The sequence below is a fragment of the Schistocerca piceifrons genome, chromosome 7, assembly GCF_021461385.2.
Source record: "Schistocerca piceifrons isolate TAMUIC-IGC-003096 chromosome 7, iqSchPice1.1, whole genome shotgun sequence".
Taxonomy (NCBI): Eukaryota; Metazoa; Arthropoda; class Insecta; order Orthoptera; family Acrididae; genus Schistocerca; species Schistocerca piceifrons.
The window spans coordinates 277,895,040-278,039,218 of NC_060144.1; positions in this window are offsets into that span (position 1 = coordinate 277,895,040).

Consider the following 144,179-nt stretch of genomic DNA (forward strand, 5'->3'; position numbering starts at 1 on the left):
ACAATAATGTACGACGGCCAACCTCATACTTGTTCTGGTTGCGGCCAGGAGGGTCATGTGCGCTCGACGTGTATTTAACGTCGGTTTACACAACTTCCATTGCATGACACGACACCACCTCCTACGCCCACGGCCCTCCCACTCAATTACGCAGAGGTGACACACCGACCGTCATGACAGACGACAGCCCCCCCGGAAGACAGGAAGCGTTAGAATGCGCACCTGTCGCCGGTCCTGGATTGACCAACACCATTACGGTGTCTGCAGGGTTTGAAGAACGCCGCCCATCGACTCCACATGAAGATTCGGACGAGAGAATGGAACTCGACGCTAGAGTTGTACCGACCTCTGCCTTTCTACCTGAGGGGGATGCTATACGGGAACCACAAACTCTTTCGGACACAGAAACCCACGTCCGCAAACAAAGGTCACCGAGAAAACATAAAAAGCGACGTCGCATACCCTCAGACGATTGCCTCCTGCGGACGTCTTCTCCAGTTGACTACCGGACGGCCGACGAAACGACGAGGAAAATGGATGACACGAGATCGCCCTCACCTGTGACTTTGTCTGATTTTGACGAACCCGATTCCGCTCTCTCGGACGAACGGATGGCCAGTACAGCGCTCGCCGTTGGTACACAACCGGAAACAACTGCGGATTCACCCTTAGTCACTCAGCCCACAAGTGTTCTACCTCAGCCACCGTTAACTTACGGACGTTGAGCAGATGACATTGAAGACGATTCTACGGCCGCTGTGGTGGATGAGGAGAGCGGTCTCTCCTCCCACACCTAGGCCCCTCCCGAGTAGCAACAGATGACGGCGCGGACGCGGCCAGCAGATCACAGGCCCCACCTTTTACGGCGACACTGACGGCAGCCCCCACCGCAGGAGACGATCTACAGACCTATCGCTTAACGACCATCAACATTAACACCATTCGGACACGTACGAAGTTGTCGATGCTCCAAGACATGCTCAATGCAGCAGACGTTGACATTGTCTTTTTCCAAGATGTCTTCGTCCCCGATTTCCCGGGTATGTATGGTTATACGGCTCATGTGTCCCACGCCTCGCCAACTAACAGTGGAGTCGCCACTCTCCCCAGAGAGGGCCTCGAGGCGGACGAAGTCCGATATCACCCCGACGCTAGAGGAATGGCAGTAACGGTGCAAGGCGTCCGGTTTATCAATGTGTACGACCCTTCCGGAACGAATCGCCGTCGTGACCGATCGCTCTTCTTCGCAGAAGGAATAGCACCGCTTTTTCAGGACAGGCACGATGACTTGATATTAGGGGGCGATTTTAATTACACCCAAGCACCTAAAGATCAGCTGCCACGCCATTCACCGTGCCCCGAACTTGGGACACTCATCGGCGATCTCCAGCTGGTAGATACATGGGAACATGTCCGAGGAAATAGACCGGGATACACCCATCTCAGAGTCACTCGTCTAGTCGCATCGTTAGGATTTACGTCTCCCGTTCTCTCGCGGCAACGGTGAGTGACGCAGAGGTGTGGCCAGTAGCCTTTTCTGATCACGAGGCCTATATATGTGTCGTCACCCTTCGTCGCCAACGGGTGTGGCGCAGCCGATATCCCTGGAAATTAAACCTTGCTCGTCTCGCTTCTCCGGATTGTCGACGCGCCATCGACGACACGTGGAGTTTGTGCGTCCGCCGCCTCCCAACGTATCCTACGTCGATTAGTTGGTGGTTAACCTGCGCCAAGCCGGCCCTACGGTGAACCTTTATTACGTATGGTCGTGAGACTGCTGCTTGGAGGCGGCAGACCCTTGATTTTTATTTCACCGTCCTTCGCGAATGCGCCTCCTTGCCACCCGCACCGGAACGACAGTTGACAGTTCAGCGTGCGAAAGCACAGATCGTAGCCCATATGCGCCGACACCTCGAAGGGACGATCGTCCGGGCGCGGACACAAGACAGATTCGCAACGGAACGACCCACCATGTACCACGTTATCCGAGAACGTACACTGCGAAGACGGGCGCTGATACATGCCATCACCACTGAGGACGGCCATCATCACACCACACAACGCGATATTGCTGCAGCCTTCTTCGACCATTACGCACGACTTTATTCTGCTCAATGTTCCGACCCGACGACGGTGACAGCAGTCTCAGAACTGGTTTACGGCATTGTCCCACAGGATTTACAAACTGAATTATTGAACGACATTACGGAAGACGAAGTTATCGACGTCATCGGTAAAGGAGCGACGAATAAGTCTCCTGGCCCCGACGGGCTCCCTGTGGAATTTTATAGAACTTTCCAGTATTTACTGGCTCCCAAGTTAACAGACATCTGTCGGAAGCTTATGTCCCCCGCGGTGCCGCTCCCTGCGACCTTCGTAGAGGGAATAATTATACCGGTTCACAAGCCGAAAGGTGGGGCTCGAATACAAGATTACCGCCCGCTAACACTCGTCAACTGCGACATGAAGATATTCACCAGACTATTAGCAAACCGTCCACGACCGACCCTACCTTACGTCATCTCGCCAGATCAGACTTCCCTAGAGGGTATCAACAACATCCAAACAGCACTGTGTCGATACCGTGACTTAATAGCACTAGCCAGGGCACGCCGCATCTCGGGAGCGCTCGCATCACTAGATTTTAGGCAAGCTTTTGATCGAGTGGATCACGCGTACCTAACGTCCGTTCTCCAGCACATGCAGTACCCACAGCAATTCACAGACGTCGTGATGCGCCTCCTCCGAGGGGCGACTTCCAAAGTGCTCGTTAACGGGCGTCTCTCGCAGTCCCTCCCGATTTTCCGCTCCGTGCGTCAAGGCTGCCCCTTGTCGACGTTACTATATGCTCTGGCACTGGAACCGCTCCTCTGCGGCCTCCGTCAACGCCTCACCGGTCTTACCCAACGTGACGTCACATTTCGCTGTACAGCATATGCAGACGACCTGGTTCTCGTGTTCCGCAATCGCGAAGATGTCAACAGAGCACTAGAATGGATTACCACGTACGGTGTGGCATCCGGCAGCTGTCTCAACGTCGCCAAATCGGTCGCCATGGCCATAGGAGACGGGTTGACCCCAGCGTGTGTCGAACCCCTACAGCTTCGTGGCACTGTCAAATGTCTCGGAATAAAGTTTCACGACAACATACGGCGCACCGCGGCTCTTAACTACCGCCGCTTATTACAACAAATTCGGATCCAGATCTTCAACCTTCGTCTGCGGACCCTCGACATTCTCCAAAGGAGAATACCGTTACTGATGGCTCGACGTCTATTAGTGGTATTCGGAGCCTACGTCAATACAGGCATGCTCTTCAAAGTCAGTTATGAGTCACTGACCCTTCCCCCAGAAAGGGGCGGTTTTGGTCTAGTCCATGTCTACGACAGAGCTGTGGTCCTGTATGTCAGCTCACACATCAAGCTGTGGCGCCACCACCCGGAAAGCTTGACAGGTTTGCTGTTGGAGTCCTTAGCTCCGCCCTCCATTATGCCCCCACTGACGACGCAAGACATACCCCCACCCTTCTACTACTTCGGGAACTTTTACATTGAACACAGCTTTGTCCGTATCGCAGTACCACCGACGAAACAGGCGTCGGCGCGGGATATATATCATGTCCTACAGCAGAGGCGCCCACCAAACATCGTGGAGACCAAAAGCCCTCAGGTTACTTGGCAGGTGGTGTGGAAGACGATTCACGCGGTTCCACTCGACACAGCCGTCAGATCCACATGGTACATCACAGTCAATGGTAAATAGATCACCCGATCACGCCTCCACAGGATAAACATGGCGGAATCGCCTCTCTGCGTCGACTGCGGGATACCAGTCACGGACGAACACCGTCTCACATGTGGCGCGGCAGAAGACGTATGGCGCTTGGTGCGACAAATTTTGTCGTATTTTCTACGAGTGACTCCGGAACACATTACACTTCGGTTTCTACTATTTCCGGATCAACAGTATTTCCCGCGCGCCAAGGCCAACGCTGTCACGTGGATCCGTGCGCATGCGGTACACTACTTATTTCACGATGGACCTAAGGATGTATTAGACTTTTGGAACTACCTACAAGAACGACATTGCAAGATCGCACGGAACCCAAAATACGGCAGTATTTTTGAATTACTTAGGGAGTGCCCTACGCGACCCTCCACGCAGCTGGATCATCAACAGGTAGGAGAAGATACCCATTGAGTGAGCTGACATGACTAAGTTCGATTCTCGGTGGAACAATATGATATGCGTGAAGACGTACCTGGATGATGAAGCGTAAGGAGAGTAGCGACACACCCTTCTGCATCCTGTATGAAGCACTTTTTTTTTCGTTTTCCCCATACACATTACCTATGTGTGGGAACGTGCCGAGATATTGTTTTCTTTTTCTCAGAGCACGATGCGGTGCTAGATACATTTATTTTTGTTGTGGTATAAAGTAAAACCACATTAAGAATGTATTAAAAACAGTAAATAAAAATAAATAAATAATAATTCCCACAAAAGATTTCCCCTTCCCGTCCGTGATTCCTTGACGGACGAGGGGAACACTGCGACCAGGCCTCGGGTTACGACCCCTGATCGCTCTGCCTTCCCCGCCCTCCCCCACCTCCTTAAAAAAAGGTAGCGTAAAAAAATAAAAAAATAAAAATTACAAAAAAAAGGGTAGCGTTAAAAAAAAGGTGCTCCAGTCTGGAACCGCGCAACCGCAAAAAAAAAAAGAAAGTAGTGTAACGGTAAGCGTCGCGCACTGTTGATAAGATGTCGCGTTTTATATTACGTTCGCTACTACATTTTTTTAATACGCATTTCTGCCGTCTGCTGATGTTATCAATTTAATGGAACTTTGAACATAATTCTCTTCACTTATGAGCCCAAAATAGTCGCATGCGGAAAAAAGGCTAACTTCTGCATCATTTTGTTCTTTTCAGGTTTAATAGACGGCCAGGCAGCAGATGCGCTCGAAGCTTTTGTATTATGAATGGGAAGAGCGCATCGTGCCAAAATAGTCAGAAAAGTATTATCTACATTAGCAGTCGTCTGGTAGTGTCATTTTATACTTCTTCAAACCTTGTTTGACAGCTTTGACTCAGAACAAGTTTTCTACGTGCATGTAATCAATGAACTGCACGTGCATTGTCAGACTGTTGTAAATAACATCAGAGAATTGGCATATATCGTTGATGATTAATTTCTCTCTCATGTTTAGTTTTGTTTTAACAACACTAAAAGAAACCTTACGAAAACTGTGCACTGTATTCTAAGAAATGAAATGAAACTACCCACGATAACCTTACGATGAAAGTAAGCAAAACTGAGTATCTGTACACAAGCGTGCCTCTATCTGCACGAATTAGTAAAACTCTATTCACTTAGATTTCAATTCGGTCTGTGTTTAAATGGTATGCTGTGTCATACTCAACAGGTATGCGAACGTGGCATTTCATAAATTGAGTTACGTATTCCTAGAAACCCAAAACTCGCATGTCAGTATCGGAAAGAGGCGTTACCTGTTGTGCAGCATTGTAAGTTTTTCACCATTGCACTATGGGCTGAAAGTATTTTCTTACGGTTTGCGCGATGTTTGATCTGACTGCTCACAGCTCTTACACAGAAGGGATAAAAATAGTTTCATTCAGCGAGGCTGGAACCGCGATCCATAACAGTCGCGTATCCACAGGTCAGCACGTCAACACAGAACTAGCGGATAGATAGAGTTGGCGCCTTCCTCTTACGAGGCCAATAGTAGCTATAACTCGTAAACCGCTGTTCACAGGACGAGATTAGTTGCGATTGCCACGTTCAATGACTTTGCTGGGCTGAAAACCGTAAATTTACAATCTTCTGTTACACCTCAAGTGATAACAACTCAGGTTATTCAATGGAAATGACACTAGAAATCAAGTGAACTTTGAGGCTTAAGTCCGTGCACACCAGGAAGTAACTCGTCGATCACAGAGTTGACAAACATACCTTGGTTTGTTGCCAAATCTCGGTTACATTACCAGCAGGAAGAAGAGGAACCGATGTAATCGTACAGTGGGCTGGGAAGTGACCATACCTGGCGCCTCAAAGACGCGGCTGCTATGGCCTGGAATACCTAACGCGCCTGATTCGCTTTCTGTAGCTAGGTTTAGAGACTGGAGCTTAGTTGCTGATAATACTCAGAACAGACTGCTACTAAGCATCATAAATCAGTAACTCTCATAGTTGTTTTTATATTTCTTTCGTAACTGTACTCAAAACTAAGAAACTCATTCACGGACTTTTTCGTGCCTCGCCGATAGTCGAGCACAACTAACAAATAAAAATAAAAAGAGAATGTGTGTGTGTGTGTGTGTGTGTGTGTGTGTGTGAGAGAGAGAGAGAGAGAGAGAGAGAGAGAGAGAGGGAGGGTAAAAAATTGTTGTAATGAAATTGAATACTGGTATGTGAAGAAATAATTCATTAAAATGACTCGTTCGACATCATTACGAAATGTATTCATGATCTATGGAACAAGTATAAATCTAATCTAATCTAATCATATCATATTGCTGACTATCAATGAAGAGTCATGAAGTATCGAAATTTTCGCCTATATCAGTAACCAAATCTAAACTTGAAAATAAAAGACGACAGTTTTTGTAATAAACCTGGACTCCTATCAAGACCCTTTCATCCCTGTTAACTATCAATGAAAGATGTCTGATATACCTCAATTCAGAAGTAACGAAGTTTGTATGAATCTAAAGATGAAGCGCATGATGTGAAGTACTGCGACGGTGATACGAACCCAAGACGTAATCGGATTGTTAACTAAGTAAAATCAAATGTTACGTATCGGTTTTTCTTGCCAGCTGCTAGGTGTTTAACCTAAATTAAGGACATAAATTTTTGTGCCTGAGCGACAATCGAACCGCATTCTTATCGTTCTTCTTTATTGTCCACGAATGTGGTAGCGCTCTCGCTTTCCACGCCCGGGTTCCCGGGTTAGATTCCCGGTGGGGTCAGGGATCTTCTCTGCCTCGTAATGACTGGGTGTTGTGTGCTGTCCTTAGGTTAGTTAGGTTTAAGTAGTTCTAAGTTCTAGGGGACTGCTGGCCATAGATGTTAAGTCCCATAGTGCTCAGAGCCATTTGAACCATTTGTCCACGAATATTGCTTAAGTATCAGTTGCTTACTCATCAACAGTAATATGTGTGCGTGTTTGTCCAGAAATTGTTGGCAAAATGAACAGACATTAAAAATGCACGTTAATTTTCACTAGCAGGCCGGTGTGCACGTGATGGGGCTTGAAATGAAATTATGAACATTTTTGTACTGGATCAGGATTCGGACCCACATATTTACCTTTGGAGGAGACCTAGAGAAGACTGCAGTCTTAGGAAAAGGAATGAAATGATTGAACCATACTGTTCCGAGAGATTCAGATCCTCAAAAGAGGAGATACGAATTCGAATCACAGTCCTGCACCAACTTTTTCAACGTCTCTAGTTCAATCAAGTGCAAGTAAAATTAGAGCCCTGTTCCTTTAGACGGCTATCAATTCATCAAATAAAATAAAATTATCTAATGTAAGTAAGTTTACTGTTGACAGTATTTCTGTTTACCCTGACCTCCACCTATGTCATTTTCCAACGTAAACCGGCTCTGCCCAGTTTGGAATGAAGGAACGTGTTGTTTAATGCGGATTCTGGATTATAACAGCTTTCTCTTGAGGTTACCACAAGTAAAGTAAATCCGTTTGTGCCTCTTAAAAGTAAATTCCCGAACCCACGCATTGCACTTGTGATAGTTCGTTCCACCAGACCATTGTGGCCTCATTTCCCAGCCCCAGGAGTGTGCTGTAACGGAAGATGTGCTTAGCGTACTAAACTAGTCACGGTGGGATAAACGTGAGTCTATTAAATGGTCAAGTAGAAGCAAGCTCCTGACATGGAAATTATGCTATTATCATGTCAGGCGTCATATCCTCTTCTAGGCGTCATATCCTCGATCTGAAGCCATTTTGAAATTTTCACTAATTAAGGAAATTTCTTAGTTCTAGAAAATCCCCTGTGTAGTGTGAAGTTACCGGATAATTCAATTATCACCGTCATTATTACAATCATTTTCTTCATAGCGCTGCTGGAACTCATGTGCTTACAGTTCATTTAATCATTTTGGTCATTATAGAAGCAGTTGCCCAAGAACAAGTTCTTTCCCTGTCTACGGAATCCTTTTCATGTTAATATCAAACATCAGCAATTACTCGTAGATCACATTAAAACTAAAGTAATTGAAGAAGACGTTACTTGATAACGAAAACGTGCTGCCTTTCTTCATTTACTTGCGCCTAGAAATGGCTGTCGAATACTGCCAAACCAAAAGCCAAGGGATCATACTGCCTTCCAATATACGTCGCTGTCGGTTCTTCCATATGATTTGGTCGACGTGACCTGTTTCAAGTTGTGTATGACACGGAATGTTTTAGAAAATCAATTGTTTTCCTTTGCAAGAAACAGAAAGATTTTCATTCTAAGCTATCCAATTCCAAAATTTTCGCAATATTAGTTCAAATTTAATATTCGCTTCCATAATGTAAGGAAAGTATTTCACAGTTGCAAAACCCGCATCCGACTCACTGTCCTTACACTTAGTCGCTGGCCATAAATTCTAGCTCAAAGTGACGCCAGTTTAAGTAACCTAATGTAGCGAAGACTGTTTGCCAGTGTTCTTTCTCAACGGAAAGTATGCAATTCACTCATTGCGCTCCATAAGTACACTGTAACAGTAATTTCAGTGTGTATGCAATGAATACGGATTGTAGAATTTAGTGGTGCTCTCTCTTCCACTTCTGTGTGCAATATGCCTGACCTAAACGGGCCCTTTATCATTGCAGGCCCTGGGTGGAGCAAAATCATATTGACAACAGTAATGTGCTTATACTGACAACCTCATCGTTCGTTTTACCCGATTTTGTAATCATTTAAGTAAAACAACATGACCTTCGAGTGGGAGACATTTCGTCCCCCTTTTCCTTCTGTGAAATTTGTCAGTAAGCTTTTTGCCTTAGAACCAGCGAAATGCGGCAGAGTACGGCTGGGAAACGATTTACAAACCACAATTTACCGCCGTTAACACGATTTCTTTAAACATTGTCGTAGCTGAAGGAATTAAGTTTCTTCTTAAATCGTCTTATGCAGCAACGTTCACAGATATCTCAAATAGGAAAAGCTCTTTATCCAGGTACGAAGGTTGTAAAACAAACTTCCCACAGTTTGTGTGGGGTTGATCTTTTCGTCTGATAGCACTGCGTAAGTATTTTGTGTAAGAGGTATTAAAGTAGTGTTCCTGTAGCTGTGGGAACCTTGGTAGAAAACGAGTTTCACACCAATGGGTACAGTACTGATAAATATTCAAAATGATTATCAACCTAAGTCTGCGTTCATCCACAAATAGAGGCGTATTTGTAAAATTGAAGCTAGACTAGGAATCCTTATCTTCCTTGAGTGGGCATTGGAAGGCGTTTACACACACGTATACGAGGGTTATCCCAAAGGTAAGGTCTCCAAAGGGACACGCAAGTGCCAACGCAGGCACAAACGAGAGATCCTTAATTTTAATGGCAAGCAGAAACCACAGTGTTGGCTGTGTGGTGGCAAGGTGATAAAGAGCATGACTACATAACTATGGACACGAAGGTCTCAGGTTCGATCCCTCGTCAGTCCCACGATTTTTATGTGCCGTTTTACACATATTTCCCCTGGGACAGTGTTTGTTGATGTGCAAAATGCCGAGTTGTACTGTGGTCCGAAAGCCACGTAAAACTGTAGGTTCCCCTATCAACTGGCTAGGTAAGTCAACTCAAAGGGCGGATGAAAGCAACAGCATACCACCTCCAATAAGTCCGTGCCTATTGAAGCACTGTGGTGTTCAAACCGCTCTTGCAACTGATGACTGCTTTACTTTCTATGGGTTCCAAAACTAATGATCTTCGGGTTATTAACATTTTTGTGTTTTCATGCTGTAGCTTTGATACCAGTAAACGTAAGCAACCGGCCAAGCACTGTCACCGTTTGAGTTGTCAAGGTGGTAGACGACGATGCTGTCGACCCCAGTTACAATTTTGGTCATGGCTATGTCTCAGTCGAATACCTCTATGGGCCTTTCTGCGTATTTCAAGATATACTTTTATACACTTGGTACTCTACCAAATTGATATCTGATACAGCTGTATTTAGCAACATGAATCAGATATGTTTTCCGTGCAATATATCGGACAACACGTCAGTGCAGCGAGATTTCGTTTATGTGTTGCGCATGGTGCAAGAAATATTTGTGTTTTGCTTGCTTCTGTGATAAGTTTCACCCCACTGAATGCGAGCAAGCTAACAGAGTGACAACAACTGGAATTACGCAATAACACACTTAAAAGTTGTATTTTTGCATTATGTATCCCGATGAAAATAACTGTAAACAGGTTATATGCCTACTTGCTTATTATCGCGCTTCTCGATGCTTTCCTCAAATAATTAAAATAAAAATAAAAAGAGAGAGAGAGCGACAGAGAGAGAAAACAGAAATGTATTTCAAATATCAGCTCAGTGACGCCATGTTCGTCTCGTGATGTAAAGCACGGATAGTTGATAGGTAATATCTCGTTGCACTAGCGATATGTATGGCTATATGGTTCTTTGTTTTCTTTCTGCAAACAACTAGAACAGAATTCAGTAACAAAGTGGTAAGAACACCAACTCAGCGCACCAATTAAACACTCAGCCATTCTTGGTATTTTGTTAATCGTTTGTAATGCAGTAAACATCCTTGATTATTGATTTGTAAATACTACCATTGTTATTGTTATTCGTCACCCCACAACAGCTTTCCTATCATTGCCGCCGATGCACGTCCACTTAACACCATGACGACAGACAAAAAAATGGCTCTGAGCACTATGGGACTCAACTGCTGAGGTCATTAGTCCCCTAGAACTTAGAACTAGTTAAACCTAAGTAACCTAAGGACATCACAAACATCCATGCCCGAGGCAGGATTCGAACCTGCGACCGTAGCGGTCTTGCGGTTCCAGACTGCAGCGCCTTTAGCCTCAGGGCCACTTCAGCCGGCTGACGACAGACAAATTGGCGTCTCACTGTATTTTGATTATAATTCGTTAGCCTTTTTGTGACCTCATTTTAATACCTCGTGGGAGCAGGCATAATATTTTGCTTTTTGAACACCGAACAATAACAAACAAAGATAGTAGATGGAAGGATACAAAGAAAAAATCAGACTCATGGATGTGGATCCAGTTCATCATAAGAAGACTATAAACAAGAGGGAAACATTGCGAAGGCAATGAATATCCTGGTTAGTATACATTATTTGTATGGACCTGAAGATGAAAAAGCGCCGATCTGCGCAGTGCCCGCATGTGAACTTTAGTTTCTGTCTTAATGGGCATAATTTTTAGTTTCTTCTCTTCTGAATTATCAAATGAATTGATTATTACGTGGTACAGAATAATTAGGTAACTATGTTTGTTACAGCTTCCACTCGCACCAACATTTTTCTACATTCTCGTGCAATTCATGAAATTCTACTTGTATGATCACAAGACTGCACATACATGCAATCGATTTCGAGGTGCAAAGTGTTATCTTACTTTTCGTGACAGGTCGGAGAAGTTGATTTCCAAAGACTTTTTACTGTACTGAAATGATCTTTTGTAACAAAGTAACAATGTAAGTGTTTTATTTTATATATTTTGTGGGAAACTGTAATCGTGATCGAAGATTACACACCTGAATGTTTTGAACAGCTGGTAGGGGAAAACGCTGCATATTAACCAAACCCAGCGCCTCCTCTCCGTATCCTCCTATGACACGAGCACAGGATTCTCCTCCTATAACGCTACAGCGCTGTTCCTAGCACAGCTGGGAATTGGCAACATCGTCACAAACATTTGGCAACACCGTGACAGTGGAATCACTTCCGCGTATGGTACTGAACTAACTCGCTAAATTCACTTGATATTCCCTTTCCATTTGAATGACTCGTGGTATACAATCCTCACGTAAACAAAGACACAGAGACAGAAATTTCACTTTTTAGGCTAAAGAAATGCTATTCTTCACATAAGTGACAATTTTTAATATCTTTCACGATGCGATATGCGGCTGAACGACCAATACCATGACGAGAGTGGCATGCTGGCAGCAGTGTGTACGTAGCCCCGTGCTACCGCCCGTGTCTCGTGTTCCAACGGTTAAGAAAATTGTCAGTTCTAACCATGGCAGGGGCAGCGCGTGCGAGATTTTTTTTGTGTATTACTTCATGGAACTGCGATTTTCCAGAAAAAAATCTATAAATAAATCAGAAGAAAACCTTTACACATCAAATCCTCTTGGGAGCTCGACTCAGTAAGTTGTATTAATGGTCGCAGATCTCGGCTTTGTGACTGGCAAGCTGCTATACAATACAAGCGTCTCTGAAGCAATTAAAATCGACCGTCAACGATACGAAATCCAATAATGTTGTTCACTTAAGACTCCCATGCCAGGGGGATAAGTATGAAGGAAATTAATTGATTAGCAAATAGCAAGAAAATATTTTCAGCTCAAAGTGCAGTGGTGAAAAACTTACAACGCTGCACAACAGGTAACGCCTCTTTCCGATACTGACAAGCAAATTTTGGGTTTCTAGGAATACGTAACTTTATTTATGAAATACCACATTTGCATACCTTTTGAGTATGACACAGCATACCATTTAAACACAGACCCAGTCGAAATCTAAGTGACTAGTATTTTACTAATTCGTGCAGATAGAGGCACGCTTGTGTACAGATAATCGGTTTTGTTAAAACAGACTTACTTTCGTCGTAAGGTTATCGTGGGTAGTTTCATTTCATTTCTTAGAATACAGTGCACAGTTTTCGTAAGGTTTCTTTTAATGTTATTAAAACAATACTAAACATGAGAGAAAAATTAATCATCAACGATATATGCCAATTCTCTGATGCTATCTATAACAGTCTGACAATGCACGTGCAGTTCATTGATTACATGTATGTAGAAAACTTGTTCTGGGTTAAAGCTGTCAAATAAGGTTTGAAGAAGAATAAAATGCCACTACCAGACGACAGCTAATGTTGAAAATACTATTTTGGCACGATGCGTTCTCCCCATACATAATACAAAAGCTTCGAGCGCATCTGCTGCCTGGCCGTCTATTAAACCTGAAAAGAACAAAATGATGCAGAAGTTAGCCTTTCTTCCGCATGCGACTATTTTGAGTTCATAAGTGAAGAGAATTATCTTCAAAGTTCCATTAAATTGATACCGTTACGCTACTAGCTGTGACTTAGCTACAGCACCTCTGGAAGTGAACAACAGTTCCTCCAGAACTTCGGCATTCTAGTGCTGTGAGATCATGCATGTGGCCGGATATAGACGTCTGAGAGACAGACATTTACGTCATTTCTTTTGCACTGCACGATGGTTTCAACAAACAGATAGCGCAATAGAGTAGCTCAAATGGAAAGGAACACTTTCTACTTAAATTTCTGCATCCTACACCGTTGGCAGTTCTGTTTAGGTGGCAGTTACGTAATTTTATTTCGGTGATTACAAAATAGAGTCGAATGTATGCACTTGGTAGCCAAGGCAGCTAGTTCAGGGCGATTCGGTGAACCAAGTAAATATATGTACTGAACATCCTGCAAACCACTACAGGGAGCCTGCGTGTCAGAATTCTCATCTTGTGTGTCGCAACGGTGTTATGATAGAGAAATGAGTTGTAGAGAAGAGGGTATGGTGGTCTGTGGGACTGATGTTAGTGTCATATGATGTTAGTCTCAATTCGATTCCAACTTCTGCCGATGTTTTTTGATAGGGAGAAGCAGATTCTATTCTCTTCTGGTTCTGGCTACGCCAAGTGAAGAAGGTATAATGGCACTGTGGTCTGAAAATCACATTAAACATGATATTCCTTCTCTACCAAGTAGACGTTAGGTGGAACCACAATAAAGTAAGGAGTGGCGACATGTAGAAACTCTACCGCCAGTAACCTTTCTTATACTAGTTATTTATTTTAGTGATGAAACAAACCCTGTGTACGGTCACAGGACACTTATTCCATCTTTTATTTGAGCTTCTGTATGTCGATAAAATGGGTTCTGAACTGGGAATGTAACTCAGACCGCCCTTAATGCGGAATTTGATGCCTTCGTGACAATACAGCTCTACTACAACTTGTTGTTTGTGCAAAACTGCAGATTCCTCAACATCTCCACATATTGCGCATGAATGGGTTGGAATCCTGGCCCAGCACTAATATTTTCACTATGTATTATCAAGCTCTAGCATGAGAACACTTATCTGCTGGTGGATGATAATTTTTATTATTAATGCATTTCCATTCGCTGTCAACACTAAAGATATCTGACGTTTTTGACTCCCAGTGAGACACAGAACTATTTGCGAGATCACTGTAAGTTCAAGGATGTTATTCCGAGCTGCTGGTGAAGAAAAATTCGGTAGCTGACGTCTCTTTGTGTGCAGTCAACAACGATATGTTTGGGGTTCGATTGTCAGTCAGCACTGAACATTTCGTCATATTATTTCTAGTTCAAACATGCTCACATGTCGCTGCCGGTGTAACAAACCCATACTTAACGTGCCTTTTCTCTAGAATATAACAGCGATACGTGCCGGGTTGGAGTCCTGGGAAGGAAAAACTTAATGTTTCGTCTCGTCATGTCAGTTAATACATCTAGCTACTGCCGAGAAAACCCGATATGTCAAAGTTGATTGTGCTTCGATAACAATCCGATTAGGTTGTGGGATCGAATCCCTGTCTAACACAAAGCTTTACCTCACTGCATTTCAAGTAAGTTACTTGTGAAGTAGCAATATTTAACACCTCTCGTAGTTCGTTAACAGGGACAGTAGATGCTGGGTAATAATTCGCGTCCGTTAAACATGTTACGTAATGTAATTTAAAGTTGATATTTGCTAACTGATACTGTCCAAAAACGAGGTATATCACTCTCTCTATGCCTAGTCAGGATGACTGTTAATTTCCGCCAGCCACGAAATCTTAACCTGCATGATTGGTTCAAATGGCTCTGAGCACTATGTGACTCAACAACCGAGGTCATCAGTCCCCTAGAACCTAGAACTACTTAAACCTAACTAACCGAAGGACATCACACATATCCATTCCCGAGGCAGGATTCGAACCTGCGACCGTAGCAGTCACGCGGTTCCAGACTGAAGTGCCTAGAACCGCACGGCCACTACGAGCTAGCCTGCATTACCTGGGTTTGAATCGACATACAGAACGAGACGGTTCGTCGTGTCATTTGAAGTTCATACATATTCTCAACTAGCTGCTCGTGAATAACGTCAATTTTTAATGACATTTTGTGTTAAATAACAAGTATGGTATGTTACTTTGAAAAGGAAATCATGAATACGACGAACTTACTACGTGCATTACCTATCTGACGTAATAGTGAGAGTGATAACATTTGGGGTATGTCATTTATTGCAATAAATGTGAGCTTACAAGCCTTAAGGACAGTCTTATCTGTGTTGAGGTGTTCCCTGATATTTGTAGTATCGTGGTATTACTTTACATCTTGAGTTATTGCGATATAGAGCAGTTTTTTCTAGTGGTGATTTGTTGGAACCATTTTCCATAATCAAACGACTGTACCAAGGAGCGATTAGAGGACCTGCTAGACAGCTGCGTTACGTAGATTGCATGGGAATCAGGTGAAATGCATTTCAGGTCGTTCGGATACTTTTGATCACGCCTGTACATAAAATCAGAAGTTAAATAACAAATGTTTGCACCAACAGCGAAATGCTGGAACCTTAATTGACGACAGAACTGTTTTTGCCTGACCGGGATTCGAACCCAGCATCTAGCACCGTCGTTTCCAGCCAGGAGCAGACGATAAATAGCTACTGTTGGATCACCAATAGCTAGATTTGCGCATGTTTAGCCAGACATCAGAAGAAACTAGACATCATGAAGATACTTTAACTATCAAATTCTTTTCCAATAATAGCTAGGAATGGCATGTTTGTACTTTCAATGATGCGATGGAAAATACTCTGCTTCCTAGAAGTTGAATCCCCACCATGTCATCGTTGGTGATCACAACGAACACAACGTCAAACCCAAATCCGTTTTCACCAGTAGGATGGAGATGAATGTTTGAACTTGAAAAGATGTAAGGAAACGTTTGATCTTGTAATGTTGTGATAAAAAGCTCATCATGTGGCTGTGAGTTGAAACGAACACGTTACAGCTGACAACGCACGAAGAGACGTTGAAAGTGCAACTAGTTTTCACCAGTAGTTCGGAGTGCACATGCTACTGCTTGAAATGAAATAATGAATATTTTGTGCTGATCAGGATTCGAAAACAGATAGTGCCTTTCGAGGACGCCTAGAAGAGTTTGCAATCTTCGGGAACACAGTGAAATCGAATTCTAATCCCAGTCCAGCACCACAGTTTTCAACGTCTCAGTTTCAAATAAAGTAAGAGCCTTGTAAACTTACATGGCCAATGGTTCGTTAAATGAAATACGTTTCCTAGTTTACGACGGGTTGCTGGTGACAGAGTCTCTGCCTTACGGGGTTTCTCCATCTGTCACAGCTCAAACGAATGCCCAGTCGGCAGCGAAGGGATGTTATCTTTACTGCGGATATTGAACTACGCAGCTTACTGGCGTTCTGCACTTGGCGTTACTAGGGGTGAAGGAGAGCTACTTGTGTGTGTGCGATGTGAACCTACACGTTTTACACATCAATACAAGATTAATCCACCGGACCACAGAACCCCCTGCCAAGCACATAATTATGAATTGCTGAGTATTCATTTAGATGTAGATGCAGATGTCAAGAGACGTGTAACAGGAAGGAGGGCGGGATCTGGGAATGGATAGAAGTGCAGAAGTGCAAAATATAAGCGTGGAATGCTTGCAAAGTATTGCTTACTTAGATGTGTGCCACAGTTCGTTTTATCTTAGGACCGAGAGATAAGGAAGGAATATTCTCAGAACGAAGTATGGGTTATAGGGAAGAGGAGATCAAAGAATACGGTTTCATAGGTGGTGAGTTGAATGAGAGAGAGTAAAGACAGCAGCAATTAAAAGAGAAGACGTATCGTCATTGGAAACAGATTTGTTTACAAAGTTTTGGGGGAGTGTAACAGAAGGGCACTTGCAGCGATAATGTCAGAGAGAGAGAGTGTGAGAGAGAATAGAAGAGATATTAACAGCGAGTAAACATAAATGTTCAAATGTGTGTGCAATCTTATGGGACTTAACTGCTTACATCATCAGTCCCTAATCTTACACACTACTTAACCTAAATTATCCTAAGGACAAACATACACACCCATGCCCGAGGGAGGTCTCGAACCTCCACCGGGACCAGCCTCACAGTCCATGACTGCAGCGCCCGAGACCGCTCGGCTAATCCCGCGCGGCGAGTAAACATAATATGAAATCGTTGGCGTATTGTGTGGAGGACGGAGGATGTATTCATGGGTGGAGGGGACGAGAGAGACGTATTTGAAATAACAAAAACTACTGTGACAGAATCCATCTATGCTGATTAGTTTGTAAGTATGCAGACAGGGTATAAATTAAATCAAAATAGAATACTTCACAAACTGTATATTCAAAAGAAACCCACTTGAATTAAAAGGGCAACTCAAAGGAAAGCTAACCCATATTGTATCTTTTCTGTTGCCATGCGATCTTCCACTAGCTCCCAATGAGGAAAAATGACGAAAAAGAAGACATTACAAAACATTTTATCCAGAATACTTCATTACCTTGTACTTCTCTCACGCGTCTTGGCATAGAATGTATAATCCGTCGGACGTAACAGCCTGAAGAAGCAACTTCCTTCCAGGCTTCCAGGACGCAGTCCCAAAGAGCGTCCTCAGTAGTTGGTTGGTTTCGTGGCCAGTTCTCTGTTAATGTTCTGGCAGCCTCAGCCCACATGTTTTCCATGGAGTTCATATCAGCCGCCCGTGGCGGCCTGTCCATGACGTTGACGCCAATCGTGGAGAGCCGCTGCTGAACAAATGCAGACTTGTGGATGTGAGAATGGTCCTCTTCCAATGTGACGTCCCCTTCTGCGTACAGCATTCGCACTGAAGGAAACATTACATTTTCCAGTATGTGAGCATACTGCGCGCTGTCCAGAGTTCCTTCTATTCTGTGAAGAATTCCCGCCCCTCTCGCAGAATTCCAACCCCAGCAGGTAACAGATAGCCGGCCACTTCTTCTCGTCGTGGTTACATATTCGCGTCGTTGGCGAGTCCTTTGCGGCCTGTAAACGATTCGTGGACCGTCGTAATTGGTGGAAAACACCTTCTCATCAGTGAAAATGACGTTGTCCCACGACGCCCTCAGATGGAGCTCCGCAAATGCTAGCCGGTATAAAACGTTGTCTTCGCTGAGCTCTTGTTTCACGGCAGATCGTCGTGCATGCAGTCTTGCGTCCCCCAGCCTTTGGCGAATCGTGTCACTGGAGCCGGGGAAGTTGGTCTCCCACCGCAACTGCTTCGCGTTCAGAAAGGGATTTTCTCTGCTCCTAGACACTAGGTACCTGTCTTCCTGCTGTGAGATCGCTCTCGTCCTGCCTGAGTAAGGAGCCCTGTTGGTGGTGCCTCTTTCAAGGGATATCCTCCATCATCTCGTTGCACTGGTATGTGGTACGCCATACCGTCTGCCAGCTTCTCTGATGGAACATCCTCCTTCCTCAATGAGAGCGACGACTCTATCTCGGCCAGCCGGAGTGGCCGAGCGGTTCTAGGTGCTTCAGTCTGGAACCGCGCGACCGCTACGGTAGCAGGTTCGAATCCTGCCTCGGGCATGCATGTGTGTGATGTTTTAGGTTAGTTGGGTTTAAGTAGTTCTAAGTTCTAGGGGACTGATGACCTCAGATGTTAAGTCCCATGGTGCTCAGAGCCATTTTAACCATTTTTGGACTCTACCTCGAATAGACCTGTCCCAGTGAGCCATTACGGCAGACAGCCTGATGTGTATTTCTGTTTGCCGCACTTATACTGATTCCAGGAGAGGAGGTAAACATATTTACGTAAAACGGAGCGGCAGAGGCAGAGGCATGCGGCGCAGCCGTGCTGGCTCGTCCCGGGCTGGTGGCACACCAACGCCACCGCCAGCTCGCTCACTTGCGTCCCGCCTCGGCCAGCCTGGCTGGCCCGTAGCTCGCGAGCCGCGGCTAGTACAGACCCGGGCCGCATGGCCACGATCACCCCTTGAAGGATCAAAAGTTACACCTAACCTACCCAAGTCTGTAGTAGAAACTAACGCAGCTACAGCTATTATGCTATAACATATGCAGGCACACATACAGTTGATGATTTATTCAAATATTTTATTTCACGAACAACACTTTCAAAAATACATTCATTTTAAACATAGCTACCACAAAATATTTCACCTAGCTAGCAATAGCATGACGAAGGACACTATACTTTCTTGTAAGCGCTGTGCATTAGATATAGCCTTAAGAAAACCTATATTCAACCACGCCAACTAAGCGGAATGTAAAAGTAAACAGGTTTGGCGGCAGCTTCTCCAAATAATAGTATATACTTAGTATATAATACACGTATTGTGCACTAATAACATGTACTCAGTGTCTCTGAAACAATACATGCTGCACGACGGGAAATACTTTCTGCTAACGCACTTCATTTACATCTCAATGATACGCGACTACTAGAGAACATTGCTCTTTACGGCAGTCAATCCACTTCTAAATTAACATCATGATATCGCAGATATTAGGCAACACGTTACTAGGGATGAGCAAGGCCTTAAGGTTTGCAACTAAACATGCTACTCCTAGCTACTACTGAATATGAAGTTAATTATTAACGTGTCTTCGTAACCATGTGTGCGGCGTTCGACTCCCAGTCAGCATAGACGTTTTCGTCACCTTACTTCTAGTTAAACGTGTGCACATCTAGCTGATGGTGGACCAACATTGGACATTTCTCGTCTGTTCCTGGTTAGACAACGACGGCGGTAGGCGCCGGGTTCGAATCCCGGTCAGGCAATACAACTTCAGTCGTCATTTAAGGTTCCAACCCCACTACAGGTGACAAACTGTGATATCTACATTCTGATTTTACGTACTTATTCAACAATCCGATTAGGTGCTGGGTTCGCATCCTTGTCCCCAGCATTACATGATGGCATTTCAATTTTAAACATGTGCATCCTTTATTCCTTGAAAATGCAACACTTTACAACGTCTTTCGAGGTTAATTACCAAGAAGGTAATTGTCATGTTAGGGTGCCTGCTTTCGTACAAACATTATCGTCATTTATGTTCAAGTTAAGAACTGATAACTGATACTGGTGCAAACGTCAATATTTGACGTCTCTTTCTGCCTAGTGATCGAGTCTCGTTAATGCGCAAAGCTTTGCTTAGTTAACTATGGCTTTACGTTCTGGGTTTGCATCCGGATCCAGAACGAAGACGTTGGCTATGTCATTTAAAGTACAACTTCGTGTACTAGTAACTGTTGATGAGTAATGTGAACAATGATATTACTTGTGATTCGCTGTTAATGTTGGGATTTCCGTAGAGTGGTTGCCGCCGTCAGTCACGTTTTCTTTTAACTGCTCAGTATTACATAAAGTTGATGCGAAACCACTCCCCACTGAACGTTGAACGACGTTCAGCATGTGTTGGGTAAACCTTTTAGACCAAAGAACTTGTTTCTAATTGCCATACAACTTTATAAATTCATATACTGTCTCAAATATTTAATTGTGCCTAAGGATTACTGAACGATTTATGTGACAAAACTAGTTGTCCCATAACATTTGAAATGTCACTTATTATAATTAAGTTTAGTTTACAAACGTTAAGGACTGTCTGATCTCTTCTATACTATCGTGGTGTTTCTTTACATCTAGACGGACTGTCATAATGACTGGTGTTCTCTAGTAGTCACTAGTGGTACTCATTGTGTATCTTACAATGACTGTACTGTGGAGGGTTGCGACTATGTGCAACACAGATATGCTATGTTGGTTGCATACATTCAGGTGCAGCCTACACGTTGGAATTCAGGGGTGATCCACTTGTTTTGCTGTCGAGTGTACACTGCCGTTATATACACTAACTCCAGAGTAGGTAACCGGGGCGTTAGTGGCCACCAGGCAACAAAAATTACCGCTGGTTGAACATAACAAATTGTAAGAAGTTGAGCGAAGTAAATAGTGACATGAAGTCGAGGAAAACTAATCAGATGCGCCTTCCCCAAGCACTCCACTCGCTGCTCTTCGCCTTGGTGACACAATGAGCAGCAACACGAAACCAAGTCACTGGATAATCGAGGGACATGACAATGGTGGAGGTTTCTCTACTTGGATGGAGATGCACTCATCTTAAGGTTCGCTGGATCCGATTTACATGAAGTCATGCACCCTCGTGACCACAGCCCTTCCATCCGGCAATCCATGCGTGCCACCAGCAGTGTTGCCATGTTGTCGCCCTGCGCGGACCTGGCTTCTCCACAGTCTCCGTGGCACGGCCAACCTAAAAAGACAGATAAGTTTTCTTTTAGAAAGTATCCTCCATTGAGCTGTCGCCGGTGATGGTGATGAAAGCTTCTCTGCAAGTTACTTCCTCCGATCCTTTCCGTGACATTGAATTTATTATCCAGTCATATTATATCTAACGTATGGGTGAGTGTACCGTAGGTCTCTAGAAGAGCGTAGCGTTCCAAAGGATTCGAAAAGGGCACAGGTCATCCCAGTTTTAGAGAAGGGACGTCGAACAGATGTGCAGAACTATAGACCTATATTTCTAACGTCGATCAGTTGTTGAATTTTGGAACACATATTATGTTCGAGTATAATGACTTTTCTGGAGACTAGAAATTTACTCTGTAGGAATCAGCATGGATTTCGAAAAAGACGGTCGTGTGAAACCCAGCTTGCGCTATTAGTCCACGAGACTCAGAGTGCCATAGACACGGGTTCTCGGGTAGATGCCGTTTTTCTTGACTTCCGCAAGGCGTTCGATACAGTTCCCTACAGTCTTTTAAAGAACAAAGTAAAAACATATGGACTATCAGACCAATTGTGTGATTGGATTGAAGAGTTCCTAGATAACAGAACGCAGCATGTCATTCTCAATGGCGGGAAGTCTTCCGAAGTAAGAGTGATTTCAGGTGTGCCGCAGGGGAGTGTCGTAGGACCGTTGCTATTCACAATATACATAAATTACCTTGTGGATGACATCGGAAGTTCACTGAGGCTTTTTGCAGATGATGCTGTGGTGTATCGAGAGGTTGTAACAATGGAAAATTGTACTGAAATGCAGGAGGATCTGCAACGAATTGACGCATGGTGCAGGGAATGGCAATTGAATCTCAGTGTAGACAAGTATAATGTGCTGCGAATACACAGAAAGATAGTTCCCTTATCATTTAGCTACAAAATAGCAGGTCAGCAACTGGAAGCAGTTAATTCCATAAATTATCTGGGAGTACGCATTAGGAGTGATTTAAAATGGAATGATCATATAAAGTTGATCGTCGGTAAAGCAGATTCCAGACTGAGATTCATTGGAAGAATCCTAAGGAAATGCAATCCGAAAACAAAGGAAATAGGTTACAGTACGCTTGTTCGCCCACTGCTTGAATACTGCTCAGCAGCGTGGGATCCGTACCAGATAGGGTTGATAGAAGAGATCCAACGGAGAGCAGCGCGCATCGTTACAGGATCATTTAGTAATCGCGAAAGCGTTACGGAGATGATAGATAAACTCCAGTGGAAGACTCTGCAGGAGAGATGCTCAGTAGCTCGGTACGGGCTTTTGTTAATGTTTCGAGAACATACCTTCACCGAAGAGTCAAGCAGCACATTGCTCCCTCCTACGTATATCTCGCGAAGAGACCATGAGGATAAAATCAGAGAGATTAGAGCCCACACAGAAGCATACCGACAATCCTTCTTTCCACGAACAATACGAGACTGGAACAGACGGGAAAACCGATAGAGGTACTCAAGGTACCCTCCGCTACACACCGTCAGGTGGCTTGCGGAGTATGGATGTAGATGTAGATGTAGATGTAAGCACTTTTCAACACATTTTTGAAGATTAACGTAAAAACACAATCAGGTGTGAGCCACAAATCAAGTTAAACTTCAGACTATAATTACAGTAGTCATGGATGAGCTCGTAATACGTGTGCTCCGGTTCCAGACGCAAGCTCCCTGCGTATCATGATAAAGCCATAAACCGTTTACTACGTAACTACAACTGAAGCTCCTCACATTGGTGCAACGCAGAAATTGGTATTAGTTACAAAATGGCAGGAGAACTTTCGAATAGCCACCGACAAGACCTGATCAAACTATCGCCAACGTCAAAACGAGATGAATTATTCTAGAACATGGCAGTGAGACCCAATGAAGGGAGGGGTGGGAAGGGTAGAGTTCGACCGTCCTTTATTTTTCGTACCGTCCGAAACAAACATTCAGCATTAAATCCAGTTTCTTTAACATTATGCAGATGCTAGTTTTATTATTTAGGTTGGTGTGTCCAACAATTAATGCAACACTTTCTTCTGAAAACATGTTGGTTTTATTCAGGATTCCCCACTCTTTTGCTTATGAAGCCATATTTTTCAAAATAATCTCAGTTCAATGCGACAGCATTACCCCACCTTACTGGGAGGGCCCATATGCCCCTATGATACCACTCAAATGGTCAACCTCGGAGGCTGTGTACTGGCTGCACCAATAACCTTCTTATCCCCTCTGTAGTGGTTCCCGCGGGGTGCATCCTTCGTTAGGCCAGACAGATGGAAGTCGGAAGGTGCGAGATCAGAGCTATAGGGAGGGTGGGGTAGGAGAGTCCAATGAAGTTTTGTGTTGTGGTGCCCAGACTTGTGTGAGGCTTGCTTTACCACGGAAAAGAAAATGTTCAGTTGTATTTTTGTGGCGACGAATACGCTGGAGTTATTCCTTCAGTTTTCTGAACGTAGCACAGTACACTTCAGAGTTGATCGTTGCACTGTGAGGGAGGACATAAAATAGAGTAACCATTCCAGAGTGCCAGAAAACTGCAAGTTTAAACGCAGCCAAAACCTCTCAGACAAACAGAAGGTAAACGATGTCAAAGTTAGCGTAAGGAGGGCTATGCGTGAAGCGTTCAGTGAATTCGAAAGTAAAATTCTATGTACCGACTTGACAGAAAATGCTAGGAAGTTCTGGTCTTACGTTAAATCAGTAAGTGGCTCGAAACACCATATCCAAACACTCCGGGATGATGATGGCATTGAAACAGAGGATGACACGCGTAAAGCAGAAATACTAAACACCTTTTTCCAAAGCTGTTTCACAGAGGAAGACCGCACTGCAGTTACATCTCTAAATCCTCGGACGAAACGAAAAAATGTCTGACATCGAAATAAGTGTCCAAGGAATAGAAAGCAACTGAAATCACTCAACAGAGGAAAGTCTACTGGACCTGATGGGATACCAATTCGATTCTACACAGAGTACGCGAAAGAAGTTACCCCCCTTCTAACAGCCGTGTACCGCAAGTCTCTAGAGGAACGGAAGGTTCCAAATGATTGGAAAAGAGCACAGGTAGTCCCAGTCTTCAAGAATGGTCGTCGAACATACGCGCAAAACTATAGACCTATATCTCTGACGTCGATCTGTTGTAGAATTTTAGAGCATGTTTTTTTGCTCGCGTATCATGTCGTTTCTGGAAACCCAGAATCTACTCTGTAGGAATCAACATGAATTCCGGAAACAGAGATCGTGTGAGACCCAACCCACTTTATTTGTTCATGAGACCCAAAAAATATTAGATACAGGCTCCCAGGTAGATGCCATTGTCCTTTACTTCCGGAAGGCGTTAGATACAGTTCCGCATTGTCACCGGATAAACATAGTAAGAGCCTACGGAATATCAGACCAACTGTATCTCTGGATTGAAGAGTTTTTAGCAAACAGAACACAGCATGTTGTTATCAATGGAGAGACGTCTACAGACGTTCAAGCAACCTCTGGCGTGCCACAGGGGAGTTTTGTGGGACCATTCCCTTTCACGATATATATAAATGACCTAGTAGATAGTGTCGGAAGTTCCACGCGGTTTTTCGCGGATGATGCTGAAGTATACAGAGAAGTTGCAGCATTAGAAAATTGCAGCGAAATGCAGAAAGATCTGTAGCGGATAGGCACTTGGTGCAGGGAATGGCAATTGTCCTTTAACATAGGCAAATGTAATGTATTGCGGATACATAGAAAGAAGGATCCTTTATTGTATGATTATATGATAGCGGAATAAACACTGGTAGCAGTTACTTCTGTATAATATCTGGGAGTATGGATGCGGAACGATTTGAAGTGGAATGATCATATAAAATTAATTGTTGGTAAGGCGGGTACCAGGTTGAGATCCATTGGGAAAGTCCTTAGAAAATGTAGTCCATCAACAAAGGAGGTGGCTCACAAAACACTCGTTCGACCTATACTTGAGTAATGCTCATCAGTGTCGGATCCGTACCAGGTCGTGTTGACTGAGGAGATAGAGAAGATACAAAGACGAGCGGCGCGTTTCGTCACAGGGTTATTTGGTAAGCGTGATAGCGTTACGGAGGTGTTTAGCAAACTCAAGTGGCAGACTCTGCAAGAGAGGCGCTCTGCATCGCGTGTAGCTGTCCAGGTTTCGAGAGCGTGCTTTTTTGGATGAGGTATCGAATATATTGCTTCCCCCTACTTATACCTCCCGAGGAGATCACGAATGTAAAATTAGAGAGATTAGAGCAAGCAGGGAGGCTTTCCGGCAGTCGTTCTTCCCGCGAACCATACGTGACCGGAACAGGAAAGGGAGGTAATGACAGTGGCACGTAAAGTGCCCTCCGCCACACACCGTTGGGTGGCTTGCGGAGTATAAATGTAGATGTAGATGTAGAAGACCTTCGCCCTGACTTTACCGGCTAAGAGTGTGGTTTTCTACATTTTTCTTGGGAGGAGAGGTGGTGTGGTGCCACTTCATGGCCTGCCCTTTTGTTTACTGTTCGAAATGACGTATCCACCTGTTCTGTTTGGCACCACTGGCTCAGGTATAGTATCGACTACCCCCCTTGCGGCCCCATTGCCAATATCTATGAGGAAGAGATGGTATCTGTGGGTTGTGCCCTTGGAAGGTCTTTGCTTGCTGATATATATACGGATTCGCTGGCCCGACATGAGGCACGAAGTTTGGGGATTGGCGGTAGCGTCGCGACAAGAGGTGGTCACGAGGTCCGAGCGGCCGAAGCCACGAGCTGCAAAAGGAGGGCCTGCTCACAGCGGAGATACTGGAGTACTTCAACGCGGTCAGCGTCGACTACAAGCAGCTGGCCGACATCCCGACGGTTGGCTGGCAACATTCGTGTCGGACGGCCACTCGTGACCTGGCTGCCCTCTTCTGCCTGGCTTTCATTGGCACCACTCACTAACTGCGGCGACGCACTGTGGATCCGTGGAACTGCTTGTGCTTGCTGATAATGGGGAGCAACATTCTGTAATCCTCGTGGTGATTTGTGTCTACCTGCCCTCCTGATTATTTTCTGGTTTGTCCCCGACCCTCAGAGTTTTTCTCGGTCGGCTCTTAGGTCGTGAATATAGACCGTAGTATTGTACTGAGACACTAGTTGTCGTTTGAAGATTTGTCCCGCTTTTATATTGTCTTTCCTTTCTGGCTTATACCAGATCATTAATGTTGTAATGAGTCAGCTCCTGATCGTAAATACAGTCGGAACAATTGTATTAAGACACAGGTTGACGTTAAACAAAACACGGGCCTTATAGTTAGATTAAATGTTAACCGGTTCAATACTTTGATTGTAATTGCATTTCTCAGTCGTTAGTTATAATCTGAACAACCTGTGAGTTGCTGTATTTGAAAGACCAGGACATTATAGGTGTATATTAGCTGGACCTTGTGGTTCCACCGACTGAGTTCTTTTGTAATAAGTGTTCACAAGTAATGTTTTAAGACGTTCCTTCAGATCGGTCTTAATGACTGACAATCAGTTTAACCTTGAAAATATTAACAGCCAACTGTCACCAGGGCTTTAGTCAAAATATGATTGTCAAAAGGGACGGGTTGGGATCCAGTCGCTCCTTGGTTGCCGATTGAAATTAAGAGGTTGGTTGCTTTGAAGTAAGCCTTATCATTGTCATATTCTTTCCTAATATGTTTACCTTTAAGCAAAGGTGTGCATCCAAACAAAGAACCTTTAGACATACTGCTTTGAAATTAAAAGTTATGTCCTCTGTTTTGAGTAACTGGATGACTTTTGTCATCAGTGGTGCTTATATAGTTTTCACTTGTAGCGGAAGGGTATTTAATAAGACAGACTGTGTCCAGCGTAGTAGTAATCACCGCTGTTTCACCCGATAACGGGCGGGCTGCAGATGCGGCCTTCATGTAAACATAGTCATATTGTTTGGTGTTTTGATTCTTTTGCAAAATATTATTCATCATAAGGTTTAAGGTCAAAAGAGTTTTTCAAATTGTTCATTTTCTAAAAGAAATTATGGTTGTATATTGTAAAATAACAGGTTGCGTGAAAAGAAAGCTACATTAGTGGGTCCTCCCTTCAACGTTTTCCTTAATTCCAGTAAGTATCACGTTTGAATGAGGTACGACAAAAAGTCACAATGAGCGTCGTAGCGTGCAAGCAGTGCCGGAGAGATGGGCCTTCATTGCTCTCTATGGACTTCTGTTATGCGAAGAGGAACCCAGCAGGACCACACATATCAGTAGCCCTACTGGTAGACAGTATTAACAGAGAAGTCTAGTTGAGCAGCGAGTTGTTTGATTGAGATACGTCGATCACCTTGAATGAGAGTGTCCGCACGTTCCAAGAAAACTGCAGGAATTACAGCTGTGTGCGACCTGTCAGCTCGAGGGAGACCGAAATGGTTAAAATGGCTCTGAGCACTATGGGACTTAACCTATGAGCTCATCAGCCCCCTAGAACTTAGAACTACTTAGACCTAACTAACCTAAGGACATGACACACAGGATTCGAACCTGCGACAGTAGCGGTCGCGCGGTTCCAGACTGTAGCGCCTAGAACCGCTCGGCCACACCGGCCGGCCGAGGGAGACCAAACAGGTTTACGCAACCTTATTGTGATGATGATAGGCGCCTCGCCCAACTACTCACCGGGATTTTGTTCACTGCCCGGTCTCAATAACAGTCTCCAGCCGCCTGTGAATATCTGTAACGCTCTGGTTTTTCGGCAGAAGCAACTTAATGACAGCTCTCTGCCTGGAAAGGAACCCCGTTCTAGAAGCCACTTTCAAAACTACGTACAGCGTCACCAGCTGTCAGATCTTCAAGAAACTTTAGGGGCTGGAGTGGAAATATTTCACGATGTCCCACAAAAAATTCCACACTTTTTCAACCGAGGCAGACCGATGAAAGTGATACATAACTTACTGAACACTCCTGGTACTCTAAATATAAGGTAACACAAGGACCCAATTTTGCTTACAACACTCCGGGGTTTGTTAATTTGTACGCGTATCACCTGAAATGTCCTTGCGTACCCTGCTCTAAGAAATTAGCCTATAGCAATGGTTAGCTCTGCCTCGGCTTAAAATCCATTTCTCATCGAGTGACATTGATTTCAGCCTCCTAAGTATTACAGGCAATCGGAAAGTAACCACTGAATAAGTGAGGTTGTAGCGTCAGAGACACTGCTATTCTTCCAGCAACTACAATGTCCCGCCTGCGAAGATTTGCTTCCCCATCCATTGCGTCCGTTTCACTTACGGACTTACAGAGAAAATAGATCAATACCACATGCTTAACAGCGTATCTGCATGGCATGGATCCGACATGTCCTTGAGCGTTATTCGAATGTATGCATCAACAGATGTCCTTGCACACAACCCACAATGTCCGTAAATTATCAGTTGGTGGACTGTGGACGCTTAGATGACATACGGCGGCGGGTGTTCTAAATGTGTTCCGCCTTGTTCAGGTGATGCATATTACGTTGAGTTCACAGCAATGCTCCTCGATCGGCTGTAGTATAATTCAGATCTTGTGACACGGATAGTTTTTCTGTTGGAATCTGTCATCGCCTTGGAGGGGGGGGGAGTGATGTTTACATGTAAGAAGCATCATTGTATGTAGGTGTTCCACAGTAATATACACGCAGTCCATAGCTCCCGTGATGAGTTGTATTACTACCAGGAATACCAGGTGAATATCCCTCGCAGGACGATACGGAGCCAACTGGCCTGTGTCCGTGGTACGGTGCATCTCTCGTGCTCCCATTCTCATCCGGAAGCGACCTGGTGTAACGAACAATGTCATTCATCTGACTGGTTGACACACTTCCGCTGATCAACTGCCCAATTTCTAAGAACTCTTGCTGACTACAATCGTACTTGGCGATGTTGTTAGGGTAACATGGGAACGTGTAAGGGTCGTCGGTAGCGGAGAACCAAATTCAGCAATGTGCAGAGAAAAATGTGCTCTGAAAAAATTGTACCTGCTCGAGCACTGTGTCATCAGGTCTGCCACTTTTCGTTGTCTATCCTGCTTTGCCTACCGGGCAAAAATCGACCTCCACTCAATGTAATGAGGCCTCCGACATGGTGTCGCATATTAGTGGTTTCACATTTCTTCAACGACTTTCCATAGATGGTCAGAACGGTAGCACGCAAACAGCTGATGAACTTCACCGCTTCCGCGATGCACCTTCCCAGGTGCCGGGCCGTAACAATTTTCCCTCTATCCGAGTCCCTTATGTCAGTGGATCACCCAGTTTGAGGCCAGTATCGTTGCTATTACTTCATGATCAGTTCTCCTCTTGTATACTGAAGCGCCAATGAAACTAATTTAGGGATGCGTATTGAAATACAGAGATATGTAAACAGGCAGAACACGGCGCTGCCGTCGGCAACACGTATATAGGACAACAAGTGTCTGGCGAAGTTGTAAAACATCAAATCTCCGACGTCGCTGCGGCCTGAAAAAGATCCTGCAAAAACGGGACCGATGATGACTGAAGAGAATCGATTAACGTGACAGAAGAGCAACAATTCCGCAAATTTCTGCAGATTTCAATTCTGGGTCACCAACAAGTGTCAGCGTGCGAACCGTTTAACGAAACATCATCAGTATGGGCTTTCGGAGCCGAAGTTCCACCCCGTGCACCCTTGATGACTGCGTGACACAGAGCCTTAGGACACGCCTGGATCCTTCCAGACTACATCGGACTGTTGATGACTGGAAACGTGTTGCCTTGTCGGACGAGTCTCGTTCAAATTTTATGCCTCGTTGGACAAGTCTCGTTCAAATTTTAATGCGCATGAACGTTTGCGTGTATGAAGAAAAGCCCTAGAACCCATGGACCCTGCATGTTCAAATGGTTCAAATGGCTCTGAGCACTATGGGACTTAACATCTGTGGTCATCAGTCCCCTAGAACTTAGAACTACTTAAACCTAACTAACCTAAGGACATCACACACATCCATGCCCGTGGCAGGATTCGAACCTGCGACCGTAGCAGTCGCGCGGTTCCGGACTGAGCGCCTAGAACCGCGAGACCACCGCGGCCGGCGACCCTGCATGTGAGAAGGAAACTGTTCAAGTTGGTGGAGGCTTTATAATGGGGTGGAGTGTGTGCAATGGGATTGTAATGGGACCCCTAATACGTATATATACGATTCTGACAAGTGACACGTACGTATGCATCCTGTCTGATCACCTGCAGCCATTGATGGCCATTGAGCATTCCAACAGATTTGGGCAATTCCAGCAGGACAGTGCGACACCCCACACGTCCAGAATAGCTACAGAGTGGCTCCAGGAATTCTCTTTTGAATTTCAACACTTTCGCTGCCCACCAAACTCCTCATACATGAACATTAATGAGCATATCTGTGATGCCTTACAACCTGCTCTTCAGAAGAGATCTGCACAGCCTCGTACTCTTATTGATTTATGGGCAGCCCTGCTGGATTCATGGTACCTGTTCCGTCCAGCACTTAAAATTAAAATTTAAAACGGTCTTGATCGCAATCTTGTTAAAATATTTTTTATTGGAGTAAGTGACCCGTTTCGACTCTATGAAATAGACATCTTCAGACTCCGGAGCGGTGGATGGACACTACTAGTAATGCCCATCCGCCGCTCCGGAGTCTGAAGATGACTCTTTCATAGAGTCGAAACGGGTCACTTACTCCAATAAAAATATTTTAACAAGATTGCGATCAAGACTGTTTTAAATTTTAATTTTAACTACTTTAAAGATCGCTGATTATGTTTTCAAAAATCTTTCCAGCACTGCTGCAGCCATTGGTCTAATCCACGCCACTTCGTGTTGCGGAACTTCTGCGTACTCGCGGTACTCTACACGTTATCAAGCAGCTTTACTAGTTTCTTTGGCTCTTCAGTGCATATTCTCCTTATAATGTCACGTGCCTGCGATGCTACGAGGCGGCATTCAATTTCGCGGTGGACAGTGCTCACACTGTTATGGCTCATAAATGTACTTGAAGTACATTGGTCAATACTGTGTTCACCTTTGCTTCCAGAAAACAATGGTGACGCTTTAGACAGCTGCTCATAGGAGCCTATTCCTTAAGGATTTATTCACGTCCTTGTTCATTTGATGCATAGCAGTCTACAATTTCAGCAGAGGGACACTTCACCTCTTAGTGAATTATTAGTACTATCTATTAAGTACATCTCTGCAAATGTACTAATTTATGTATTGTGATATACTGTATAGTGATGGAAATATCGCTTCAGTTGGACGAAATCCAGTTTTTGTAAACGTTACTGTACTTAGAAAACTGATGCAGCCAGAAGTTCAGAATAGTTTGTCGAGGTTTTGATATCTCTTTTCCCGAACACGAAACGTTGGCTTTAATCTCTGCCCGTCTGTGCTCTCTGCGTCCACTGTTTTCTTATCAGAATTTGCAGAAAATACCACCTCATCATAATCAGAGAAAGCATACAATAGAAGGAAGGATAAGATTATGCCAGTAAGCGTAGGAGGCTCTTTACCTGGCAAGGTAGACGACGTTACTATTAAAGCGCCTTATCATTAAATTATTTCTAAGATATTTTGGGGAGAAGCTGCAAAGAAGCATCGTAATTCGCTAGCACTCAAAAACCATATACAAGTTGATAAGTCAGATTAAAAAAGAAGTTTCTCTTGCTAGCAACACTTTTCCTGAGAATGGATCGGACAGTAATGCAGCTATACGAACAATGTTTACGTGTGATAAGTAAGTTGATGGTAAAGTTAGTTCTGTGGAATGTATTTCTTATCTCAGCAGATACTAAACACATGAAATGCATTCGCAGCTGAGGGTATGGCCAACCATCGACTTTGTTATAGAAGGACAACAGTGAAAATTTGTGTCGGACCCAGACTCGAATCCGGATTTCTCGCTTGCCGTTAGGCAGTCTGGGCCAGACCCAAACTACCATATGTCATTAACCATTGTCAACCATCTGTCTACAAATCGCACTCCTACAGCCATTATGTTTACTCTCGTACAAGGGAGATATTATAAGTGAAAGTCGCTTTCCTGGTGTCGGAGGATAAATACGATATTATGATTTTCCAGTGTGGGTGGATGTTAAGTCTACGTCTAGGATTAATGACACCCATGGGATAACGTGATGGCACTGCTCGTAACGACATTCTTACAAGGGAACCTCCCCATCGCAACCCCCTCAGATTTAGTTATAAGTTGGCACAGTGAGAAACTGAACCCAGATCAATCGAGAAAACAGGAAGAAGTTGTGTGGAACTATGAAAAAAATAAGCAAAATGTACAAACTGAGTAGTCCATGCGCAAGGTAAGCATAATCAAGGAGAGTGTGAGCTCAGGAGCGCCGTGGTCCCGTCGTTAGCGTGAGCGGTTGCGGAACGAACGGTCCTTGGTTCAAGTCTTCCGTCGAGTGAGACGTTTAATTTTTTATTTTCAGACAATTATTATCTGTCCGTCCGATGAGAGGTAACTGCGCCGTAGTATGGGGACGCTACACCTAAACGGAAAAATTTGGAAACGTTAAAAACATATGTTTTGACAGAGCACAGGGAAAACTGTGGGCCTGTGAAACTGTTGCATTCATTTGTTTCAGTTTATGTGCAAACTCTTATGTTTTCATCAATTTTTTTGGAGTGATTATCACATCCACAAGAAAACCTAAATCGGGCAAGGTAGAATAATCTTTTTAGCCATTCGCCAAGTGTACAAGTTCGGTGGGTCGACAACATATTCCTGTCATGTGACGCACTTGCCGTCACCAGTGTCGTATAGAATATATCAGACGTGGTTTCCTGTGGAGGAATCGATTGACCTATGACCTTGTTTTCGGTTCCCATTGGAGAGGCACGTCCTTTCGTCTACTAATCGCCCGGTTTTGCGGTGCGGTCGCAAAACACAGACACTAAACTTATTACAGTGAACAGAGACGTCAAAGAACGAACAGACAGATCATAACGTTGCGAAACTAAAGAAAGTAAACTTTTCACTCGAGGGAAGACTTGAACCAAGGACCTTTCGTTTCGCAGCTGCTCACGCTTACCACGGGACCACGGCGCTCCTGAGCTCATATTATCCTTGATGTTGCCTATCTTCCGCATGGACTACTCAGTTTGCATATTTTGCTTTTTTTCTCATAGTTCCACATAACTTCTTCCTGTTTTCTCGGTTGATTTGGGTTCAGGTTTTCAAGGCCTAACCACTGTGCCAACTTATAACTAAATCTGAGGGGGTTGCGATGGGGAGGTTCCCTTGTTAGTAGTATTAAAATCGAAATAGCACCCTACCCCAGGGATCAACCAGCATCCTTTCTTCTTTCATTATATAGACTGTCTTCAGTTTCAGGATAAGTCTACGTTAGTTCATGTATCACTCTAGTTTCTCCACAGTCTCTAGCATCCTGAAAACATTTAGAAATTCTTCTCCAAGGACTGCTGACACACGGCGAACCATCAGCTGGACATTGTTCCTGGCTGCAATGCAAGAATCTTGGGTAGTGGAAAAGTATTTTTGTAACTTATTAGAGCGTTTCGTGGGGCCTCCATAACTTGAATCGCTTCTGGTAATAACCGTTTCTAACCAACCAGATTTTTTTTTCTCCTACAGGTTCATACATGTAGCTGCATTAAAACTTACCTTGTTTCCTGTCTAAATCTGGGAATACACCATACGAAACACCACGGCGTCGCAAACGTTACGGTGCGTGTAACCCACTTCCACTTTTCTAATTTGGAATCGTAACTACCTTGTAGCGACCAGATTCAGCGAGAGTCTATTACTGGAGATTATTGAACGCGTAGTTAGTACGTAAAACTGTACTACTGTTGACACACGTAAGTAAACAAGCAATCACTCTGAGTGTTTCATTTCATTGTGAGAAAACTGCCTCATAAAACGGGCTACGTGAAGCATTAATATGTGAGAGAGTTGTAATCCACACTGGTTATACTTGCTGAATGTGTGAATAAAACGTAATGAGCTAGCATTTTTTCGAAAACATTCACTCGCACAATAAAATAAACTAGATTCAGCGTAGAGAACACAAGATTTAACAATAGAAAACAGAAAAACAGATAATAACGCGGCTTGTGACATTCATTACTGCAAGCCATTCATTTGAAAGCTTCAGTAGTTGAATGTTCATTAACAGTCAAGAATTAAAATCATTACTCGCTATCAATACACAATTAATTAAGAATAGAGTGCACAAAAGATATTCCACTGAACTTTGAAACAGTAATGACGTAACTGATGGTATAAATGTTAATAAATTCGAATTAAGTCAAACACACACATACATTTCCTCCTATGAATATTGCTTGGAAAATAGCATTTTTTATAATACAACCACTTTACAGTCTTGCCTAGGAATAGAGCATACATAACAGCCTTTAGGTTGTAATTCCACTTCTGTGGGGTATTATGACTTTAGCGAGAATTTCAACTAACATTTCATACGCCCTTCGGTCTTACTAAAAGTTAGAATCGTTTGGTTACTAAGACACCTATAGTTCGATAACATTTTAGGTGCCTTCATTTCAGGTGAATCGAAAGACATAAATGAAGTTTAGAAAATAGCACATGTAATGCAAGATGGTATTGGCACTGAAGTGTAGTTAGATAGTGTATTCTTATTAAATTCACGATAACCGTTCCAATGTGAATCGTGTCAACAAAACAAACATAGAACGCTTTTATATAAATTTTAAAAATATATACGTATAAAATAATATATATATGACCACATGGCTGGACATTTTACAGTCTCTTTAAGATCTATTGTTTCTACTATGCAATTCGTCTATGTCACAGTAGGAGTCTTTAAGCAAAAACCTCTTTAATTTACGTTTGAAATACTTCTGCTATCTCTCAGACATTTTACTGCCATTGGTTGATTTAAAGAGTTTTCTGGCTCCATATTTCACCCTTTTATTTTCCAAAGCTAGATTCATTGAAGAGTAATGCTGAAACTTTTCCCTCTAGTGTTGGGAATATCTCAGTTATTGCAAACTTTGGTTGGGTGTTGATAACAAATAGCATAACTGATTAATTGTACTGAGAGGCTGTGGTTAAAATTTTCAGCGGATTATAGAGATAACTGTTTGATGAATGTGTCTGAACTCCACATATAATTTTAAGTACTTTCTATTGTTGCATGAATATTTTCTGACTAGGCGAGGAGCTGTCCCAGAACATCATCCCGTACGATTTCAATGAGTACAAAGGTACTGAATCCTGTATCTCCAAACTTAGCAATGATTCTTATGGCAAAAGTAGACGAGCCTAAACTTTTTAACAGGTCTGTTTCATGGTGTTTTTAGTTTGAGTTTTAATCTGTATGCACTTCTATGAACTTGTAGTCTTCTACCTTGTTAGTTAATTCTTGTTGGTATCTGTGTTTAATAGGAGGTGGAATACGTTTGAGTGTTTAAAACCGAATGAACTGCACTTCTTCAAAGTTTGAAGCTGGCCTATCTCTTGGAAACTATTCAGTAACTTCCGCAAAGCAACATTTACCCTGTTCTTCATTGATGTGTCTCTCCTTGGCTTCAAAACTACGCTTGTTTCACCTGCAAACAGGGCTTCGTTTAAATTAGTGGCAGATAGTTAACATGAAACAAGACAGTAGTTGGGAAATAATAGAACCCTATGGAACTGCTATTGCAATTTCTCCCCATGCACATGATGTAGCGTCTTGCTTTGTATTCCTTGAACAGCCTATGGTAACATTCTGAATTCTGTTCTTAAATAAGAGCTAACCCAGGAATTTGCTGAGTTACATGTTCATAAATAATGCCTAATAGAATATACGACCGACACAAGAAAATGACTTTCACAGGAGACTCCAATTGGATATGTTTTATTATTTTTTATGTGATCAGTAAATGTATGTATAGCTGAACGTGTAGAATGGCATATTTGAACTCCAAACTGAGTTCTACTAAGTATCACATTACTATGAAGGTGTCTGGCAGCCCTGGAGTACATTACCTATTCAAAAAGTGATGTAAGGGGTGTCACTGGGATGTAGTTATTGATATCTGTGGAGTCACCCTTTTTATAGAGAGGTCCAACGGTGGCGTTTTTCATTTTTCTTAGTAAACTCCCTGAGTTAATAAAGCATTACAAAGATGGCTAGGAATATTATTTATTATAAAGCAACAATTACTTTAGTGTCTTGTTGGAGATATGGGCCACGTCACTTGGACTTCTACAGTCATGATAATCTTCCTTATTTGATGTAAGGATGTGAGATTAATTTTTAATTCACTAAATGTCCTCTGTTTTTTCTTCAGTGTATTGACTTGTATTCTCAACTGAATTATTTGCACTAAGTATCTCACCTGTTTTTAAATTCTGCTACAGTGGTTCCATTCCCTTTAACAGAGAACAGAGTTAACGTGAACTTTTGATTCCTTTCCCAGCCCCTCTTTAAACAATATTACATATACAATTTTGGTAAACATTTTTGGAATACAGTGATCAATAGATTATTATATTTTGACTTACTTCAGCTGACTTCGTAGCAGCTGAGAAGAGCTCCGCCTACCATCCTAAGGGAGCCATGGGTCTGATGATGGTTACGTAAAAATAACCGAAACCGGTTACCTATCTCATTGAAACATAAATGGTGTGATCAAGACTGAACTTTAGTCAAAATATAATATTACATACGGTTTTTTTTATTTTGTTATCTAATTCTTCAGTTTCTCACAAGCTGGGCATTATTGTAGTTTTCTTACAACCTTTCTTAATATGTTACAATAGTGTTTATAATAAGAAGGTATTTCTGGGTCATTACCTTTTCTGGAATTTTCTACAATTCCTTTCTGTTGTGAACAGACTGTGGTACTTGCAGTAATCCAAGATTTCTTTAAACCTACACTTATTATATTTAATTATCTCTTAGGAAAATCACTTTAAAATGATAATAAGCTCATTACGAAATAATTAAAATTTTGAGTTACTATAGAGCTCATTTTTAACTTCACCCCAGTGAGCATTTTTTTTCTTAGCTTCAATTAAGGTCTTACGCAGTAATGCTGTGTTCTTACTCCACTTGAGAAATGTGTCATATAATGTGGCTATATGTCCATCGTGATCCGACAATTCTTGAACCACTGGACCTTTAACTTCTGCTGGGTGAACAAATGCGTCACCTATAAGGCTACTACCTTCCTCTGCAATCTGAGTAGAGAAATTTACGACTGACTCCTGAATATTTATGTGTTTAGAGGGAAAAGGATTAATAATTGCTTGACTAATTGGACAAATTGACTGGAAAGAATAGTAGAAAGATGTCTGAAGTAATTTATGAATCTGTGGCACAATCCTGGGTGAACTTAAAATGATGCCAGTATGGACACACCTCTATTAACAATACATTCAAGGTCAATAAAGATAATTTGCATTAAGCATTGCTTCAAGTTAATGCAAATGTGTTTAATCTAGATTGTGACAATGTTGGTGCAGGAACGGTCCTCCGGTTACAGTAAAAATTCTTCTGGTCTGCATCGAAACGTCTGATGCAGGGTCTCGGCGACGGGTGAAATCATGAACAGATAGGAGTTGACAACTTAACCGTTTGAATAAGCATTGCTCTTCCAATCACTTTTCATACCATTTTGAATGAACGGTTGAAATACGCATTTGCCGGTACGACAGATCAAAGCATACATCCGTACGGTATCACTCCTCGAAACAAAAAGGGTGAAAATCAAAAATTAATAAATTGAAGATCGTATTTCTTACTTTGTTTCATGCAGATATTGAAATATGTATCAAAACATAATGCTTACCACGAAACAACTCGTCAATATACGTTTGGCGGTGTCTATAACTCATTCAGTTTACATACAGCTTTGTATACGAAAAATAAAGAACGAAAAAATAATATGATTCAATACAATTGTCCCAACTGAGCAATGACGTCATATGGAAGTGGTCAGTGTCTGAGCTTATTTCCCTTTTTGGGGGTTGAAAATCCTGGCTAGTATGGGCATAGCCCTTACCTTCGGCCATTGGAGTTATCCTGAATGGTTATCAATTTATATAAGCACGTCAGTTTCTTTTAAAGCACATACATAAAAGTTTTCTCTTGTAACAACGTGCTTGCTGTAATCGCGTGGCCAGTCAGCATCTGCACGGTGTTTAGCTTGCGAAGTACCCGCGAACAGTCCAACGTCTGTTATTGTCACAGTTCGTACACACAGGTTCAGTACGAGTCCAGAGACTCCTTGTGCATTTACAGTAGCTTTCACTGCGCAAATTTGTGAAGCTCGTGTTCAGCAGCGTGATCCTTTGTAAAACCTTCGATGTGGTGACAACTGTTTCAACATCAGGGACCCGAGGAATTTATTACACCTCGTCGCCCTCACGTCTTCAGAGGGGACACCAGCTGTACATCTGACATCTGTCGACAAGGTAAGTTCCTTGCCGCTTTTACGACGTTGTCGAGCACAGAAAATTCATGTTACTTTAAGTATTGCCATTTTCAGTTTACCACGCGCACCCCTGCATATTGTTTTAACGCAAGTACACTTAAGACTCAGCAGCCAGGTTTCGTATGTTTTTGCGCTTTGTTTTTTAGCATGTTTCATACAGTTGCATTTCATAATGATTCTGTAGTCTCCATTCACAAGCTGCGCACATAACATAATAAAATACAAATACAATAACAAAATACACTTATCCTATTCATTAGCTGGCATGCCACTATCGTCGCTTGTATACATTTTAGTCTGTAACATATTCTCTCCCCTTTTTATAAATAGGATCATTACTTGTCATCTTGTTTTAGTACATTTTGCTAGATTTCATTTCCGTTAAATTATTCGATTCCAATTGTAAGAGTACACATTTTACTTTCGTTTGGTTATACATACTTCATATAAGATTCAAACAATAACAGATTCTGTTTTCATTTATGGCATATATTGACATACATTTCATTTCAATTTACAATGACTTCTTGTCGGAGCACATTTACGTTTCAAAAGAATCAAATAAGTAAATAATAGGCTCTACGACAGATATTATGCGCCGCTCAGATAACAATGCGTGGCGCCGCCCTCTAGCATTCTCCAGGAAGGATCTACACACTACAGGGTTGTGGAAATTCTACGTCTCGTGATCCCAAGAACAAAATAGTTTGTCTATAAACATAACTCATATCCGATGATACCAATCGTATCAAATGCTTATTCAGTGTTTAAAATTTCAGCTGAGTATTTGTGTTATATTCATTGCATAAAGGCTAACTATTTCATGTGCTGAGGTTTACAGAGTTGTCTCATCGATACGATACGTTACTTATAATGATCGTAAAACAAGGTTTCCATAAGTAACAAACGTGCACAAAAATGTCAATGTAATTCAGGTGTTTGACGCTTTCATGGGTACTCGATGCTCACAGTAGTTAGGTTTTGACCCCTTGATTATTTGGTAGCACTCAGCCTTAGTTCAGCATCGTGATAAGTGATATACTGCTACTGTTTTTTTCTTCACATTCTTCCACACTATCACATTCACATGTATCAAATTACAACTTTATTTACTTGCGGTGTGGTCCTTTCTTATGTGTATACGGTACCTAACACTCTACAATCATTTGTCTTTTTTCACTTTGGGGCGTGTCGATGCATCGTTCCCTGGAAGAAAAAACTTAATACTAACTTAAAACTAAGTCTTCATAGGTAAGTGTACAGTGGCTCGATGGCTGTTAATACCTTTTTCATATATTCAACCATGTATTCATTCACTTCATTGTGCAGCCGTGCTCTCATATATGTGTCTCTACTTACCTAATAAATCAGAAAGATAGGGTATTAGAGGCGTGGTGTGACCTATTATTCAGTTTGGCACTTGTACTTGCTTGTTAACCTGCAGCAAGACTTTTCTGGTCCATCAAGTGTGATTAGTGCATGCGCTTTCCATACTTAAATTTGTAACTATTGTACTCATATAATGTGTAGCGTAGCTTATGTAAATATCTCGTAGTTTTGCGTCCCTTTCCTGCGTCTGTAATCCCTAGGTTTATCTTCATGTGTGTGAATTATGCAAATAGTCGTAGTTGCAGCATAGACTCTCTCTCAATTTTCTGTGTACCTCATTACTCATTAGGCTTTACTAATGCTAGTGTGCGCTGTAGCTTATCAGGTTTGTTTGTTTTGTGTGCTCCAACACTTCCAGCTGTGCCTGTCTGGCGCGCACGTGCTTCCAGTTTCTTGGCTAGCTTGCTTGCTCCAAAATGCGTCGCTCTGATACCACTTGCGTCGAGGCAATTTGTGTATTACATTGCACGCTATCGTACGTTTCACAAGTTCATTTATTTGTTTACAACTGGGCTAGGTGCAAGGCGAAGCGTTGTATTTAGAGTATCGTCATCTCTAGACCCGTAATAGTACAGTTCTTCCTTGTTACGACCACTCATCATATCGTTTACACATGTGATATACGTAAAAACACAGGAACAAAGATTTTCCTTGGCAAATAACAATAGAAATTCTGTAATGTGACTTTCCAGCATCCTAAATCTAATATTATTATACTCATATACAATTAAGAGTGTATTCAGCCCCTCTTTTAATATATAAACGTTTTAAGTTCCTGCACCCCCCCCCCCCCCCCCCAAAATCTCCTCCCAGGTCACAGAAGGGGGGCCTACCGTGGACGGTTCAAGTTTTCGGGCGTCATGATGGCATCGGTCTCTGGGTTATGTATAACTTCTACTACATGGACTGTTGGTGTTTGATTGCGCCAAATAGTGAGGCCCTCAACTGAAATTCTCTTTGCCTTTGCATGTTATTCGGCATATGTGTGTTACTTTGCTGGCCGAATTCCGATGCATATGGATTATTCGACTGTCTGATACTGTTTTGAGTTTGCTAAGCGATCGGCTGATTATTGCCGGTAGCTTGCGTCTGTATATATTGTACACACTAGCCATACTCTTCTTGCCCGTTGTAATCGTTCTTCTTAAACTGTTTCATATTTCTTTTATATCCGCCCTTTAATTTACGGAATTTGCCATTGCCGTCGTAATCACCGTTACCGTTGCTATGTCTGTATGGGGTAAGGTTGCCATCCGTGGTTATACTACGAATCCGTTGTTCACTTGTTGGTCCGTAGATCTCTGTAGAACTATATGCGTAATAACGGGCTTGGGTTGAACTGGTCTCTCGTCGTATATCAGATCCAGTGAGCCCAATATAGACCAAAAGTATTCGGTGTCGTGTTCTGGAATGGTAATGAGCTTTTCCCTCATATGGGCAGGAAGAGGGCACATTAAATTTTCAGCACTCTGCTTCAGATACCGGATTCGTCCAGTATTTGGTTTCATTAAAATATTTTTCAAATAGCCCCTTAAGCTTCCACGTTTGGTCTTGAATTGAGCTGGGTTCAATCCTTCATGTCTGAGCCTGTCTTGTACCACCTCAGACCAATATTCGTCCAGAAAGGCTCTCTCAGACTGTTCATAGTAGTGGCAACGTTCTGCCATGTCCGTCGCCCATAATAGAGCGTCACCGTGTGGGTATCCAACAACAAACCTTATTCTGTGGGCTTCTTTACAGGCACAAAGCAACACGTTTCGAAACGTTCTTCAAGTAATGTTGACAAACACACCGCGCTGTCGGTGACAGGAGCTTGTGGCGTAACGCATGGCAGTTGCGCATTCTCAACAGGTACAGCTGACGGCAATTGTTTTCATTCTGCAGCCTTCGCTGTTTTCCTAGCCAGGGAAAGTGTCCAACTTCTCTAAAAGCATGGGTTTGTTTTCTTCAAATGATGTTTTGGAATGTCAGTAGTTTTAGCATTACTGCCTCTGCTTACTTTAAACCTCAAACAATTTTAGCTAGAAATTGATTTTCTTCCTCTTTTAGAACTTCTTCTACTGTGTCTACGTAAATTCTGGACTCTGACACTACCTTTTCAGCAAGGGTGCTGACTTTATTCAGTTATTACCTTTACTTCTGCACACAATTAATCTCTCTGTTTTTTGGCAAATTTTGACTCTAAACTTAATTGGTCAACTCTTAGACTTAACTTTTGTACTTCTGTTAGTAAGTTTTTGCACACGTCTTGCTGCTCGCTGAGTGTGTTCGTGAAATTTTTTACCGACGCATCCACATGCGACTGGGTCTCTTGAATTTTGGAATATGCTTCACTGAGATTTTCTAACTCAACTGCTAGTTGTTCCTGCTTATCATCTACGGATGATACTCTTTCCGTTAACATATTCATATTGTGGGTTGTGTTACACTTTCATGAAATTCCAGTTTCTTTTATAAACTCTTCTGTTATTTGTTGCACGATTTGTATCAAACTGAGTTTGTCGCTAGTATAACCTGTGTATGTGTTTGTATATTGGCAGCGCTATACACTATATTAAAATCTCTGACAGCTCTGTGCGCCTTCTGTAAGAAACTCTGTGGCTGGTCGGATCGCAGATAGAGGTGAATAGCCAGCAGTGACAGATGTTAGAAGGTAATAGTTAGCAGCGATGGAGGTTAGAGGTGTGAAGTGTTAGCGCAAGTCGACGATCTGGACGTGTGTTCGTCATGGAAATGTAATATTGTTAACGATTATATCATTTTTTGAACTGGACGTCACATTATTAAGGTAAAATTTGCTGAATATATTGTTTGCTGTGCAACAAAATCTTTCCTTTGCTAACCACGTGCATATCAGTAGTTAGAACCTACAGTAGTTAGAATCTTTTATTTAGCTGGCTGTATCGGTGCTTCCTATATCGATGTAGATCGTGTAATGAATATTTTCTGTGAGGTAAGTGACTTACGAAATTCAAGGGTTATTGTTAGGCTTTCTTCCTGTTCAGGGCCACACTACTGTGTTAAGTAATAATTCAGGGCCACTCTTTTGTGTTAAGTAATATTCAGACTGCGTTGTGCTTGTATACTGTGAGCAATAAATGAATAGAATATGTTTGAGTTGTATTTGTCAGGGAAAGTTCTGTAGGTCAGAAATGAAATGACAGAAAAGTAGCAAAGTGACACTTGCATTCAGTTTCACTCAGCAGTTTCAAAATTAAATAACGTAGAAGTTTCACCTTCTCAGTTGTTGTAATTTAAATAAAAAAATATTATTAAATAAAGAACTTTCAGTGTTTGCATTGCTCTTACGAACTGTTCCCGGTTCTTGCGTTCCCGATGTCGTGGGCAAGTAACCAAAGGTATTTTCGCTGTCGCACCCTTTAGTTTCACTACGGGAAAAAGATTTTCGCGGTGACAACAGGAATTGTCTCATCGAGCGTCATAAAAGTGACATCGTGATTAGTTATATTACTAGTGTCATTATTTTTTTATAGTGGGACGGGAACCGCGTTATTTTTATTGCCATCGGCCAGTTAACGAGTTGGCGCGTTTCCTTCAACTGTTGCCAAGCTCGGATTTCCGACACCTTGGCATATTGCATTTTGTAATTTGTAATGAATTTTCAACAATGGCTATTCCCTTTGACTCCATTGTGAATAGTTTTTAACAAAGCATTGTATACATTTTTTTTCAAAAACGGAATTTTGACTGTATCGGTACCTTTCAATTAAAGCAGACTTAGCTGTGTATTCACTAATGAACCTGATTATTATCTAAAATAGTCTTACAGAAACTGAATGACTTATATTGTACTTTAATGACGAACTTTTCTATAGAAATGGTCTTTCCTTAAAGGGTATTAATTTGAGGGAAAATAGATTATCTACTGCCATAGAGAAGGCACCAAGCGCGGCCATATATAGCAGCTTCCTACCCTTACCACTGAAATCAGCATTCCCTCTTCTTTTCGTTTCTTGGCAGAATTTAATTTTAATTGGCTCCTTCACTGACTTTATCATTTCCAATCTCGTGGACATGTAACAAATACGATAAAACTTTCGTTAGTTTCTTGTAACAATAATATGACTCATTTATCTAAATCCTTCATATCTCAACAACTGAAAGGTCTGTTCATTTTTCGCTTGCGGCCGTCCTTTAAACGGTCGCCATTGCATAGGCATGTGTTGAGAGGTAGAAGTATTAATAATTGTTTGAATAATTGCAGAAACTGATAGGAAAGAATAGTTGGAAGATGTCTAAAGGTAATTTATGAATCTGCACACAATCCTGGGTGACCTTTACCTGATACCAACATCAACAGACCTTTAAGAAGAATAAATTCAAGGTCAATAAACATAATTTGCATTACATACTGCTTCACGTAAATTCCATTGTATTTAATCTTGATTGTAAGAATGTTGATGCCAGAACCCTCCTCTGGATACTGCATAAATTCTTCTTGTGTACACCGAACCTCTTGATGCAGGATCTCGGCGGTCAGTGAAATGAGGAACAGATAAGAATTGACCTGACATGTGGAATAATCAGGTCTACTGCCGGATGTTTGTGTCGCTCTGGCACAATATTACAGCCACGTAAGTCATTGCCTTCTTCAGGTGCTACCTGAAACTGCCGTATTGGCGGATCTTGTCCAGTATTTATGCTCAGAGGGCGCTGGGTGCTCTCTCTGCCGTCCGCGCCAACCTGGCGCTGCCTGTAATTTGTTGTCTCTTCCATGGTGCAACCTCGGACGTCCGAGCCCAACTTGGTCACAATCTGTGGCAGCTGTCTGAGGCCCATCCTTTGTGGGGCGTTCTGTTCAGGGCCGCACCAACCTGGTGCTGCTCCTGAGGTTTTGGCCCTTACCTGGTGCTCCCATGGACGTCCGCGCCCGGCTCGTCCACCATGTATGGTCTTGGCAGTTGTCTGGGGCCAGACACGCCTTTGGCGTTCCGTTCCCGGTCCGCGCCCGCTAGGCGCTGCTTCTGAGGTGTTGGCACTTCCCTGGTGCTATCACGGACGTCCGCGCCCGCCTCGTCCACCATCTGCAGTTGTGGCAGCTGTCTGAGGCCCGTCTCGCGTCTGGCGCTCCGTTCGCGGTCAGTGCCTGCCTGGTGCTGCTTGTAAGGTGTTGTCTCTTCCCTGGTGCTCCCTCCGACGTCCGCGCCTTACTTGGTCTCTATCTGTGGCAGCTCTCTGAGGCATGTCGTTTCTCGTGCGTTCCGTTTGCGGTCCGCGCCCGCCTGGCTCTGCTCCTCAGGTGTTGGCACTTCCCTGGTGCTCTGACGGTCGTCCGCGCTCGGCTCGTCCATCATCTGCGGTCGTGGCGACTGTCAGAGGCCCGTCCTGCGTCGGGAGTTGCGTTCGCGGTCTGCACCCGCCTGGCGCTGCTCCTGGATCGATGTTACTACTTCTTGAGGAGTTTCTTAGTTCCCTTCGTTGGGCCCTTATAAGCTCCATAGCCGGACTCCACGCCAAGCTGATCTGGTAACCACTGTTTCGGTTTATTAGGTTGTCTGTGACCTTGATCTCGATGGCCTCCTTTACGACACTGTCCCAAATTCTTGGTGTTGTTGTTGTCCATTGAGTGACCGAGCGCCAGACAGTGCTCCGCTATGGCAGACTTGGTTGCCTGTCTGAGTCTGGTGTGCCTCCGGTATTCTTTGCACCTGACGCCCACCATACTGGTTGTCTGGCCAATGTATGATTTTCCACACTTGCACGGGATGTTGTAAATACCTGGTTTATGTAGTCCCAGGTCGTCCTTCGCACTCCCTAGCATTGTCCCAATTTTGGAGGGTGGGCAGAAGATACTCTTTGTATAGTATTTTGAGAGAATTCTGCTGATCTTTGCAGAAATAGGTCCAGCATATGGAAGGTATGCCACCTTATTCGCCTCCTCTGACTCCTGTTCAGCGCCCTGTGGTTGGCTGGTAGCCCAAAGTGCCCTTTGGATGTCTGTGGAGGAGTATCCATTTCTGCTGAACACCAACTGTCGATATTCTATTCTGTGGCCAGACTTTCTGTATCTGACAGAGCCTGATCCCGGTGAACTAATGTTTTCAAGACTCCATTCTCCTGTGCCAGGTGGTGGCAGCTACTGGCTTGAACGTATAAGGCAGTGTGGGTGGGCTTACGATACACACTGTGCCCCAGAGTGCCATCTGCTTTCCTCTTGACCGGGACATCCAAGAATATGAGCTGTCCGTCCTTCTCTAGCTCCATTGTAAATCTTATACTTGGGTGGTGTGAATTTAGATGTTCCAAAAAGTCATCTAGCTTCTCCCTGCCATGGGGCTAAATGACAAAAGTATCATCGACATACCTAAGAAAGCACTTGGACTGGTAAGTGGCTGATGCAAGTGCCTCCTCTTCGTACCTTCCCATGAAAAAGTTGGTTACCACTGGTGATAAGGGGCTGCCCATTGCCACTCCTTCCATTTGCTCATAAAAATGACCCCTGTAAAGATAATATTTTGAGGTCAGTACATGCTTGAACAGGTCGAGCAGGGCACCATCGAACTTCTCTCCAATGACATTGAGAGAATCTGTGAGTGGCACTCATGTGAAGAGTGACACCACATCGAAACTTACCATGATGTCAGAGTCCAAGGTGTGTAGCTGCCTTAGCCATTGTAGGAAGTCCTCCGAATTCCAAATGTGGTGTGCACATTTGCCCACATATGGTGCCAATATCTTCTTCAGGTATTGTGCAGTGAGGTATGTCGCTGCACCGATGTTGCTGACAATAGGTCGAAGAGGAGCCCCCCCTCCTTGTGGACCTTGGGGAGTCCATAGAGTCTGGGTGGTACGGGTGCTTTTCGATGAAGCTTCTTGATGACCTGTTCTGTCTCCTTCAGCAACTTCCAGGTCTTCTTGTCCACGTTGTCAGTTGGGTTGCCATCTAGTGGTTTGTAAGCAGTGTCTTCCAGAAGTTGTTCCACCCTTGTATTATACTTCAACTTGTTTAAAATGACTGTGGAGTTACCCTTATCAGCTGGCCGGACTACAATGCTGTCATCCTCCTGTAGCTGCTTTAGCGCCACCCTCTCCTCTCTTGAGATGTTGGATTTGGGGGGCTTCGTCCTGGTGAGTGCAATGCAGGTCTCCCTGCGGATCTCTTCAGACACATTGGAAGGTAGCATGTTGACAACCTGCTCAACCAAACTGATGAAGGCTGCAACAGGTATGCTTCTGGGAGTCACTGCAAAGTTGAGGACCTTGCTGACTGCTTTTGAGGTGGCCTCATCGAGCTGCTTGTCGCTCAGGTTGACCACTGTCGATGTGTCCCCATCTGGTTGTACCTTCTTGTTAAGGTGCTCAAACTTGGCCTGTTGAATGCTGTTGATTTTCTCATGAGGCATTCAGCCAAGGACCAGGAGGCACCATCAACCTGGTCCCAGTCTTCTCGGCTCAGGATAGCTGCTATGGAAAGATGGAGATACAGCAACTCCCTGGACGTGACATCTAGGTGGTGGCGCATGTCACGTACTTTTCTCTTACCAGTGTGAGGCTGGCATGGTGTTTGATTCTGTTCGCCATTCTTGTGTTGACATGATGCATGAACCTGGCTAAGACAGGAACTACACCCCCTCCCCCCCACCCTCAGCATCTCAGAAGGAAACAGAACTCAGCATCCTCCCCTTTCTCTGTTGAAAGTTATCCAGCATCGATATTAAGGTCCATCTCCTCCCTATAGAGTCTTCTGATGTAACTCTTCAGGCTTTCCCAGCGAGATCTTGACATGTGGAACAATTGGGTCCACTGCCAGATGTTTGTGTCGCTCTGGCACAATACTTCGGCCACGTAACTTGCTGTCTTCTTCAGGTGCTACCTGAGACTGACGTCTTGGAGGATCTTGTCCAGTATTTGTGCTCAGAGGCCGTTGGGTGCTCTGTCTGCCGTCCGCGCTGGCCTGGCGCTGCCTGTAATGTGTTTTTTCCCCGGTGCTCCCTTGGACGTCCGCGCCCGACTTGGCCGCCATCTGTGGCAGCTGTCTGAGGCCTGTGTGTGGCGTTCTGTTCGCGGTCCGCGCCGGCCTGGTGCTGCTCCTGAGGTTCTGGCCCTTCCCTGGTGCTCCCACGGACGTCGGCGCCCGGTTCTGTCTGGGGCCGGACCCGCGTTTGGCGTTCCGTTCGTGGACCGCGAACGCAACTCCCGACGCAGTACGGGCGTCTGACAGCCGCCACGAGCGCAGATGATGGACGAGCCGAGCGCGTACGACCGTCAGAGCACCAGGGAAGTTCCGAAACCTGAGGACCAGCGCCAGGCTGGCGCGGACTGCGAAAGGAACGCATGACAAACGACGGGCCTCAGGAAGCTGCCACAGATAGACCAAGTCGGGCTCGGACGTCGGAGGGAGCAACAGGAAAGAGACAACACCTTACAAGCAGCGCCAGGCGGGCGCGGACTGCGAACGGAGCGCCCGACGCGAGACGGGCCTCAGACAGCTGCCACAACTGCAGATGGTGGACGAGGCGGGCGCGGACTCCTGTGGGAGCACCAGGGAAGTGCCAACACCTCAGGAGCAGCACCAGGCGGGCGCGGACCGCGAACGGAACGCCCCACACAGGACGGACCTCAGACAGCTGCCACAGATGGCAACCAAGTCGGGCGCGGACGTCTGAGGGGGCACCAGGGAAGAGACAACACATTACAGGCAGCGCCAGGCCGGCGTGGACAGTCGCGACTGAGATGTCGCAGCGGATGGACGTGGAGAGTGCGCGCGCGTGCTTCGCGAGCAATCTGGCCATCGCCACCGCGGCGGCCGGTCGCGGTCCGGCAGGGCCTGCCCTGCCGCCTGCCTCGCCATCAGCCGGCGCAACTACGACGTACCAACCCATGGAACAGGGATCCTGGACGACGATATGGACTGCGTTTCGGACTCGAGCGCCGCCACAGCGGAGGACGACCGAGAAGAAAGGAGACAATCCGCGCTGTACCGACGAAGCAGACGAGACAGATCTATACATTACTCATCGCGCCGAGACGCAACAGAAGAGGGATTCAAGCTGCCACCACCTAAAAAGCAGGCCCGTGCGAAAAATCTTACAGCTGTGGCGAGAGAACTGGATGTGAGCAACCGCTAGCGGCCCCTGCAGGGGGTGGTGGCGTCACTGGAAGCAGCTGGCCGTTCACTTGAAGAGCAACAGAGTCATAGGGACGCGCAAAAGCGTGCTGTTAATGCAGCACAGCAGCAAGAGGAAGGCACACCACCATCACCGGGCCAGACAGAAGAAGGTCGCGCACCACCGCCAGCTACGACTCGACGAATACCACCGATAGTACTGCTGTGAAGGGAATCTTACACTGACTTCCGAAATTGGCTGCATGCAACGTGTACGCAACCGTTCACCGTGCGCCAAGCTGGAAACGGCGACGCACTGAAATTGCAACTCAACTCGACTGAAGACTACGTGAAAGCTCACGAAGAGCACGGGAGAAGGGGTGTCTCGGTGTACACGTTTCAAGCTATATGCTCTCCGACCTTGAAGACGCTAATCCGACGCATTCCGCCGTCGCTGTCAAAGGAAGAATTGAAACTCGCCCTCGAAGACGCCGGGTTTGCAGCATCGGTAGTTGACCACCACCGAATGCCGGGCACTAATGAGAAGACGGGCCACAGAGTCATCATACTCCTCGACACGCCGGCTCACAGAAGAATATTTGAGCTGACGATTTGGACATTAAAGTTGAGAAGCTTCTGAAGTCGAGGGGGCCGGTACAATGTTTCCGGTGCCACGGCTTCCACCATGTTGCCCGCCTCTGCTCCATTCCTTGGCTATGCGTCATGTGCGCCGGGAACCATGATAGCCGACAGTGCTCTAGGGGCCGGTAACTTCCGCTCCTGTGCCCGGCACAGAGAGCCGACGCCAGCGGGGCCTTCCCCCTGCTCCACCGTAGCCTACATGAAACCAGTGGCGCTGGCAACAACTGCAACCACCACCACCCCCGACGACTGCTGAAGCACGGACGTGGCCCACACTGATAGAGAGGAGAGCCGCTCAACTTCGCTCACAACAGACTGCTACAGAAGCAATGCAGCAGACGCAGCCGCCTTCGACCATGTCGACTGCCCCACCCAGCCCAGCAGCACCGCCACCCTCAAGCCAGTTAACTTCTCCAGCACCACAACCTTCGCAGACTGAACTGAAGGACTTACTTTCGTTATAGACAACCATCGCGTCGTCACTAGCAGAGGTCACCAGGACGTTGGCCAAACTTCCAGCCACCATCGCTGCCACTGTTGACAGGTCGATTAGCAGAGCCATCCAAGCAATCAGAGAAACTATCGTCCATCATGCCTAGAGACTTTCATCTGGAAGACCTTCGCACCCTCGTGTATAATGCCAACAACCTTACTCATGATGTGGGCGAACTCCGCAATTTCTTATCGATCATAATATCGACGTCTGTCTCGTAAACGAGACGATCTTAAAGCCAGGGATCAGAAGCAACATAGCCAACTACTGTTGCTACCGCACAGACATACTCATGGGTGTGGCACTGCAATATACATACGTCGCTCCATCCTACATCACGAAGTACAGGCGCCCACCATGAGGACCACAGAAGCAACGGCAATCGTCGTGGAAACCAGGACTGGCCCAGTCACATTCGTTGTAGTATACCGCAGCCCCCATCGTCTACTCGACCTTGAAGACGCTAGAACACTGTTAAGAATTCCAGGAAAGTTCCTTATAGCAGGCGACCTGAACATCAAGCACGCTGCCTGGAACTCCCTGAATACGAACATGAGCGGGTGCCATCTCCTGCAGGCCATAGAAGAAGCTGAGGCACAGGTCTGTGGCCCCGAAGAGCTGACTTGCTACCCGACTAACGGCACACCGGACATCATAGATATGGCAATTACAAAGGGCATTCCACAATATATGACTGCGGAAGTGATACATGGGATGAACTCCAACCACATGCCGGTCTTATTCCAGCTACAGCTTGCTCCGGAACTTTCTACAGGACGCCTCAACCTTAAGCACACCAACTGCGATCGATTTCGTGACTGTGTCGACTTCTCCATAGACGTCATACACGACAATGCCGAAATCAACGAGGCCTCTGTCGACCAGCTAACCACATCCATCACAGACGCACTGAATCTGGCCAGACTGCCACCGAAGTCACCTCATCTCGCAACACCGAGCCTGTCTCAGCACATCTTGAACTCCATAAGAACCAGAAATAGACTTTGTCGTTAGTGGCGTCTCACGCGTGCTCCGGAACTTAAAAGGCGCATCAATCAACTACGGAGAGACATAAGGGCAGCCATTATCGAACATCGCAATCAACAGCGTGCTGCGATCGTTTACGCCCGACCCTATGAACTTCAACTCGATCAGGTTCTCTACCAACAGGAAAAGACGGATTCCGCCCCTGGATATGGACAACCGCACAGCATATAGATCGGAAAATGAAGCCAACATGCTGGCGGAAGGTTTTGATGAGAATTTCAGACCGCTGGATGACGGAGTAGTCCCCTAGTGAGTTGCAGAAATCGAAGACAAAGTTGCAGACGTCCTCCGCGAAGAAGAAGAAGATGGCGCAGATGACGACCCCATCCCTACCGTAACACCTGCTGAAGTTGAAGACGGCATCCGGGCATTGCCCACCAACAAAGAACCCGGCTGTGATGACATCACGGGGAGGACGCTACGACAACTCCCGTGGACCGCCATAGTACGATTGGCGGCTATATTCAATTGGATTTTTACCACAGCAATGTACCCAGAGGCATGGAAGCATTCTATCGTGGTTGCTGTCTCGAAACCTGGGAAGAACAGGCAACTACCCACCAGCTACAGACCAATCAGTCTGCTGCCACACCTAAGCAAACTCTCAGAAAGGCTCCTTCTGAAGAGGCTGCAAACCATCCTAGACCACCGCCGAATCCTGCCTCTGGAGCAATTTGGCTTCTGATCAGGACACTCCATGACACAGCAAATTCTTCAGGCGACAGAATACATCACAACGGCCTTCCACAACAGAGAGTTCTGTGGTGCTATACTTCTCTACGTGACGAAGGCATTTGACAGCGTGTGGCACCAGGGCCTCGTTTTGAAGCTCCACATATTAGGATTCTCCAGGCTATAAGTCAAACTCGTTGCTGCCTACCTCAGACAATGCACCTTCGCAGTCAGTGTTGGTGATGCACGACTTATCCGTGCTGGAGTACCACAGGGTTCGGTGCTTGGGCCGGTCCTTTACTCTGTCTTCACCTCGGACCTCCCCTCACCACCACGCGTCGAAAGAGCCATTTACGCTGATAACACTATGCTTTACACCAGGGAAAAATGGCTCGAAGTACTTGTTCCACGCCTGCAGTGTGCCTGCTACGCCTTAGAAGACTGGGCGGCGAAATGGCATATTTGGTTTAATCCGCAGAAAACACAAACTATCATCTTCACCAAGAAGCGACCTGGTCCTCGCCGGCTTCGTCATCTTCGGAACCTTCGGCTCTATGGAACTGAATTGCAGTGGAGGGACTCAGTTAAATACTTCGGAGTGACTATGGACAAGCAGCTTACATGGAAGCTCCACGTCGACGACATCCGCGCCAAAGTGTCTCAAAGGATACCCCTTCATAAACGAAGGCTCTGACCTCTCGATAGCAAACGGTCTACTGATATACAGAATGTACATCCGCCCCATTTTTGACTACGCCTGCGAGGTATGGGGCAACACGGCAAAGACACAACTTCAGCGCCTTCAATCGCTGCAAAATAAGATACTTCGTCCTGTTTTCCACGTTCCCCCGTAGTTCCCGCACCGGTACATCCATGAGGCCGCAGATGAACTGGAAGTGTCACAACGACACCAACAGATAGCACGAAGATTCTACACCAGGACTGGAACTTCTTCCAATGCCCTGATACGAAACCTTGGAGCACCGCATCAACCACGGGAGCGCTATGCGCGACCCATTGCCATGCTGGAGCGGTAATGTAAGTAATCCGAAATAAGACGGAATCTGCACCAAAGACAGGAGATAATTCGTGCCCGCCCACACCCAAGACACACAAGCAAATAAAGATGTCACACACAAAACCCACCCCCCAGAGAGAAATAGGAAATGCTCTTGAGTAAACCCTACACAACCCAGCTGCAGCAGATCAGCCTGAAGAAATGCAGAATTAGCCGGCGTGGACGGCAGAGAGAGCACCCAGCGCTCTCTGAGCATAAACACTGGACAAGATCCTCCAATACGGCAGTCTCAAGTAGCACCTGAAGAAAGCAACAAGATACGTGGCCGAAATAATTTGCCAGAGTGACACAAACATCCGGCAGTAGACACGATTATTCCACATGCCAAGATCTCGCCGGAAAAGCCTGAAGAGTTACATCAGGAGTTGATCTCGTAATCGTGTGAATAAATGTGGCTTTTCCTATCACTTTTTATAACACCTTTAATGAACGGTTGAAATACACATTTTTGACAATGATCGTACGACAGATGCAAGTACACGTCCGTAGGCTACCACTCCTCAGAACAAAAAGGGTGAAGATACAGGAATTAATAACTTGAAGATCACATATCTCACTTTGTTTCATACAGATATTTAACGATGTATGAAAACTTTATCCTTGCAACTAACTCGTTAAGTTACCTTTGGCAGTGTAACTCAGTTTACATATAACGTTGTATACGAAGAGAAAAGAACGAAAAAATAATATCATTTAATGTACTCCACATAATAAGTGATTAAAAACACCAGAAGATCACCTCTACTTCCAGTTCCTTTTAATGAACTCACATTAAAATCACCACAGATTAATATTATCATTTCCTTCGATGTGACAGAGTGCTCAAGAAGACACCAAAAGTTTCTTGAAAATTTCTCTATTATTCATTGGAGACCAGTACGCAGTAAAAATATGTAATATTAAGTTTCCCAGTAGTAACAGACAAGCACATGTTTCCATATTCTGATCTATAAGGAATTTGTGTATTGGTAAATTTTTGTATTTATAAAACTTTTTATGAACGTAATAACTCATATTGTATTACACTGGATCTCCCGAAATATGCAATTAACTACGGACAGTAAGGCGTTCTATTCTCACCGTTATGCGGTGTTACAATAGCAAATGAAATCAGTTTCTTTCAAACTCCTGAGATATTGCAAAGAAATTAACAACTTATTTACTCTACATTTTACCTTGCTAATATTCTGATGAATCAAGTCACAGAATCTCCACAAAATCTGCTTTTGTGTTGTTAGTAGATACTCCCAGATTATTAGCGTAAAACTGGAAGACTGAACATTTACTTATCTGTAGTTCATATCGAGTAAATTGTCAATGGCTAAATCCACTTGAGATTAACAAGAAACAAAAAAAAATAGATATACTGATAAGTACCTTTGTTCTGACCAGGCAAAAATTCTTCAACAAGCCTTGTCTAAAGCTAATCTTCTGTATTAACTGATCACACCGGTAGACAGTGATTTTGCTGTCTCAGAGTTTGAGTCTTTTTATAGTAAAAGTGATGCCTGTATGGTCCTGTCTTTCTAAATTAAACTTCACTTTTCATTTATTTGGTTATATTTTATGTGAGCATGAACCGTTACACAATTACAACAGTGATATCCACTGGAAGAAATCTGCTTAGAGGAACTGATTCACTGACTTAAGGCAGCTGTTTACACCACTTCCTATTGTGAAATCGTCTATGCTGGTCGTAATAGTTGTTATATCGGTAGAGAAATTAACATATAAATGTTATCATTTTTCCGTCTTTGTCATCAGAAGAGAAAGGTATTGTTGCGTAAATAAATCAAATTTGTATGGCTTTTTTCGTGGGAGTTTTATTGTTTCGCCTACTGCAACAGTTCTGTTAATAATATTGGATTTTGGATTAGCATAAACAACGTCAAGTACGATACAGTAACTTATTTGACGAACAGTTTATCTCACAGCATCGAAATATGAGTTTCTGTCATTAGGCGACACGGTCGCCAATTAATATGGCGGCTGTATTCGAGACGACCATAGCAGGAGAAAGAAGAGGTAAAGATCCCCAATGAGAAAAAAATGCAGTTAAGAATATTTACTATGAAATTTCCTAAGAAGATTAATTCAGATATATTTAATGATGTCTGTTCAGCAGCTGGCCGTAAAAGCGTTTCAGTAGCTTCCGTCATAAAACATCTCCAACTCAAAAACAGTAATTCTTTATCCAGCCAGTAGTAAAAACTGAATACAATACACATTATTTTCGGTCAAAAAATTGTACTGAATATCTGAGTTGGTTATCGAAATGTTGTGTAGCTCATCTGAACGTTCTTTTAACGGAATGATGTGGAACGAGGCAGTTTACGTTATATGTATAGGTGATTGGTATTAAAATTAATGAACTCATTGTTTTTTACTCCTACTCATGTAACTACACTTAAAAACAAGGGTATTAATTTTACTGGCTACGAGTTTTAAACACAAATTCGCAAGTGGTATAGAAGGAGTAAGATGTATCTTAGTAAATGAACGTTCAGAATACTAGAAAATACTTAACATGCTTCACAGTAAACATAACATGAGTGGCGAAAGTCTGTAACTAAGTTAATTGTTCGATTGCGTTATTAATCTTCGTGAAATTCGTGTTATACTCACGTATGTTAAAGAGGCTTTTTTTAATCACCAACTTTTCGACTGATTTGATGCGAGCTATTTTTTCCTATAATATGCTAATCTCCCATCTGTACGTTGCTCCTACGTCTAATATCTTACGTAACATGCTTTAATCTAGTTTTCTCATATTGAGAAATGAGAAGGAGCAATCCATTTTACTTTGTTCTATAGCAAAGCTCACATAAATACTTCTGTATTTTCGGTAACCGGTTTCGACACACTTTGCTGTCATCTTCCGGTTTTCCAAAATTTTTGTTACAAAGCGCGTCCATTGAGAGTTGGAATCTGATGCCAAGTTGTCACAATATTGGATAAAATGTAGCCCAACGGGTAGTCAAAAATAAATAAGTATTTATGCGATCATGGCTATAGAAAGATTTTTTAATTGACACAATTTAAGGATTCGAATCTTTGTTTGCTTATAATATATCTTTTCTCTTCTGTTTCTCCTTCCAGTGTCATGTTAATTATTCCTGGGAGACATAGTAGATATTCGACTAATCAGTCTCTTCGTATCGTTGTCCTAAAACTTCTTTCGTCAACTTCCAGTTTTTCTTCTCCGAATCTATGACGGTTGCCTTTTAACTTCCCTACTACGCTGTGCGATCCAGGTATGTACTTCACGAACTTTTTCTTCATGTCCGTATCAACACCTGACAACAAAAGAATCATTTTATTGAAGAAAGATTTCTTCGTCTTTCAGTCTACTACCGATATTCTGCCTTCTTTTCTCATTCAGTGTAGTCACTTTCTTCTTAGACAGAATGATTCTATCATCATTTTACCTGTTCTGCCATTCCCCGTTCTCGTGATAAGCCAGTCGTCATTTTGCTTTCTGCTGCTTGTCATCACTTTTCTTTCGCCTTCGTCATGTTGTGTGACAGGTTTGGTATCCTGTCCAGTCAAACGCTACATGTGATCAGAAGGTTTATTTAATCTACTACCACAGAATTCGTGTTTGTGGACGTTCGCTTTTATTTCTCATCTGTAGTGTTCTTCAAAATGATTATCTTTGTCTCAGTTCTGAAAGAAAAAAAAGTTAAGTGCAGGAACGGTTACGGTAATAAATTACTATTACTCGTTGTAAATATCGTAGAAAATGCATTGAAATGCTTTCCTATACCAAACACAGTTACAAGAGATAAAGTTCCATGTGTAATTAGAGTTATGAAACAAATGGAAGAACAAAAGCTTTCTATATTCGTTGGTATTACGCCCGTGTGTTTAAAGATAATATGATAAGGGAAATCAGAGCCAAATCATTTAAGAACAGTATGTTAATTCCGGTGTTTGACAGTAAAAGGTTCAAAGTTTGAGTCCTGCCGCAGTGAGTCCGCAGCGAAGCACCTTGCAGCCCTTGGGCTCCTTATGCCTTCCTCCCTGCAGTGATCGAAAAGTACTGCTGGTCCGTCTCTCTTAGTTTCTGTCCTACGAGATACCCCAATTCCCTGACGCAATCGTTCTGCGGGCTAAGTCCACCGCTCGATCCGGCAGTTAATGAAACTGTCTGCCGGCGAGGGGGGAAAGAACGTTGGAAGAGGGGCGGGGTGGGGTGGGGGAGGGTTTCCGGCGAGCAGGGGCTGCTCTCTGGACCCACCGAGGGGATCGTCGGGCAGCCGGCTCCGCGCGACTCACACCACCTCAGTGCTGCCCTCTCCTCATCACTGCGCAGAACCAAATATGACGGATCTGTCCCTACGGAGAGAGAGAATACCTCACCTTCTGCGTTACGTCTCATAACTTCCACAGCTATACGTCACTGGTCGTCAAGTAAAATATAACAGCGATCCCTAGATTACAAGGAGTAAAATTTCATACAAGGTTAAGGATAAAAATTTCTGAATTTTTCTATAACACCTACGTTGGTCTGAAATTTAAACATACAGTATGATAGAAAGAAAGTACTGGTGCGCTATTACTTTCCTAAATACCCTCTACGTCTCATTGCCATGGTTACACTCCATAGTTGTGTTGTTCTACAAAACTCACAATTTCTTTATTGTATACTTCTGGACTGAAAACAGTAGGTTTATTTTCGAGTCTGATATCGGCGACTTGCTGACGGAGGGCACTCTGCAGTCCGGCTATTGATTTCGATGAACTTCGGCGTACTAATCGCCTATTGATTGAAAGTAATTCTCCGAAGGGAATTAAGTTACCACGCGAATGTTTTAGAAGAAAACCAGCATTAGGGAATCTGCCGTAGAATTCGTTTCAGAGCGGATACAATTGTCAGACTACTCGAAAATAAGAGAATTGTATCTATGGTTATCACTCTTACAGCCTCAAATTTTACGAGAAACCTAAGATTTAACTACCGTGTTTAAAGTGGTTGCAGATACACTCGAGAAGAAAGGCAATTCGAACCAATGAGAAAATGTGATGACTGTAATCAGAATGGAGGCCTTATAAACGGTTGAACACACACTATCTGATCAAAAACAATGCGACACCTACCTACTGTTGGACAACAATATGGGATCCGTGAACCATCCACTCTTATGGCGTGACTGTAATCTGAATGTAGGCGTTATATAACTACGAGTATATACGACGTAAGTTAACAAGGACTTTCCTATACACTCATACACCATCTGATCAAAAGTATCTGGACACCTACTAGTGAAAATCAATATCCGATGTGTGCGCCCTTTGCCATTATGACGGTTTTAACATTGATGGGAGGAATTCCAGTAATGTGTCTGAATGGCTTAGGAGTCATTTATAAAATAAAATAAATAAATATAATATAATATAATATTAATTATTGTATATGTATGATAGTGATAGGTTGTAATTAATATTTGCTTATCAGGAACGTGGACGTTTAATTATTTGGTATCAGACGCTTGACAATGGCTTTTTCGTAAATGCAATGTTATTCGTAGTTGACCGTGAAATAAAACTCAAATAATCGGACTTCTTATTTAAATCGTTTCCAAAGACTGCTGCGGTAGGTGCGGACTCAAAATCTCAATATTACAATAATTTGCCAGCCATCTCAATACGTCGCTCAGAGGTGACTGTCTACTAAACATAAAAAAGTATACACAGTTAGTTAAATCAGACATATTCAACGAATAAGCCTACAGTTAAATAATTCAACTTACTTTCATAAATATAGACTCTTTACAGAGTCGAGTGCCTAGTGAGATTGCAACTCGCAGTGTTCTTATATAACATCAAATATGGCGGTGTGCCAGTTAATAAAATATACGTGCTTTCCGCCCCAGCTATTCTACTCGAGCTCCTTCTTGTTAATGAAACATAAGAGTGTCCTAATTGTATTTTGTTTTATCAGCGGCATAGCACCGCAGTTCTGTGCCATAGGCTTTATTTATTTGTCAGAGATTAATTATTTAATTAAGATTTCGCGTTTCCGAGGAAACTCACGCACGGCATGCAAATGTGCCTTTATAAATTGCAGTCCAACACAGGAGCAGAAAGCAGAGAAGGTCTGGTGTCTACTGCCAACTCGACGTTCTGATTCATTCGAAAGTTGTTCCATCGCGTTCGGATCGAGAGTTCAAGTAGACCGCTCCATTTCCGATATGTTACTACCTCCATATGCTGCTTCATGACGGGTTGCACTGTCATGCTCGCACAATCATCGTTTCCGAACTGTTCCTCTAGTGTAAGTGGTGTACAATCTTTTATAACGTATACATATCCATGTGCGTTTAGTTTTCTCTTAAGCTGAGAATGGGGACCGCACCATAACCACAGGAGACAGCCCTGTTCCGCAATACCACGTCCTCTGCGCTTCATTGTTGGCTCTACACTTATAAAATCTAGCTTTCTCCAGGAATTCGCCGAACTTAACCGCTTCAATAGCATTGTGATTCAGCACACTAAATCACTCGTTTCTAGTCAGTGAAGCGGCGTCACTTTTTACACCACCTAGAGCGTCGCTTAGCTTTTATTTCAGAAATGTGTGAATTATGAGAACTAAATCGACCACTGTACTACATTACCTTTAACCCTGTATGCACATTTAGTGTGGTGGCTGGATTGCTGGTAGAACTTTGGAACTCAAGAGTGATTCCTTTCACTGATTTCATGTGATTTTTAACAACCATCGTCTGCAATACTTGGCGTCTGCAATACTTAATGCGAAAAGCCTTCCTGATCTTGGTCTTGGTTTTAGCTGTCATTGTTCACCCATGTTTTCATTTCACAATCACGTCCCCACCAGAAGCTATGGCCAGCGTGAGAAGAGATATCGCGGTTTCGCCTCGTGTGACACCCAGTTGTCAATATCACATTACTAATAAAAGACAGGCCATATAATATATTTCCAACTGATCTTCAATCTGACCCCCTTAGGGGCTCAGCATTTCTGTGCTGAGTATAGGCTTGGCGACCCCAGGGTTCCTGAGCTACGCACCCGTAAGTGCAGCCAGTCCGGTCACTGTAAGCTCTGGGTGTCACAAGGAACGGGATTCTTCACCTGACCGCCCAGGTCGCGAGGATGTAATAAACTACTATAAAAAAGTCCTTCAACCTCAAGGTGTCGTGCGCGCTGATGAGATGCTAGGCTGTTGTGGAACAGTCGTTATAGGGCAACCTCTGGAGAAACTGCCGCACCTCAAAGTCTTACTCAGGCATGCGTGGCTCTGCCTGAGTGTATCCTTATTTCCCTATCTACTCGTGGGACTGTAATGGAATCCTTGAAATCTTCTTCTTCTCCTAGCAGTGGTGGGAAGGGCGTACTGCCTGGGAGTACTCACACCCATTCATCAAAAAGAATGAGGTAGTCTAGTCCTTATGATAATCAACTTGTTGTTAGTGACAGGGCTCATGAAGTCATGAATCAGAATGTCTTTATAGTGATCAAGACGACGGCTTGCTGGTAACCTTAAGTCTATAAAGCCGTTGCGAAAAGGTTCCTTGCTGGTCAAGACTAACTATGCAAAGCACATGGAATTACTTGGAAATTCACAAAAATTGGGTGAGTATGACATCACTGAGGAGTAGCATAACTCCCTTAACTCCAGCATAGGTGTGGCACCTGCCGTGATACTATGGACATCGATATTGCCGAACTCAGACAAGACTGGGCATCTCAAGGGATAATAGATGTGGAGCAATGGATCCATAAAAACAATGGAGAAATTCAGAACACTGCCACATTCACTGTGACATTCAATTCTCTGATGCTGCCTGAACACATCATGGCCTGACTACTTGCAGGAAGCAGTGTACCCCAGACTACGTTTCTAAAATTGAATTTAATAAGGTTTTACGTAGCCACCCAGATTTTATTACTGTCTACATGAATGGTTTTAAGCAGGGAGATTGTTTCGGTTGTTCTGTCGTGTTCCTCGACGTTTTCCTCAGGATAGGTCTCCCAGAGCAGTTTTCAGTTTATTACGGGGAACTATTGGCTATCCTGAGAGCAATGAAGCTGATGAGACGGCGTCATGACGAAAAATTCATCATCCGCTCCGATATCAAAGTGCCCTTCTCGCTATTGGACAGATGTACGCAGCAGATCGAATGGTGCCACAAGTGCAGAGCGCTTCCCTTCTCTTGCAAAGGCAAAAGAAGGAAATCATTTTCTGCTGGGTTCCAAGGCACATAGGGATTTAGGGAAACGAACTAACTGGTGCGGCTGCCAACGAGGTGTGCTCCCTTCCTCTTCCTGCAGGCTGTCACTTCATTTGTGACCAGGAAGGCCATGTGCTGGTGGTAGGCTCAGTGGCTGGAAGGAAGGTATAATAAATTGTGTTACATAAAAACTTCAGTGCGACCACGAAGTACTTCCTTCAACGTGTGAAGGTCTGAAGAAGTGGCCCTTACACAACTTACATTGGGACATTGCCCATTGACACACGGCTTCCTCTTACTCGTGAAGGTAACAACAGTATGTCGGAGCGGCGGGACACAGCTATCTGTGTAACATATTTTAAGTGTTTTATATGAATACCTGAGGGTTAACTGGGTCTACCATAGGATATTTGTTTTACCTGGTAACAAGGCGAGTGTTGTTCGTGTTTTAAGATTTTGTGCGGTGTCCGAAATTCTTCGAAAATATTGGGTGTGAGATCTTAATGTGTCACAGAGTGGCTGGGTCACGTATTGTTTGTAAGTCGTCATCCAGCTACGGTTATCTGTCCCATTTTAATCATGTCTTTACAAGTATATTGTCCGTTATTTTATTTAGTTATTCTGCCGTGTTTCGTTGGGATTTTATTAGGATCATGACTGAAGCCCACTTTCTTGGACTTGCTTTAGACTCTTGTGGATCGATGAAACTAGGTTTTCCTGTTTAGTGGTCCTTTTCCATATCCTTCCGCAATGTTCTTCGGAATATCACTAATGCAAGGGCGCTGATGAGCTTGCTGTTTAACTTCCTCCACCATAAATCATCATCAATCTGATGGATACTATTACATTGGTGGAAAGATAGTAATAATAATTTTTATTATTTTCGCATGTCGAGACTACTCCATCTGTTGGAAATCGGTGTTACATCGTGATATTTGGGCTCGATTTTTCGAAAAGGTAATCATAGTTACCAAAACCGTTTCAAAAGAGTTACTTTCGAGAAATCCATACCTAGAATCCCTATGCAATGGGTCACAGTGTCCTACCTCCCTTGGCACCTTAAAAACAAAAGGAATTATCTTTAAATATGTGGTCGTTGTTTGTAAATGAGTATAAGGTTCTCTAAGTCTCACCTATACATTTATCGTTTCCTGTATTTCTAAAGAACCTTCAGACTCATAACACGTTTTTAGTTTTAAATGTTTATTAGGGATATGACAGAATTTTGAGTGTTTTGGCGTTATTTTTTGGTTCTCCATGCACAATAACAATCGTAAGAATATAAGACAGTGATAACTGCGGATTTCGACACGGGGGTCAACTAACTAAACATTATCCAAAATGATTATACGAGAGCCGGCTGTGGTGGCCGAGCGGTTCTAGGCGCTTCACTTTTGAACCGCGCCACCGCTACGGTCGCAGGTTCGAATCCTGCCTCGGGCCTGGGTGTGTGTGATGTCATTAGGCTTGTTAGGTTTAAGTAGTTCTAAGTTCTAGGGGACTGATGACTGATGTTAAGGCCCATAGTACTCTGAGCCGTTTTGATTATACCAGGGTTGTCCAGGAAGTAATTTCCCATCAGTCACGAAATAGACACCACAGTGAAAACCTGATGAAGCTTTGCACATATGTGTTGAGTAGTGTCTCTAGTATGTCCATCGATCCCATCAAGACGCTCTTTTCAGTTGTGAGCGCACTGTGAGCGAGTAAAGGCGCCTAGAATAACGATGTCTCCCGCCAAGTAGCAGGACCCGCTGAGAGGCTTCGCCTTAATGAATGCAGTCCACCTAACACAACTGCCACGCACTTTCTTCATCATGGCAACTCTCAGCAACACTCTGCAGAGGCAGTGAAGACCCTCCTACAGCCTTTCCGATGGGAAGTGTTCGATCACCCACAATATAGCCCTAATTGGCTCGTCGTGACTATCATCTCTGTTCACATGAAACGCTGGCTACGAAGACTACACTTCGGCGCAGGCCCGCGCTGTAGACCAGCATAGAGAATTATCGGAAAGCACAGGCGGCTGCCTTGTGTGATGATGGTGTTGGAAATTTTTTATAACGCTCCGACAAATGTCTAAGTCGGAGCGGCGACAATGTAGAGAAGTATCTGGGAAGTGCACCTAACTCTTGCAAATAAAATGTTTCTGATTTTTACTGTGGTTTCCATTTAGCGACTGCTGGAACTTACTTTCTAGACAACCATCGTAGAATGATATTTTTGCAAAGTTTGTGTTTCTTTCAATATGGCAATAGAGGGAACTGCGTAGCAGCAGTAAAAGTAGCCGTCAAATAATTCACTTGGCAAGACGGGTTAGGCAGTCAGATGCAAGACAAGTTCGTTATTAATTTAGCTAAAACTCAGGGGAAAGTAGAGGTGGAGAGATATTTGGATTCAAAATTTACATGATGGGCCTGATATGAAGTACCTATTATCTGGGACGTCGATAAAGGTATCAGTTCCAAATGTAAGCATTTGCTGATACACGTCTATCTTCGTTTCAGTTGACCTCTTAAATATAAGCTCGCAACAGTCAGTACCTTCTGTGTCATGTAAACATAAACTGACATGATGACAGCACAGTTGTTACAGTCTACTTGCTAATGAAATGTACTACAGCTCTTCTCTACAATTCCATCTTCCAACTTCTTAATACATACATAAATTAGTAACAGCAATTTCGACGTATTCTTATTATCTTCTGCCATCCCTCTCTATTCAGGGCGTCCACCACGCAAACACTGCGGCGCCCCATCTTTCCATAAATATCATGGTATGCCAGATTTTTGACTGCCAGGTCGTTCCTATTCAAAAACTTTCTTTTGCCATCGATGATGTGGCATTCTCAACAAATGGCCATACCAGTTTAAAAGTTTTTCAGTCCTAGCTACAGCTGTTTCATCTCTCCTCATTCTAGTTCTAACTCTGCCTAAAGTTATTTCTCGATTTAGGACTTTCTGTATCTCCTTGGTAAGTAATCAATTTCCAAAGCTGTCAGTTGTCTTCTGAGGTTGGAATTGAAAATCCTTAGTTCTGATCCATAGCATAGGACAAGTTTATTCATTAATCTACATAATCTGATCTTATGGTTCTTGGAAAAGATCCTGCCCACGAAATAGGTTTCGTAGACCCTACTCGCTTTCTTCTTAACTGTATTCTGTATTTCACTACTGAATTACCCAGTTCACTTTTGACAATTCTTCGCAGAGCCACTTCTACATGTAAGCTAAAGAAGATGGACTACGGACTGCAACAATGTCGCAAATTAATTAGGCAACTAGACGTAACGTAGTTAATAGATATTAGATTCTTAAGATAGATAATATGACAAACTGATTACAAGATATATTAACTTCACACAGTGCGATAAATGACTTGCACAATATGTAGCTAGTTTTATTCTTGCTGATAGCGAATTCCTTGACTGTTTACTACATCTTGCGACAGCAAAGTGTCTGTCACGTGACAGAATTTATGTGCACATGAGCGCAATAGTAACTACTGGATACTTTTTTGCAGTAAAACTGGTAAACGCAGTGAGAAGGTCTCCGTATAGTATAGGCGTATCTGAGAAGGATATTGTAGCTTATTTGCGGGCCTTGTAATTCTATTAAGTGTTGTTACTTTAATATCATAATGAGGCAAGTCTTTCTGGCCACTTACAGAAATTCTGATTACCGTCCTTACTGAATAATGTCTGCCGCTATTTGTCATACACATAAATGTGTTTTCTCTTCATTCTAGGTAACTTAAACAATATTTGTATCAGTCATGGTTTAACAGATTCGTGTAAACACCTTACTGTACTTCTCTTAACGAGCCCAAATCGTATTGACGACTCATGTTTGAGGTGAAGTGATTTTATAAGGAGGCGAACTATATAGGTTTCCGAATGTGTTCTCCTGATGATAGTTTCAATAACAAAAATCTTTCTGTACTGTGATTATGACATATTCCTTTATTAGAGACACGTATCTAGCACCCTCATTCAACTCCCTGTCGCTTAACTGCGTAGAAGATCCTGATCTGTCCGGTAGTTGCAATCTGCTCGGTAGTGGAAGTCATCTTCCACTGAAGACGAAAATGTTCATTCTGAAGGCTTTTAGTCAGTTTTAATGCAATTTTTACAATGCCAAGTGAAACAAGTCCTCCGTTTAAATGATTCTGATCATGTGTAAGCTATGTTTAGCTTTGATTCTAAGTAACATTCCACGGTGAGTATGACTCATCATTTTAATACTAGAGTAATAGTGTAATTTAAAGTTTCCTTACGATGGTAAGAATACACTGTGTATCGGAACAAGACATTTTCTACAAGACCGCTCGTGTTCGTCACACGTCCACGTCATCGCAGCTCCGCTATAAAGCATTTTACTTGATGCTCCCAAAACTGAAACAAAGTACAGCACGTGTAACATACTGATGCTAAGAGTTGAAGGGTGTGCTTGGAGAGGAGGAATATGTAGGTTAAGGCTGTCTCTCTGAAGCAGAAAATACGGCGTAATGAATTTAGCTACTTTTATTAATTCATGAGAACTTTCATAACAAGAGTTTACGACCCTCTGTTCACTGACACAAAAGTACAAGGCCAATTTCACAATTGAGAAGCATCATCAAAGTGTCAGATAGTGGCAGGCCTGATAGCTGAAGGTATTCATTGCCTAAAGAAATGACAAATGATACATCGAACAATGTAGTTAAATGTGACATGGTCCGTCGGCCGATATGGAACAGTAAAGTTGTTTATCGCTCAGTCACGCCTAGTCCCTTCTCCATCATCAAGTCGTAATGTAGCTAGAAAACGCGAAAAGAGCAGGAAGAAGAATTTTACCGAAATTTTACACAGAATAATCATCACTTCACAATAATGTGCTCGAAACACTGGCCTTATGTGCAGCTCCAGGAAAATAATACGGGACACCACGCAAATAACGTAACAATCAAAAATATGAAAACACGTCATCATTCCAATAAACCACAGCATTTTCATTTGAACATTGATGACGAGAGAATGAGATGTGACCTGAACAAAGAAATCTAATATTTGCCAGTAGCTGGAAGACGGCGTTTGGCCAAGATGTAGGCGGATACAATGAAAATTTGACGATAGGAATTAAGACATGAAAATATCAAGTCAGCTCTGAAACATGCTGAAAAGACATGCAGCAAATAATTTTAACTACCACTCGGTAGAAGTTGTGACTCATCTTAACTGAATGCGATGCATCTGAAGTAAATTACGGGATACTATATCCATAAACTAACAATATATCCTACCCATCGTCCTTAGGTATCCATTTGAATACGTAAAGGCGACTAGCTTAAATATGAGCAACATGAACGCTTATGATCAGCACGAAAACCAATGTAATTTTTTTAAAAAAAAGAGTCACTCCCGAAATTGTGACTTGAAGATAAACAGAAGAACAGATACGTTCACACTGTCTAAGAGGACTGAACCAGCCGCATGAGGTGCAGTGATGCATATGGATATTATGCTAACGTTGCTCACTCTCTGCAGCTCAAGTTAGTTGCTTATTGGGTGCAGATCATATTATAACTAGAAATGAAATTTTCACTCTGCAGCGGAGTGTGAGTTGGTACGAAACTTCCTGCGACGTTAAAACTCTGTGCCGGAACGAGACTCGAACTCGGGACTTTTGCCTTTCACAGGCAAGTGCTCTACCAACTGAGCTACCCACGCACGAATCACTCCCCGTCCACACAGCTCTTCTTCCACCAAGTACCGGGATCGAGTCTCGGTCCAGCACACAGTTTCAATCTGCCAGGAAGTTTCATAACAGCGCACGCTCCGCTGCAGAGTGAAAATTTGTTATTGTTTTCCAGCCTTCATTCACAATTATGTCACATTGGTTCAAAAAATGATTCGAATGGCTCTGAGCACTATGCGACTCAACATCTGTGGTCATCAGTCCCCTAGAACTTAGAACCACTTAAACCTAACTAACCTAAGGACATCACACACATCCATGCCCGAGGCAGGATTCGAACATGCGACAGTAGCGGTCGCGCGGCTCCAGACTGAAGCGCCTAGAACCGCACGGCCACAGCGGCCGGCTTTATGTCACATTCTTAAATGCTTTCTTCTAAGTATTGCAGAATAACACATAACCGGTTTTAGCAAATCTGTAGATAACGATTTATGAAATGGATGTGCTTCGTGTACTCTGCATGTATTCAGCACACACATTTCATCAGTGTCCATCTGTACAAAGAAATAATCACATGGTGGTTTCAGAATTAACGATATTCCAAAGTGGCAGTGAGTGGGGACTTTATGTTCATTTTTCTGTATCTTTTTTGGCATGTGTGGAACGACATATCCTATTTATGACATGTATTTGACTCCTGAAGTATGCAGAGATTTATCATATTAATGAAAGAACAAGTATCAATTGTAGTATTTGGTCCCCTTTATCTTACTGGCAAATAGCTTATGAGAAGTTGCTGCAGTCACTGGACTTATCTGTGTGGTGAATAGTAATATATCCACGTGTACCACCCGACTCAGCAGTTGCATGGTGACGATTTCAAGCGGGGAGCTACTTTCTGTGAATGTGCTGTGAATAGTATTAGTATGGACCCTTTATGAAGTGTTATGTTCTGTGAGGAATCCACGTCCACAAACTACGCCGCAGCCGTCGCTGGGCCACAGAAGGTACTAGAAGGCTAGTCATACGGAGCATATAAGGTGGTCCCGTAACGTGTGGTGTAGAATATTTGTAGATGAAATTATTGGACCGTACCAAATCAGAAGAGAAGTATCAATCTGTTAACGTCTACGACGATAATATAAACATTAGAGGCCACAAATGGACGGAAAACAACGGTCACCAAGTCCACTCTTCTCCAGATATTGTGCAAGAAGTGAACTATAGATTGCCGAAAGAAGGCTAGAACATCGTAGCCCACAGGTATGTCGGGCACGGTTGCCCGTATTAACACCGGTAGATTTGTATGAATAACTAAAGACTTGTGTTTCTGTCGCGACACCCCATAACGCCGCACGTATCAAAGAAGCTTATAGATCCACGACACGAGAAATCTCATCTACAGATAGTTTAAAGGATTAATTACATTGTGATATCAGGAAAATGGAACACTTGAGTGATCATTCCGTCAAGGGAACATATAACACAAAATATTAATTATGCACAGCATATTGCATCCATCGTAAGATTTTGAACATTTATAGCTCAAAAATAATATTTATATGATCTGATTAGAATCAGTTTGTTCAGCTTGGTTTAAATAAATGACAGAATACGAAAATGTTCTATGTAGAAAATAGCAACTCGTTTCTTTAACTCTGGAAAATAATTAAACTATATTTATGTTTATGTGGATCTAGTAACGTGTCTTACTTTCACCTAAGTAAATAAATGTTTCTTTCACTTACTATTTTTTGGGTTGCAGCGCACAAAACCTTCTTGAAACACCTTGTGCAGACTTCCGAAAAGAAGCATCTAGGTCCTGTATGAAAAATTACTGTGTTTTGCGCCCTTTTTCTGTCACCACTTTAAGAATCAGGTATTTCATTAAATACAAGTTGGTGAAATTGGTTGGCCGTTTCCGTAATAGCTTAGTATAACAATTCCTTATTTAGCAATGAAAACATTGAATAAATCAAAGTGATAAAGATGCCCGCTACAATCCTAGTCTACGCAACATGTGATTTCAGAATATGAATAATATAGAGCATCCATATCTCCATATCTTGTGGTTTCTTTGATGATCAACGTAGTCGATATTTATTAACTGTACGTCGAATATTACCATTATAAAAGATACCTTCACTAAATAATGATCTTGTTTAAACATCAACGAGTCAAAGAAATGCAAGTATCATATACCAGAATCCCTGCCGCATGCGAATAGGAAATATCATTGTCTGTAGCAAACTGCACCTCTGTTTTCCTTCCAGGGACTTAAAAGCCATGAAGATTAGATTTCTGTGCCACATAATTTGATACTGAATGTTTTAAAAATGCAGGCGACCGAACGACGCCATGTTCCGTTCCTTGGGACTCAGCAGTAACCCAATTTCGCGACCGCTCTGGACCAGACGAGATGCTTAAAAGGGCGCCGCCATGTGCAGAGGGATTGAAACTGGATTATACCGCGAAACTCTGACAGATCATATCACCAACTTGGAGGGAGTGGTTTCTCAGACATCAAATAAAGACTACGCTGAGGTCCGAGAACAGAATTTTAGTTTGTCCTGTGCCTACCGTCGACCTGAAGGTACTCTGAGGAATAAGAGGACACATCGGGCCAGCAGCCAGTTCATCGTTGTCGAGTAAAACACTCACGGCCCTGCTCAAATAGCTCACTAATCACACCTCCCGGTGCGATGAAAGTATTACAGGTACAAGACCACAGCATTTGTATGCTGCATCGTGGGAAGAGTAAAGTGCTAGGTGATGCTGCAAGATAATGACAGGAAGTCAGAATTTCGAGAAACACTTACATGAAACGACTTCTGTTTCTCTCTTTCAAAGCAGAATCATAGAGGTACATGATGGAAGATTGTGCGTCTCATATAGTTAAGGCCAGCTTGCTGGTTATATGCCTAAACAGCATGAAGTGCTACAACAGGCAGCCCTGCACTTACAGGTTGGTAACTGAAGTGCAAGAAATGTAGTTAAAATTAACTGCCCTTACAATGGAAATATAACGCGTTACCTGTCCTAAAAGTCCTAAATCGCGTCAGATTGGTTCCGTAAGCAGGTCGCGGGTTAGTCTGAGTAAAGAGTCCACAGACTGCACAGTCACTTTACATTATACGCCAATTCCATAGCCAACAACCGCCTATTATTCGAGACAGAGTAGTTGTAACAATTTACTTTCTTTGTCGGACGCGAAATAACTCGTCTAAACTAAACCAATATCAAGCCCACCGCAACAAACACCTGCAATTCTTTATAAAATCGAACTGCCATATATAAAACAAATTTAAACGTCTCACTACTTCACTGATGAGTCACTCTGTTAAATACGTATATCTCGTAGAATATTCATTAGAATTATACACTCCTGGAAATTGAAATAAGAACACCGTGAATTCATTGTCCCAGGAAGGGGAAACTTTATTGACACATTCCTGGGGTCAGATACATCACGTGATCACACTGACAGAATCACAGGCACATAGACACAGGCAACAGAGCATGCACAATGTCGGCACTAGTACAGTGTATATCCACCTTTCGCAGCAATGCTGGCTGCTATTCTCCCATGGAGACGATCGTAGAGATGCTGGATGTAGTCCTGTGGAACGGCTTGCCATGCCATTTCCACCTGGCGCCTCAGTTGGACCAGCGTTCGTGCTGGACGTGCAGACCGCGTGAGACGACGCTTCATCCAGTCCCAAACATGCTCAATGGGGGACAGATCCGGAGATCTTGCTGGCCAGGGTAGTTGACTTACACCTTCTAGAGCACGTTGGGTGGCACGGGATACATGCGGACGTGCATTGTCCTGTTGGAACAGCAAGTTCCCTTGCCGGTCTAGGAATGGTAGAACGATGGGTTCGATGACGGTTTGGATGTACCGTGCACTATTCAGTGTCCCCTCGACGATCACCAGTGGTGTACGGCCAGTGTAGGAGATCGCTCCCCACACCATGATGCCGGGTGTTGGCCCTGTGTGCCTCGGTCGTATGCAGTCCTGATTGTGGCGCTCACCTGCACGGCGCCAAACACGCATACGACCATCATTGGCACCAAGGCAGAAGCGACTCTCATCGCTGAAGACGACACGTCTCCATTCGTCCCTCCATTCACGCCTGTCGCGACACCACTGGAGGCGGGCTGCACGATGTTGGGGCGTGAGCGGAAGACGGCCTAACGGTGTGCGGGACCGTAGCCCAGCTTCATGGAGACGGTTGCGAATGGTCCTCGCCGATACCCCAGGAGCAACAGTGTCCCTAATTTGCTGGGAAGTGGCGGTGCGGTCCCCTATGGCACTGCGTGGGATCCTACGGTCTTGGCGTGCATCCGTGCGTCGCTGCGGTCCGGTCCCAGGTCGACGGGCACGTGCACCTTCCGCCGACCACTGGCGACAACATCGATGTACTGTGGAGACCTCACGCCCCACGTGTTGAGCAATTCGGCGGTACGTCCACCCGGCCTCCCGCATGCCCACTATACGCCCTCGCTCAAAGTCCGTCAACTGCACATACGGTTCACGTCCACGCTGTCGCGGCATGCTACCAGTGTTAAAGACTGCGATGGAGCTCCATATGCCACGGCAAACTGGCTGACACTGACGGCGGCGGTGCACAAATGCTGCGCAGCTAGCGCCATTCGACGGCCAACACCGCGGTTCCTGGTGTGTCCGCTGTGCCGTGCGTGTGATCATTGCTTGTACAGCCCTCTCGCAGTGTCCGGAGCAAGTATGGTGGGTCTGACACACCGGTGTCAATGTGTTCTTTCTTCCATTTCCAGGAGTGTATATTAATACCTTAAGCTGCTAACGGGCGTTCATACACATCAACGTAGACAGGTGAAAATGTGTGCACCGACTGGTACTCGAACGCGAAATCTCCTGCTTTCATAGCAGACGAGCTATCGATCTGAGCCACCAAGGGCGCAGAGGATAGTGCGCTTCCCGCGAGAACCACATTCTCACCTTATATATCCACGCACTACAATCGTAGTGTCTCCACACAACACACCCTATACTCGTAGAAGATATTCTTACAAAGTCCCGTAATATGTGTGCATCCGCACAGAAGAAGTACGTCATGGTCAGTATTGCCAGAACTATATACTTATATGGTATCTGTTTTTTCGGACATGTCGTAAAGAGCAGACACCGTATCAGTATAAGTATACAGTTCTGGCAATACCGGCCATGTTCCTCTTCTTCTTCTGTGCGCATGCACACATATCCGAAAGAACAGACACCATATCGATATAGGAATATAAAATCCATATCGTTGAAGTCTCCAAGCTCTATGTTGTTTTTATTATATGGAGCAGAAAGGGGTGCAAACAATAAAATTTTCGCAGTAGTATGAAATTTAAGTAATATGTGTAGGCTTGACACAATTGCAAATTGTGTGAAATACCGAAAATGACATTTTTGTTCACTTAGAAGCCGATAGACTGCCAACCTGCTCATGAGAACTTGTGACAGTTTTACCTGTTTAGTTATAAAGACATTAAGTTGCATGTGGTTCCTGTTCCTTCTAGCACGGTAATACCTAATCATCTCTGAGAGTTTAGGAGTGGTGTGCCTTACTGGGGTAATTGCGGAATTATGTTCAGTTCTCATTCTAAGAGGAGACTAACCTTCAGACATAATGAAAACGCGAAAAATCTGCGACATAAAGCTATGTCCGTAAACGAGTGAATCGAAATTTATAAGCCAAATCAGATGATTCTTTAACTAGTTCAGCTAAGTGAAGCAAAACTAAACTATAAACAATTGATTACTTCAGCTGCTGATGTAAAGTATATTTACGGTGTAGAGGAAAGCTGCAAAGATTACTGTGCCATGGTGTGTCATAGGAGTAGAGTGTGAACATATCTTTAACTGGCTTCCAACTTTCCGTCATCTTTATGTCACATTCTGAAATGTTGGCTTTCGAAAACCACAGAACAGTCCGTAACTGGCATTAGTAAACATATATGTACTTCTTGTGAGCTTCAAGTTGGGTAGCAGCAAGTTCGTATTGCTCGAATTTCTATAATCCCAAACCTTCAATACTTTTTCTCTGTTTTCTGTTATACGTGCACTGCATACACCATGAGTATTTAAGATTTATAGATTATTATCCAAGCTGTGTTCTGCTCGACTTTATTATTCACGGCATATTTTGCAGATTGCGAGGATAACAGTGTAAACAGTTCAAGCAGAAACATTTTATTTCATTAAATATTCAGCACATACGATTCATAAGAACTATGTGATTTTCAAAATTCACGCCTGCGTTGGGATTTCTCTTTAACCAGGCTGATACACTGTTAAGTGGTAGGACTGGATTAGACAACAACTATTAACATTCACAGTTGACAACACCTAAGTTATTTTAATCAACAGAAAATTAACTGAACTTTTTTCTCCCGGTTCAAGTTTTTTTTTAAAAAAAAACAGCAACAAAACCAAGAATTTTACAACTCTGTTAACAAGAAAAGTCTCTCAGACTACAATAACCTGCCTTTTAGTTGTAAAATTTTACCAACGACAGCCAATTACACATTTTTACAGATTTCAAATATTAAATTGCCTTTGGATATAAAATTTAAACGATGGCATTAAAATTCACCACCAAGCAGTAGTAAATATACAGCAAAGGCGTTACGCCCGTTGGTTACATGGGTTTACAATAAAACGAAGTTATTTGAGTTCAAATCAAACCTCTGTCACAGGCGGTGCTAATCCAACGAGCGTGATGGGCGGTGCAGACTCGTCATCCACGGCCATACTCGTAGAAGGGCGGCTCACAAACAAGGTCAGTTACGACAGACTATCAACTAACCTTAAAAATCAGTAACGGTGCACTGCTTTAAAACGAAGGAGGGACACATTCTGCTACACAACAGCTTGCAACTCCAACAAAAACTGTTAAAATCATCTGTCCATTGACTACATATGGAGATAAGCAAACTAACAGTACATGCAACTCAGAAACACAATAGGCTGTACAATCCTAAACAACTGTGTTGGAGAATTACAGTAATAGCTGATGATAGAAGGCCTTAATACCCCAAAATTATTTTACCAAATTATTGCCCATAATTATTCCACAGGAAGGAACATCTCTAATTAAAATAAAGTTAGCTATATTTTACTAGCAGACAACACAAACTTCCAATGTCCAAAAACGTTTTACAAATGCTATCCCTTGATAATTGGAGGGAGAAGGGAAGCCCTTATAAATATGTACTTTACTCTTTCAAATTGCAGGCAAGACAAAATTTATATTTCCAAAATTCTTTTTCAAATAGTTGTCCGTAACAACTGCAGTGAAAAGGGCAGCTCTTATTGAAATAAACTTGATTATTTTTAAATAACTGACTGCAGAAATGTTTCACAAAAGCTTGCCAGGAAGAATAGAGGGGAAAGGGCAGTTCTTATTAGAATAATCTTCGCTGTTTTTCAATAAAAGACAAAATGAAATCTGCAGAAATGTTTTACAAACAGTTGGCCATAATAATGGAATAAAAGAGGCAACTCTTATTAAAGTAAGCTTCATCACTAAAATAAGCTCTTCTTTCGGGATGAGCCCCGACACCAAATGCATCAGTAAGGTTCTACATCTACATCTCCATCCATACCCCGCAAGCCACCTGACGGTGTGTGGCGGAGGGTACCCTGAGTACCTCTGTCAGTTCTCCCTTCTGTTCCAGTCTCGTATTGTTCGTGGAAAGAAGGATTGTCGGTATGCTTCTGTGTGGGCTCTAATCTCTCTGATTTTATCCTCATGGTCTCTTCGCGAGATATACGTAGGAGGGAGCAATATACTGCTTGACTCTTCGGTGAAGGTATGTTCTCGAAACTTTAATAATCGCCCGTACCGAGCTACTGCAGAGTCTTCCACTGGAGTTTATCTATCATCTCCGTAACGCTTTCGCGATTACTAAATGATCCTGTAACGAAGCGCGCTGCTCTCCTTCGGATCTTCTCTAGCTCTTCTATCAACTCTATCTGGTACGGATCCCACACTGCTGAGCAGTATTCAAGCAGTGGGCGAACAAGCGTACTTTAACCTATTTCCTTTGTTTTCGGATTGCATTTCCTTAGGATTCTTCCAATGAATCTCAGTCTGGAATCTGCTTCACCGACGATCAACTTTATACGATCATTCCATTTTAAATCACTCCTAATGCGTACTCCCAGATAATTTATGGAATTAACTGCTTCCAGTTGCTGACCTGCTATTATGTAGCTAAATGATAAGGGATCTATCCTTCTATGTATTCGCAGCACATTACACTTGTCTACATTGAGATTCAATTGCCATTCCCTGCATCATGCGTCAATTCGCTGCAGATCCTCCTGCATTTAAGTACAATTTTCCGTTGTTACAACCTCTCGATACACCACAGCATCATCTGCAAAAAGCCTCAGTGAACTTCCGATGTCATCCACCAGGTCATTTATGTACATTGTGAATAGCAACGGTCCAATGACACTCCCCTGCGGCACACCTGAAATCACTCTTACTTCAGAAGACTTCTCTCCATTGAGAATGACTGTCCAATCCAATCACACAATTGGTCTGCTAGTCCTTATGCTCTTACTTTGTTCATTAAACGACTGTGGGGAACTGTATCGAACGCCTTGCGGAAGTCAAGAAACACGGCATCTACCTGTGAACCCGTGTCTATGGCCCTCCGAGTCTCGTGGACGAATAGCGCGAGCTGGGTTTCACACGACCGTCTTTTTCGAAACCCATGCTGATTCCCACAGAGTAGATTTTTAGTCTCCAGAAAAGTTGATGGGAAACTGGTCGGAACACTCAGTTTACAGTAAGAAATTCACCAAAATACTTGATGAATCAGTAGCGAAAGGGAACTCAAAGTCTCCACAATCGCGGTTCAGGCAAATGTAGAGAGTGTTGTACCGTTGCCCCACAACTGGACAAAACACCGTCCTCTTACTGATCAGGTCTTCGTGCAGCATGATAGAGTTTAATATGTCAGGGCTGAACGGTGGCAGACCGTCCTCGCACCCGCAGGTGCTAACAGTCTCTAGCTGCCTACCGGTGGGCCGGTCAAAGATGTCGCAAGGCACTGCGATCGAGCGAGCTATCCGAGCTGACACAACTCTGACTCTATTAGTAAAATACTGTTTTACTACTGACACAATTTCCCCTTGAACCACAGGCATTGCTGAAGTGGAGTGGCGAGACAGATAGACTTACAGTAGGTGCGACCACAAAAGAGGTGTATCTGTGGGAAGGCCAGACAATCATGTGAGCCCTGAGGCGAGGCAGTAGGTTTTTGAGTAGTTGCAGGACCAACTATCATGTAAATTTATCAGAATTTCTGCATCACTGTTCGATAAGGATGATAAACTACATGGATCGGTACATGTTACAATATACCTTGTTAAGCACGTTAGCCATCATTGTACTTCTCATGTACTTTGTCTACACAGTCGAGCATATACGACACCACAGCATTCCACAGATTCATCTTTCAAAAAACGCTAATATTTCATCTGCCGCTTCTTTCTCACACTGTGAAATTCTTTCGTTTCCTATCTGACGAAATGTCGACTTCGGCACGTATTGTTGTAGATATAATGCTATGTTTGTTTGCTTTGCTTATCGTTGCCATTGCTTTCCTTTGTGTCAACGCCACTAGCACGGTAGCACAATTGTGAGGTACTTGCCGACTAAGCATTTCAACTACGCTCCGTAACTTCATGCTGTGTTCACCATTGTATACCCCCAGTCCCGCCCCCTACCCATTAGCAGCCAGTATTGTGGCTGCATGGTGGACAATATATGGGACGTCGAATGCCATAAACCTCACTGGCCTCTTAGGACTCGCATTCAAGAGATTCATGATAAGTAATGTGGCGAAACGTGTGTTCAACAGCAGTTATTTGCGATGTACTGTACTGTGATGGCACTCTGTTATTTGTTTGCACTTCAAATGGAGGATGTCGAATGAGGTTATATTTTGAATACGATCGACTGTGTTGATTTGCTTGCCACCTATAATTAGAACTTAATTTCATAGCCCCCTGTGGAATGAGCCGAAGAGCGATTTAGAGATCGTGCTTTTAGTATATTGTATCTTCGAAGGGAACTACTAGTACGTCCTCTCAGTTAGCCTCCATTGCTCATACTGTAACATGAACGTATTATTGGCTGGCATAGGATAGCTATGGCCGAGCGGGTTATTTGGCAAACAAGGAAGGCCCCTAGTGCAGATTTAGCTGAACTACTGTATATTTCATTTAGTCAATTATCGACGTAAGTGAATATACTTGTTGTGTTGTTAATGCGTCGTATCAGCTGTACGTAACACATGTGTTTCCTAAGGAACATTGCATCCTAATTCGGAATGACACAGGCACTGCAATATGGTAGTTAATGCTGTGACTGTGTCATGTTCAGACGAGTTTTGTTGCCGATGTTGTCTAAGATTAATCTGGATTGGTTTGTTTTAGATATGCTATGAGGTTTTGGATGTGTTTAAATTGCATAATATTGCTCTGATGTCTGAGTTGCAGAACCCTTCTCGAAATCCAGTCTTGTTTTAAATGATTTTACAGATATCAGTATTTGTAAAATTTTTCTCTTAGTTACATTTTTATTGTTTTTAAAAAGAATTCTTTGATAGAATTCTGTTTACAGAATAATTTATCCAAAATAAATTTTGACTTTACAAAGAGTTCTTATGCATAATAACTGTAAAGAACGTAATTTACGGAATTGTGATGTTCATGAAAACAAATAAATATTTAAGTGCCACTAATGGCCGAATTGGCCGAGCCCATCACGTTATTCCTAGTAGTCGCTTGTTAATCTCCATTGATGTCAAGCTGATTTAAAGCTAAGCGAACGTTCTGGTAACAGATACCGTTGTTATTTGTGTTGTTTTTCATACAGCTTGTCAACATTAGAAATCGATATTTTGTTGTATTTTCTGTCTCACTATGGATCCAAGGAATGTACACGACCCAGATTGGTTGAGGAAAGAGGAGTTAGACTACGAACTCCAAGTTAGAGGCTTATATGGATTTAACGGGGATACAGGTGAATTAATTCAGCAGGTAACGGCGGCTTTGGATAAACCGATTATAAGCCCTTCAGTGGATCCCTTAAAGGGAGCTGTTTATAGAAAGAGCACGCTTCTATAGTCAGGTTAAGAGTATGCACGTACGCTTCGAAAGTTATCAGAATAGGTCGATTGACTAGGCGGGGTGGTTGTCAGACGTGAAATTAAATCTAAAATCGCTGGGGTCCGTAATAAAATTAAGACGATTACCGAGTCGTTACCGGAGGATAATAGGAAGATAAGAGTTGGGGAGAAGATGAATGGTGGCAGCGTGATACTGAAAGATGAACTCATTACGGAATATTATTTTCAAAACTTCCGAACCGATTGGAGTGCTCGTAGCGGGAACAAGCTGGCAGGGAGGAGGGATCAGTTCTGCCAGCTTTAAAGGTAGTGCGTTTGACGGTAGAAACACGGAACAGAGGCGACATACTTGGTATTTCAGATCATCACCTATTATGTTAATGGCGATAAAGGTAAAAGTACTTTGTTCCAGTTAGTGCATAAGCAATAATCATTTTAGTTTTATTGGTTTACGTAGGAAGCTGATAGAACAGCTAATTCTACCTAGAGACTCTAATTAGTTCATGAGAATTGTGGTGGGGAATAAGGGCAGAATGAATTAATATGGGCAGTGCGTGTACACGATGAAACGAAGTATGCCGGATTTGTGTTTCAGGTATATTGACGCGTAAGTGGAGCAACACACTCTAAGTTAGTTAAGGCTGGAGGATAAATAACACGCCATTTTTGGGGGCGTGTCCTACGATTTTCAAACTTTGGGTCAATTGCTAAGACTTATTCGAGCCTCATCTTATGTGGGTAACAAAAGGAAATAATTAGGTTTGGCCTGTCAGTATGAAATATGTCACCGACTTCTAGAGAGATGAAAGGTAGGTCATTTATATGCTTTGTGAAAAGAAGGGTCATTTTAGCATAAATTGCTGATAAAGGATTAAGTGTAGTTCGGAGGCAGGATGAACATGTCTTGTGGTCAAGACAGTACAGAGTTATATGCACAATTACATACAGAGGTAATGCAGGAGTAGGTCTAACAAGTGATAAGAAAAGAGGAATGCAGGTAAGGTACTATGAGGAGTATAATGAACGCATCATCGTAGGTAAAGTAGACACAAAGCCATTACCGATTACAGTAGTACAAGTTTGCATGTCCGCTAGCTCCACAGAGATTCAAAGAACGTAAGGTGAGACAAAATATGTAAATCAGATAGTTAAGGAGAGCATAAATGAACTGTAGAGGGTAACTGAAATTCCGTACTAGGCATAAAAAGAGACGGAAAACTAGTGGAAGGATACGGACAGGAGGAAAAGGAGTGAATAACGAAACCACTGAGTTCAATTTGTAAAAGAGCATCATTTAATCACCGCTAACGCTTGGTTTAGGAATCAGAAAGCAAGGTTGTACACGTGGAAGTGACGTGGAGCCACTGGAAGGCTTCAGATAGGGTATATAATGGTTAGAGCCAGATTTTAAGCTGTTAGACATTTTCAGGGGCTGATGTGAACTTTGATCATAATGTATCGTTTATGAATTATTGATCAAAAGTGATGAATTTACAAAAAAAATTTGACATTAAGAAGATGGTACTTGGAGAAGTTGAGAGAACAAGAGATTGTTGAAAGTTTCGAAGAGTTCTTTGGACAATGATTCAGTGAAACAGGAGAAAGAATACTGTAGAAGAAGAGAGGGTATCTTTGAAAGACAATTTAGTGAAAGCAGGAGAGGATCAAATAGATAAAAAGAAATGACCTATTGAAAATGCTTGGATATCACATGAGATATTGATTATAACTTACAAAAGGAGAAATTATAGAAATGCAGCAAATGAAGCAGGTGAAAGGAAATACAAACGTTTATAACGTGATAGTGACAAGAACTGCAAATGGCTAAGAAGTAATGGCTAGAGGACAAATATAAGGGGACTGAAGTATGTATAAATAGATAAAAGGTAGATAACGCCTACAGAAACATTAAAGAACATATATAGGAAAGGGAAGCAGCTGTATGATTATCAAGAGCCCAGGACAGAAACCAGTACTAAGCAACAAAAGAGAAAGCTGAAAGGTGGAAGGCAAACTCGTATATAGAGTGACTGTATTACAGTTATTCGGAGATGGGGAGATTGGAATAGGATAGAATAGTGAGGAGAGCTGCAGTAAACCTGTCTTCGTAATGAAGACCAGCACAACAACAACAAGATCGTTAACTGAAAGCCCTAATTCCCCACTTTCCAGTAAACGTCCAACATTTCCTGGAGTCTTAATATTTAAAATGTTATCGATAATAATACTTATCAATTTCCAGAATGTTGGAATCCTAAACTGAAATCCTTTCAAAACTATGGTCTTATTATATGGTTGACCTAACTTTTCTGAGAACAGCAGTTTCTGAAATACTCAGTTTTGAAAATGTAACTTTTTCGAGAGCTCTTCGCAGTCTTTAAAAATCGCAGTCCACATTAAAAATTCCAGATCATAAAGCAGCACATTTAATTTCGCAATCTTCTGTTTATAAAACACACTGTTAACAATGATAATATAATTGTCGATATTTTTGTTTCTTTTTTAAAACAATTTCTATAAATTATGTTAATATGTCAAATTTAATACCTCTGCATTTAAAAATTTGTCATTTGTTCATTACAGGCATGTTTACGCGGGCGTTACACACTGAGCCGTACTTAGTGGTTGGCTAAAATTCACTTGGTACAGTCACTATGCTACAGAAAATACCACTATTGTGTTTGTATCTGCCACCTCTGAATCTATGGAATCACTCAGTGTTTCAGTTGTTTACATATAAGTGCCTTGAAATTTATATTTATATGTTGCAAGCAAGCTGATTTCAGTGAGTGAGTTTAGTGTCAATAAATTTGATCAAAATAAGGAAGAAAACTCGTTAGTGTTGTGTACATGTATTTAATAACTGATTACGTGAAATAATCACACAAGGAAAATTACACAGTATGAAACTCTACGATACTTAAGAGGCACAAGAACAGATCGTTAAGTAACAATGTACATGACGAACTCAGTGGGTAAGCAGCTCGAAATTCCATAGTGGTAATGAATACGTCTGTATCCGAAAAGAATCGAATTATAAGTAAACTTGAAAATTAGTGAGCTTTCAAAGTGACAGTGATACGACGTGTCACATCTATTCTCCTATCATGTATGCATCTCTGGAATGAGACACTCCGTTTAAGGCATAAATGTTTTACCCTTGAAGATCGCGAGTGGATGAAACGCATCGCCACCTCTTAAAACCATAAGTCAGTCTAAATTTTAACATGTCTTTCACTTGTCACATTAAAAAAGTGTAAATATTATTATCTGTGTGTTGAAGCTCTTCCGTCTGTGTTCGCTTGCTAATAATTTAGTGTTTGAATGGGTTCTGCATTGAGCACAACACAGTTTTCTCTTTTCCTTTGTTCTACTGCCCAGATGTATTTCCTTGCGATTTCAGTATCATCAGCGGACCTTTATTTTCTTTGTATTAATCAACAGTAAAAAAGCTCTTTACTGCTTGTACACATATAAAGTCGAGTTGTTAACAAAGTATTTACAAATTTAAAAACTCTAGAAAATTTATATATAGACTTTGTTACAACAAGCTGTGGTTTTCATGCTTTTTATGTATCTCATTTGATTTCATTTCACAGTCTTCCATCTCAGGCCATACGTAATTTACTGGAGAAAAGCCATTTACCTCAAAATTTACGACTTAGAGTGTTATCGTTAGGCCCAACATTAGTTTATACTATGTGAAAGACCGAGCACGCACCCAAGCGCGTGCGTGTGCGTTTCTGTGTAAGCAATATGTTTTATTTAACTTCCATGGTTTGCCCTTCATCTTCCGTGTCGAAAACTGCAAAATTTAAGTTTCAGCGTATTTGTTTACAAGCCACTAAAACTACATGGTGACACCTGAACAGTAGGGTGTGTTCTGGATAGGAGTTTTGATTCTTTATGAAGTGTATGTGCCATTGTGCGTTTTTTGTCTAAGTGTGTATGAGTGGGGGTTTGAGAGTGGGAGGGGGGAGTGGGGGGCTGGTGTTGCCTGATAGTTCTTTGGAGGCAGGGAAGGCAGTCCCATTGAAGAGAGAGACCCCTGTTTTCAGAGTTAATAAAGTCACAATGTAAGTTAAACACTGCATTACTGACAGTGAACGTAAAGGGGAATCAGGAAAAGTAAATCAAATATAAGGCATACACACACAACCTTACACTTAGCATAAATTTATGAAGGGCCTAACCAGAATATTCCCAGTCGTATAATTTCGAGCTAGATAACTGCTGTTCTATAGGGAACTGATGACAGTCTGTGAAATGAACTGAAGTATTAAACAAAACGAAAAATATCATGAAAATCAGAGAACGTGACAGAACGTATATACTCAAATCATTATCTGTTTCTCGGCTTTCTAAATACTTTCTTTGAAACTCGAATTTATATGTGTACAGGTAGAAAATAGCATTTTCCCCTTTAGTTTAGTGCAAAGAAAATAAAAGGCCACTGATGATGCTGCAATATCAGCACAACTTTTATGGGCAATAGAAATAAAAGAGAAAACAGTGTTTCTCATAGGGTGGATCCCTTCAAACAACAAATATTACATTTAATTTTTCATGTTATTTATTTCATTGGCAAAGTGAGAGGGACTGCTCGAGTAGCACGCCTCCAGTGGGAACTCACGCAGTTGTGGTGTTCCCAGAAGTGCCTATAATACTGACCTAACGAGCTGCTTCTGGGATCGACGGCAAAACGCATCCCTTTGTCTCGCAGGCAGAAACTGCTTCAGACAAAGACATTTAATATCAATAGTACAATAGCAAGTTGAGAGAAGCCTTTGCAAGACGGTATTTGAGACGGGTGTTGTTTGCTGTTTTCAGTGGGAGAGAGTGTGTGATGGAGTGATGGCGCTGCATTCAGTGACTCACCTTACCTCAGTATGTGTTTGACTCTGCATTGGCTCCGGGTTGTTGTATGTCCATTATCCCATTACCTCATACATTACCTGTCATTCATCAACATCTTTGCCTCTGTACTTCTGCATCGACTGACATCTCTGCCCAAACTCTTTGCCTTTACATATGTCTGCTTGTGTCTGTATATGTGCGGATGGATATGTGTGTGTGTGTGTGTGTGTGTGTGTGTGTGTGTGTGTGTGCGCGCGAGTGTATACCTGTCCTTTTTTCCCCTAAGGTAAGTCTTTCAGCTCCCGTGATTGGAATGACTCCGTACCCTCTCTCTTAAAACCCACATCCTTTCGTCTTTCCCTCTCCTTCTCTCTTTCCTGATGAAGCAACCGTGGGTTGCGAAAGCTTGAACTGTGTGTGTGTATTTGAGTTTCTTTGTGTCTCTATCAACATACCAACGCCTTTCTTTGGTAAGTTACATCATCTTTGTTTTTAGATATATTTTTCCCACGTGGAATGTTTCCCTATATATATATATATATATATATATATATATATGTGTGTGTGTGTAGGGAATCATTCCACGTGGGAAAACATATTTAAAAACAAAAGATGATGTGACTTACCATACGAAAGCGCTGGCAGGTCGATAGAAACACAAACAAACTGCCAGCGCTTTCGTATGGTAAGTCACATCATCTTTGTTTATATATATATATATATATATATATATCTATATATATATATATATATATAAAATCACTTCAGAATACTATTAAGGTAAATACATTGTTTGCTCTCTATCAAAATCTTTCATTTGCGAACTGTATGCCTATCAGTAGTTCGAATCTTTTATTTAACTGGCCGTATTTGCGCTAGCTGTATTGTAGTAGTTCGAGTAACGAAGATTTCTGTAGGTAAGTGATTCATGAAGGGTATAGGTTATTGTTAGTCAGGGCTATTCTTTTGTAGGGGTTATTAAAAGTCATATTGCGTTGTGCTAAAATATTGTGTATTAGTTTAGAAATGATGGGAATAAGTAAAGAGAAAACAGTCTCAGTACGTTCAGTTTCACTCAGTTTTTTCTGTATCAAGTAATGCAGAAGTTGCACCAGCACTGTCATTCTTTTCATTCAAAGGGGAAGTTTCATATGTTGACCCTTAGGTGAGGATACCACACTGGAATCTTCTGATTTGTATCTTGTAGTTTGCGTAGTTACTGTAGTTATTGATGGCGCGTAATTGTAGAGAAAATTTCCTATGTGGTTGTAGTTTTTCATTGTTGTACAGTAAAACTGTTGTGGCATGCAGGTACATTTGCACCAAGTATTTCGCTGCCGCGCTTGCAATTAATTAGATATTATTCTCAGAGCTATTCAAATGTGTTTTTTTAGTTTGCTCTTCAAATTGTGCTTTTCTGTGTTTTCGTGTGAAATCCATGACAGTTATGGCTTCTGTAAACGTAACACTATGCTCCAAAGTAAACTGAGAAATGATAGCGACGACAAGCGTAGATTGTCGGCACCACCGTGTAATGAATTAACAAATATTCAATATATTAATTTGGTAACTGTGCATAGGGAAATGGACCAGGCAACAAATAATGGTGTAGACAATGAAGCAATTAGTGAACAGGGAAGTATTGTCAATCGATCGGTCGGAATTAAAATGACGGAACAAAATCTTGCAAATACTGTAGATTCAGGTTTTGTATCATTACACTTTTCTCAATCAAGTCGAGACACATTTTCTGCTTTTCAAAATCCGGATGCTGCAGTTGCAAATGCACTGCTAAAAATCACAGAGGAACAGGTTTAAGACACTTATAAATTATTATTGCAATTAATGCAGCAAACGAAGCAAAATCAGAAACAAACGGATCAAAGTCAGAAACAAACACAGAAACAAATGGAACGAACACAGCAACAGCTTTCAAACGCTAGACACAATTGAGCAAACTCCTGAACAAACACGTGGCCGTTTAACCGCTGAGTTACTTAAAATTGAATCTAAGTGTCAAAAAGTCTGTAATGACGTAAAAACACAAATATGTGAGGATTTTCAACCTATTTTTTCGCGGCATGAAAATGTATTACAGAATCACACAGCAGGCATAAAAGAACTGCAAATTACTATTCATGAAAATCATGACACCTTGAAGGCTACAATTGACTCAGTTATGTCTAATGATACGGTACGCAACTTGTACAAACTCAGGAAAACTTAAAGGACACTATAGATACTCTAAAACCTGGTTCAGAAAAAGACCCTGGAGAAAGTAAGTTCATTACCGGAGAAAGTAGCCGAACTTTCGGATCAGTCCACTAACTTATATACAGTGGTAGACGATGATCTGAGTGACACAAGACCGTTAGCCTTCACTAACACAGAAGACTATGAACAAATTAAGAAATTTAAACAAAATCAGAATCAAATTTATACACAGTTCAAAAGAGAAATGCGCACGGTACAAGATCATTCCACACACGTAATGCAAGAAGTACATATTTCAGGAAGTACTTGCGCTCCGACACGGGAAGAGGGACTTGAAATACGGAGAAGGGACAAAGTCATAACAAAGGGCATTTCGGAAACTTTGAAAGAAATTGGCAAAGTGAACCGAATTTTGAGATGGAAGCGCCGACACGGCGTAACAGTGAGCGATATGCGACTCCCCGTCATGATGATTTTCACTATAAGCTCTTCAGTACTACACATAAATTCAAACAAATCCGGCAACAACATTCATCCACAAGCGTGACATCATCAATTCTCTCATAGTTTTCCTCCCAACTGGTCATTAGAGCACAGATTAGATTTTATGTGTGGCTACACAGAGAATGAACCAGCTGTAAGAATGCGATCGGTCATTCATGATTGTCACAGCGAAGAGAATTTTATCATGCCTTCCTCTCAGCATATTGGTCTCAAGCTGTTCAAGATCGAGTAAAACATAGCATCATAATGATGAGGCATTTCGAACAATTTGAATTTTCCAGTCTTGTCAAATATTTTGGAGACACGTTGCATAAGAATGAGTATCTCTCAAACCCATACAGCCTCTCAGAACTTATTTGCATTTGTTTAATTAAGTTGCTGGATAATTTAAGACTTATTATTTTGGCAGGACGTTGCAAAGTCGACAGTGAAGCTTTTCAGAGACAGACGCAATAATTGGAAATAGACACTGACAGTCTCTAAATGCGAAAACAGGAATATAACAATTACGGGTTATATCCTTCACAATTTCATGACGACGGAAATAATAACTGGACACGACGAGACTACTTTCATAACACAACTCGTGATCAAAACAGACACCAACCATATATCAATCGTTGGCAAAATAATAATAATTACAGGGAAATATCACCTCTCCGTGGTAATTATGACAGATAATTCATTGAAACAGACAATATGGTAACCAAAGGAATTATTATAATGGAGAGAGAATATCTTCAGACACAACGGTTCATCGCGCAATTACGGTTCAGGGAGAAATTCTCCACCACTTAACCGACAAGAAAGAAATTACAGGAACTTCCAACACGACGACAGGCGGTATAATCATGACGACAGGCCAGAATTTAACCAAAATTGACGTGATTCAAACAAAGCAGGCGCCTCCCGACAAAGCGAGTATTTAGAGGTTAGATCTCCAAATCCTAGTAACGACGTTCGACGACAACGAGTTAACAGGGAATGACTTGCACCTTAGGCGGCCATGTGCGTCGGCTAGGCTTGAGAAAAATAACATAAGCTAACCCTGACAAAAATTCCAGTATTCTCTACTAACGAATACCGCATGGTAATTGCGTGTAAGTTGAAATTACGCGTACTAAGAAAAGTAAAAGTGCAAAATGGCTAAGCAGGGATGGCTAGAGGACAAATGTAAGGATGTTGAGGCTTATCTGACCAGGGGTAAGTTAGATACTGCCTACAGGAAAAATAAAGAGACCTTTGGAGAAAAGAGAACCACTTGTATGAATATCAAGAGCTCAGACGGAAATCCAGTTCTAAGCAAAGAAGGGAAAGCCGAAAAGTGGAAGGAGTATATAGAGGGTCTATACAAGACGATGTACTTGGGGACAATATTATGGAAATCGAAGAGGATGTAGATGAAGATGAAAGGGGAGAAATGACACTGTGTGAAGAGTTTGACAGAGCACTGAAAGACCTGAGTCGAAACAAGGTCCCCGGAGTAGACAACATTCCATTAGAACTACTGACAGCCTTGGGAGAGCCAGTCCTGACAAAACTCAACCATCTGGTGAGGAAGATACGTGAGACAGGCGAAATACCTTCATACTTCAAGAAGAATATAATAATTCCAATCCCAAAGAAAGCAGGTGTTGACGGATGCGAAAATTACCGAACTATCAGTTTAATAAGTCACGGCTGCAAAATACTAACGCGAATTCTGTACAGACGAATGGAAAAACTAGTAGAAATATTGGAACACATGAGGCAATACTGACCCTTCGACTTATCTTAAAAGAGAGATTAAGGAAAGGCAGACCTACGTTTCTACCATTTGTAGATTTAGAGAAAGCTTTTGACAATGTTGACTGGATTACTCTCTTTCAAATTCTGAAGGTGGCAGTGGTAAAACACAGGGATCGAAAATCTATTTATAATTTGTACAGAAACCAGACGGTGGTTATAAGAGTCGAGGGAGACGAAAGGGAAGTAGTGGTTGGGAAGGGAGTGAGACAGAGTTGTAGCCTCTCCCCGATGTTATTCAATCTCTATATTGAGCAAGCAGTGAAGGAAACAAAAGAAAAGTTCGGAGTAGGTATTAAAATCCGTGGAGAAGAAATAAAAACACTGAGGTTCGCCGATGACATTGTAATTCTGTCAGAGACAGCAAAGGACTTGGAAGAGCAGTTGAACAGAATAGATAGTGTCTTGAAAGGAAGATACAAGGTGAACATCAACAAAAGCAAAACGAGGATAATGGAATGTAGTCGAATTACGTCGGGTGATGCTGAGGGAATTAGATTAGGATATGAGACACTTAAAGTAGTAAAGGAGATTTGCTATTTGGGGAGCGAAATACCTGATGATGGTCGAAGTAGAGAGGATATAAAATGTAGACTGGCAATGGCAAGGAAAGCGTTTCTGAAGAAGAGACATTTGTTAACATCGAGTGTGGATTTAAGTGTCAGGAAGTCGCTTCTGAAAGTATTTGTATGGAGTGTAGCCATGTATGGAAGTGAAACATGGACGATAATTAGTTTATACAAGAAGAGAATAGAAGCTTTTGAAATGCGGTGCTACAGGAGAATGCTGAAGATTAGGTGGGTAGATCACATAACTAATGAGGAGGTATTGAATAGGATTGAGGAGAAGAGAAGTTTGTGGCGCAACTTGACTAGAAGAAGGGATCGGTTGGTAGGACATGTTCTGAGGCATCAAGGGATCACCAATTTAGTATTTGAGGGCAGCGTGGAGGGTAAAAATCGTAGAGGGAGACCAAGAGATGCAGGCTGCAGCAGTTACTGGGAGATTAAGAAGCTTGCACAGGATAGATTAGCATGGAGAGCTGCATCAAACCAGTCTCAGGACTGAAGACCACAGCAACAACAACAACAAGAAAAGTAAAGGATTGCACCACACTTCACAAGTAAAACCATTTATTGAGAGATAATCTTCTTTTTAACTTAGTCTTTGCCATAAAATTTTTCACTTCACGTTACTACTCCGCTTTCTCACAGTAAGAAACTGTTAACATGCAACAACGTTTTAAAGTTTATTATCCGGTCAAGAACCTAGGGAACATATTTAGACAGTAATTACTAGCGCATTTTTTCAGGGAACAGACGACACAGTCTCAGTGTGTATAAAACTTGTTTGTTGGTTGCAGGATTATGTAACGACTATAAAGTTTACATACTGGAAACATATACTGCTAATGAGATTTTAATGCAACATTTTGGTTTACTTAAAAAGACATTTTGTATTTAAAGTACTTTCAAAAAGATTATAGAGGACATAGTATTTGGTTGGTTTGACAGCTACACGATTATATTACGACGCTACTAAAGAGTTACACAATCGTCATTAATGTCTTTGCACTGTACTTATTTATATCCGCACAGTTCTTCTACAGTCTTCTGGAAAGTAAAACATGTGTTAGCAGTAAATTTTGTGGTATAGCTACAATGAGATATCCTTTATCGCAAAACAACAATACATTACAGTGCAGTACTTTCTTGGTTACGGTAATGAACGTAATAACTACGATATCTATTCGCATAGCACTTTACTTTCGCAAATGATAAGGTAAGTACATAGACTTCTGCAGAACTTCGGTTATGAAAAACGACAACTGCGACACTTGGAACGTTTTACCGTTAAGTAATGACGCAATGTATTTTACAGCAAGACGCACATTTTAGCGCTACAGGACACGCATCTGGGTGATTAATTTTTGCAATTAAACCTATTTTTGAAATATTCTTGAATTACAAAGTTACAAAGAAGAGTTTCGGTGATATATTTCATTCTGGTGGTGTAAACTGTAACAGCTGAGGGTATAATTACATTAACCCTCAGGGCAGTATGCTTACTTTGTATACTACGCGTGTGGCAAGTGCTTATTCAATTTTAGAAATCAGTACCATATTTCTCTAACACAGAATTACACAGCTATATGATTATTTAACATAGAGTTAAAATATTTTTTTACTATGTCAGTGACACATGTTTACGTAAGTACACAGTTGGATAACTTCACAGTTATGGAATTGTAATTTGTCTGCACTTTGGGAACTGTTCACATTTACTTGAGAAACCACTGTGATACTACGAGAGCATTTTTTTTAGAGACTTTGAAATTATTGATGAAAGCTACGACGTTTTTGGGATTTGATTAAGGTGTTATGATGGTATCACTGCGACGACGATGTGTACTGTGTTGTCGAGGTGTGGTTGTGATCATTACGAAGGATGAGTGCTTGCGTGAATGTAAGTACCACATTGCTGACGGAAAACTTTTCGCACACTGTTATTTATGAGATTTCGTATATATATATATATATATATATATATATATATATATATATATATATATGACATGTTGGGAATAATGATGAGGAAAGGGAAATCTCCGGGAAGAAAGAAAACAAACCCTGTCCTTTCCTTTTGGGTAATTCCGCTATGTGTTTATGTGCACCCTTTTGTGTCTATGCTCTTCCTGTCTTTAGGTGTTTATCTGATAAAGAGCTATGTTGTAGAACTATTCTAATACTAAGCTGCATTTACTAAGATGATATGTACTGTTATCGTCAAATACAACCTGTTCTTTACTTTGGAAACATGTTTGGATATTATGTATTATGTTATGTTTCCTTTTTTATACTCATGTATCACTTCGTTGTTCTAAATAATATTCTCATTTTTTCATTTATTTACTTATATCATGATTCCTCTAATACTCATATATCTGTTTATTTCTATTCTTTTTGTAATCTCCCCACGGAAAATTACCCTCTACCACGCAATAATTAATAATGGTCAACCAAATCATCCACATGTATTTACGTTTGAAAAGTATCTGATCAGATTTTCTAGTAATATATGCGCCGACAGCTCGTCGACGCCAAGGTATTTTTCTAGTACGTTTATTCTTTGGAACAACAGAGGTACAGAAATGTATGCTCCATGGTTATTATAGAGAGAGAGAGGAACAGCTTCGGAAGTATCGGTTGGAAGATTGTCGGATTGCTAAAGGAGATTTATTTACTCTTCTTCGCGCTAAAGCGAGCTAGGAAAGTTTGTGCCGCTAGCGTGATAGATAAAGAGAAAGAAAAACCTGTAAAAGAAAATTACATGAGACTTGGAACCAACAGAAAACGGAACATGTACGGAAATGGATTCAATATACAATTTTCCTCAGAAATAAGGTTTGTGACCATTTTATTTTAGAGTGAATGACGAATGAGTTCTCTGTCTGAACCATTGATGATTGTTTGGGCCCTGTAATTAATTGGGAAGTTTCAGCTGTGACGAAGAGAGCCTGCAATCTCTGAGTTTTTTTGAAATCGTCCAAAAAGGCTTCGTCCACATCTGAAATTTTAGATCTGTCGTAAACTGAACGAATTGTTCAAACGATCGATTTTCCCAACTGAATGCAGCGCTTAATAATAATAACAAATGTAAAGATCTTTTCTAACAAGCCAGCCGCTGAATATTAAGACGAAGGGCTCCACCAGAAATTCTACTAGGCTGATTTCACGTAAATAATATATTTAAACTGTACACAGATAAAGGACAGAGAGAGAGAGGGAGAGAGAGAGAGAGAGTGAGAGAATCCTCCATTAGCACAATTGTTTCTCTGTCTTTTCACGGATCAGCCTGACTAGAAAACACGAAGCCCTGACTTTATTGCACCGATTTATGTGTGAGAGGGAAAGAGCGATAAAGGCGACAGATACACTTCTGTACAGACAAAACATTACACCAAGTTAGCGGCAAGCTGCATTCATATAGACTTTCATCATTTACAGAGTAGAATTCATTATAATGGCCATTCCGTGACAAGACACGTTTTTGGACGTTGTTAAAATAATTTTGTTCTCTGTTTCATGTGAACTACGACGAGACAACTTAGCTTGGAAAAGAGAAGAAATACTCGCAGGCAAATTAAGTGGATCTACAAATAAAAGCAGCACGCTGGGCGCAGAAAAATGGCTAGTTCTATACTTTTTTATTAAAGCTTGCTAGTATTGAGGTAGTAGACGTAGATTTGAACATTTTCTAATTGTGTTCGTGCCAGACGTAGTTTGATTGACCTGCCCTAGTTGCATTTACCTGTATATACTATAAGAAAGTAGCCACAGAAGTATTCTTGTGTGAAGGGAGATATATACATATTGATGATAGAACATTTATATGGTTTTAACTAGGGCAATGTTTAAGATGAGTCAAGCAGAGCAGAGCAACACGCAACAGCCTTCAGCTGTGAGCACGGATAATAGTGATGTAGTAAGAAGTGGTGTAGAACCGATCGCTACAGATAGTGCAATAGAACGCCCGGTAGACACGGCTGGAGATGTAACAGCAAGTATGCAACATGGATTAGATCCATTAATAATTATCATGAGACAGATGCAGATGATAACCGAGAGCATGAATAATATGAAAACCGACATTAATGCGAAGTTAGCCTCAGTTACCGAGGGGCAGGAAAATCTGAAAGCTGAGATTAAGCAGCAGTTACATGACAGTTTTTCCGAATTAGAGCAGCGGATACAGGCGAAGACAAAGGAACTTAAAGATCAGGCCGAAGAGACGGAACGAAAATTAACTGCACAAATAGAATTGGTTAAAGCTCAATGTGAGGAATCTACTCAACGCGTACGTGTAGAAATGAAGGAGTATGTGGCTATTAAGATAGATACCGTACGGGAACAGGTGGAAATGGTTCCGCAATTAGTACAAAAGCAAGATGCCATGTCATGTCCAATTGCGCAACTTCCTGAATTGGCACGTACGCAGACGAACCTAAAGGAAAGTGTTGAACATCTGACCGAACGTCAAGACGTTATAGACCACCAAATTAATGTATTAACGGGTAAATTATCCGAAATCACATTAGAAAACAAAAGGCTAATGTGGGAAAACGTTGAGCAAAATGTTAAAGCAGCATTCCAGAGTCTATGCGGCGAACAGGAAGAGAATTTGTTTGCGAAAGGACTTGAGGAAGTGCGACAGCAGTTAGGTGCTGATTTCGAGCATTGGAAACAAACGATAGAAGAGTCGATACGCGTTTCACAACAAGGCTCAGAACAAATGAATACCGGCCAGCAGCAGAAGTTGGCAGCGTCTGTAGAGCCAGTTACTGCACATTTGCACACGATACCGACTTGTGTGAGTAACTCGAATATTAAATTGCCACGAGCTAGTTGTTCGCATGAAGTTTTATCTGACGGAGATTACGAAAGCCTTTGCCATGCCGAAGAAAAAATGATAAAGCATCGGCAATTCCAGATTTTTAACACTGACAAAAGGGGGGTCCATCCGATTGTTTTTATCCGAAGTTTTAGAGGAGTGCTACCCAGAAATTGGTCGGAGTGGCAGAAAATCAGTTTCGTGACTGGGTATATACAAGGCTCGGGGGCGACCTGGGCCTCGGACATGACTGCTGTATGCTCGACATATGACGATTTTGAGAAAGCGTTTTTAGCAAAATTCTGGTCAGAAGGGGTACAGGAACGCCTAAAGCAGGAGGTGCTCTACCCAGAGCCTTTCTCTTTTTCAAAGGGAAGCCTTAGGAAGTATTTTGAAAAATATATAAATAAAACTAGATACTGGGACAGACCTATGCCTTTGCCAGACATAATAAACATACTTAAGGCAAGATTACCAACTAACATCCGGAATCAATTAATTTACGGGAACGATAAAGACCTGGAGTCGTTCCTCACGACGTTAGATCATATAGACATTATAGAAGAGAGCAACCAGAAAGCCCGTAACAACAGATTCCAATATAGGGAGATAGAACCTCCGCCAAATGGTAGGCAAGGGAACGCACAGAGATCGATAAACAGTGGAGAAACCCCTCAAAATTTCAACAATAATACCGGCAATAGTCTTGCGAGGGGCTATCCAAGGAACGACAGGAATGGGAAAAGATACAATCCCGTATGGGGGAACGAAAGGAATGTCAGACCGCAAGCCTGGAACAATAACGATAATAGAAAGTGGAATCAACCGGGGGGAATAAACTCAAATAACCAACATCAGTGGGGACGGACATCTACGAATCAACCGGTAATTACCGAAGTGACGGACGATGTCAACCACCAGGCGAATCAAAATCCAACAAACTTGTAAGGACCCACTCGTGCCCCGGAGGAGCGGTCAACAATTGGTTGAGGGGCAACAGGATATGTGTACCCATGCTAACGTATAATGATGGACGATTACTGGCAGATGAATTGACCGAGGACTTAGAACTCCAAGATGAGGATAAGGAACAGGTGGCAGTAGCCGAAGTGCAAGTCATTTTGGAGACTGTACCTATAGTGGCGGTTTTGGACACAGCTGCAACCACGAATGTTATTTCGGAGGCTCTATTCAACAAGATCAGAAATATAAGACGAGTACCAATTTTTCCAGTTCAAAATTGTAGAATAATAGGCGCCGTTGGGGCTAGATCGGCTAATGTAAAAGTGCAGTCACTACTTAGTGTAGAAGTCGGAAATGTAGCAATATTAAGCACATTCCTTGTTATAAAAAATTTGGTGGTAGACTGCATTATAGGAGTCGACAGCCTACGTCAATACGGATGCAGAATAGATTTTAAAACAGGAAAAATTTGGTTAAATGTAAATAAACAAGAAATTGAGTTGGACTTGTTGAAAAAGGAAAGCCTTACCAGAAAATATAATAGTGGGATCAGGGTGCAAGTAATCAGGACTGCACAAAATTTTAAACAGCACGTAAATAATGAGTTCCAAGTCAAAGGAGACTTCGGTCAATTAGTGTATGAGAAGTTAAATGAATCCGACTGCATTATTGAAGAGCAGAAGAAGCAGCTCAAAGAATTATTATTAGTGTATGAAAACGTGTTTGACGAAAGGCCAGGATTTATTAAGGGATACATATGCCATCTCTACGTTAAGCCACACGAAACGTATTGTAGAACTTTCTATCCTGTTCCCTGGGGGTTAAAGGCTCAAGTTCAAAAAGAAATAGATCGCATGTTGAAATGGGGTTTGATCGAACCCTCTACAAGCCCATACTGCTCCCCATTGCAAGTGACCGAGATAAACGCTCGTAAAAAGCATAACAATAAACTGTGTGTGTAGTGATAGAAACCTTTAAATTGAAATAGGTAATCAGTGACATAGAGTATAGAAATAGTGACTAACTATTATTATTGAGTGTTGTAAAGGAAATAGTGGAGATAGGCTTCACCTGTGGTTTGGGTGAACATAGAACTTTAGCATTGCTAATGTCATCAAGAATGATTAAGGATCTAACTGACCTTCAAGAAGAATGAAATGTTTCCCGCAAATGACGCGGAATAATCAAAAGAGGTTCCGAGTGAATATTCATATATAATCTCATGTGAACGCTTACATGTGCAAACGTGTGAAGGAATGTGTTGTGGTAGTGAATCGTGAGTGACGGTTAACGCCGCAAAGATAATTTCCCGCGCAAAACAGTTGACGTCGGCGCGAGAATTAAAATCGATATAGACGATACAGATATGCTTTGTAAGAGACTCGCACCAAACGCGAGGATAAACTGATTCATGTTGAACTCTAAAAGGAATAGGTGTTATAATTAGAAGTTAAGAGTTTTTAATTTATTAATGAATGATTAAAGAAAGTAATATTCATAGATTCAGTAGTAATTTAATGGTTCGTGTTCGTTTGGGAATTTTGTGTGAAAAATCCATTTCCATATATGAGCATGGATGAACACCGTATGAATCAGAGAGTAATTGAAAGAAGCGAATCCGCATTCCTCAATGCTAATAACTTTTACATTTCAGCACTCAAGCGAAGAAATATATGTATTTAGAATAGAAAGTTTTGAGTATTGCTAAATTATATGACTTATCAAGGAAATATGGATGATGTCTTGGTATAAAATGAACTACACTTTCCATTATTCGATGATTTGAATCCAAAATCTATAGTAAGTTACATGAATCTTTTAAATTACGAAGAACAAATCAGTGATAGAAAATGTGTTAGAACTTTTGGACTTATAAGCACAAGTGGGGAGGCAAAGTCAAAAGGAGTATTCAAAAGGGAGTAAATCGGATGATGCTTTTGGCAACATCATTAGTTAATGGTTGAATTCCTTGAAGTACGTCGTAACAAAAAGGATCCATGAAGCCATAAGGATTTTGCTTTCAAAAAGGAGAATCTTGGACGGTGCAACCTAATCAGTTCTCTTACAGGAAGAGTTTTCCTTTTGGTCATTGCTAATTCTTTTGGAATGAATGTTGCATGTGAATTCGAGTATCCCTGTTTCTTCTACTCTTCCTGTTGTGGGCCGCGTAGAAGATCAACTACAGAGGGGGCCGCGTAGAAGACCGACTACAAATCTGGACGTCGGGGACATGCAAGACCCGGGGGAGTTTAGCATCGCAAGATATTGTACCAGGAGCAAGATTGTAAAACGAGAATTCACGTTATTTATTGTAAAACGTTTTTTTTGCTAGAGGCACAAACCACTCTTCTCCAAATCGTGATACAAATTGATCCCTGTCTTTCCTTTAGAGATCTATTTAAAAATTATATTTTTTTTCTTCTATAGGCTTTCCTATCTTCTATGTACCGTAGGATGGGGGTCTAGGCTTAAGAGGTTTCCCAAGGTTTCCCTGCTTAAGAAAGTTCCCGAATGGGTAGACCCTGACATCAGTTCATGAAAGATCATCTTCCTTGGTTGTGCACAGCAAATATAACACCTAGATGCACGTAAAAGCAATACAGCCGCGCTACCGGTCTCTTCATTTCTTCTGTCTTCAACATTTCTTTTCTTCGTCTGTCTCAAATATAATATTCTTTTTCAGTCGGAGGACTGACAATCATTACTTCCGGGTTATCCACGCTAATAGATAGCTCGCGAAGTGTGTTCGGTGAATCAAAATTGAGCTCACAATCTTCGCTCGCTGCGAGGGGCATTGTGATCTCCCCACGGAAAATTACTCTCTACCACGCAATAATTAATAATGGTCAACCAAATCATCCACATGTATTTACGTTTGAAAAGTATCTGATCAGATTTTCTAGTAATATATGCGCCGACAGCTCGTCGACGCCAAGGTATTTTTCTAGTACGTGTATTCTTTGGAACAACAGAGGTACAGAAATGTATGCCCCATGGTTATTATAGAGAGAGAGAAGAACAGCTTCGGAAGTATCGGTTGGAAGATTGTCGGATTGCTAAAGGAGATTTATTTACTCTTCTTCGCGCTAAAGCGAGCTAGGAAAGTTTGTGCCGCTAGCGTGATAGATAAAGAGAAAGAAAAACCTGTAAAAGAAACTTACATGAGACTTGGAACCAACAGAAAACGGAACATGTACGGAAATGGATTCAATATACAATTTTCCTCAGAAATAAGGTTTGTGACCATTTTATTTTAGAGTGAATGACGAATGAGTTCTCTGTCTGAACCATTGATGATTGTTTGGGCCCTGTAATTAATTGGGAAGTTTCAGCTGTGACGAAGAGAGCCTGCAATCTCTGAGTTTTTTTGAAATCGTCCAAAAAGGATTCGTCCACATCTGAAATTTTAGATCTGTCGTAAACTGAACGAATTGTTCAAACGATCGATTTTCCCAACTGAATGCAGCGCTTAATAATAATAACAAATGTAAAGATCTTTTCTAGCAAGCCAGCCACTGAATATTAAGACGAAGGGCTCCACCAGAGATTGTAACCTCCCCACAAAAATTTTAAATGAAATGACAATACTTAATAGAAATGGTAATGGACATAGCGCTAAGTGTAACCTCTCCACTGAAATTTTAAAGACAGAAATAATAAATGAATGGGAGCCAAACGTAACCTCCCTAGCAATTAAATTTAATGACAATAAAAGTGAGAATCGCGATCTGACCCAAGTATAAGTTCGTCACGAAAATAATGAAAGTCAATTCAGTGATAAGAAAATCTCAGTAAAAATGATAATTCAATTAAACCGAAATATCGGTCTTTGACCCTGTGCAAAAATCAGAATTCTTACCTCATTGTAACTGCTAGTCAAATTTCTGCTCTTATTCTTGCGCACGGCTTGGAGGAACTGCATTGCAAATAATAATATTCTTTTTTTTTGTAATTTAACTGAAAACTGAAACTTTTCTTTAAGGGAAGTGGAACGAAATCGTTAGTTCAATTAAATAAATTTTTTTTGTAAAATTGCTTTTGAAATCAAAATTATTATTGGGGCACTTGTTGGAAATTAATTACAATAAATAAACTTTACATTATCTGATGATTACCTTAATTAACAATATACCTCATTCAGCATCTTGACCAGTGTTGCCGACAGACTACATCACACAACCGCACTGGGCTGCTACTACTGACCGACTGCTCTGCATGACGACCACTAGCGTACTCCACGACGACTGGACAGAGCTACTGATCGCAACGACTACTGACAGAGTACAGCTCGTAACACTCGCGCGGTCAAGCGCATACTAACCACGATAATAGGCTCTCTGGTCAAAGATTTTAACGTGACTCACCATCGCTGTTACGTTACATACGTGTTTCATAACCCTCCACTGGGGGGGGGGGGGGGGGCAAAAATTTGGCAGCGATGGTGAGTCATTTGGACTTGCCATCGCAAGAAATTTTTACAATTTACAGAATATTGAAATTTAGTACATAAATTAAATGTTGTGTTCACGCACCAAGTACAAAATATATCAGACAAAAACAAAGTGATTACAAAACATAGTAGCAAATCAGAAAACTGTATATACAAATTATTTGACAGATAACAGAGTGCACACGCACTGAAAAAAAATCATACACACTGAAGTATTGAATATACAGAATGAGTACAAATCATCTTGAAAAATGAGAAAAGTGCACAGGCACTGAAGTTCAGTAGAAAACATATTAACACCTAACATAAGTGCACATGCACTGTAGTTCAGAACATATCCTCAAAATAAAAATGTATATACAACATAAAAGACAAGAATGTACATATACTGTACTTCAGAACAAATCGAAAAAATGTCTTTAGCATTTTCGCAATAAATAAACATAATGGCAAAAAAAAATCATCATATTAAAAAATGAGAATGGTGTACTCGCACTGGAGTTCAGCGAATCGAAAAAAATGTATAACCCATGAACATAAATAATGTTAGCAAAAAATTATTTTCACTATGTGACAAGAATTAGGATAGGAAAGGGAAGGATTGCATCATGGTTGTAGCACTTTAGATTGCACACAGCTGTTCTGAAAGTCCATATCTTTCCACAGAAGTACAACACCAAGTGACACAACTTGAAGTTCTTTTTCCATCAGAATTTATCAGTGTAGCCAAGACACTGAACTGTCGTAGTAATGTTCCATGTTCTCATTTTGGCAGTACTCTAGGTACACCAAACAGTGGGACCATAATAACGTCTTCATCGCTCACGGTGGTGGACAGCATGTCGTGTCAACACCACGCTCTTACAAAGCACACCAACGTAGAATTAGTGCAAAACCAAAGATAGTGCTCCATGATCACTAGGATAAACAGGACAAATGGACATTGCAGTAATTCAGGGTAGTTAGCTCATGAGGTGAAGGACATTAAGTCACATAATATTGACAATTACAGTCTTCATTAGTAGTTTGCGGCATTCATAGCCCAGTTATTGAACATTTCTGTACCAAGTATGTAGTATTACAGAAAAATGTTCATTAATTGTTTTACATAGAATCAGTAATCTTCTTTTCCTAGTTACAAAGTATAGCATAGTTAATTAATCATTTGTCATTCCAATATAGTAATAATCATTAGCCTTCTTCTAATTACAGTTAATTAATCATTTGTCATTCCAATATAGTAAGAATCATTAGCCTTCTCCTAATTACAAAGCATTATTAAACAATCACATTATTTCCCAATTGTAAAGCATAGCATAATTAATTAATCATTTGTCATTCCAATAGTAATAATCATTAGCTTTTTCCTAATTACAAAGCATTATTAAACAATCACATTCCTTTCCAGTTACAAAGTATCAACATTGAAAACAAGAGCTAATTAATGGCATAATTAATAACATAATTCATTGATTGACATTAATTATTGGCACTCAGTGGCCAGCAAGTATTGAATAGAATAAAACATAGTTCACCATTCAGTATTATTCAGATCATTACGAAGTCATTATTAAAAATCAGTTAATTATAGTCATAGCATTAATAATCATATGCATTATAAGTAGTCTCATTACAATAAACAGTGGCAGTCCTTGGCCAGTTACAAAGCATTATTTTATATATATTTTTTTTGTATCATTAAGAAGTCATTACTGAAGTGACATACTATTCAGAGTTGATCAGTATTATTCAGAATTATCATAAACTAGTGACATTATGTGGGACTGGTAATACCTCTTTTAGCAATGCATTGCGTTGGGATCGATAATTAATCGCTGAGGCATAACACTATTTGCTTTTGACCTATTGCTGCAAATGAGGATATTTAACGTCATTCGTCATGAGTCAGCTGTAGCAAGGTTATGTAACAAGGCAGTATATGTGATCACATTTATAAATGATAAACACAAATGGGTAAAAAATAAAAATGCAAGTATTAGAACAGGTATAATAAGTAACAGGTTTAGTAAGTATCATGAAAAGCTTCTCCTGAAAAAAAAAATACAAAATGGATTATTGACCTGAAAGAAGAAACGCACATTATGCTGAAAAGTAGTGAACTTCGAATTAACAGGTAGTGAAATGTGTATAAAAATGTGTTCCATAGCTGTCCTTTACAAAACTTTGCGTCATCCTACTATGCAATATAACACCTGCTGTCAAAACAAACTGCAACAAATACTTAAATAACTACATAGCCTAAATATAACTTCAACATTATCCTCATCTGTAAAAAAAACTTCATTATCAATCACTTCATTATCCACATTATCATAACTTCATTATTATCATCACCTGTAAAGAAAAACTTCATTATTCATAATACCATATCCTTCATCATTATTCATCAGCATTCATTATCATCTGCAAAAATATCACTTCATTACTCATTACACAACTATTCCTTATCTCTAGCATATTTCATCACTAAAACTAAGATGTGTAGTTCAGTCTGACAGCCTGCATCAATCACCTTGTATTCTGAAAGAAAAAATTAGTTCAGACTGCTATTCTACGATGAGTATAGTATATTCTTGTTAATGCTTGTAATCCTGATCCATTTACTCTTTCTCATAAAGTTATTGCATCTTCTTTCGTTTATTCCGTAGGTGAAATTCCCATTTCTGTTGGATTTATTTCTTACACGCATCAATTCTTTCTGAAATTGATGAACAAAGATTAATGTCCTGCATTTAAATCATATACCCACTAAATAATGACTGGTTTATGGTAACATAATTAACCATACAGCATAACATGACAGGAAACGTAATATGTCAAAGACATTGACAGTGTTCAGATGCAAAAATGTACACAGAATAATACAATGAAGCAGCAAAAAATGTAAAACAGTCACGATCTTGAGATGTCATAGGGCAAAAAGAATGTCAAAATCAACTGGTGTGTTATACCTTAACTATTTCACAGTGCATACAAACAAAACTGGAATACAATCACACATAAAAAAAGTGGAAAATGTGCACGGTCTGATGTGTAACGACAAGAAAAGCGACCTGCTAACCTTACCTTGCCGGGCACTTGCCAAGAAAAAATACGATAATCATCAGTAATTAGTCATGTGAATATAATTGCATTAGTAAATGGCATCATAGTGTGTTGAATCATACAGTGTCTTCATTCAATAAAGGGTTTAATATTTGACCAATGGTGGTTGCCTTTCGATTTTCTGGTTCTCAAAGTTTCGACGTGTACAACATTGGGGTGAGGGATGCTACGAATCCGATATGGACCTGCGTATAGAAGTTCAAATTTACTGCACTTACCTTTTATTTTGCTGGATAAATAGCGTGTACGTACTAATATCTTCTGTCCAACGTGAAAGTCGCGGCGTCTACAAACCTGTTTTTGCTGTCCTCTCCGGCGCTCTGCGGCACGTTTGATGTTGTTCAGCGCAATGTCAATTATTTCGTGGTGTCTTAGTCGACGACATTTAGGGAAGTTTACTAATTCTTTAATTTTGTTTGGTGGTTCAACGTTTTTCAGTATAACAGACGGAGATAACATAGTGGATTCATTTGGAATGGAATTAATTACATCTTGGAATGAGAGTATGTGTGTATCCCAATCAATATGTCTTTTGTGGCAGTATATTCGGCACAGCTTACCAATTTCTTTCATTAATCTTTCACATGGGTTCGAAGAAGCATGGTACTTGGATATATAAATAGGAGAAACGTTTCTAGCTCGTAACATACGTGTCCATACGCCACATCGAAATTGTGATCCATTGTCAGAAATTACTTTCATCACATGCCCTACATGAAATAGAAAATGTTTTACAAATGCTTTCGAAACAGTTTTAGCAGTAGCTTTGCGTAATGGAGTGAAAGTAACAAATTTTGAAGTGAGCTCAACAGCGACAAAGATGTAGCAAAAACCTCTGTTAGTTCTGGGAATCGGACCAAAACTGTCTACAGCGGCCATATGTCTTAATTTAACAGGTATAATGGGATATAATGGAGGAATATGTGAAGTGGTGTCTGATTTAGCTTTCTGGCAAATTTTACAAGACGCTAAAACTCGTCGTATACGTTTTTCCATGTTAGTAAAATAACAGTTCTGTCTCAGTATAAGAAAACATTTTCGTGCTCCGTAATGTGCGTAACTTAAATGAGTGTACCAGATTAATTTGTTGACCAGTTCGTCAGGAATGCATAATAACCAATTGTTGCTGTCAGGATGAGAGCGGCGAAACTGAATGTCATTGCGTACAGTGTAGTGGTTTCTAATCGTAACATTATTCCTATCTTGCCAAAGGTGTTTAATTTCTTTCCACACATTGTCTTTATTTTGTTCCTTTGCTATGTCCTGTAATGACGATGAAATAAAGTTTTCAAATGCAACTTGCTGAATGTACATGACACTGAAATTTGTTTTGCAGAAGTTGGTTGCTACGTCTTGCTGATTGTTGCTCAGACAACGCGATAGTGCGTCTGCTATAACATTTTGTGTGCCGGGAATGTGGACAATCGTAAAATTAAATTCTTGTAAATATAGTTTCCATCTACTTAACCTGTCGTGAGTAAATTTAGCCGAAAGTAAAATTGTATCGCTCTGTGGTCTGTGTAGACGGTGGTGTGTCTGCCATAAAGAAAGTGCCTAAATCTCGTAAAAGCCCATACAACGCATAATGTTTCAAGTTCTGTGACGGAATAATTTCGTTCAGGAGGTGACAGAATGCGACTTGCAAATGCGATGTTTTTAATTACTGTAGAACCATCTTCTTCAATTTCCTGTAAAATGCGTACGCCTAAAGCGGTGTTGGAACTGTCAGTGGCAATGGAAAAATTTCTGGTAAGATCTGGGTGCGATAAAAGTGGAGCATTCAACAAAGCATGTTTCAGGTTCACATATTCAGAATGTGCTTGCTTATCCCAAGACCAAATAGTGTTTTTACCTGTTAATTGACATAATCTGGGTGTGTCTAAAGCAGAGTGATGAATAAATTTACGAAAAAAGTTAATTAAGCCCAAAAAACTGCGTAATTGCTTCTTTGTCGTAGGAACAGTAATGTCACGTAGAGCTTGAAGTTTTTCCGGATCAGGTGCAATGCCTTCTGCTGAAATTACGTGTCCAAGAAATTTTATGGAAGTTTTGCCAAAGTGCGATTTACTAATATTAACTGTAAGTCCTTGTGCATGAAAAGTTTGTAACAGTTGTTCAAGAATCAGATTGTGTTCAGACCAGTTAGCTTCTGCGATAAGAATGTCGTCTACATACGTCGTAATTCTGTCCTTAAGTTCTGTCGGAAGTATTGTATTCAAACCGCGAATAAAGGCTGCTGAAGAAATAGTTAAGCCGAACGGTAATTTGCAAAATTGATAACAGTCGCCAAAACAAAGAAATGCCGGATGAAGTTGAATTTGCCAAAATCCCGATTTCAAATCTAATGTGGAATAAATAGCTGTACCATGAAATTTCTGTAAAAGTTCCTCTAGTGTCTGTGGTCGATCTGTTTCATTAATAATAATGTCATTAATGTGACGTGAATCAAGTACAAGGCGAAGTGAGCCATCTTTTTTCTTAACAATATGTAGCGGGTTTATGTACGGACTAACTGCTGGTTCTATAATTCCTTGATCAAGCATATCCTGCAATTCTTTTTTAACTTGTTCTCTGTGAATATATGGAATGGGATAATGTTTAGCTTTAAATGTATCGTGCTGTTTGACTTGAAATTCATACATAAAACCGGACATAGTACCAGGAATATTGTCAAAAACTGGAGCTTGCTGTAAAAGAATTTTGTGTAACTGCGTTCGTTCGTCGTCTGTAGTTGCACTGCTTTGTCTAACTTTATCGGAAATCATTTGCATTACGTCGTAATCAACTTCGTTTGGAGTATTATAGTTGTGTACGTACGTATCCGTGAACAATGCAGAATTACAGTCTATGTTGCGTGTTGCGGAAATGACCTCTGTGCGGTTAATTGTTTGTTCTTCCGCAGATAGTGAGTACTGAAATTCTAAAGCCAATTGTACATTTTCATCCTTTAACATTAAATAAGAATTTTGAAAATCGATAACTGCGTCGTGTTGTACCAGAAAATTCGTACCTAAAATAACGTCTGTTGACAATAAAGGAACAATCCAAAAATTAGAGTGGAAAGTATGACCTCCAATACAAAATGATAAATGCGTCTGTAATTTAACGTCTACTCCTTTACTCGATACTGCTCCCTTCACTTTTGTTTTGCCTAAAGGTAATGTCGGATAGGTATTCTCTTTGTTACACTCGTTAAAAGTCTCCTCATTTATTACTGATATAGGTGAGCCGGAATCGATTACTGCTGAGAATTTCGATGAACCAATTTTAATTTCGATAACAGGATGTGAAATGGTTTTCTGAATAACTGGTCTTTCCTGCAAGAGAGTGTCTCTGATGTCGTCAAAAGTAATTACATTTTCGTGAACAACATTTTGCGTGTCAAAGGTAGTGCTTGTATTATTGGAAGATGCGTCCTGTGCAGTATCTAGTCAGATTCTATCTGACGTGTTATTATTATTAGGAGGATTCTGTGGCATTTCTACTATTTGAACTGTTCCATTACTTCTTCCAGACGTGTTACGCTCTGGATGGTACCTACTGTCGGGTTCATTCATGAGATTATGTTCTTGCGTATGATTTTGCTGTTGGTGAGACCGACTGTTATTATATGTACGCTGATAATTGTACTCATCGTTTTTACGTCTGTCGTAATAGTCATTCCTATACGGTGCATTACGATAGGAATTGAAATACTGTCATCTTTGTACGTAGTTGTTTCATTGCTGCCGTACGTCACTATTTCTTGTATCAGGGACTATACGTGCACGCGGCGAAACATTAAAGCCTGGTTGACCTTGTGCATTCCATTGTTGGTTAGGTATGCTAACCGGCTGGTTTTGATGTTGTTGTTGTGAAACACCTCTATTGTTACTAAAGTGTGGTTCCTGTTGCTGAAAATTTTGACGATATTGATAATTAGAATTTTGGCTGTTATTAGAGTTTTGGTAGTTGTCGTTCCTAAAGCGTCTGTTATCTTTCCTATTGAAATTACGTGTCTGATCATAATTGCTGTACTTTTGTTGACCTTGGTTATTATACGAAAAGTTTTTGTTTACAAAAGAATAATCAGATTGCTGTACTTCCAAGAGCTGTAAAAGATCTCTGAATGCTGAAATGTTTTCTTTTTGCTGGCCCGTTAGAAGTGACACTCGTAATGACCGTGGTAATTTAGAGATGCATAATTGTATAAGTGCGGATTCACTGTACGGTTCACTTAGGTACTGGTTTTGTTGTACCATGTGCTCAAAAAATTGCGTCACACTGGGAAAATTGGAGTTCTCGTAATTCGGCAAACTAATCAACTGATCTTTAATTCCGCGCTGTGTCGTCTTCGACCAGTACGCTGACAGAAAAGCATTCTGAAATTCCTCTACCGAGTAACACTGTCTCGCGATCGGTCTCATACGAGTTGCCGGTTCGCCTTCCAAAAAACTGCAAATAAATTCAAGTTTATGCGTTACAGGCCAAGTCGGTGGAAGAGCAAAGCTAAATTGTTGAATCCAATCCAGTGGGTGAATCTGCGTTCTATCGTTTTTAAAAACTTTAAACTTTCTCACTGACAGAAAATGTTTGTAATCGAAATTATCATCTCTGTGTGATGGAACAGGTTCAGGATCGTAAGAGAATCTATTGAACTGTGGTTGATCAGAATCTAAGTCCCGTACTCTCTGCAGATTACCCAAATTATACGCGCTGCGTGAGTCTGACACATGTTCATAAAGTGGCGTCTGTTGTGGTATGTTATTAACTGAAATGTTTTTCATCTGTGTCACTTCTTGTTGTAAATTTGATAACTTCCTACGTAACGTGTTGTTAGATGAATCGATCTCATTAATTGTCTGCTGTAAATTTTGAAATTCAGGTGTTTGGATAAATGAAACCGGTGCAGTATCGTCTGATTTATTGTCATTAGTATTTTCGATAACATCAATACGACTGGCCAATTCATCACATTTTTCAGTCAGTATTTTAACCTGATCATCGGTTTTAGAATCAGACGCATTAATCTGTTTTTGCAACTTACGCGTAGTTTCGCTCAGTTTTTTAACATCAGCTTTGATGACATCGCAATCCTGTGTTAGATCTAATTGTTCGAATCTGTCTGTCACTGTTTGAATATTTACTGTGTGTGTATCTGTTTTTGATTTAAGATCAGAAATTTCATCCCGTAATTCCGCGTTCAACTGTTCTATGGTATTAATTTTGTCGGACACTGTAGTAATATTATTGTCTACATACGTTTTTGCCTTCGCAAACATTTTACGTTTGTCTTCCTGTCTCTGTGCTGTGATTGTTTCCATTACTTGTCGTTTTACTTTGTTTTGATCCTGAATAAATTTACGGAAATGCGTATCACTGTTCTGTATGTGCTGATTAAAGCGCTCGTTAATCTGAGTGTTTTGCTGTTCGAATTTCGCGTCTATCTTTGCGTCCATTGTGCGCGAAAGTTCTACCGTCATTGCTTTAAACTCGCCCCGTAATTGTGTAGCTTTTTCAGAGCATTGTTTAGCGACTCCGCTAATTTCGTCTCTGAGTGTTTCTGTTGCGGCTGTTTGCATTTCCCTTAATTCTTGCGCAACAGACTTAATTTCTTCGCTATTTTTTCGTGAACAAGCCTCAATTTCCACGCGCAACTGTTCCTTAGTGTCATGACACTGCGCGGCAACGGCTCTAATTTGTTCACTAAGCTGTCTGGAATTGTCGTCTAATTTTTCATTCTGTTGTCTGACCTGTTCACTAAGTTGTTTGAGATTTTCGTCATTATTGTCAAGTTTCTCATTTAAGTGTTTGTTATCTTCCCTAAGTTGTTTGACCTGTTCATTAAGTTGTTGTTTGAGATTTTCGTCATTATTGTCAAGTTTCTCATTTAAATGTTTGGAATCATTATCCTGTTTTTCAGCCATTTGTCGTAAAAATGCCATAACTTGATCCCACCCAAAAGTAGCTGTTGCATTCTCAGTACTGTGTGGTGGTATATGTGCAATTGTCACGTTTTGTGCGACCATTTGGTCATTCTGCATTTTAGAAAAAAGTTTGCCAGTCAAATGTACACTATCAGTCATTGTTTCGGAATTAAATAAATCCGTCCTACTTTGTGTGATCTGTTCATTTTCATTAGACAAATTTGTCTGTTCGTTACTTGAGTTTTCCAAATCGGGTGTGTTAAGCTGGGCAGCGCTCATTACAATAGAGCGTTCTGCGTCATCAATTGTCGTCAAATTAACAGACGAGAAAATTGAGTTCGTTTGTTCATTATCAGGGTAAAAGTCATCACTAGTGGTTGGAATGCACTGATTGTTAGTGAACGCAGGATTGTCATCATTACACTGCGTGTCATATGTCCTATCGGTAAAGTTGTTCGAGTCGGTAATTTCATTCATAATACCTCGCGATACACTATTCACAGTCTTTCGCGGCATTTTTACAATAGCCACAATTTTTCAGAAAATAAATATGCACAATGCAAAAGCAACACACAAATACAACAGAGCAACGAATTGCCGTTGACCTGTAGAAAGAAAGTCACAAGTTAATAAAAGCGTAGCGCCAAATCCTAATTATATCTAAGCAAATAAGAGCAGATATCTCACTGTTGCTCAAAAGACTCTCAACGAAATACGATCCTGGACTGGGTGTCGCCAAGTGTAACCTCCCCACAAAAATTTTAAATGAAATGACAATACTTAATAGAAATGGTAATGGACATAGCGCTAAGTGTAACCTCTCCACTGACATTTTAAAGACAGAAATAATAAATGAATGGGAGCCAAACGTAACCTCCCTAGCAATTAAATTTAATGACAATAAAAGTGAGAATCGCGATCTGACCCAAGTATAAGTTCGTCACGAAAATAATGAAAGTCAATTCAGTGATAAGAAAATCTCAGTAAAAATGATAATTCAATTAAACCGAAATATCGGTCTTTGACCCTGTGCAAAAATCAGAATTCTTACCTCATTGTAACTGCTAGTCAAATTTCTGCTCTTATTCTTGCGCACGGCTTGGAGGAACTGCATTGCAAATAATAATATTCTTTTTTTTTGTAATTTAACTGAAAACTGAAACTTTTCTTTAAGGGAAGTGGAACGAAATCGTTAGTTCAATTAAATAAATTTTTTTTGTAAAATTGCTTTTGAAATCAAAATTATTATTGGGGCACTTGTTGGAAATTAATTACAATAAATAAACTTTACATTATCTGATGATTACCTTAATTAACAATATACCTCATTCAGCATCTTGACCAGTGTTGCCGACAGACTACATCACACAACCGCACTGGGCTGCTACTACTGACCGACTGCTCTGCATGACGACCACTAGCGTACTCCACGACGACTGAACAGAGCTACTGATCGCAACGACTACTGCTCCCTGCCGCCGTTGGATAAGCAGCTGCAGCAGCAAGTCGTATACTCCTAGCTCACTCATTTGTTACATAGTTTAATTCTTAATTTCTTTGCGTGTTTTTGGTACTTGCATTGTTTAATTCATAAATTTCGAGCGTATTATAGTATTTGAGAGTTGTAGCATCGCGTTTTAGTACCTGAATAGTGTAAATTCGCGTAGTCGTTTGTCTACTGTTTTGTTTTGAACGGCCAGTGTCGGTTGGTCGCAGTTAGTGTGCTCCCTGCCGCCGTTGGATAAGCAGCTGAGCAGCAAGTCGTATACTCCTAGCTCACTCATTTGTTACATAGTTTAACTCTTAATTTCTTTGCGTGTTTTTGGTTCTTGCATTGTTTAATTCATAAATTTCGGGCGTATTATAGTATTTGAGAGTGTAGCATCGTGTTTTAGTACCTGAATAGTGTAATTTCGCTTAGTCTCCTTCCGCCGCCGAGCAGTGTCAGCAGTGCGCAAGTAGCAGCATTACTGCATTTACTAGGCAATCTTGTATTTTAATAACCGTTTAAATTTTGTCGATTTGTTTGCGCTCTCTGTAGATTAGTTCAGACGTTCTTAGCAAAACAGTTTTTAGCATGGATAGGGACTGCAACTGCTGTGTTCGGATGCAGGCTGAGTTGGCATCCCTTCGCTCCCAGCTTCAGGCAGTGTTGGCTTCGGTCACACAGCTTGAGGCTGTTGCCAATGGGCATCACTGTGGGGGTCGGGATGGGGGTTTGTCGGGGACGGCCAGCTCGTCCCACGCATCCCCTGATCGGACTACGACTGTGGTTGCTCGGGATACTGCCCGCATTGAGGCTGATCCCTCACCTGTGGTAGAGTGGGAGGTCGTTTCAAGGTGTGGCAGGGGGCGAAAGACATTCCGGAGGGCTGAACGGAAAGCCTCTCCAGTTTGTCTGACGAACCGGTTTCAGGCTCTGTCTCAGGCTGATACTGATCTTCGGCCTGACATGGCTGCTTGTCCTGTTCCAGAGGTTGCCCCTCAGTCTGCAAGATCCGGGCAGTCGCAGAGGGTGGGCTTACTGGTAGTTGGGAGCTCCAACGTCAGGCGCGTAATGGGGCCCCTTAGGGAAATGGCAGCAAGAGAGGGGAAGAAAACCAATGTGCACTCCGTGTGCATACCGGGGGGAGTCATTCCAGATGTGGAAAGGGTCCTTCCGGATGCCATGAAGAGTACAGGGTGCACCCATCTGCAGGTGGTCGCTCATGTCGGCACCAATGATGTGTGTCGCTATGGATCGGAGGAAATCCTCTCTGGCTTCCGGCGGCTATCTGATTTGGTGAAGACTGCCAGTCTCGCTAGCGGGATGAAAGCAGAGCTCACCATCTGCAGCATCGTCGACAGGACTGACTGCGGACCTTTGGTACAGAGCCGAGTGGAGGGTCTGAATCAGAGGCTGAGACGGTTCTGTGACCGTGTGGGCTGCAGATTCCTCGACTTGCGCCATAGGGTGGTGGGGTTTCGGGTTCCGCTGGATAGGTCAGGAGTCCACTACACACAACAAGCGGCTACACGGGTAGCAGGGGTTGTGTGGCGTGGGCTGGGCGGTTTTTTAGGTTAGATGGCCTTGGGCAAGTACAGAAAGGGCAACAGCCTCAACGGGTGCGGGGCAAAGTCAGGACATGCGGGGACCAAGCAGCAATCGGTATTGTAATTGTCAACTGTCGAAGCTGCGTTGGTAAAGTACCGGAACTTCAAGCGCTGATAGAAAGCACCGAAGCTGAAATCGTTATAGGTACAGAAAGCTGGCTTAAGCCAGAGATAAATTCTGCCGAAATTTTTACAAAGGTACACACGGTGTTTAGAAAGGATAGATTGCATGCAACCGGTGGTGGAGTGTTCATCGCAGTTAGTAGTAGTTTATCCTGTAGTGAAGTAGAAGTGGATAGTTCCTGTGAATTATTATGGGTGGAGGTTACACTAAACAACCGAACTAGGTTAATAATTGGCTCCTTTTACCGACCTCCCGACTCAGCAGCATTAGTGGCAGAACAACTGAGAGAAAATTTGGAATACATTTCACATAAATTTTCTCAGCATGTTATAGTCTTAGGTGGAGATTTCAATTTACCAGATATAGACTGGGACACTCAGATGTTTAGGACGGGTGGTAGGGACAGAGCATCGAGTGACATTATACTGAGTGCACTATCCGAAAATTACCTCGAGCAATTAAACAGAGAACCGACTCGTGGAGATAACATCTTGGACCTACTGATAACAAACAGACCCGAACTTTTCGAATCTGTATGTACAGAACAGGGAATCAGTGATCATAAGGCCGTTGCAGCATCCCTGAATATGGAAGTTAATAGGAATATAAAAAAAGGGAGGAAGGTTTATCTGTTTAGCAAGAGTAATAGAAGGCAGATTTCAGACTACCTAACAGATCAAAACGAAAATTTCTGTTCCGACACTGACAATGTTGAGTGTTTATGGAAAAAGTTCAAGGCAATCGTAAAATGCGTTTTAGACAGGTACGTGCCGAGTAAAACTGTGAGGGACGGGAAAAACCCACCGTGGTACAACAACAAAGTTAGGAAACTACTGCGAAAGCAAAGAGAGCTCCACTCCAAGTTTAAACGCAGCCAAAACCTCTCAGACAAACTGAAGCTAAACGATGTCAAAGTTAGCGTAAGGAGGGCTATGCGTGAAGCGTTCATTGAATTCGAAAGTAAAATTCTATGTACCGACTTGACAGAAAATCCTAGGAAGTTCTGGTCTTACGTTAAATCAGTAAGTGGCTCGAAACAGCATATCCAGACACTACGGGATGATGATGGCATTGAAACAGAGGATGACACGCGTAAAGCTGAAATACTAAACACCTTTTTCCAAAGCTGTTTCACAGAGGAAGACCGCACTGCAGTTCCTTCTCTAAATCCTCGCACAAACGAAAAAATGGCTGACATCGAAATAAGTGTCCAAGGAATAGAAAAGCAACTGGAATCACTCAATAGAGGAAAGTCCACTGGACCTGACGGGATACCAATTCGATTCTACACAGAGTACGCGAAAGAACTTGCCCCCCTTCTAACAGCCGTGTACCGCAAGTCTCTAGAGGAACGGAGGGTTCCAAATGATTGGAAAAGAGCACAGATAGTCCCAGTCTTCAAGAAGGGTCGTCGAGCAGATGCGCAAAACTATAGACCTATATCTCTTACGTCGATCTCTTGTAGAATTTTAGAACATGTTTTTTGCTCGCGTATCATGTCATTTCTGGAAACCCAGAATCTACTATGTAGGAATCAACATGGATTCCGGAAACAGCGATCGTGTGAGACCCAACTCGCCTTATTTGTTCATGAGACCCAGAAAATGTTAGATACAGGCTCCCAGGTAGATGCTATTTTTCTTGACTTCCGGAAGGCGTTCGATACAGTTCCGCACTGTCGCCTGATAAACAAAGTAAGAGCCTACGGAATATCAGACCAGCTGTGTGGCTGGATTGAAGAGTTTTTAGCAAACAGAACACAGCATGTTGTTATCAATGGAGAGACGTCTACAGACGTTAAAGTAACCTCTGGCGTGCCACAGGGGAGTGTTATGGGACCATTGCTTTTCACAATATATATAAATGACTTAGTAGATAGTGTCGGAAGTTCCATGCGGCTTTTCGCGGATGATGCTGTAGTATACAGAGAAGTTGCTGCATTAGAAAATTGTAGCGAAATACAGGAAGATCTGCAGCGGATAGGCACTTGGTGCAGGGAGTGGCAACTGACCCTTAACATAGACAAATGTAATATATTGCGAATACATAGAAAGAAGGATCCTTTATTGTATGATTATATGATAGCGGAACAAACACTGGTAGCAGTTACTTCTGTAAAATATCTGGGAGTATGCGTACGGAACGATTTGAAGTGGAATGATCATATAAAACTAATTGTTGGTAAGGCGGGTACCAGGTTGAGATTCATTGGGAGAGTGCTTAGAAAATGTAGTCCATCAACAAAGGAGGTGGCTTACAAAACACTCGTTCGACCTATACTTGAGTGTTGCTCATCAGTGTGGGATCCGTACCAGGTCGGGTTGACGGAGGAGATAGAGAAGATCCAAAGAAGAGCGGCGCGTTTCGTCACTGGGTTATTTGGTAACCGTGATAGCGTTACGGAGATGTTTAATAAACTCAAGTGGCAGACTCTGCAAGAGAGGCGCTCTGCATCGCGGTGTAGCTTGCTCGCCAGGTTTCGAGAGGGTGCGTTTCTGGATGAGGTATCGAATATATTGCTTCCCCCTACTTATACTTCCCGAGGAGATCACGAATGTAAAATTAGAGAGATTAGAGCGCGCACGGAGGCTTTCAGACAGTCGTTCTTCCCGCGAACCATACGCGACTGGAACAGGAAAGGGAGGTAATGACAGTGGCACGTAAAGTGCCCTCCGCCACACACCGTTGGGTGGCTTGCGGAGTATCAATGTAGATGTAGATGTAGATGTAGACAGAGTACAGCTCGTAACACTCGCGCGGTCAAGCGCATACTAACCACGATAATAGGCTCTCTGGTCAAAGATTTTAACGTGACTCACCATCGCTGTTACGTTACATACGTGTTTCAAGATTCTACTAGGCTGATTTCACGTAAATAATATATTTAAACTGTACACAGATAAAGGACAGAGAGAGAGAGAGAGAGAGAGAGAGAGAGAGAGAGAGAGAATCCTCCATTAGCATAATTGTTTCTCTGTCTTTTCACGGATCAGCCTAACTAGAAAACACGAAGCCCTGACTTTATTGTACCGATTTATGTGTGAGAGGGAAAGAGCGATAAAGGCGACAGATACACTTCTGTACAGACAAAACATTACACCAAGTTAGCGGCAAGCTGCATTCATATAGACTTTCATCATTTACAGAGTAGAATTCATTATATTTTGTACTGCCTGGATTACTACTTATGTTATGATTATGTTTCTTAATGATGTTTTTTGTACTGTTGTAATTTTATTTTCATGTTATAAAATTGTAATTAACTCCAGTTTATCAAATTAAGTAAATAGTAAGGATTCATTTCACTTCACACATTTCTGTTGGTCATAGCATCTTCACAATATGTAGGAACTCAAAAAAAATGACTGTTAGTGCTCGCACGTGTGTTGAAAATCCAGCAAGGGGCCGGTTTACAGTATTGTTGCTTACAAGGACTGTCGAATATTTTTTTCTGAGTGTAGAAGTGGTGGTTCATGGACTTGTTATATTATCCGCAAGATTCTTCGATGCTGATTTTGCATCTGCACAGTCGCAACAGATGGCTGCTGGCCATCTCTATAAGGACTACAGTGAGTCTGCACCTTTGGTGGCCCACCAATACCATAATCTCTACAAGGACTACAGTGGATCTGCACCTGTGGTGGCCCACTAATAACATTTTCTCTCCAAGAAATACTGCGGGTCTGCTCTGTGATGACCTACCTAATAATATTCTTCAAAACTGCGACTGACTCTGCTGTGGGTTTGCTCTGTTGTGGCCCATTACCAGTCTGCATGTCAAGAGTCAGCGCTGTCTTTCCGTTGGAAGGACAACTCTACTTCTTCGAGACTGCATGGAAATCCACTACTACCATGTGCATTTTCTTTTACTGCACAGACTTTGTGCATAAAACTGTAATTACTACTGTGACGAATGATCAGGAGTATCTTTATGGACTGTGGGACAATTTTTGCTTTTTACCAACAGTGTATCTATAAGTGTGTGCATTTGATATATTTGTTATTGTTAATATGAGAAATTTTATCAAATCAGCATTGGCCATTGCCCAAAACAAGTGTAAAATTATTTGTGGCGAGCATGGGGGCTATGTACGTAGGCTCTTAGGTTTTTATGTTGGTAACAACATGCAGCGTTCTCTATTAAAAGTGCTGACTGCGCTGTGTGCAGTCTGTGGCTGGTTGAACTCGTTGCCGGAAGTTATTCGCCAGTGTAGTGTTGGGCAGTTGGATGTGAACAGCCAGTAGCGTTGGGCAGTTGGAGGTGATCCGCCAGCAGTGGTGGATGTGAGGAGAGAGATGGCAGAGTTTTGAGATGTTAATATGAGCAGCCGATCTGGACGTTTGTAGGTCAGAAAAAGGAAATATGTTAAACGGTATGTCAAGAATTTGTATGTATATTATGACTTTTGAACACTATTAAGCTAAATACATTGTTTGTTCTCTATCAAAGTCTTTCATTTGCTAACTATATGCCTATAAGTAGTTAGTGCCCTCAGTAGTTAGAATCTTTTAGTTACCTGGCAGTATTGGCGATCACTGTATTGTAGTAGTTCGAGTAACGAAGGTTTTTGTGATGTAAGTGATTCATGAAGAGCATAGGTTATTGTTAGTCAGGGCTGTTCTTTTCTAGGGATTATTAAAAGTCAGATTGTGTTGCGCTAAGATATTGCGTGTAAGTTTAGAAATTATGGGAATAAGTAAAGAGAAAACAGTCTCTGTACGTTCAGTTTCACTCAGTTTTTTCAGTATCAAGTAACGTAGAAGTTGTACCAGCACTGTCATTCTTTTCATTCAAAGGGGAAGATTCATAACAGTTACGTTCATGAAACATTAACACAACTTGCAACTAAATTAAAGTATCAACAGCTTGGCACAACTAAGGTAATGAACCTGGAATGAACAAGTCAGAGACAGCACGATATTGGTGGGAGCGAATAAGCTCGTGGAATCTGCCAAATGATAGATGACTGTTAATCTAAAAGGAAGGAAAAAACTGCAGGCAGAATGAAGCATGCATTACTTTCTTGATTGAGCGCGTGTTGCGCATCTGCATACCTGAAATTTAAAAGTGTTGAAGTCGTAACGTTAATCTGAATTCTGGGAGGCCTCCTACAATTCGTTTTGTTTGCACTGCCTGCTCCACACCATAGTTAGATTTACAGGCTGCCGCGAGCAGCTAGGCGTGGAGGCTGCATTTGTCCTGCACCAAAGGTTGCTCTCCTTCAGTGCCTCGAATAGTAGTCCGTCTCCTGGATGAAGTGCCCCGTCGAGTCTCGGATGGAAGTGCTCTACAGAGAACTTCCAGCAAGAAGTGAATGTTTACTCTTTCCTTGTGGGCGAGAGTTTTGTCAATGATTTTGAGCATCAACAACAGAGGTTCTTCGGAGTGATCACACATCAGATACATTCTAATAAAGCAGCAGTCTTCCTTCAAGCTCAGTTTTAAGGAGGGTAGACTTCAAACGGGCCGACTTGGGGCAGGAGAAACACCACAGGACATTTTAATTTCCACTTTCTATATTTTTACAAATAAATTCATGAAACTTTGTCAGCATGACCAGGAAGGATTCAGACACAACAAAATAATATGAGTAACCAACAGTGAGTATTTTTAGTCGAGAAGATCGGAAACAGACAAAATCTGATTTCCAGTATCTTTCTTGTTTCGTGTTCCTGCTAGTTAGGAGGCCTTAGTAGCGGGTGAGATCTATTCTCCTACTCCAGAATTTATGTTAACTAATAACAGCTGCTTGACAACCACAGTTACCTTGGCGCCAGCCTAATGGTTGTTGGTGTCACGTTTCCAAGCATAAAGGTCGTTCTCATTTCATTTCTTAGACCTTATCTCTGAACTGTCCTTGCTCAGTGTTTCCAAGGATGCAGGATTCCTGGACGGCTCAGTCCTTACAATTCCACACACTACGTCGTTGTTGGTTTGATTGAAAAAGTCTCAAGCCCCTGCTGGTGGGGGACACACCACATCAAAGACAGATTTATATTACTCAATAGCCAACGTCGGTTAGGACCCATTAACTATTGCCGTCCGAGGAAAGGGTCTGTCTGGTCGTCCTCTGTTCACAAACAATATACGGGGCCTAGATGCTTCCTCAATGGCTCAAGTGGCTCTGAGCACTATGGGACTGAACATCTGAGGTCATCAGTCCCCTAGAACTTAGAACTACTTAAACCTAACTAACCTAAGGACATCACACACATCCATGCCCGAGGCAGGATTCGAACCTGCGACCGTAGCAGCCGCGCGGTTCCGGACTGCAGTGCCTAAACCGCGTGTCCACCGCGGTCGGCCTTCCTCGATGGCGTCTCGCCTCCGTTGGTGATTATGGCAAACGAACTATGAAAAGATCCCATGGCCTCTTAGACTAATGGCTCGACATTGGCCCTCCCTTTTCTGGTCTGCGAGGCTCAACATGCATCCAATAGGACTCGGAGTTATTCTTTTGAGTAAACTTTCAGTAGAGGAAATTAGCGTAGAATTTTAGTTATTGAGACAATCAATGGCATTAATTTTGTTGATACTCATACTTCCATGTCTCGACAGAAATTCAGATCAGCTGGCTTCATTAATTCAAGAGAGTTAGATTATAATGCGTGGCAGAATATACTAAAAGTGGGAGCATTGGCCAACGACTGAATAAAACAGGAGTATGGAGTAAAATAGAATACAAATGGATGGTCTTAAGCGTTGGAATAGTGAAGGCAGGAGGCAAATAGGTAAGGCCCTGCACTAATTAATGAAAGGAGAAAAGACAATATTGTACCAAATGAAGGAGGAAAAACGTCAGCTTTCAAATTCTTCATTTTTACGCAAGATTCAAGTCTGTTCCAAAGACACTATGCCCAGGGTTTCAATTGTTTAATTTACAACGGTCTTTGCCACTGTGAAGGCATCTCTGGTAGTAAATACCTTGGAGACAGTATGTACATAACAATCAGTCCTTCTTGGGCCATGTCGCATGTTTGTGAATCCCGTTTTATGGCAGAGTAAGCATTTTGCATTACTTCTGTTCTTCTCTGCTCTGCTCTTCGCTTCCATGAGCTTCTCATATCTCCCTTTACACGATCTGTGTTCTAGACGACTGGTATCACAGCTTGCTCTTGTATATTTGGAAAATGAATTGAGATCTCTTTCTGATGGCCGTTTTCTAGTCGCGAATTAAGAGAATGATGGTGAGCTGAAGAACTGAATTTTGCAACGTTTCAGGTCTTTTAAATGTACCACCACTTGTGTCTAGACGTAACATCCTCTACTCAGACAGGTAGATCGTGATCCACGGCAGTGGTACAGAATTGGTTTCCTACATGCTCACTCACAGAAATGGTATACTAGCTGCGTAACATTCGCACAAACTTAAATGTGTACACAACTTGTTTATATGTCTAGACTTCCACTTTGTTTTATTTATGTGGCTTTGTATATCAGGTTGTCCATCAAAGGATAAGCGTAATTTTTCAATTGTTACCGCTTTTGAACTGAGTATTCCCAATCAGGAACTTGACTTAAACATCTACGATCTATTTTCCTTTCCCACTCACTTACGAAACCCATCTTACATTTCGGCTGCAAACTTGCATTTATATTCACCCCCGAATCTGTATTTAGTTTAAGCATGAATTTTGATATGAATTCTGCCTTCAGCTGAAGTATTAATCACAGCAAAGTCAAAGCGCAATTCGCAGAAGCCTTTTTCCACTCTTCACCTTGCTTTAGACCTCTGGTATTAGTATTGCTGAGACTCCGAAAATGCTTGCTCTTTTCTAGATTAACTTCGATGTGATTGTTATTTTCATGTTCTTGTGTCGGCAGGTGTTAGGAATCAGACTGAAGGTCACGTTCTCATCGAACTTTGTCTATCTACAAGGAAGATAGACTATACTTGATCCTAAATTTGCCAAAACGCCGGTTCATGCAACGCTTTCTTCTAGTTGCGCACTGTAAGCACTCCTACCCCTGAATATATTTATAGAACCTTGGTCAGATACCGTTAGCACTTATTCCGTGACTAAAAATTTTGTACAGAAGGAGCACATTTTCAGGAAATTTCATTGATGCCACATGTTCTCGTGTACTCAGTCCAGTTAAGAAAGGAAACATGAGGCTTATAAGCGGAATACAGAAGTTTAAAACATGAGATTTATAGGAAGTGTAGCTTGGGAATGGAGAATACCATGACGATAAACGTAAGGCTGTTGAAGGGTGCACGGTTACGGGAAAGGTAGATGGAGCATATAGAAAAATTATTCTTTTCGAGGTAAGGGAGCACTTATATGAATATTAAGAGCTCATATGGTAAGTCCATACTAAACAAAAGGGGAAGGTTGAATTGTGGAACGAATTCTTAGAGATGTATGTAAGGCAAACAAAGTTGAAGACTGTTGTAGAAAGAGAACAGAAAGTAAATGAAGATTACAGAGGAGATATGATACTGTGAGGCAAATTTGACAGAGCTCTGACAGAGCCAGGTAAGTCTCTTAGAATGGACAACATTATCTCAGTATTAATAAGATCCCTGAACGAAGAAGTCACAAGTGAACAAATCCAGTAGTCGAAATACCCTCCTGTCTTTAAAAATAATATTATTATCCATATTCCAAAAAAAGCTGACGATAACACGTGTAATTATTACAGAAAATAACATTTTAATAAGTCATGCTTGTAAAATACTGATACGAATTACTTGCAGAAAAACGAAAAACGGCTAGAAGCCGACCCCGGGGAAGATCAGTTTCGTCGGGATAAGAACTTAGGAACACGTAGGGCAATACTGTTCCTACATTGTACGTTTAAACCCTCAAGATAGGGAAACTTTTAAAGATTCAGAGAAAGCTTTTAAAATTAGTACCTGAAACACTTTGGATTCTGAGATAGCAGGAATCAAAGACAGAGAACGAAATGTTATCTACAGCTGGTCAAAGAGCATGACAGAAAAGTAGTAGAAGACAACGGAGTGAGAGAGGGAAGCATCCCTGATGTTATTAAATCTGTACATTGAGCAGGGAGTGAAGGAGACCAAGGATAAGTTTCGAAAGTTGATTATAGTTTAGAGAAAACATATAAATACTTTGCGGTTTGCTAATAATATTGTAAATTTGTCTGGGGTAACGGACTTGCAGGAGCAGTTGAGCGGAATGGAAAGAAGTTGTGAAATGAATATCAACTAAAGTACACCAAATATAGTGGAGTGTAATTGAATTAAACCAGGCAGTGCTGATTACACAACAAGTAATAGATGAGTTTTGCTCATGGACATAAGGTAATATTATGGTCAGAGTAGGGAGGATATAAAATACAGACTGCCTACACCTAGAAAACTGTTTCAGAAGGAGAGAAATTAGTTAACACCAAATAGAAGGAAAACATGAACGATATGCACATCAGACAAGAAGAGAGTAGAAGCTTTAGATAGGCTCTGCTACTAACGAATGCTGAAGATTCGATAGGTATATCACAGGACTAATGAGGAAGTATTTAAATGAACTAGGAGAAAGGAATCTAAAATTACAGAGTAGCCACAAATGGTATGTACCTTATTGTTTATTAGGGTTCAAGAAGTAGTTTAAACAAGTGCTCTTAGCGATAGAGCTTTGACTCGCTCTACAAGAATTTATATATCTTGCTGTTTAATCTTAGAATGTACTTGTCAAAACAGTTCACCTTAAGTTTATGAAATCAACTACCTCCATTTTATCTATGATGGCAGCGCTATCTACATCCCGATATTTGTGACGATTGACCTGCGGCTATGTGATTGAAGTTATCACGTTGTGGGTTCAGCCTCTGAATTTATCTTATTGTATGGTTGTGAACACACTGTATCTGCACAGTCCCGAAGATGCTCGCATTGATTGAGTGAAACATTTAAAAGTAAAGAATAAGTTAAATGTGACTTGTGGTTTCTCTACAGATTTAATTTCTTACTGCCACTGTTCCCCTGCATGCCATTACTTGAGCCCACTAAAATAGAAATTCGTGGCACAACGTTACTAAAATAAAGGGTCTGCTGATAGGTGTATCCTGAGACATGAAGGAAGCATCTGTTTAGTAATGAAAAAAAGTGTGTGTATTTCTGTGTGTGTATGTGTGTGTGTGTGTGTGTGTGTGTGTGTGTGTGTGTGTGCATTTGTGTGTGTGTATGGGAGGGGGACAGAGAGTTGTAAGTTGAAATGAATGCTGGTAGTAGCAGCAGGTATGCAGAGAAGGAGATGTTTGCACAAGTTAGATCTGCAAAGAGAGCTGCGCCAAGCCAGTCTTTGGATTGAAGACTACCAAAACGACAATGTAATGGGCCAGAAGAAAATGCATGTAGTTTGAATCCTCCACAGGGTAACAGATACTGCACGCATTGCTGCCGACAAGGGCAATATTGAGAACAGTTCTCTGCACATAAACCATAATGTTCTTTCTTGTACTCTATATCCTCAAATATGTGTCACTGTGAAATTGCAATTTCATCACATTTCAGATCGTTATGTATCGTGCGCCTGCTGCAAAATGTAATCAAAAGGTTCTTACTTTGGAGTGATATATCACTATCCCTTTGTAGTGCCGTATTAAAACTCCTCCAAGATTTTCAAATGATTTATTTTTTCTACTACAGAGCTTCGTTGACCTCAGTCCGCGTCACAGGCCCTGCATTGCTGAGGAAATACCCCCAGCAGCCTGTGCAATAGAATGCTGTGTCGTGCCGGCCTTGTTCGCCTGCTGTAGAGTTCCAGTTACATCACGATGCCTGCGCTAGCAACCGACTCAGCGGCCACTGTCACCGTTGACTCCGCACTGCTCCGCCGGGAACAGTAGCCGGCCGCGCTGCTGCTTCATCCTCGGCTGGCACAGATGGGAAAGCAGCGGCAATGACCGCTCCCGTTCCGGCGTCCGAACCTACGTCCCTCGCCTTGTAAGTCTCCAGAGTGTGTCGGGAGCTGAGACGACTGTCCGCGGTAGGGACCCGAAGAGTGGCCTGCCCTGTCTGGCTGCGGACCCCGCGTCGGCCCCAGAGGGTCGAACCAACGACCCGCCATGGACTGGGACGCTGTCGCCCCATCTGTTGCCGCGTGACTCCAGTAGTGTGACACGCCCCGCCGTCCAGGAGAGGTGCCACACTTGAATGAATCTCGTTAGAAAACCACACCTATTTTTACTCGACTTTGTTGCTCTGTTTCGATAATGCATCGCTCCCAGTCACATACGCCCACACCACAGTTGCGCCAGTGGGCCCCTTCTTCCTATAGCTTGCGACATGCGAACCGCTGCATTTACACTTTTCAGCAGTTCGATGGCCGCTGTGGCCTCCATTCCATTTCGTAACCGCTGGTCAGCGTAACTTACTGCAATCCAGCCCGCACCCGACCGTAACTTGTGCACTCCGAAATATGGCACCAAATCTAACTTCCTTATCTTAAACTGTGGTGCCGCTGCACCTTCTTGGAAATGGAAATAATTTACGGTAACAGTTTCTAAGTTCCAAAAATTGAATAAAGCATAATAAAGATTAAAAGTAGTGTAAACATATATTTCTTACGTGGAATTACATGTCTTGGCCTGCTAACAGAGCCGGTAACCAGCATCACAATGGTCCACTTCAACAACCAAACCATGCATACTGCGACAGAAATGTTTCTTTACGTAATAATACCCTGTGTCACTGGTAAGTCATAAGAAATGAGCCTTCCTGCAGCTGGTAGATTCGGTGCGCCTATTGATATTCCGGTCAGTGTGCCGGCGCGCTCACGGAATGATAAGTCGGGGGGGCGGCTCGGCGGCGTCGGCGGCGGCGGCTGGGACACGTGCGGAAGGAGCAGTGACTAACGCGAAGAAAAACGTGGCCGCCCGCAAAGGGATGTGAATTTCATTAGGCGGCGTAGAACATGCGCGGTGGCAACCAGCACGCTCTATGTCACCTGCGAAGCGTGGCGTAGCGCTTATGGCGGTTTCTGCAGGCACCGCTTAAAGAAAGTAGCTTCAGTAGCTTCTGTAATCGTTCTTTCTCTTCAGCAGGCAGTTGAAACTGTCTGAAGTAAAAATAAAAGACGGAAGATAGAGATGGCGATTATATTGATGAGATGAATGACGAAAATCAGTGAAGCCGGCGTTTTATATCTGTTTTATATGCGATGATGAGTGTGCCTGAAAAGATGATTGATCAGATTTGTGCACCAGAATTAGATTTGCAATAAAATTATGCTTATAGACAGGCATAGACCTTCGTTCAAAACTTGCGCTGTCAAATCGTCGCTCATTGACTCAAAATATTGTAGCAACAGGACCATGAGATCATTCGGTTGAACGACTGTTCGTATGTCAGTTTCATGTGAAATATCACCCATTGGAACATTTATTTCAGATGAAACATTGTCATCAGATTGATGAATTGCACTACGTGCAAGATCACCTAACAGAGCATCATTTTTACACAGTAAGTTATCTGTCATAATATCTGCTGCAGTTCCAAAGTGCGATTCCAGATCGGCTTCTGAAATTCGTGAGTTATCAGCCTGCATGTTAGCAAACTCGTTCTGTTCAGCGTTAAGCTCTGTGTTATAATCTTCCTCTGTAATCATTTTGGAAATATTGCCTATTTTCATCATAATGTTACTGTCAATTAAAGGTTTTTTCCAAAAATTTTGAATGAATGTGATATGGAAAGGCATGTATTTTGATAACAATATTCTAGTTAGGAATACTGGAACAACAATGTAATGTATTACATGCCATTACTGATAAAATGTTCCAGACTTAGATGTACATCTTGTGACTTACGTTCATAATACCAAAAGTTAACACAGAAAATACTGTTATTGAATGACAAGGTCTAAAATTTCGATACTACATGTTGTAAGCAGCATGCGAGGCTAAAATTCCCCGTTTCAGATCGCCCTTACCTCAAACAGTGATACTTTGGCGTTCTCAAAGTGGATCCCAGATTTGATTAATTGAACTCTCTGATGGTTTTTCGTCCTTTTCTATATCTGGTTTACTTTTTAGATGTCAACTCTCCAGATACCTCAGCTGAATCACTTGCTAAGCAGTCATAAGGAGGACAAACCAGAAAAGAAATACATTTTGATGAAACGTCTTTCTATGCTAGTTGCATTAACTATACCATTTCGCAGAATAAGAGAGAAATTATGACACTTGGGACGAGACGACGCCGGCCCCCTTTTATGATACAGACCGCTTAGAGCGTGTTTTTCTACAGCAGACAGCGCATGCCAATGATGTGCTGCAAGTCACTGTGTGTACCAAGCCCCTACCACGCTGTAGAGGAGGCAACTATCGAAACTGAAGCCACCATTTTCAGGGACCAATATGAAACTTGGCCTAGTGTCTAAAAGGGTATGAGAGTCAACGGAAGGAAATTAAAGTAAAAAATAAAATTTTTACTTCATAACTTCTAGTGATTAACGAAGACTGTCTTAAGCGTATGTAGTTTCCCGGTGCTCTGAATGAGGTCTACATCAAAAGATAGCAGTTATAGACACATGTTCAAAAATGTTGGTTTCGTTTCTTACGTTTCTTACAAATATGAGCGAAAACATGACAGTTTATCTGCTCAAAATAGTTTCATGAAACTTACGAAGTAGCAGATACTGAGATTACTTTTTCATTCGCTGAGTTCTTTACTATCGTTTTTTTTTTTAAACTTCCTGGCTCATCTTCTGCCGCTATCTTCGGTGCTTATATACTTTTGTGTGGCACAATTTTATATGCCATCCTTTGTACAGAGATATCACATTTTCATGTCAACTAGTTAGGATATGAATAACTGTCATTTACAGTGTATCTTGAATTACCCATTTCATTATGACACTTGTTCCTGACGGGGGCACGAAGCCCTTATGAAAGTTATTTGCACCAGTTAAGCTACTGCGTGTGCAACGTTTTATCAGATATTTGACATCATTTACTCTGTGCAAACACAGCGTTGCTCAGCATATGGCGGGTACAAAAGAGGAACGCTATGCTAGCGCCAGCCAGCGGTATAGTTATATCTCTGGCGTGTCATTTGTCTCGCAGGCTGTGTGTACTGTGAGCCTTCTTTGAAGGAACGACAAAACTGTGCGGACGGATTAAATTGGGCTCTGTTGGATCACAGAGGCAGCTGGTCAGCCTCGGAATCACGGCTGCAGATTACGATGGCGAGATCGCAACTTGTTTCATGCACCGGGTGGGCACTGAATTTAGCAGCCATGGAATGGTTCTTTTACAAGCTTAAAAGCGGGATAACGTACTGCTGTATCTCTGCTGAGATAGCTTACTTTCATCGGCGTCTTGATTTAAGAAACGCGGACTGTTTAATAACAACAGATAGCTCAGGTGTGAATATTGCACCGGGATATACCTATAACGGAAAGCATATTGTAAACAGAGGTTGGAAACTGTACAAGGATGATTAAACAAAGTTATATAATATGCCTCGGAATGGGAGGGCATATTGTTTATGGTCACAGAGCTCTCTTAATTGTGTCCTGCTTAGTGGTATTCATCCATTGTAAGTATTTAAGGGCTGTAAATAGTCTTCACAGGTTTGCCGCCGGATCACGTTGTGCAAATTCCTCAGTATTTCCTAGGAGCAGCTGTCCGACATCTTCAGGTGGTTGAACATTGCTCGTGGCTAGGTACGACTGACGGTATCCGCACACCGACGCCCTGTGCAGGGCTATTAAATTATACTTTTGGAAATGTTGTCTTTGGTAAGTTTTTGTAAGACTAGTTAATGTAGTCCCGTTCTTCGACTTTACATTCTGTGCCTCGACACGAATAATTAGACAGCAACTTATACAATGAATGAAAGAATTTAGTACAGTTTCAAAATATTGTGTCAATTATGACAACCAAAAACCTAAAATTGAAGAGCTACTAAAATCAAAATGCTATTAGGTTTGAACCATGTGATGAGTTCAAATACCTTTTGGGAATGCAATCTGGCGACGTTGACGGCAAGCACAGATATTTCGACAGGAACACACGCCTCCAATTTTCAGGCAAAACTGCATCAGGTATGCACCATGAACAGGAATTTAAAACTTTGGTTTGCAGAGGAAAGCTGGAAAGATAAAACACACACACATACACACACAAACACACACACACACACACACACACACACACACACACACACACACACACACGGACGGACGCACTCACGCATGCACGCACACCAGTACCACCACAAACGAAAACTGACTGATGTCACAAGTTATCGAAAGTGAAATTAATACTCAAAGGATGAAGTAGCATTAACTCAGTCCCTCAAGTTTTTAGCAAGGGAGACAGCAGAATTCCATGAAGAATCTAAAATAAAAAAATAAAAAAAATAAAAAAAGACAAAATCTATTTATAAGGTTAGTTTCTAATTTAATTTCCATTGCTTCCTTAGTAACTTTATCTGAACAGCAGGAGTTGTATGGCAGAAATTGCATGTTGTTATATTCCATAGGATGACGGGTGCAAAGACAATGTTCTGCATAGGCGGATTCGCTCAACCGTCGTTAGTGTGTGACGCTTTTCCTCAGAACACCGGTCCTCCACACTCCTTATTGTCTAACCAATACATGATATGCCACAATTGCAGGGAATGCGGGTGATACACTATGTGATCAAAGGTATCCGGACACCCACAAAAACATATGTTTTTCATATTAGGTTCATTGTGCTGCCACATACTGTCAGGTAATCTACACTACTGGCCATTAAAATTGCTACGCCAAGAAGAAATGCAGATGATAAACGGGTATTCATTGGACAAATATTTTATACTGGAACTGTGGTATGATTACATTATCACGCAATTTGGGTGCATAGATTCTGAGAAATCAGTACCCAGAACAACCACTTCTGGCCGTAATAACGGCCTTGATACGCCTGGGTATTGAGTCAAACAGATCTTGGAAGGGGTGTACAGGTACAGCTGACCATGTAGCTTCAACACGATACCACAGATCATCAAGAGTAGTGACTGGCGTATTGCGACGACCCAGTTACTCGGCCACCATTGACCAGACGTTTACACTTGGTGAGAGATCTGGAGAATGTGCTAGCCAGGGCAGCAGTCGAACATTTTCTGTATCCAGAAAGGCCCTTACAGGACCTCCAACATGCGGTCGTGCATTATCCTACTGAAATGTAGGGTTTCGTAGGGATCGAATGAAGGGTAGAGCCACGGGTCGTAACACATCTGAAATGTAACGTCCACTGTTCAAAGTGCCGTCAATACGAATAATAGGTGACCAAGACTTGTAACCAATGGCACCCCATACTATCACGCCGGGTGATAGCCCAGTATGGCGATGACCAATACACGCTTCCAATGTGCGTTCACCGCGAGCTCGCCAAACACGGATGCGACCATCATGATGCTGCAAACAGAACCTGGATTCATTCGAAAAAATAACGTTTTGCCATTCGTGCACCCAGGTTCGTCTTTGAGTACACCATCGCAGGCTCTCCTGTCTGTGATGCAGCGTCAAGGGTAACCGCAGCCATGGTCGCCGAGCTGATAGTCCATGGTGTTGCAAACGTCTTCGAATTGTTTGTGCAGATGGTTGATGTCTTGCAAACGTCCCCATCTGTTGACTCAGGGATCGAGACGTGGCTGCACGATCCCTTACAGCCATGCCGATAAGATGCCTGTCATCTCGACTGCTAGTGATACGAGGCCGTTGGGATTTTGGATGGCGTTCCGTATTACCCTCTTGAACCCACCGATTCCATATTCTGCTAACAGTCATTGGATCTCGACCAACGCGAGCAGCAATGTCGCGGTACGATACACCGCAATCGCGATAGGCTATAATCCGACCTTTATCACAGTCGGAAACGTGGTGGTACGCATTTCTCCTCCTTACACGAGTCATCACAACAACGTTTCACCAGGCAACACCAGTAAACTGCTGTCTGTGTATGAGAAATCGGTCGGAAACTTTCCTCATGTCAGCACGTTGTAGGTGTCGCTACCGGCGCCAAACTCGTGTCAATGCTCTGAAAAGCCAATCATTTACATATCACAGCATCTTCTTCGTGTCGGTTAAATTTCGCGTCTCTAGAACGTCACGTTCGTGGTGTAGCAATTTTATTGGCTAGTAGTGTATATCAGAGACTTCATCAGTCAGACTTCGTGGGAGAGCAGTATAGGGCTCTCCGCGGAACTCATGGACTTCGAACGTGGTCAGGTGATTGGGTGTCAGTTGTGCCATACGTCTGCAAGCGAGATTTCCACACTTCAAAACATCCATAGGTTCACTGTTCCCGATGTGTTAGTGAAGTGGAAACGTGAAGGCACACGTACAGCTCAAAAGCGTACAGGCCGATCTCGTCTGTTGACTGATAGAGACCACCGACAGATGAAGAGGCTCGTAATGTGTGATAGGCAGATATCTATCCAGACCATCACTAAGGCATTCCAAACTGAGTCAGGATCCACTTCAGGTACTATGACGGTTAGGCGGGAGGTGAGAAAACTTTGATTTCATGGTCGAGCGGCTGCTCATAAGCCACACATCACACCGGTAAATGGCGAACGACACTTCGCTTGGTGTAAGGTGCGTAAACACTGGACGATTGAACAGTGGAAAAACGTTGTGTGGAGTGATGAATCACGGCACACAATGTGGCAATCCGATAGCCGTGTGTGGGTATAGCGAATGCCCGGTGAAAGCCAACTGCCAGCGTGTGTAATGCCAACAGTAAAATTCGGAGGTGGTGGTGATACAGTGTGGTCATGTTTTTCATGGAGCAGGCTTGCCACCCTTATTGCTTTGCGTAGCACTATCACAACACAGGCCTATATTGACGTTTTAAGCACCATCTTGCTTCCCACTGTTGAAGAGCAATACGGGGAAGGCGACTGCATCTTTCTACGCGCTCGAACACCTGTTCATAACGCACGGTATGTGGCGGAGCTACACGACAATAACATCCCTATAATGGAGTGGCCTGCACAGAGTCCTGACATGAATCCTATAGAACTTCGTGCCATGCCTCACCGATCGACATCGATAGCTCTCCTCAGTGCAGCACTCCGTGAAGAATGGGCTGTCATTCCCCAAGAAACCTCTCAGCACCTGATTGAACTTATCCTTGCGAGAGTGGAAGCTGTCATCATGACTAATGGTGGGCCAACACCATACTGAATTCCAGCACTAGCGATGGAAGGCGCCACGAACTTGTAATTTATTTTCAGCCAGGTGTCCGGATGCTTTTGTTCACTTATTGTACCTACCTTACACACACCGAGATTCAGTTTTAAGGAACCTAATGGACCCTAATCTCGGATGGTGGTCGGAAAAACATATTCCACACAATTTTTCCCGCAAATAGATCAATCCTTTCCGAAATGCTCCCCGCGTAAGGCAAAAATTGCTGCCATTGCGGTGTTATCATCACTCTCGCGCTGCGCAGTTGGTTGATAGCGCAACGCACTTGTGATCTGCCTTTCAGTATAATCATTCTGACGGTAGGTGACCTCGAAATGTGGTAACTCAGTTGAAAATTTCTCAGGGTCTGAGATGACGTGGATTCTGTGAACCAATGGACGAAGTACCCCTTCAAGCTGAACCGGATGATGACAACAGTCAACCTGCGGATACAAGTCAGTGTGAGTAGGCTTCCTATAAACGGAATGCCACAACGTACAATCATCTATTTCCAACGTCCACAGTGAAACAAATATTCTGGTGGATTGAATTCAGGCATTCTAAGACGCTGCTGAAATTTTCTCTGTCATAAATGGCACATCCCAACCTACCATTAACCTTCTTCGTGACCAACCCATCAAGGTCAGGAAGGCAGTCATCCTTTTCCACTCCCATAGTGAAAGAAATATTGCTTTTAATTTAGTTGTTCTACAAAGTCATTCAAATTCTCACTTTCATGGGGCCGAAACTAGAAGTATCGTCTACATATCTGAAAAAGCTCCCATGTTTCAAAGCTGACGACTCCAAAGCAGATTCCTCCAAGTCTCCATTAGCAAATTTGCAGTAATTGGTGAGAACAAGCTTGTCATCGAAACTCCATCTGTCTACTCGTACCATTGGTCATTGAATAAAATGTAATTGGTAGTCAGCACATGTCGCAATAGGTTCATTACCTCAACATAAAACCTAACCTCAGTGAACCGTAATGAGTCATACAGAGGAACACAATTGAAGAGAGAGGTCACATCAGACCTTACTAGAATATCAGACACATTCAAACGCATTCCTCTAATCGACGTAAGATATTGTCGGTGTTTTTAATGTGGTGCTCACATCGATCTACTCAACAGAGTAGCAGGGTGTTTTGATACACGATATGCCTAAAACAATGGTAGCATTGCTCTTGTTTGCAGGAAAAATAACAATACGGATCAACTGTAAGTGAACGTAAAGTAGCCCTTTTAGGTTCTGTTACTCTTGGGTGGACGTGGCCCTGCCAACACACGGCATGCCTCCCTCCTAGCTTCGATATCAGGATGTTCTCTAAAAGCAGCCTATTCAACAGACGCTTGGGTGACGGTGCAAAGTTTAAACTAATGTTACCGATGTTGAGGACAAGCATGATTACGTTCAAAAGCTGTCGTATACAGTGTCTGATTCAGCTTATCGCAGGATCGGTCGCGAACTAACATCCCAAAGATGTTCGGGCTCACATGCGGTTCCTATTCGTTGAAATGTCTTGGTTAGGGGTTGAACCGCACATGTCGCATTACACGCCCTAAATTAGAAACTTGGGTTAAATTGTCTTGCTAATGGCAAGTTTGCGAAATTGTATGAAACAAAGTTAATGTAACGTATAATAACAGTAATAATAATATCGGAAACTAAATTAACGACCCATAAATGATGTAGGCCACACGTTTCCGATTTGGCTGCAATAATGTTTATTCAGAAAGCAAACTGATAGCGGAAGTGGTGGTATTTAGAATTACTATTACATTCGAGCGCATATCAATTTGACACAGTTCGATCATTCACAATCTCATCGCGGATTACAAGCCCTATACTCCACCTCGTTAACTACGCGAAAATTTAGAGTTCACACGAGGCGCGCGGCTGCTCACCGCTCAGAGACTAAGTTCCGCGATACCACACAACCTCAAATGTTCTAAGTCGTTTGACTTCCTATCTGCCTAAAGAACGACTGTTCGTTTTCGTGTCTCCACCAGCGCTGTACCCTCTGGTGTCTAGAGCAGAACTGTCGCTCTTGTGTCTCCAACCGAACTATCGTCCGCGTGCCGAACATCGTCGCTCAACTGACTAGGGTAGTTTCATTTCCTGAAGCCGTCCATCTGATTGGTTACAGCTTATTCTACATTATTTTACATTTTAACACATTTAAATAACCAAAGCTTGACCCCTTTCGCTCTAAGATCGACCGAAGCGTTCAGATATTAGTATTCAGGTCCTTGTTACAAAACTCGTTAATTTGACTTTAACAGTAAATCCTAAACTCTATTAGATATGATCAATATTCAAGTTTTATTGGTATCACCATGAAAATTTGTGAAGCATGGTAGATTAAGATTGCTTTGGCTTCATTCTGTAAGTTACTAATGAATTGAATACTTTTCATAAATGTTTCCCTTTATGGCCAATCTTAGGTCCGTCATATTTAACACTGTTACATCTCCCTGGCCACAAACGGCTCGGGATTTCCCTATGACCTAGGTTCTCATCTGTCTCCCTCCCACACTACCGCGCTTAGGAATCATTCAGAAAAATAGAAATTGTGAATTTCCCCATCTTTTGGTTAATTTGCGCTCTTTGTGGCACACTGTCCTTCACGACAGGGTTCGTTTCACAATCGCTGAGTACTGACTCTTTCGGCCATATACTTAAATGAGAGCAAAATGCTCGTTAACTCACACACCTCCACTTCATAACATCTTGGCGTGCCGTATACGATATGAAGTAGCACCCAAGTTTTCAAGAAACTGGCGTGACCATAACTTATAATTAGGATATTACAGAAAATATAAAACCATCCAAACACTTAAACCTAACACATACATACACATAAATAAACCCCTTGTATACCTCCAAAACCCCAATTTAGACGCATAAGTATGCACTGATGTTGGACCTGATACCATTCACCAAATAATTGAGTTCTCCGACCTCCTCGCACCCAAATGTGGGTCTAAACTACCTCTTTGTAACTTCACAGAACTTGTGCAAAAATAAATAAATAAATAAATCATAATTAAATAAATAAATAAAAATCCTTATTCGACAAAACAACAAACAAGCTACAATAATTCCTGAAATAAAACATTGAAATCATCCCTCCAAAAAAGTCTTATAGTCTAAACTGAGATACACATATTTCCTAACCTGCTTTCCCCTTCTCAATGTACAATCTCAATTCTGTCACAATTCTTAATCCTAGAAGTTTTCCTGAAACTGGGTATATGAGTCAGTAGGCATTATAGTGTGGACATTCTGCCGCTGCAAATTGCCTACAGTACAGCACAAACAACACTTTACTTCGCTGGACTTCTCTTTCGTACGTACTAGGACTTTGTTTCCTGTTTTGTATTTAATTGGTTTGTACCGCTGTACGCCACATCATGCCGTTTGTTCGTTTCCGCTGCCGACTTGCACATACGGGATTTTACCGTCTGCTTCCCCTCAGCGACCGACTCAGCCAGGCGCTGCGGGAACTCTACAGTTTCCGTTAACAGTAATGTCTGTTTGACTCCCGTCATCAACTCCAAAGGCGAATATTGAGTTGAGTTACTTTTCACGCTGTTTAGAACGTCCTCAAATGAACGTACGTATTCCACCAACTTTGAGTGTCTATCACTCGCGTAAGTCCGACACAGTCGTCCAACTGCCGGCCGGAGTGGCCGAGCGGTTCTAGGCGCTACAGTCTGGAACTGCGAGACCACTACGGTCGCAGGTTCGAATGCTGCCTCGGGCATGGATGTGTGTGATGACCTTAGGTTAGTTAGGTTTAAGTAGTTCTATGTTCTAGGGGACTGAGGGCCTCAGAAGTTAAGTCCCATAGTGCTCAGAGCCATTTTTGAGTCGTCCAACTTCTCGCATATACCGCCCGCAAGGGCTATTCGCCGGGTGGTACACGAATATTTTACTGCGTTTTATTTCCTGGTCGTTCATAAATTTGTTCCAAACGTATGATGTAAACTGAGATCCGTTGTCAGATAACAACCTTTCTGGTTTGAAATCCTTTTCTAATTTGGCTATTGCTGTTAGCTTTCCGTATCGAATAAAGATTAATAAATTTAGAAAACAGGTCCACAGCAACAAATATGTACTTCATACCACCACGTTGTCTGGGCAGTGGGCCAAAATTGTCAGCAGCCAGTAATTCTCCTACCTTGTTCCGTATTATACATTGCATTTCCCCTTGTTGTGTAGTAGTGCATTATTTTACTCGCTGACATCGATCACAGGAAGCCAGCTGTGCGCGTACTTTGTGGCAAGGTTATTAATGTGGATGTATTGCTCTATAAATTCCGTGCACTTCTGGGCCCCGTAATGACCATGGACGTAATCTATCAGCAGTTCCACATATTTGTCTGGGAATCACAGATATCCGTCTTCTCGTCTCTTCTGCGAAACAGCACACCCTTATGGATCTTGAAATAGCGGGGTATGTTTCCATAGCCCTTGCAGTCAAAGTTGGTGCCTTTCATGTACAGTAGCTGAAATTCGTTCTCTGTCTCCTCCCCTTCATTGTCTTCCTCCCCAACGGGCAGCTGCCACAGAGCGTCGGCAATATAATTCTCGAACCCCTTAACGTAGCGCAACTGGTAACTAAATTGCTGCAGGAACATTGCCCAGCGCATCAAACGGTCGTTTAGTATTCTACAGCGTTACAGAGAACTAAGGGCCTTATGGTCGGAAGCACCGTTACCTCTATATCTTCCAAATACATACCGAACTTTTTGAATGTATACAAGATTGCAAGGAGCTCCTTCTCTGATATGCTGTATCCGCGTTCGTACTAGTTGAGCATGCGACTGGCGAAAGCTACACTCCGGTGTTGCATCTTCCCGTCGATTTGTTTTTCTTGGAAGATTTCGCGGCCTATCCAATAATGTGAACTGTCCGACGACAAACAGAACGCAACATTCAGGTCGGGATAATAGGGCATCTTGCGCAGACAAAGTTTATCCTTTACGTTCTGAAATTCTTTCCACATTCCTGGGTCCATTTCTATGATGCGTTTTTCTTTAATAATTTATATAGATTTGGGCTATTCATTCCCTCATCCCCCAAGAATTTTCGATAAAACCCACGTAATCCAAGGTATGATTTTAATTGCTTTCTGTTGGCTGGCCTTTTGATTTCAGTTTCTCGATACTCGGCAAAATTCCCTCAGATGTAAGAGTCTGTCCTAGGAACTGTATTTCCGCTCGGAAAAATTTGCATTTGGCAACCTTTAACGTCATCCCTCCTCGTCTTTTAAGGCCACAAGCACTTCTTCCAGCAATTTGCAGTGTTCGTATCAGTATTTCGTCACTATTAAAATGTCGTCTACCTACCTAATCAACTTACACATTAATAAAATTTTCTCGGACTTCAGCCGCGTCAGGCTGGAAGCCCAACAAAATTTTATTAGTTCATATCACAGCGGAACCATGCATTCATACACAACTTACTCATTAAGCGTTCACCTAAGACATGACTTAGCGTTCTCACAAATACTGCCACTGAAATCGTGAGCCCGAACGGTACGGACTTAAACCAGTAGCTTCGTCCTTCGAATAAGAAAGCTGTGTAACCTCTGCTTTCTTTTGCCAATGGCAATTGCCAAAATACTGAGCTGAAGTCGACACTAGACAACAATTTTATGTCCCTAAAGTTCTGCAGCAGTTCCTCCATGTTACCAGGCTGGTCGAGTTCTCTCACAATCACTTTATTTATCGTATGCGCGTCTAACACGATTCTAACTGATTTGTCTTTTTTTCTTTACAATTACAATGGGATTACAATATTCGCTTCTACACCGTTCTATAACATCCCATTCTAGCATTTGCCTTAACCTGGCCCTGACGGCTTCCCGATCAGCAGTAGGAATTACATAAGGCTTGCACTTATTCGGTTCGTGCGGATTCACTTTAATGCAGTGTTTAAGGTCTGTTACTTTACCGGGACGATCATAAAATATGTACTCATAACGTCACCACAATTCACATAACTGCTTTATCTCTACCCTCCACTGCTTCTACCATTTCCTTTATATTGTCACACATATTGCTCTCTTCATCACAACCATGTGTAATCATGGATGTGCGCAACAGATTCATGATTTTCCTCTTGCTTTTTCACTCTCAATTTCAAACTCCAAGCACCTTCCCACGCAGTGAAGCGAAGTTTTATATTTACATAAGAAATCTGTTCCGAACACCATATCTTATGCAAGTCCATTCACTACAATGCATCCTATACTAAAATGATTCTCCTCGCACTTGAATTCCAAGAGCACTTCTTGCCCTATCGGCTTACTTAGACCGCCAACTACCGTTTTAATTTTCATACTATTTAGAGGTAGTAATAGTAATTTCTTATTCTTTACCCTATGTAAAAAACCTTCTAACACTGCCGAAATATTATTTCGAAAATCGAGCAGTGAGTCAGCTTTCTCGTCATTTACTTTTAATTTCAATGATAGGCTAAACATTAATCATTTCTTTTTGTTCAAACACTGTTCCCTCAATAAATCATTCTCAATGTCTCGTCCCTTCTCTTCCAGCTCTAGAGTTCACATATCCTGTTCGATCCACCCCTTGATTTCGTACTCGTCCAAATATAATTCATTAAACGCTTCTTTCGCCCCCATTTCATTTTTTTTTTCTTCTAGACCTCTCGCTATCTTAAACTCCTCTCGAGTCCACAGATGAGGCATCTACATCTACATCTACATGATTACTCTGCAATTAACGTTTAAGTGCTTGGCAGAGGGTTCATCGAACCACAATCATACTATCTCTCTACCATTCCACTCCCCAACAGCGCTCGAGGAAAACGAACACCAAAACCTTTCTGTTCGAGCTCTGATTTCTCTTATTTTATTTTGATGATCATTCCTACCTATCTATGTTGGGCTCAACAAAATATTTTCGCATTCGGAAGAGAAACTTGGTGACTGAAATTTCGTAAATAGATCTCGCCGCGACGAAGAACTTCTTTGCTTTAATGACTTCCATCCCAACTCGCGTATCATATCTGCCACACTCTCTCCCCTATTATTTCATAATACAAAATGAGCTGCCCTTTTTTAGCACCCTTTTCGATGACGTCCGTCAATCCCACCTGGTAAGGATCCCACACCGCGCAGCAATATTCTAACAGAGGACGAACGAGTGTGGACTTGTTGCATCTTCTAAGTGTCCTGCCAATGAAACGCAACCTTTGGCTCGCCTTCCCCACAATATTATCTATGTGGTCTTTCCAACTGAAGCTGTTCGTAATATTAACACCCAGGTACTTAGTTGAATTGACCGCCTTGAGAATTGTACTATTTATCGAGTAATCGAATTCCAATGGATTTCTTTTGGAACTCATGTGGATCAACTGACACATTTCGTTATTTAGCGTCAACTGCCACCTGCATCACCATACAGAAATGTTTTCTAAATCGCTTTGCAACTGATACCGGTCTTCGGATTACCTTACTAGACGATAAATTACAGTATCATCTGCGAACAACCTAAGAGTACTGCTCAGATTGTCACCCAAGTCATTTATATCAGGAACAGCAGAGGTTCCAGGACGCTTCCCTGAGGAACACTTGATATCACTTGCCGTCTATTACTACGAACTGCGACCTTCCTGACAGGAAATCACGAATCCAGTTGCACAACTGAGACGATACCCCATAGGTCCGCAGCTTGATTAGAGGTCGCTTGTGAGGAATATAGAAATACGGAATCAACTTGCGATCCCCTGTCGATAGCGGCCAATACTTCATGCGAATAAAGAGCTTGCTGCGTTGCACAAGAACGATGTTTTCTGAAACCATGCTGATTACGTATCAATAGATCGTTCCCTTCGAGGTGATTCATAATGTTTGAATACAGTATATGCTCCAAAACCCTACTGCAAACCGACGTCAATGATATATGTCTGTATATCGATGGATTACTCCTACTACCCTTCTTAACCACTGGTGCGACCTGCGCAATTTTCCAATCTGTAGGTACAGATCTATCGGTCAGCGAGAAGTTGTATATGATTGCTAAGTAGAGAGCTACTGTACCAGCGTAATCTGAAAGGAACCTAACCGGTATACAATGTAGACCTGAAGATGGCCCGTATCAAGCGATTTGGGTTGCTTCGCAACCCCTAAGGTATCTACTTCTAAGAAACTCATGCTAGCAGCTACTGCAAACCGACGTCAATGATATAGGTCTGTAGTTCGATGGATTACTCCTACTACCCTTCTTCAACGCTGGTGCGACTCGCGCAATTTTCCAATCTGTAGGTACAGATCTATCGGTGAGCGATAGGTTGTATATGATTGCTAAGTAGGGAGCTGTTGTATCAGCGTCATCTGAAAGGAACCTAATCAGTATACAAGCTGGACCTGAAGACTTGCCCCTATCAAGCGATTTGAGTTGCTTCGCCACCCCTAAGGTATCTACTTCTAAGAAACTCATGCTAGCAGCTGTTCGTGTTTCAAATTCTGGAATATTCCATTCGTCTTCCCTGGTGAAGGAATTTCGGAAAACTGCGTTCAATAACTCCGCTTTAGCGGCACAGTCGTCGGTAACAGTACCATCGGCACTGCGCAGCGAAGGTATTGACTGCGTCTTGCCGCTTGTGTACTTTACATACGACCAGAATTTCTTCGGATTTTCTACCAAATTTCGAGACAATGTTTCGTTGTGGAACCTATTAAAGGCATCTCGCTTTGAAGTCCGTGCCAAATTTCACGCGTCTGTAAATTTTAGCCAATCTTCGGGATTTCGCGTTCTTCTGAACTTCGGATGCTTTTTCCGTTGCCTCTGCAACAGCGCTCGGACCTGTTTTGTGTACAATGGGGGATCAGTTCCATCTCTTACCAATTTATGAGGTATGAATCTCTCAATTGCTGTTGCTACTATATCTTTGAATTTGAGCCACATCTCGTCTACATTTGCATAGTCAGTTCGTAAGGGATGGAGATTGTCTCTTAGGAAGGCTTCTAGTGACACTTTATCCATTTTTTTAAATAAAATTATTTTGCGTTTGTTTCTGGTGGATTTGGAAGAAACGGTATTGAGCCTGGCTACAACGACCTTGTGATCACTAATCCCTGTATCAGTCATGATCTCTGTTAGCTCTGGATTGTTTGTGGCTAAGAGGTCAAGTGAGTTTTCGCAACCATTTACAATTCGTGTGGGTTCGTGGACTAACTGCTCGAAATAACTTTCGGAGAAAGCATTTAGGACAATATCGGAAGATATTTTCTGCCTACCACCGGTTTTGAACAAGTATTTTTGCCAACATATCGAGGGAAGGTTGAAGTCACCACCAACTATAACCGTATGAGTGGGGTATTTATTTGTTACGAGACTCAAATTTTCTCTGAACTGTTCAGCAACTATGTCATCGGAGTCTGGGGGTCGGTAGAAGGAGCCAATTATTAACTTAGTTCAGTTGTTAAGTATAACCTCCACCCATACCAATCGCAATAGTGATCGTAATGTTTTACCGTACCATCGCCAGTCAGAGTAAAATCACATTCCTCCTTAAGATACAAATTTGTCCAAATATTACTTTTTATATTAGAAACGATCTCACTGTATTCTCCCTTAAAATTACCGACATTAGTAGTTACAACATCATTATCATGAAATGAAGCATTACTTATTACTTCCTCATCATTACAAACATCTTCACAAACAGTACTTTCAACAGCTGCTGATACATCATACAACTCGCTACATAAAACCTCATTAACCTCCGTTGACAAATCACTAATATAAGAACTGTTCATGGTTTCACCATTCTTTGCCGTTACATGACACAAATTGTAGCTATAACGTCGTGCAATTTCAGAATTAACAGCACCATTAAATTCTCCGGCTTTTTGATTTAAACCCCGGCATAATACCTTTTCCTCTCCTACACGCTCCTGCACCACATTCATTTCAGATCGCACATAAGATTCAGACCCACATTCGTTCTCGAAGAAACATTCAAGATCCACAGATCCATCCAGACTTTTGGGTTCACTTCCAATAGTAGAAAGATACGCACAAATTTCTTCCTCTGAAATATGAATACCAGCAGCTTCAAATTTCGTAATTTCAGCACATAAAACATTCTTACTATCTTCTTTCAAAAATAATTTACCAATATCCGACGATACGTGCACAAATTCATCAACAGCTTACGAGACTAATGCTACGTATCACTTAATAACCTCCTTAACAACTTTCACGTCACACTATAACCTGAAACACCGTCACTCTCATCACTATAATCGTTACCGCTGGTTAGAGCCTCTTTAGAATTTTCTATACCATCTAACGCCAGCGAATTCAGCTCAAACTCAGCCTCCTTTTGGCACATACAAGCTTTCATTGTATTAACAATCACACATTTCTTCATCTCACATTCATAAAACAGATCATTTAGCCCTAAATAGTCGTCATCGCCTTTATCGTTATCTGTCATTATCTTGGGATTACGCATTTTAAGTACGATCTGGTTTGAAAATTTACCTATTTGATTCTCACCTCTTACTGCATTTCAAAACTCTGACGCCTTTCTGCTGATTTATTGACACCCATGACATTTAAGTTTACTTGCGTCCTATTCGTCGCCGGTTTATTTTGCCATCTCCAGACCTGAGCTGTGGAGAAATTTTATTTCCCGATCTCTTGGCGGTTTAAATTTCTACACCCGTTCTAATTTTTCTACAAAGCCCAAAAATTTGTCTATAGAGTTGTGGTACTGTCCATTAGATACCACTGCAAATTTTCCAGTAACTGCCTTTTCAACATAGTAATTTCAGAAAGCACTCCCAATGGACGTTTCACATGCATTAATCTCGCAAATACACGTTTACAAAATGCATTTTATCTTCACCTCGTCGGACATTCCCCTTATAAAACCATCCCTGCATGCTGTTAGAAAATTCACTGGTTCATTTCGCCAGGTGCCGGTCCCTCAAATCTACATTCTTAGTGTCAGTCCCTGTCACGAAAGTGACATCATTGGGTATGTTCGTGTTACCCTTTCCCTTATCAAAACTGCTGTTTGCGTTCCGTTGATAGCTTCCAGGATGACTTTCATAGTTTAAATTTCAACACCCGTTCTAATTTTTCTACAAAGCCCAAAAATTTGTCTATAGAGTTGTGGTACTGTCCATTAGATACCACTGTCAATTTTCCGGTAACTGCCTTTTCAACATAGTAATTTCAGAAAGCACTCCCAATGGACGTGTCACATGCATTAATCTCGCAAATACACGTTTACAAAATGCATCGACCCGATCCCGTATTTAAATGTTAGCCCATTCAGAAATTCATTTTAGAATCGCGTTTGCTTCACTTCGCTCCAGAACCTGTTGAGGAAACTGCTTTCAAATATTTCGTATCACTGTGTATATTTGCCCTCGATTGCGGCTGATCTTCCAAATATCTTTTCACGAATTTTATCTTCACCTCGTCGGACATTCCCCTTATAAAACCATCCCTGCATGCTGTTAGAAAATTCACTGGGTAATATTTCCCGTATTCTCCAAAACATTTGAACCTTCCCGAGTTCATCCACGGAACACTGATCACTGCAGAGGTTTGATTTGCAGCTATAGAATTCAACTCCCTTTTAATTCATTGATTTGCCTTTTAACTTAACCGTTTTCAATTTTGATACCTGATTACACTTGTTGCTTTATTTTATCTACTTCTTTCTCCCGTTTACCTATTCGAAAGGGTAAGCTGCTAATAGCCTCTGTTGTCTCAACCATTGTGTTAGTAGGCTGTTTATGTTTTCTTATTGGCAACGTTACGTAGCGCTCTGCATGAAAATCACTGGCTGTGCTGTGTGCAGTCTGTGGCTAGTTTGCATTGTTGTCTGCCATTGTAGTGTTGGGCAGCTGGACGTGAACAGCGCGTAGCGTTGCGCAGTTGGAGGTGAGCCGCCAGCAGTGGTGGATGTGGGGAGAGAGATGACAGAGTTTTGAAATTTGTAAGACTGGATGTCATGAACTGCTATTTATGTTATGACTATTAAGGTAAATACATCAATTGTTCTGTATCAAAATCTTTCATTTGCTAACTATGCCTATCAGTAGTTAGTGCCTTCAGTAGTTTGAATCTTTTATTTAGCTGGCAGTAGTGGCGCTCGCTATATTGCAGTAGTTCGAGTAACGAAGATTTTTGTGAGGTAAGTGATTTGCGAAAAGTATAGATTAATGTTAGTCAGGGCCATTCTTTTGTAGGGATTATTGAAAGCCAGATTGCTTTGCGCTAAAACCATTGCGTGGCAGTTTAGGCCCAGTCACGTACACTCCTGGAAATGGAAAATAGAACACATTGACACCGGTGTGTCAGACCCACCATACTTGCCCCGGACACTGCGTGAGGGCTGTACAAGCAATGATCACACGCACGGCACAGCGGACACACCAGGAACCGCGGTGTTGGCCGTCAAATGGCGCTAGCTGCGCAGCATTTGTGCACCGCCGCCGTCAGTGTCAGCCAGTTTGCCGTGGCATACGGAGCTCCACCGCAGTCTTTAACACTGGTAGCATGCCGCGACAGCGTGGACGTGAACTGTATGTGCAGTTGACGGACTTTGGGCGAGGGCGTATAGTGGGCAAGCGGGAGGCCGGGTGGACGTACCGCCGAATTGCTCAACACGTGGGGCGTGAGGTCTCCACAGTACATCGATGTTGTCGCCAGTGGTCGGCGGTAGGTGCACGTGCCCGTCGACCTGGGACCGGACCACAGCGACGCACGGATGCACGCCAAGACCGTTGGATCCTACGCAGTGCCGTAGGGGACCGCACCGCCACTTTCCAGCAAATTAGGGACACTGTTGCTCCTGGGGTATCGGCGAGGACCATTCGCAACCGTCTCCATGAAGCTGGGCTACGGTCCCGCACACCATTAGGCCGTCATCCGCTCACGCCCCAACATCGTGCAGCCCGCCTCCAGTGGTGTCGCGACAGGTGTGAATGGAGGGACGAATGGAGACGTGTCGTCTTCAGCGATGAGAGTCGCTTCTGCCTTGGTGCCAATGATGGTCGTATGCATGTTTGGCGCCGTGCAGGTGAGCGCCACAATCAGGACTGCATACGACCGAGGCACACAGGGCCAACACCCGGCATCATGGTGTGGGGAGCAATCTCCTACACTGGCCGTACACCACTGGTGATCGTCGAGGGGACACTGGATAGTGCACGGTACATCCAAACCATCATCGAACCCATCGTTCGACCATTTCTAGACCGGCAAGGGAACTTGCTGTTCCAACCTGACAATGCACGTCCGCATGTATCCCGTGCCACCCAACGTGCTCTAGAAGGTGTAAGTCAACTACCCTGGCCAGCAAGATCTCCGGGTCTGTCCCCCATTGAGCATGTTTGGGACTGGATGAAGCGTCGTCTCACGCGGTCTGCACATCCAGCACGAACGCTGGTGCAACTGAGGCGCCAGGTGGAAATGGCATGGCAAGCCGTTCCACAGGACTACATCCAGCATCTCTACGATCGTCTCCATGGGAGAATAGCAGCCTGCATTGCTGCGAAAGGTGGATATACACTGTACTAGTGCCGACATTGTGCATGCTCTGTTGCCTGTGTCTATGTGCCTGTGGTTCTGTCAGTGTGATCATGAGATGTATCTGACCCCAGGAATGCGTCAATAAAATTTCCCCTTCCTGGGACAATGAATTCACGGTGTTCTTATTTCAATTTCCAGGAGTGTATATTATTTTTCAAAAGGGGACGTTTCAATTGGAGCATCTTGCCTACTCATACAATTTCTTAAGTTGCCTCCTAGCTCTCTGCCTGCAACATTTCCACCTTATCACTGAAATTTTTCTCCTCTTGTTCTATTCTCACTATCAGTTCCTCGATTAAACTAGCAATTTTACCTACTTCGTCTTTCACAACCGAAGCTATTGTGGACTGAACAGAATCTATTTTTAAATTTACGTCACGCATATCAGGATTAACAGAATCAATTTTGGATCCCAATCCTCTTACCATTTTCTTTAATTGCGACATTATATCTCCCCCAAATTCATCTCCACTGCCTGATTTCAGACTATTTGCTCTACTAAATTTAGCACCGATCACGTTCTCCCACTCCGACTTCGGGTTAAGAGGCTAGCTTGTATTTTCGGACACATACAAACTGTCCAACTGCTTAATATTAGCGACGTCTATTATTGGTGATTGAACTACAGGATCATACATAATCTTGCTACCAGCGAAGGTACTTAGCTTTGTCGTGCTGGATCCCTCTGGATGGTATTGCTGCCGATGTTGCAGTTGAGGCTGACCCTGAAGATGTCGTAGTCCCTGCTGTGGTACTGCAACCGCCGCAGCGTGATGAATCGCCGTTGAAGATGCCGCTGCAAACTGGAACCAAGGGTTTTCGATGTCGCCTCTTCTTCCGCGTTACTTTTTTATGACTCCTAGCCACTGCTAAAACTCGGTGCACACAACTGGGGTCCACGGAAGCGTTTGATTCCACCCGTCTGCTATGACCGATGACGTAAGGGTGTTGCTGTGTGAGACGTCACTATGGCGCGAAGTTTGAGTTGGTTGTGTTTGTAGATATCGCCTCGTTGTGTTTGATGGCGCCCTCTCTCTCTATCTCTCTCTCTCTCTCTCTCTCTCTCTCTCTCTCTCTGTGTATGTGTGTGTGTGTGTGTGTGTGTGTGTGTGTGTGTGTGTGTGTGTGTCTGTCTGTGAGGGATGGCCGACGTACGTAGCAGCGCCGAAATTTGTTGCTGGTAAGTAATTGTTCCTTTGGGTCTATTTTTCTGAGTTGTAATGTTTTGTATATTTATTGTGTATTGAATGTGTTTTAATTTACGTAGGGATGTTCGGCATTTTAATTTTTGAGGAGTTGTGATTTTGGTTTTGTTTTTCGTAGTAGTAGGTGTTGGCTTTTTCGTATGGTTGATCTACGTGGGGGAGTTGGAAAATAAGTTTGCACTGTCGACTTTGGCCAGAGTTGTGTGTGAAAGGGAAAAAAAAGAGAATGAGACATTAAAGATAAGACATATCATTATTTTTCTACATAATTCCCAAGTACATTGAGACATTTGTCACACCGCTTTATAAGCTTCAAAAAGCCTTCCAGGGAAAAATCAGGGCTCTGCATACGGAAGA